The sequence below is a fragment of the Phyllostomus hastatus genome, unplaced genomic scaffold (genome assembly GCF_019186645.2).
Source record: "Phyllostomus hastatus isolate PE091 unplaced genomic scaffold, TTU_PhHast_1.1 phas_contig_1550, whole genome shotgun sequence".
Classification (NCBI taxonomy): Eukaryota; Metazoa; Chordata; class Mammalia; order Chiroptera; family Phyllostomidae; genus Phyllostomus; species Phyllostomus hastatus.
In genome coordinates, this window is record NW_025333634.1 from 1 (window position 1) to 114,832 (window position 114,832).

The window sequence follows — 114,832 nt, forward strand, 5'->3', positions numbered from 1 at the left end:
TCATGAAACCCCTGCCCCGCCCCATACAGTGCTGGCCACAGCCCAGGAGGGTGTCCCCCCCGACAGCCTCTCTACAAAGATCTCAAGTCTCAGATATGTGCTTTGGCAGAACTTGTTCTCACTCAGAACCCTGTGTGTGATGGGTGGGGTGGGGGATTTTGGGGACAGGCTTGGAGGGTGTGCTGCTGATTGCCCCAACTGCTGAGCTCTTGCTTCATTGAGGAGGAGACGTGTTCAAGCAGAAAGCAGAGCCGAATCTCTCCCAGCAGTGGAAGGAATTTTTATTTTCAGAGGCCTTGGGGTGAAGAGGAGGAGAGAAGGAATGAGTTTGTGAGCTGGGGAAAGAAATGTGGGGGAGGCAGGTTTGCCAAGTGGCTATTCCGCCGAAGCCATACTGCGTGGTGGGTGAAGCAGCCTCTCCTGACTCTCCCCATGGATGACCCAATAACATGGGTGCTGCACCCAGTGTTTCTGGGGTCAAGACCCAGTTTTGAGGGTTCAGGGGCATGGTAAACTTGAAGGGGAGTGTTGGGCAAGGGCAGGGGCTGCCCAGAGGTTGCCCGTCACATCCAAAGGCACATCAGATACCCCGACGAAGGCTGGAGCAGGGGTCCCAGCACCCTGCCCCTCTACCCCCCCTCAGATCCCTGGTGCTGGAAACACCATGGAAAAACCATCACCACAGGCCACAGTAATGGAAGGATACAGAGGGATAGCTCATCTCTCATCGGGGCTCCAGCAGGGCAGAAAATCAGAAAGAAGCCTCTGTCTCCACGAAAGGGACTGAAGTGTGCTCCTAGTGAATGGTGATGCATCCCAGGTCAGAGTCAGGGCTCTTCTCCAGTCCCCCCCATCTTGCAAAGGTACCTGATAAAATCCAACACCCACTTCCCCTCACCAAATCCTTGACTTCAAGTGTCTTCCCAGCTGTTCTTCCGGAGTCATTCCCAGACAGAGCAGGCCAGCTGGTGAGAGCCTAGAGCCTCATCTCAGCTCTTCTCCAAGTCCCAGGTCTGTGTAGGAATCTGAGGAGGGAGGGAGTGGTGCTCCATGACAGTTAGCCAAGGCCAGGCTGTTCCAAGGGCCCTGCTTGGTTGGGGTTGACCTGCGGTGACTGGCTGACAGAAGATGCATATTGCCTTGCGCAGAGAGCTTCAGGGCCAAGAGGACTGCGTGGATGGAAGGCCCATGGGCAGACATCGCACTGACCAAGAAGGTCTGGGACCTGTGGCCGTAGTGGGACGCCAGCCTGGGCTCTGTCTCAGTGGGGCGCCATCTCTTTACTGCTGCTGCTGCGGGGGGGTGAGGTGATGCAGTGGCTGGAAACGCTGCTGGTGGGAGCAGGGCTCTCACTGCCAGTGGGGCCCTCTGGTGGTCTAGATTTATTAAGGTTCTTGGGCTTCCGTTTTCTGGTTTGAATTCCCTTTCTGCATCACAAGAAGCCTGAGAACACACTGGAGCTTCCTGTAGAGGCCGCAGACGCTGCACACGGGCTCACCCTCCACGCCGGCGCAGCAGAGGTGGTTGGTGCAGCAGAGGCCCACTCGGAGGGAAGCTGGAAGCGTACAGCTGGTGCCGTGGTTGATCCGTTCATCTTGCGGTAAAGGACCATAGGTGTTACCTACATAGTGCCCTGTCCATCCCGCCTCCAGAGGGGACCAGCCAGGGCCCCACAACAGACACATTGTCTTCCAGGAAGTCATCAAATATATCTACGAGATTGGGGTGCTGGGCAGCAGGGTTGGCGCGGCTGTCCAGGCTGTGTAAGACGGGTTGTCAAAGAGACCCGCAGAGGCGGGGGCGGCAGCGGCCCAGGATGCGTCCAGGTGTGCCATGTAGGCCTGGCCGGGCCTGGAGTACCAGCCTTTGAAGCCCGCTCACCAGATCTGCTCCTGGCCAGTCAGGCCCGCATCCGCTGCCACTGCCATAGGCTGAGGCTTCCCAGGCCGTGGCGGGTGCGGCAGCGGCAGCTCCTTCCAGGGACCTGGTGGTGCCCCGAAAAGACACGTGCAGCAGGGTGCAGGCGGCTCCCTCTGCTCCTGCCAGGCTCGGGTCTGGCCTGTCCTGCACTTTCCGGGGCCCAGCACCCAAGGTGACTGCACCAGAACCGCAGCTTGAGGCGGCTCGGAAGGCGGTGGCTTGGGACTGCCCAGCAGGTAGCGCAGCAGGCACAGCACCGAAGAGGGTCCGGGCTAACGAGTGTGTGTGTTGGCGGGGGGTGGGGGGGGTGGGGGGGGTGGGGGGGGTGGGTGGGGGGGGTGGGGGGGGTGCACTGACAAGAGGAAGCAGCGCCCGTTGTGTGGGAAGGCGCCAGGTTGCCGCTGCCGCGCCGTAGGGCCTGGAGTGGGGGCTGTGGTTGGCGGCCAAGGTGGGGCTCTGGTGCGTGGTCCTGCCAACTCCGCTTCCGAGTCCCCTCCCTCGGGGGGGTCAAGGAGCAATGCGCAGAGAGAAAAATGATCAGGACAAATAATGCACGGGTGAGGGACTGTCACAAAAACAAAGATAAAAAAATCAAATGCTTTTAAAAATCCTTCAAGATGTCATTTAGCAAGATTTGTTTACTCAGGAAAATCCCAGATTAACTCTAGTTGTTCCTGGAGATGATGGAGGAGGGGCCGAATCCACCGCAGGGCTTGGCAGTCCCCAGCAGCTAGGGTGGCAGAAGACGGAGGGTGGGGCGTGGGCGCAGTTGTGGGAAAGGCATTCGGGTCACACCAGGCGCCACGCTTGCATGCAGCCCGCAGGACACCGCGGCCTGGGCGCGGGTGGGTAGGCTGGCGTTGCAGCCGCCGCCCTGCTGGGCTGGAGCTGCCAGGAGGGCGGGTGAGCCTCTGCTCCCCCGCAGGAGATTTGGACCAAGCCTAGACTCTTTCAGCCACTGTGCCAGTCGCCTCCAGTCCTCTACTTTTAATTTTTTGAGGTAACTGCCCAGTGCTGTTTTCCACAGTGGCTGCACCAGTCTGCATTCTCACCAACAATGCAACAGGATTCCCTTTTCTCCACATCTTCACCAGCACTTGTTTGTTGCTTTATTGATGACAGCCGTTCTGATAGGTGTGAGATGGTACCTGATTGTGGTTTTAATTTGCGTCTCTGATGATGAGTAGTGACATTGAGCATCTTTTCATATGCATGACTGGCCATCTGTATGTCCTCTTTGGAGAAGTGTCTACTCAGGTCCTTTGCCCAATTTTCAATTGGGTTTTTGATGTTGAGTTTTGTGAGAACTTTACACATTTTGGATATTAACCCCTTAGCAGATATTTTACATTGTTGATCATTTCCTTTGCTGCGCAAACATTTTTTAGTTTGATGTAGTCCCCATTGTTTATTTTTCTTTTGTTTCCTTTGACTGAAGAGCTGTATCAGGGAAAACATCACTATGAGCAATATCTGTGATTTTACTGCCAATGTTTTCTTCTAGGACTTTCATGTTTTCAGGTCTAACATTTAAGTCTTTAATCCATAGTAAATTTTGAATTTATTGTTGTGTGTGGTATAAGAAGGTGGTCTAGTTTCGTTTTTCTGCACGTATCTGTTCCCTTTACCCAACACCATTCACTGAGCAAACTATCTTTAGCCCATTGTATGTGCTCGGTTCCTCTGTCAAATATTAATTGCCTATAAATGCATGTTTTTATGTGGGGCTTTCTATTCTGCCCCATTGATCTGTGTTGGTGCCAGCACCATGCTGTTTTGATTACTGTGGTCTTGTAGTACAGTTTGATATTAGACAGCATGATTCCTCTGACTTTGTTTTTCTTTCTCAAGGTTGCTGTTGCTATTCAACGCTTTTTATGGTTCCATATAAATTTTTGAAATATTTGTTCTAGTTCTGTGAAACACATCATCGTCGTTATTTTGTTAGGAATTGTGTTGAATTTATAGATTGCTTTGGGTAGAATGGACATTTCAATGATGTTAATTCTTCCTACATTCTACATGAACTTGGTATGTGCTTCCACTTATTTTTATCTTCTTCAGTTTCTTTTTTCAGTGTCTTATAGCTTTCCCAGTATAGGTCTTTTACATCCCTTGTTAGATTCATTCCTAGGTATTTTATTCTTTTTGAAGCAACTGTGAATGGAATTGTTTTCTTAATTTCCCTTTTCTGATAGTTTATTATTGGCATATAAAAATTCAACTGATGTTTGGACATTAATTTTATGTCCTGCTACTTTACTGGATTCATTTATCAGTTCTAGTAGTTTCTTGGTGGACTCTTTAGGGTTCTGTATGTACAGTATCATGTCATCTGCAGAAAAACAGTTTTACTTCTTCCATCCAATTTGGATGCCTTTTCTTTTTTCTTCTTGTCTGATTATTATGGCTAGGACTTCCAGTGCTCTGTTGAATAAGAAAAGTGAAAGCAGACATTCCTGTCTTGTTCTCGATCTTAAGGGCAGTGCTTGTAGTTACTGCCTGTTGAATAAGATGTTGGCAGTGGGTTTGCCATGCATGGCCTTCATTGTGTTTAGGTATGTTCTCTCTGTTCCCACTTTGCTGAATGTTTTTATCATAAATAGCTGCTGGATTTTATCAAATGCTTTTTCTGTATCCATTGATATAATCATGTGGTTTTTATCCTTCATTTTTATATTCTTGATGAGGACTCCATGAAAGCAATGCTGTGTCATTGGTGCATTATATCAGGAAGCAGAGGGTGCTGGTTTGTCCATTATCACTGGTGTTTGAATTCTTCACTGGGTTGAGGTGGTGTCTGCCAGGATTATCCATTGTAGTTATTATTTCCCCCTTTTTAATTAATAAATAGTTTGTGGGAAGATATTATGAGGTCATGTAATTATCAAACGTTCACCCAGAAGTTATAGCATCCACAAAAATACGTGTTTTAAAGATCCAGCAGGCATGCACTCTTAACAGCATTTTCAGGAGAAGGTGAGAAGGCAGGAACGGCTCCATCATCTCTTCAGCACTTGGGACTCTAAGAGTTTGCCTGGCCCTGGCATACCAAAGGCAAAGCTGTAGTGTCTTACAGAGTTCTTTGTGAAAGTTTCTCTTGTGGTTTTTGTTTTCTTTGTTGATTTGGCAATGAAAGCTGTATTGGATCTGCCAGGATTTTGAACTGGCCCCTATGTCCAGTACAGAGGCTTTCTGCCTGACTCTCTCTTTCCTTAGGAAAGCTTCAGGCCCAGAAGTCACCTCTGTTCCTGAAATACACTTCTATTGCTAGAATATCTAACCGGCACGCTTAGATTCTATTTAATTCAAAGCATGGGAAAAGGATCTTGCTGGGACCCATACTATAAATGTTTAGCTTGATGGGTCATCCCATAGCATTCCTTGATGTATAAGGCCACCTATAATTAATGACTGCTGGGGGGGGCATTTGTAATATGGGAAATATGCTGTTCCCAGCATAGGGGGGGTTGGTAAGGGGGGATGGAAAAGCTTGGGAGGAAGCATTCTAGACTCATGAGACACAAAGGAAATATGAAGGAAAGGGAGCCAGGGGTCAGGGTTCTTAGTCCCACACACACACACACACACACACACACACACACACACACACTCTTACAGAGTGATAGAGAAAGGAAGAGAGAGAGTAGGAAAATAGAAAGAAGGAGAAAGACAGGGGAGGAGAAGGGAAAAGAAAGGAAAGGGAATTTTTGTTTGTGATGGGATAGGTGTGTGTTAGTTCAGTCCTATTCCTGGGTAAGACAGATAAAAGAAAGGGAGATTTATTAGCATAAAATTTTTATTAGCTTTTTTATGCTAATAAAATATATTTTTATTTTTAAAATATATTTTATTTATTATAATATTACAGTTGTCCCACTTTTTTCTCCCTTTTATTCCCTTCTGCCCTGTACCAACACTTCCACCAGCATTCCCCATCCCCTTAGTTCATGTCCATGGGTCACACATACAAATTCTTTGGCTTCTCCATTTCACATAGTATTCTTTACCTCCCCATGTCTATTTTGTACCTATCATTTATGCTTCTTGCTCTCTGTACCTTTTCTCCTATTCTCCTCCCACTGATAACCCTCCATGTGATCTCTATTTCTGTTACTCTGTTCCTCTTCTAGTTGTTTGCTTAGTTTGTTTTTGTTTTTGTTTTTTAGGTTCCATTGTTGATAGTTATGAGTTTGTTGTCATTTTACTGTTCGTATTTTTTATCTTCTTTTTCTTAGTTAAGTCCCTTTAAGGGATTCATATAGTAAGAGCTGGGTGATTATTAACTCCTTTAACTTGACCTTATCTGGGAAGCACTTTGTCTGCCCTTCCATTCTAAATGATAGCTTTGCTGGATAGAGCAATCTTGGATGTAGGTCCTTGCCTTTCATGACTTGGAATACTTCTTTCCAGCCCCTTCTTACTTGCAAGGTTTCTTTTGAGAAATCAGCTCATGGTCTTATGGGCACTCCTTTGTAGGTAACTGCCTCTTTTTCTCTTGCTGCTTTTAAGACTCTCTCCTTATCTTTAATATTGGGTAATGTAATTATGATGAGTCTTGGTGTGTGCTTCCTTGGGTCCAACTTCTTTAGCACTCTCTGAACTTTCTGAACTTCGTGGAATTCTATTTCCTTTGCCAGATTGGGGAAGTTCTCCTTCACTATGTTTTCAAATAAGTTTTCAATTTCTTGTTTTTCCTCTTCTCCTTCTGGCACCCCTATGATTTGGATGTTGGAACATTTAAGGTTGCCCCAGAGATTCCTAAGCCTCTCCTCATTTTTTTTGAGTTCTTGTTGCTTCATTCTGTTCTGGTTCAAAGTTCTGCTCCAAACTGTTGTTCTGAGTACCAGTTTCCTTTCTTTGCTGTTGGATCCCTGTACATTTTTTTTAATTTCACTTTTCATAGTCTTCACTTTGTCCTTTATTTTGTCACCATACTCAACTATTTCTGGGAGCATCCTGATTACCAGTGTTTTTAAACTGTGCATGTGATAGGTTGGTTATGTGTTTATCACTTAGTTGTATTTTTATGGACCTTTGATCTGGTCTTTCATTTGGGGATATTTTTTAGTTTCGGCAGACCTATTTCACATTAAGGGGTGGAGCCTTAGGTATTTGCCAGGGTGGGGCAACCCATGTTGCTGCATTGTGGTGATGTATGTGGGGGAGTAGTCCAAGAGGGAACAATGCTGCTTGTTCAGCTCTTCAGGAAGTGGCTTTCAATCACTTTCTTCACTACCCAAAAGCAAATTGGGCCCTTCTGGTGCTGATTCCTGGGTACGAGGCTTTGTGTACATTTTAGGACCTTGTGGGTCTCTCCAAGGAACTCTCCTGTGAGGCTGGGAGTTTCTGTTACTGCCTCAACCCTCACAGATTTATTTTAGTCAGAGATTTTGAGGCATTACATCCCTGCACTGGAACCCAGGGTTGCACAGTCTGTCTTGCTCCCCAGTTGTTCCTCCCAGTTTACCTGCATGCAAATGTGGGATCACCTGGTCCACCAGCTGCTTGCCCCACCTGCCCTGATCCTCCAGCCTTCGCCTTGCTGAGAGTCCTCTCCATCCTGGCTGCCCATCTCTGCCCCTCCTTCTGGTCTGGATGAATGTTTCTTCTTAACTCCTTGGCTGTCAAACTTCCACACTGTTCAATTTTCTGGCAGTTCTGGTTATTTTTTTGTTTTTTAAATTTGTTTTACTTCTTTTGGTTGTGTGAGGAGGCAAAGTGTATCGACTTATGCCTCCATCTTGTCCAGAAGTCCAAAATATATATTTTTAGGTTTTACAAAATCTCTCTATAAAATGTAGGTTTTATAATATATTATTACTTGAATTTATAATCCCTGCTAACAGTATGCAAGGGTTCCCTTTTCCCTACCTCCTCACCAACATTTGTTATTTGTCGACTTTTTGATCATAGCCTTTTCAACAGGTGTGAGGTGATATCTCATTGTGGTTTTGATTTGCATTTCTCCTCTGATTAGTGATGTTGAGCATTTTCCTAAGTCTGTTGGCCATCTGCATGTCTAATTGGTGTAACTGCACAGAAACTCTATTTCTTTTATGAGCTTTTCTCCTTTTTTTCCTTTTGATTCAAAATGGCCTTGTCCAGCACCATGACTCACCTGCCTCCCTCATTCCTTGTGTATCTGCTCCCCTTAATCATTAGGGCCTCAGGACAATGAGGTTCTGGTTAGCATTAAACAATCTTAGGAACAAAACTTTGGGTCTATTGACCACAGAGACAGAGTTTCAGTACAACCAAAGATAATATCTAGGCCTCAGTTCCATTTTAGTTTCAGACTCAGAAAACTGGAACAACCCTACCAAACACACCCTTGTGAAACTAGATTAAATGACGCCATGGCTGACATCGTGGCTGACCAGATACGATGATCAACTACTTCCTACTTAGCACCAAATCATCAGCGGAGACCACAACCCTGACAATAACCTTAACTCCCTTAGTCCCTTATATAACCCATCCCCTAGAAGCCATTGGAGAGCCAGTTTTTGACATTACTTACCTGTGACTCTGGGCTTGGCCACATTTCCTCAAATAAACCCTTACTTTTGGGGGCTGCAAACTCTCCTGTTTGCATTTGATTGGGCTTTGATGGGCACAGGCAAATGACACCTTTAGTGACACCTTGTAGGTAACACTTTCTTGTAGATGTCTTTAATTCTTTTTTGCCTCTATTCCACCCATTTGCCTGTTGTAACTCAACCTTACATAAACCAAGTCACTACCTGCTGTGTGCCTGGCTGCCTGTGCCTGAGTGTTTCAGGGCAAAAATCCCACAATTGGGTAGATTGATAAGACTTTTCAGTCCTGTGATGACCAACTACTTACTCTAAACTCATGATATACAACCTCACTGGTGGGATAAGATCATTCTTTCACTCTTTTCAAGGAATATTTGTACATTCTCCAGTTTTCTAGTTGCATGCATCCCATTCTATGTTTCTCTCACCTTGCTTTGTGTAAATTTTTCTAAAACCCCAAATGGCATATAATATATAAACCCTATCCATTTCTCCCAGCTACCAAATCCAAGCATATGGTGGTATTACCACCGAGTTTTCCTCCTCTCCTGTGTCTGAGGAGGTTTCTCTTTTCCTTTGCAAAGCCAGGCTCCCCTTTTGCCTTATGAGGATGTTTGTTCCTTTGTTAGGGTTTCTGCTTTTACCCTCTTGAACCCTTAGCTTTCAATTGGATCCATCCAATCAATATTTGCATATTATTAGAACACACAAATATAGAATATTAATGTTTTTCTAATCTTGTCCGTCTATTGCCCCAATTCTTTGTTTCCTTACTTAGCTGCACTTCTTCTAAGAGCTATCTGCATCACACTCTCACCTCTTATTTATTCTTCATTGTATTCAATTTTGGCTTCTGCCCCCTCCACGCAGTAGAAAACAATCTTGCTAGGTTAAAAGCAATCTTGCTAGGTCACCTCATGCTGCCAAAGCCAATGGTGATTTCTCTGTCCTCCTTTTATTGGACCTTTCAAGGCATTCTAGGCTTTTAACCACTTAAAAAATATTGTATTTCTTCTCTTGGCTTCCATACCATATTTCCTTGTTTTTTTTCCCCCATCTGTCTGGTCTTCTTAGACTTTGTTGCTAGTACCTTATAGTACTTCCTCCCTCCCTCCCACCCCCAACCCCTTTGCTGAACTCGAATATTTGAGTTCCTCAGGAAATAGTTCATGGCCTCTTCTCTTCTCCCTTTAAATCCTCATCCCTTCTATTCCCATGACTTGTGGTGTTATGTTATATACTATGACCCTTGAATGAATATCTGTAGCGTAGCCTTTCTTCTGGTCCTCAGACTCTTATATTTAATGACTATTTTTGATATTTCTTACTAGATGGTTCACAGAAATCTCAAAATTGCAATGCCTCCAAGTAAACATTTGATTCCCCCATTCTCATTGCATCATTCTTCCTCTTCTGGGGCAATTGCACTCAGGCAGAACCAACTCCATCTTTTCTGCTACCTTCTTCTCATTCTCTGCTTCCACTCCCCCCAACACGCAGTCTAATTCATCACAAATTGCAATTGAGTCTATCTGCAAAGTATGTCATGAAATTATTGTAGACATGCCCATATTCATCTCCATAGACACAACCCAAGCCACCATCTTCTCCTGTCTGACTCCCGCCTAACCTCCAAATTGGTCTTTCTGTTTCAGCGCTTGCCCCACTTCAATCCACTCTTCGTGTAGCAGCCAGAATGATTAAATAAATGAGGATAGGATTATATCACACACTCACAAATAAACTGCCTCCCCACCATTGAAAACCATCAATGGTTTATTTCATTTAAAACACAATCTAAAGCCCTTTACATGGTCTGAAGTCCCTGCATGATGTGACTTTCCTCATCGACTTGCCCTTAAACTGCTTTTCCACTCAATCACTACACTGATTTCCCTCCTCGCATTGGCAACTCAAGTACACCAAATTCCTTTTCCCTTCAGGGAATTGGTATAAACTATTCATTCTGCCTGGGATGTTCTTTGCCCGGCTAACTCTGAGTTAGCGCTCAGTTCTAACCTCATTTCCTGAGTATCGCCTTCTCTCTGCTTTTCTGTCTCTCGACAGCCAGTATTTTCTGTTGTAACAGCCCACTTTGTAAATATATATTTATTTGTATGTGTATTGGTTTAATGTCAATTTTCTTTAAAGGCATTTAATCTCCATGAGGTTAGAAACCAGGTCTGTTTTGTTTGCCCTTGTATGTCAGTGATTATAGTTCCTGGCCCATAGTAGATACTCAATATACATTGGTTGAATGACTTAATTTTGTAATATAATGTAGGTAATGATAAGTTCTTCAAACCCAGGCTGCGATCAATTGTCCATTTTTCTGTGTAACTGCCCTGAACCTCTTAATCCGTCAGGCAAGGACATATTATTTCCTCTTACAAAGTTCTATCTTATAGCCTTCTGTATTTACACTGACCAGGCTACTAATGTTAGATTACTAAACAAACATTCCACTCTCCTCCATCTCATGTTACAGGTAGGATGATGATGTTCTCCTATTGTGTTAGATTATTGTTTCAATGTCTGTTACTCTTTCTTGTGATAAGATCATTACATCTCCTGACCCTTTGCCATTAGGTTTGTGCATGTGACCTGTGATACCTACCTCTCCAGGTAGGAGGATTCTATTTCTCTGATATTGGATATAGGCCAGGTGACTCAGTTTGGCCTCAGAGTGTAAGTGAGGTATGCCACTTCTGAGCAGAAACATTAGAGCTATTGCATGAATCCACAAACTCTCATTTCCATTTATCATGAGAATGGCAATGTTCCATATAGGGGCTACTGCTTCAGCCTGGATCCCAAGGCCTTAGGGAACCTGCAGGCAGCATGTCACATGAGGGAGAAATAAACCTTTGTTACAGTTAAACCCTACCTAAGCTGACTGATAATCTCACTTCCTTGAAGTTGGATATGGCCAGTGTAACTGTGTCTACCAACAAAATGTGAGTGCAAGTCCCTTGTGTCACTTTTTGGTGGGTTTAGCTTGGTCATATCTCTCCAGGCTTCAGAAGTCATGCCTCTGGGCCCAAATGCTGTGCAACAGTGAAGAATCAGGAACAAAATGTAGGGAAGGTGCGATATTTAAGACTTGGTAAAGAGAGAGAGAATAAGATTGCCTGGAAGAAGACTTGTTGTACCTAATACAGAAGGGCCTTGGCCCTTTCATCCATATCCTTACTGCTGGCTTGGGCTACTGAGCTCATTCTTGGGTAGGACCTAACCTGGAAAGGTCCTGAAATCCTGGATGTCAGAGATCACTAGTTCCCTCTCTCCTTGGCTCCCCACCAGTGAAGTGAAGGAGTGTTGTGTACTTACTGTAGCAGTATGGCCCAAGGCAAGCTCTCAGGAGGAATCCATGCTCCTTCCCTGCCTGCTGGTGGGATTCAGGACTTTTCCCCTATAAAGTACCTAATTGATATCATTGGTTTATTGACAGATGTACACGGTCAAGAGGTTCTTGAAAGAGTGGCTAAGATACAGTACAAAATAATGCCACACTCCAACTTCTGCTGCAAGAAACATTTGTTGTATACCTGCTCCATTCCTGGAAATTAACAAGCATCATCTCCTTACACCACCAGGTAAGGAAAGGATAAACTCTAAAGGATTAGACAAGTAGGGACATCAGTTTAGACAGCACGGGGCACAGAGCTGGTGAGTGGAGAACTTAGACTTTCAACACACATTTTAATTTCCTCCTCTTCTTTCTTCTCTGTCTCTCTCTGTCTCTGCCTTTGTCTGTCTCTGTATGTTAGTGGCATTGCACATAGCACTACTAGTCTTTAAATCTCATCTCTATGACTTTTTTCCTCGGAAGCTCTTCCTGGTCTGGCATCAAAGGACATTTTTCAATCTTCTGGAAACAGTACCTTTGTAACAAAAGCTATTTCTTAAAGTGTGATGAAAGAGTCCAGAGTGGCAAGCTTGGAGAATTAAAATAACAAAATCTTCTTTTCCTCCTGTTGGTGACTCCAGCACAAGCTGTGTGAGCCCAGGGATTACTAGAGCTCCTAGTTAGAGCCGCCGACCTGAGACAGTCCTCTTGGGGATGTTTCAGACCCTGAGGCATCCCCTGGTGTCCCTCTGAATACAGTGAAATGCACTAGATGAGAAGGAGAGCTGCAGGGTCCTTCCCCCATCAGATGGCTTCCTAGAAGTCATCGTGGGCTTCCCAAGTCAGAGAACACACCAGGACTGAGGGGATATGCTGGAATAGCCACAGCACCCACATCTCAGACGGTGCCACCCGTGGCTCCTGCCTGCTGCGGCCATGTCTGTCCCGAGGCTGACCTACCAGCTCCTGATGGTGACTAATTGTTCAGTGGTGGCTCTGCCAGGCTTTTTAGGGCCTGTGGTCTTCTGGCCCTTAAGGAAGTTCTTGCTGGGAATTTGAATGGCATATCTGTGTTAAGTTTTGTAGAAAAACAACATCTTCCTGCCCTCTTCTCCCCACATTTCTCTTCTTTTTGGTGGATGCTGGTAAAAAAAAGGGCTGAATCTCTAGGCCCTCACTGAGGCAGTAGGCAGATGCGAGGCGTGTGAAAATGGGAGCAAATTTAAGCTCTTTAATTCAGGGCATGTCAATTACTGCTTCTTAGAGTCAGTATCTGGTTCTCATACCCTGTCCTTATATTCTGGGAAACTGGCGTTTACTGACAGGGGCTGCGCATTAACTTATTTCTTATCTCACTCTACAAAGGCTGGTGCAGCACCCTGCTGCTTCCCACACAATGTGAAAGCAAATAGCAGCTTCCCTACCCCATGTGTAAGCTGAAAGGGACCTGAGTGTGGGAAGTCTGGCTTTCCGAGGCGGAACCTGTGGGAACTTCTGGAGGGAAAGACGTTTGCTCTGGCAGCCCAGCAGGGCAGCTGCTCCTTTCCAGAAGGGAGGTGAGAAGAAGTTATCTTAGCTTTCCAGGTCTTTCCCATGGAGGAGATGCAGACAGCCAGCACCGTGGTCTGATGCCCTTCCAGTCAGAACTGACTCACCTGGCACAGTGCAGTGAGGGTGGCATCATGGCACTGGAAACCACGGGGCCGCAGAGGTGGGCAGATGTGCCTGGCTCATCCTCCTTCTGCCTGGGGTTGGCTTTCCTTGAGCTACTTCCTGGCTTCCCTCCTCATCCTCTGCCCAAACCAGTTTTCCCACCTGTCCCTTTCTCACCCTTTCCCTATAGTCCTCACTTGCCTATTTATGGACTAACTCCGTCTCCTTAGCAAACATTCCTTTCAAGCCCCTTCTGAAGTATTCCTCACGAGAGTAGCCTGCAATCACAGAGTTCAAACCATGAGAAACTCCCTTAAGGCCTGCCATTTTCTTGAAAGTCCTACTTAAATCAACATTCCTGGTAACTGGAGTTTATGCAAGCAGAACTCACTTTTTTTTTAACCATTTAGATTTTACTTATTTTTGGAGAGCTGAGGGAGGGAGAAAAAGGGAGAGAAACATTGATGTGTGAAAGAGATCAACTAGTTGTCCCATCTAGGGACTGGGCCCGCAACCCAGGCATGTGGCCTGACCTGGAATCAAACTGGTGATCCTTCGGCTCTCAGGCTGGCACTCAATCCACTGAGCTACACCAGCCAGGGAAAACGCACTTCTTGATCCCTGGATTTTTGTTCTTGGTTTTCGGTGCTTCGTTTTATAAATCTTGAGGGTTTCCTCCTTGCTTTCTTATTTGTCATCCAATGTTGATTAGAGCTCTGCATTGGTCAGTTTCCAGAGTCTGTGCAAGTTTCTCAGCCATGAGAACAATGAAGGCACTCAAGAAATAATCCTGGAGATTTAGTGGAGTTAAGGAGCATTGACTCTGGAATTAAAACCTGAAGTTCAAACTCTGCTCCTCACTCACTCTCACAACCTGTTTCTTCAGATGAAGATGGGGCTTGTGACATCACGTATTTATGAGGATACCATGATTTATCCAATATTACAAAGGAACCTGTATAAACCATACTGTACAAACCGTAGTGCACAATGACAGCAATGGTGAAGAGGAAGAAAGAAAGAGAAGAGTAATGATAAGAATAAGCATGAGAGTAAGATGACTTTCACTTCTGGCTGGGAGGGAGGCAGACTTAGGCAAATCCTGAGAAAAGAGTCGGTGCCTTTCCTTCAGCCTTCTACAGCTAAGCAGAGGTCATTGATCACTGTGTTTATCAATCACTAGTGTGTGTTACTGAAGGTACAAAAATAAGTAAGATCTGACCTCTGTGTTATATGCCATACTAGAGGTAGGCATGAAATAGAGTGTAAACAGGCAGGGAGCAATGAATTCTTCTGGGTGCGTATTGTGTTTGAGTCTCAGCCTATCAGTAACCAACCTTGTGTTTAGACTAGACTTTGTGGTTTTTATTATGATTTGCAGGATATTCTTCAGCAGTAACCATTAGGAAACTTTGGGGGGAAATGGCCATTACTTAACAGGACCTGGAAATTACATGACACACCTGGGGGCCCCACAGTGAGGTGAGAGAGAGAATGAGACTGGGAGCCTTGGGTTCTGCTTTTATTGGGGTCAAAGGTGGGGGGACTAGAGTTTTATAGGCTCATTATTAGTGAATTTAAAACATGAAAGCTGAAATTTAAAGCATGGAAAGAGAAAAAAGTCCCCTGTAGCCCAAATGGTTAGTTATTGAAATCAACTAAGATCTAAGACAGGAGCCTCAGTGCAGGGAGGTGCTGGGCTCTTTATCTAGTCCTGTGGCTGGCAATGTGTTTGTTTGATAACCTATAAAGGGCTGGCCCAGGACAGGGTCAGCTCTTATCTGGGCCTCAGGGTGGGGCTGTGATCAGCCACCTGTTATCCTTGGTAGGCGCTGCTTTCAGGGTTCTTGCGCTGAGCTTGTGGGAGCACCAGACTCGACAGCCGGAAGACTTCTCGTCACCCCCACTCCCCAGTGGATCTTTTAAGGGAGTCCACTCTATGCATGGGGTGACAAGAATCTCAGGCAGACAACATATTTTGTGCTTCTATAAAACATTATGAACATTCCAGAGTCATACCAAGGAGAGGATTACTCAAGATACTCTACATTGGAAAATACTGGTCCAAGCAGTTACATGAACATGATTTGCATCAAATCAACTAGAGCACGTCTGTCATCTGATACTGATTTCTCTTTTTTTTAACACTCCTGCCACACTGATGCTGGATTAGAAGGGGAACTGTGAGCCCTGGCTGGCGTAGCTCAGTGGATTGAGCTCTGGCTGCGAACCAAAGCATCGCAGGTTCAATTCCCAGTCAGGGCACATGCCTGGGTTGAAGGCCACGTGAGAGGCAACCACACATAATATTTCTCTCTCTCTCTTTCTCCCTCCCTTCCCCTCTCTAAAAAAAAATAAATAAATCTTTAAAAAAAAAGAAGGGGGACTGTCCTGTGACAAGGCACAATTGGTTCAGAGATGGGTGAGGCTCACAGGACATGAATAAAAAGGCCATTACACACTGGGAGTAGACTTTGCCTTTGGAAAGAAGGGTGGGAAGAAAAGCCTAAGTATTTTCCCATACGCTAATACCCAGAATGCCAGGTCTGGAAGGGTCCGTAGTGGCTTATGGGTGGGAAGGGGTCTTACTGAAAGGGTCAGGGAGGGGAGCAGATCCTTGGCTATCCTGTGTCTCTTATCTCCTAGACTGAGACTCTTCCCCTGTCTTCATCTCACCCTAACATGTTGTTGCCTAAATTATCCAGACTGGTCAAATGGGACCTCTGTCTGTTCATAACAAAAGCATAGACTGTTGAGATTCTGCCCAGGAAAAAGTTGTATTTATTTATTTATTTATTTATTTTGCAATAAATTCACCAACTCACAGCCTGACCAGTAAAGCGCTTCCATTTAGCTCCAGGCAAGGTGCTTCATGGATTTGCCAGGAGCTTCTAGCTGCTACTTCATTGGCACCTAGACTTGGCTATTAGGACTGTGTGACTCATTCACAAGATTCTTGGTAGCCCAGTTCCTACTTTCCTATGAGATTCTCAGAATAATGGTGATAATAAGATATGATGAATGTGGGACATTTAATAGAGTGAAAACACTGATAGTGATCAAGGCTAAACAAATATAGTTGCCAGGTCACGAAGGACTATTAACTCTTCTGGTCTGGCTCCTCACCTAGAGATAGAAGATAGCCAAGGATTGTATAATTATAGGGAATGGGAACTTGACTAAGAGGCCATGGCATGGTCCCTGAGATAAATGGTTGCAATCCTGTGTTCATTAACCTTGGGACCCTCTCCTTTGGGTCTTCTTCCTTCTTTCTTGCTTGCTTATGTCTAAGTCTATCAATACATCAGTTCAGGTCCACGGGTGTCATTATGCAGGTTTAAAACCTTCCCCATTCAGGTTCATGTTCCCTCAGTGTTGCAGGAAACGACCAACCCACCGAGGGATGCTGCTTACCTGAAGCCTTCTGGTTCTCCCGAGAGAAAAAGGGTCAAGTTCAAGTGCTAGATAGCTTGCAAGAATACTCTTGCCTTGCCCCTTCTCTGCACATCTGGGGTGAGCAGGGAGAGGTGGCAGTAGTCACACCTTCTGTGTCATTTGCTTATCTTGGTGGAGTGAGACTGGGACGTGGGCCCTTTTCTAAGTCCCCAAATTGCTACATTGTCTGCTGGGTGACAGCTAGGATGTATTGACTTTCCATCATCTGGTTCTTCTCTCTCCCTGTAACTTTTTTACACTCTAGATTTCATTAGAGATCGAAACATTTCCCAAGATTCTTGTAGCCAGATATCCAATTTCTGTTTGCTGGATGATCTTTGTTCTCAAAGTACTTTATAGGGACTGTAAAAGTGTCAACAGAGACATAAATCACCTCTGTGTTTTTCAGAAGACAGGCCTGATGGGTCCCAAGCCAGCTTCTGTCTACACTGCACACCAATCTTTCTGTTTCATTTTACACTCCCCTCAATCTGATTCTCTCAAGGCCAGCACTTCTCACTGCTGATACCTCTTCAGCGTTGAGACCTTTGTTCATAAAGTGGTTTCTCTCCTTCCTCTGCCTCCTGTTCATGGGTGAAAGGACTTTCTGGGTGGCATCGAGCTAGGGAAATCCTGTTATTCTCTGCTGTCTATTGCTGTCAGAAGATTCTAGAATCAGAGGGACTTAGTTTCAAATACTGATTCCACCTTATGAGCCACGTGAGTTACTTAATCTCTCTGAGCCCTGCCAGCTTCCACATATCTGAAACAAGAAATTATATCTATCTCATACAGATGTTGTGCAAATAAAGGAGATCCATGTAGGATGCCTAGCCTAGGAATCTGGTACTTATTAGCGGCTCCATTAATCTATGTCCTCTTCTAAATGCCTCTACTGTGGAGGTGATTTAGGCTTGACCGATAGGCTAGCCTCTCAGGATTGGAGGCTGCCACCTGTAGCATTTATAAAACTGTATACTCTCCTAAGAGAGTTTAAAATGACTTGTTAGATCAGTAAGAAAATGGGAATGTCTTAATTTACCCAGTCATCACAAAAGGAACCAAAATAAAGCTGACAATATAAATAATCTCAAGTTGCTCAGCAAGAATTGCTCAGTGGGCTGTGGTGTGCATGTAGCATTAGAGCTCATGAGACTGAAATTCATGCTTCAGAAAAATGGCAAGTATCATGGTGTGAAACTTCAGAATTGCTCATGAGTAGCGAAAATCTCAAACATTCATCCACATCTGCTAAGGGTTAACTGGCCTTCAAGGTTTTGGAGAGAGGGGTAGACTTCTCCCAAAAGTACAACCAAGGGTGGAAGGGAAGGTCCCATCAGCAGAGGACAACGCTGGCCAGGCACAGACAAGACCTCCAGCGAGGGACTCATGCAGTAGGGGAGCCTCTCCACCGAAGGTCACTCCGTGATCTTTTTCCTCTCCTTGAGTGTTGGGGAAACTGAACAGATGCTAGAGAACAGGCTTGAGGTGGTTGGCCTGATCTCTGCCCCGGATCGCTTGGGGGACTATGCTGCCCTTTTAGGTTGTCTGTCTCAGATTGTGAATAGTGGTTTAATGGACTCTTTTTTTTTCTCCCCAGGAGAGGAGGGGCTCCTTCCTTTTCAAAAGAAAAATAAAGCAAATAACAATATTAGTAACACTAAGTTCCTGTGGAGAGTGTTCTAGTTCAAGGACAAATTTAGAATGGGAACAGCAAGTGATCTTCCTGTAGACTGTTGCATCCTGAATTGAGTTCTCAGAGGCCACTGTCATGAAACCACAAGCCGTGGGAGGTGTCAAAGAAGCTCTCGAGTTTTCATATGATGACTACGATATTCTAAAGGTACCAAAAACAAGCCTAAAATCTGCATCTTTGCTCAAGGGAGTGGTGATATTTAGGAGGGAAGGTAATGCTCTGGGTTCAGTTTCCACTGTGTTGGCTCAAGGATCATGAATTATCCGTAAGGTACAAGGAGGCTGCTCTTTAGGTGCCCTTTGACCCTATAGTTAAACAATGCCCAGCACAGTGCCTGAGATACGCAAAGTCTCATGAAGTTGATAAATTAACGAATGTATGAATATTATCTAGTGTAGAAGTTGCTCTAAAGCCCATCCATTCTTAAAGTAGAGTATAAGGATGGAGATAATTAAGGCCAAAGACTTGAGGATAAGACCAAAGTTATATTCTGCTTAGGAGCCCATGAGTCTCAGTGATGTTATTTGCACAGGCAGCTTTGCATGTGGGTCAGGCCAGACATCTGAGCCATGCTCCCTTGCCTTTAGCTGAAACCAGGTTTTGTTGTTGCTGTTGTTCATTTGTTCATTCATTCATTCATTATTTAATAAGTACTTATTGAATATATATTGTGTCTACCATGTTCACGCAATGTGTTGGACTGAAGAAAACTGATAAACATCTCTGACCTTGGGGAACTTAATGTATTAATGAATTTATTACTAGGTGCTATAACAGGCTAACCTGGAAATCTCAGGAGGCAAACACAATACAGGGTTATTTCTTGCTTCTATAAAGTCAGATACATGACAAAGGTGGGAGAGGGAAGTGGTCAGATTCCTGTACTTATCCAAGGAGTCTGGCTGACTGGAAGCTCTGCTGCCTTCATTGTGTGGCTTCCCAGTCACCTTGGGTATTGACATTAGCCATTGTCAGACAGTGGGAGAGAGAGAGCGGGAGCTGGGACATTGTGAACATCACTTTCACCCATATTACATTTGTCAGAACGCAATCATAGGGCTTTGTCCCTGTAGAAGGGGGCTGCGAAATGTTCCTGGCCAGGCAGTGACTTGCCAGCAGAAGTTCTTCAATAGTGAAGAAGCTCATAAGTATTTGGGGGGCAGGTAGAGACATCTTGCACACTTCCATTCTATTGAGGACAGAGAGACAGACAACAAACATGTGAGTATATCATATAGTATTTCAGATGATAAATAAAGTCAGAGGGGGGAAAGAGGGTGAAAACAATTATGACAATAATTTTCCCAAACGGTTATTCATTGGGCCATATTGTCTGCAGAGCACCTGCGAGTTGATCCTCTGAGTGAAGAAGGCTCGACCCAGCAATTCCACTGCTAGGATTATATCCTAAGAACCCTGAAACACCAATCCAAAAGAACCTATGCACCCCGATGTTCATAGCAGCACAATTTACAATAGCCAAGTGTTGGAAGCAACCTAAGTGCCCATCAGTAAATGAATGGATCAAAAAACTATGGTACATTTACACAATGGGAGTCTATGCAGCAGAAAAAAGAAGGAGCTCCTACCCTTTGCAACAGCATGGATGGCACTGGAAAGCATTATGCTAAGCGAAATAAGCCAGGCAGTGAAAGACAAATACCATATGATCTCACCTTTAACAGGAACCTAAACAACAAAACAAAGAAACAAGCAAAATGTAACCAAAGACTGAAATAGAGAACAGACTGACAGTGTTCAGAGGGGAGAGAAGAGGGAATTTCAGGGGATAAGGGAAAGGGTTTACAGGGAACAAGTATAAAGGACACATGGATAAAAAACTAGGGGTGGGTGGAAATGGGAGGGAGGAGGGGAAGGCTGCGTGGGTGGGCTGGGATAGGAGTAAAAGATAGAAAATTGTATTGCAACAACAATTAAAATAAAATAAAAAAATGTTCAAGTAGGGAAAAAAAAAAAGAAGTACAGGCTCTTCATCCTGAATTGTGCTAGACTGAAAAGAGAGACTTTCCTTTGTGTTCGAACAAGCCATATTGTCATCACCACCAATGACCCCGGAGTTACAGAGTTTATTGAGTGCCAAAGATATTATCAAAAAACATAACAGATGAAGACTGATAAAGTGGGCTTAAATTTGTCTCTGGGCCCTTTCCATACCTCTAGCTTTTATGTGCCAGTACTAACCCAGGCTGGAGTTCATGTCCTTTTAGTTTTGACTCTGTGTCCACTTTTGGATAATCCCACCTTCTTGATTCTAAAGGGATCTACTTCCCTGATGTGTGAAGAAAATCAAGGGTGATTTCCTCCCTAGTAATAGAGTAGTGTGACCTTTATGTTGAAGAATACTAGCTGGTTACTCCATATCAATGAAAAAAAGGTTCGTTGGAAAGTTGTGAGTGCGGGAAGTTGAATGGTGTTAGCTACGGAAGAAAATTCTGTATTTGGTAAAAGGCAGAGGCTTCGACATGTCGGAAAACTTCACTTGTTCCTCGCATTGTGGGCTCACTCCAACAGGCATTTCTTGATCCTTTTTACAGACCTGCCCCCCTGCTAGGCACCGGCAGTACAGTAGTAAACACAATTCTGCCTCCATCTCAGGGGCTTCACGAACCAACAGGTGGGTTTCGGCCAGACTGCGAAGGGCTGAGTGTCATACTCACAGTCCCAGGGTTTGTGCTCCACAGTCAGTGAAGGAACAGCAGAGAGATGACGTCTCTGCTGGGGAGTGGGTGGCAGATGTGGGAACTGGCACTCACTCGGCATGAGACGGTTAGCAAGTCACCCTCCCTGGCTCTCACGCTCTTTGTCTGGAGAGGGGAGATAATGACAACTTCCCTGCCCCTCTCACAGGGCTTGTGTAAGGATCAAATGAAATCACGTTATTTCCAGAGAAATGCTATTCAGGCACCAGGAGCTGTCATTAAGATTGGTCAATAATCTGGACAACGTGGGTGCCAGGCAGTGATGCTCCGAGACTGTGGCAAAATCTTGCATCCAGAACGGGCATCTCACGTCTTTGAGAAGAAAACATTAATTTTAAAAAAGTTTAAACAATGGAATATTTTGAAATAAAAGTTGATTTCTCTTCTTGTCATGTAAGGTTTGTTGTAAGTGAAGAAAATGAACAGGGAAGACCCACAGGGCACGAACAGAGATGCACACGTGGGTGCAAAGAGAGGAAGTGAGCAGGCTGAAGGGGCTGCAGCTGTGGCGGGGGAGGGGCGGCCGGGGACTTGCCAGGCCACCCCCCTGTCAGAGCTAGAGCCGCAGCCCTGACCCGGCCTTCAGAGAACGCTAAAAGCCTTTCCTCAATGGTTCTTCTTCCGGGGAACGCGTGGCCCCAAAGAGCTCGCTCTTCCAGAAATAATGACTTGGCTTTCAGCAGCATTATGACTCTTCGTATCTCCTGTGACTTCCTGCAAGTGTCGTTCCAAGAGGAAGGTCTGTGCCCAGGAGGCCTCAGGACTTATCTGGCTTTTTCAGGGACTTCGGCACCTTGCCTACCGACACAAGGCGAATTATAAAGTGCAACATTCTTTTGAAAAATGGGGTAAAGTAATGTAATGTAAGATATCACTGGCCTATTCCCAGACCATGAAATCCCATTAATTCAGCCCAAATTTGAGAATTCATTCAACATTGAAAGCATATCTAGGAGATTGTCAGCTTTGGAAAAAAAATGCTTATTTTACATGGTTTTCCTCTAATTTATGAATCTGGAAAAATCAGAGAAAGAAATGGTCACACGTATTTTGCTGAAAAAGAAGTAATCATACTAAGTTAAAGTCTTTTTTAGTCAAACTTTGGTATTGTAGAAGTAAAATTTGTTATTATAGTTATTACAGAAATAAAATCTGAAGGACAACATCAGCCCTTACTGAAGATGTATTCTCACTTTTCAGTGCCCCACAGTGACGGGGCGGGGGGAACTTTACCTCCAGGTGCGAGGAGGAGGCTGAAGCCTGGCTGAGTGGGGAGAAGTGAACCATTACCTGTACCTCGAGCACGTGCTGTGGGTCACACATCTAACCCAAGTCTCGCTGAACACTCACCCCAGTACCTTCTACCAACGAGGCAGAGTCACCCTCCTTTCGTAGATAAGTACACTGAGGTCCAGAGAGTGATTTTTACCAAAGGTCACACAGAAGTGGTGGAACTAATATTCAAGCCAGTCTACCTAACAACAGACCCACGGTGTTTCCTCAGCCTTCCCCCTTTATCTTGAAAATTTCTTGGGACTTTGGCTAGAGACTGGCCAGGAGGCAGAAGCCTTGGAAACCTGGGTGGGCCAGTGAACAGAGCTGGGTGGCCTCTCCATCGCAAAGGCGTAAGGGTCAGGGAGAAGTCCCCCGTTAAAACCACTACCCCGGGCTCAGCCTCTCTCCCTCTTTCCACCTTTCTTCCTCTTTCTTTCAGGTCAGGCTTTCTCCTCTTGGCCCTGTTGACACTTAAGACCAGATGATTCTTTGTCGCTGGGGCTGTCTGGTGCACTGAGGGGTATTTAGTAGCATCCTTGGTCTCTACCTACTAGATACCTGTAACAACCCTTCCCAGTCATAGCACTAAAACATATCCCCAGGCATCACCAAATGGCTCCTGGGGTTGGGTACTGTCCCCTGCCCCAGTTAAGAAGTGTTGTTTTGTGGTAACCAACCAATGCAGTTTGCCCTGGACTAAAGGGATTCAGGGCTAAAACCAGGGTGGTCAGGGGCACCCTGGGTTGACTGGTCGCCCTACAAGTGAAATTTCACCTCTGGCTAATAAAGGCTAATAAAGACTGTGGCTGGGAGAGAGGCAAGGGTTGATACCGTGGCTGTCCCACAGTCTGCAGTTTCTCCAGGCTGTTGCCATGCCAAGCCCATCTGCTTAGTACGCCTTTCTCTCCCCCACTAGCCCTACTCCCTTGTGATCACAGGGGCCGTTGGAGTACCTGTGTGGGTCTTTTTAGGGTGGAAGGAGACCAGAGGGGATGCTGGTGTGAGCGGGAGAGGCAGTTGGGGGCTGGACTGCAGAGAGCTCAGTCGCGCGCTGCCTGAGTGGGCGCTGGGCACGTATGTGCGTTTACTGACAGGGGTCCAACCTGTGGCTGGTGGGCCGCAGGCAGCCCGGGATGGCTGTGAACGTGGCCCAGCACAAAATCGTAAATTTACTTAAAACATTATGAAATTTGTTTTTGTGATTATGTGTTGCAATGTCTTTAATAGGTGGCCCAAGACAACTCTTCTTCTTCCAGGGTGGCGCAGAGACACCGAAAGGTTGCACACCCCTGTGAGAAGTTAATGAGTATTGGATGGGGGGGAGGTTTCCAGCTCAGAGTTAACTTGGCCTGTGCCTAGGTTGTGTGCACATTTTAACTTTTTTTGCTATTGTGAAATATTTTTATGAGTTACTCTGGTGACATATTAAGGGCATATTCCTGAGAGATAAAAGAAAAGTCTCAAAACTGGTTTGTTTTAGGATTATTTTTGCTGTGTTGTTTGAGAATATATTAGCAAGAGTAATAAATATTTTGGTTCTTTGCAAACTTACAAAGCACTTCCAACATGTATCATATAACAGGTCCCTCAGCCTTTCGCCGTTGGTGTCATTCATATTCCCATTTATGGGATGAACGCAGCAGAGTTCTGGAGGTGATACGCAGCTGGCTGAGGACCAGCGCCAGGTGTTGCATCTGAGTCACTGGGCATCGCATCTTATGCCCTCCACACTCCTCCAGTCGGGCGAGTCCTGCACGTGAGTGCCGAGTGTGTGTTTCTGCAGCTGTAAATCGTGAAGTGACAAGCGTAGACATGGAAGGTGAGAAGCAGTGCTATTGCCCCGACTCTGACAATGGCCCTTGCCCCTTCTCTGTCTTCAGCAAGTGGGAGGGTGAAGCAGTTTCCACCAGGGCTGTGCCCAAGACCCCATGGTCGTACATATTTTTGATGACGCTGTTCCTTACTGTGCTCTTCGATACAGCTGTGGAGGGTGTGATTTGCAAGAATGATTGCTTAATACTTCCTTGATGATGCAAACCAGTGGCTTTTGCCAGGAACTTTTTATACGCTGAAGCTGTAAGCTAGCTCCCTCCCATTGGCCTGTTTGGTTACATTTTTTAGAGGAGGTGTGTTTTTCTAGTTACAGAGTGGTAATAACTGCCAGTGTCTCTTGGGAGTGAGGTACTGGGAGTTTGGGCACTCCACCTGTTGACAATGACAGTGGACGAGCTGGTTTTCTTTGTGAATGGCAAAAAGGTAAGCAGGAGCTGACCTTTGCTTTGGCTTCCCTGCTGCCTGGGAAGGACCGTGTGTCCGGTGGAACAGGTCATTTCGTTCTCTCTCTTTCGTGTTTGCTCTCACTTGTTCTCCTCCTGTTTCTCTCTCCCTTTAAACACGGGGCTGCCTTTGGGGTGACATTAGGGAAAGAAGACCTTCTCAGGGCTAGAACATAGTCAAGACACTCATGGGGCAAAGGATTGAGGGGGGCGTGGAGCGAAGAGAGAGGTGTCTGTGAGCTCACCCCACCCTGCCCGCTCTCTGCAGCGGTAGGGACACTGACAAGCTGAGAAAGGGGGGACAGGGTTCTACATGAGACAGGAGGTCACCCACCACACTTCTGTTTCTGTGTTTAATCAAAGGTGTCCTAAGGCTTCTGTTGATCCCTTTCCCGAGGGAGGGGATGGGAACGTCTTTTCATGCTAATATCAGGATATAAGATGTACACAGCCTTTGCTTCTGATATTTCACGTATGGAAATACAGAGTCCGGCAGAAGTAAGGCTTGCTGGAGTGTGGTCGGTAGGGTAATAATATGGTGTAATCATTTATAGTTTTAATTTAAACACTTCATCTAAAATGTCATATGGTGGGCTTGAGTGTGATATTGTTATGTTACAGAGTTACACGCTACGGGTTTGTAATAAACCGGGGGGCGTTATTTGTGCCGACCCTGTATTACAGGTAACTTGCGGGAGGACATATACTGACATCTTGTGGCAGCCGTGATAAATTTCACGAGGGGCAGGCTCCCCTCCCACCCTTAGTTCTACATATACATGCTGTGGATCTCTCACTTTAATAAAAACTGACCTCTTGGGTTAACTTCATCCGTGCACAGGGACCTAGGGAGGGGGGAGGGGGAGATGGGGGAAGAGGGGAACTTCGGACGTGGGAACCAGTCGTCGTAGCCCTGGAAAAAATGAAGACCTTTGCACATTCTAATGCGGGTGCAGAGAGAGGAAGTGCGAGTACATGACATTGCCTCCGCCCCCCCACGCGCCCTCCCTCCCACTGCTGGCACGCTCGCTGGCATCTGCTCTGGCTCCCTTGCCGGGAATGAAAGGGACAGCGAGAGGGCAGCCCTAGTCGTACACTGCACATGGTCATGTGAGCGATGAATGTGCCCGGGGGGCACACCTGCCCCCAAAAGCAGTTTTATTTGTTTTGCTGTATTGGTGGTTTTGAGACAAGAAACAGAGTGACTTTCAAGGTAATTTTTAAGAACTGAAATGTGCTTTGTAGGACATCTAGTGCTTAAATTGTTAGGGTGTTTTGGAATGACTAGTAAGAAAATTCCATGAGCCATCAGTGCTCCAAAGACTGAATTCCGTTTGAGTGATCACAGTCCCTCAGGAGGCACTGCGGAGTGGGGTCCCCCATGCTCTTCGGGGTTCAAAATTGTCTCTCTGTGCCACTTTCCTTTGGAGTTGGCATCTGGCACCAAACCAAGCGGTAGGGCAAAGCTTCCACGTTGGTGGTGGTAAAACTTCTGTATCCAACATTTCAAACAATGTTGTTGCATTCAGCAATTATACTGCAGAGATTTAAGAAACAGTTGCTGAACTGGCTTTTCTAGAAGGGTTACTTACACAAAGGCATCTTCTGTGGAATTTTTTAAAAAATATTTTTTAAAATTTACTTTTAGACACAGGGGGAGTGAGGGAGAAAGAGTAGGAGAGAAACATTAATGTGTGGGTGCCTCTTGTGTGCTCCCAGCTGAGGACCTGGCTCACAACCTAGGCATGTGCCCTGGCTGGGAATTGGACCTGCGCTCCTTTGGTTCGCAGGCCAGCACTCAATCCACTGAGCCACACCAGCCCAGGGCTTCTGTGGAATTTTTGTAAGCAATTTTTACATTGGTTGAGCAGCTGGATTCAGTGACTTCCAAGGCCACATCTCACTCTTAAGATTTGATTGTTTCTTAAACCATGAGTTCCTGTGTGACAGCACAAGCTTCTCTTCTTAATGAATGGTTTGCTGTGATTCACTGGAACATTTCTTTCTTTTTTTAATACTCACCTGAGGATATGTTTATTGATTTTAGAGAGAGAGGAAGGGAAAAGGAGAGAGAAACATTGATTGGTCGCCTCTCATACATACCCCCAATCAGGGGTCAAAACCGCAACTTAGGTAGATGCCCTGAGTGGGAATCAAACCCGCAACCTTTTGGTGTATAGGGTGACTCTCCAACAACTAAGCCACTGGGCCAGAGCTTCACTGGACTATGTCAAGGGAAATCTGGCTTGGCAAAAACTGTTTTCCCATGTATTTTGTTTTACAGCTTAGGAAAGCAATTAAAAATTTTTGCATGGTATCATTACATCAAACTCTACCATCTATGACTGCCAGTTTCTGTAATGGATGTCCATGCTTGTAATTTGTAAACAATTTGTTGCCTCTTGAGAAACTGCTGGAAAGGACAGGCGAGGAGGGAAGGAGCCATGAGGTGAAAACAATGCTATAAAAGTGAGGCCCGGCAAAGGAATCCAAGACAAATTAGGGCAGCTGTGAGTGTGTTTCCACGTCTGTTCCCAAATGTTCTAGACCTTGAGTTACAGGATGTTATAAAAAGAAGTTACGAAAGAAGGGGTCAGAACTTGGTGACTCACTCTTCTTCATAAAGCAGGCTTTTTAACGTTTACGGTTTTTGCAATACTCATTTGATGATAATGAACTCCTTTAGTTTTATTTAATTATTTATTTTGTCCAGGAAGCTCTTTATTTCTCCTTCAATTTTTAAGTGACAGCCTTGTCAGATAGAGTAGCCTTGGTTGTAGGTCCTTACTTTTCATCACTTTGAATATGTTGTGTCAATTCCTTCCGGCCTGAAGTGTTTCTGTTGAGAAATGTCCTGACAGCCTTATGGGAGCTCCCCTGTAGGTAATTAGCCGTCTCAGTGACTCACTCTTAAATGTGAGCCTTCTTCTCTCCCTGTTTCAGACTGTTGTCTGGGACCTCTCTGACTGGGATCCTGGAGAGGATGTAAGATACCAACTATCAAATACTCTGAGGGCCTTCTGTGGTGGTGGTGGGCCCTGATGACCGCTGTTTTCACATTTCCTGGTCTGGAGTCAGAGCGGAAGGGAAGGAGCTGCCCAGGTGTTTGTTATTATTGTGGTGATCATCATTGGGAGGGTAGGATTCTTGCTTTTCTGAGCAATCCCTCTCTGTTTAGTGGAGATTGTACATCTGGAGAAACCTGGGAAGACTCAGCATGTAGGGTGCAGCTGAAGGTGTCCAACAGTTATCCCCACAAAAAGTCAGCATCAGTCACTGACTGATGCACTAGTTAACCCTTCCCCCTTCCCTCCCTCCCTCACATCATTTAGCAGGCTTCTCCAAGCCCTAAGCCTGTGGGGTCTGTGTAGGCTGGAGGCATTTGCCATTCAGGAATTTATGAAATAGTTGGAGAAGTGGATTACGGTTAGGCAAAGTAATATATTTCAAAATGTATTTCATGGAAAACTGTCTCCATGAGATACTTTTCTTAGATATTCCTAAACCACTCAGCCCAGTGTTGACACAAAGTTGGTGCCCAATTAATGTGGATAGAATAAATAGATGAATATCAAAAGCCCTAAGAAATACTTTGGCAAAGATATTTATTTTTTTAAACTTTGTATTTTAAATTTACAAAAAAGTTGCAAGAAGAATACAAAGAATTATTAGGTAGACTTTACCCACCTGTTAACATTTTGCCACATTTGCTTTTTATTCTCTCTTTCTCTATATATGTATGTGTTTATAGGTGCATACACAGGTATATAGATATATGTATTCTAAGTACACAAATATTTTTATATGTTTATGTATGTATAGAAATACTAGAAATAGATATAAAGCATGACATTTTATTTCTGAATCAGCTGAGGGTAAATTTCAGACATCACACCCCTTTACCCCTTAAACTGCAAATAAGGATATTATGACAGAACCACAATCTATTTTTAAAAATCAGGAAGTTTAGTGTTGATATAATACTGTTACCTAGTCTATGCAATTTATGCAGCATTATTTCAATTTTCCCAGTAACGTCCTTTATAACACACCCAGCCTCGCCCCAGGACTGTGTCTTGCAGTTAACTGTCATGTCTCTTTCGTCTGCTTTAGTCTGGAGCAGCTCCTTAGCTTTCCTGGTCTTTTGTGACATCAATGTTTCTGAAGGGGTCAAGTCAGTTAGCTTTTAGAGTGTCCCTCATTTTGGGTTTGTGTCATGCTTCCTTATCATTAGATTCAGAGTCTGCATTCGGGCAGGAATGCCAGAGAAGCGCTGTGTCCTCCTCAGGAGAACATCATGTCAGTTTTCCCCATTCGTGCGATGTGGACTTGGGTCATTTGGTGAAAGTGGTGTTCACCAGGTAGTACTCTTCTTTCCTTTATAATTAATAAATGACCTGTGAGAGGAACTTTGAGACTATGTAAATATCTTGATTGTCAAAGTTTCATCCACTGGTTTTAGTATCCTTTGATGATTCTCAGCTGGATCAATTATTGGGCAGGTTACCAGATGGCCAACCATGTATATTAGTTGGCATTCTTCTGCCAAGAAAACTTCCTCTTCCTCCCATTTGTTTGTCTGTTCATTTACTAATGATCAGTTCACATTCATGGAAGTTTTAATTTTATTTAATGGGTTCTAAACCCATTTTGGCCATTATTTGTTTTGGTGATTGAAGTTTCCCAGAACAATCTGCTTAACCCAGTGTTTCTTAAGCTTACTTCCCCATAAAGTATTTTCCCTTTGGGGTACCCACTGGCACCCTGTTGAATGAGTTCTGTGGAGTGTGCTGGGGGCAAACCCTCTAGCCACACTGCTGTGAGAGGGGCACAGCCATTCTCTGTAGGAATTCAAGGGAGCTGGGCCACTTGTGGCTGGAATGATATGGGGGCCTTTCCTTAAGACACGTTGGGGTCTTCTGACATCAAGTCAAGATGCAGATGAAACAGGAATGAAGTGGTCAAAGGCTTTGGAGTCAGAAGTTATGTATTTTCATAGGAGTACAAAGACCAGCTTGGCAGAGAAAGTAGGAGGGGGAAAGGCTGATGATGAAGATTGGGGACATATTGAAATGAGCTTTGAAAGACAGTGTAAGGAACTCAGGTGTTACCTTGAATATGCGGGAGGTCACTGAAAATACTGAGCAGGGGACTGATGTGATGTTTTGAAAGCAGAGTTGGAGGGCAAGAGGAGGACCAGCTTGGGGAGAAGATGGTCAAGTTTAGAGGCCCTTGCTGCTGTCTACAGGAAAGGTGACAAAGATCTTTATTTTGTGCATTTATGGTTTCTTCTCCAAGAAACAGACATAACTTCCTGTGTAAACTTTATAACCAGGACTTTGAAGAAGCCGGACCTGTGGGGCATAATCAAAAATGAAAATTCATTTTATCTTCTACTCCTTTAAACTTTATTCATGAGGTGAATTCTGGCAGTTTTGCTACCTCTTTGATGAATTCTGAACAATAAAAAATTCTATGGTCATTTCTAAGTTGCCTAATACAGTTTCAATTCAGGACAGAAAGGGGAGGGTAGCCAGAAGGTTTTCATTCAATTGGTGCTGGAATAAGATGGCTGGCCATCACTGGGAATGTTCAGTCACAGCTCTGTGACATGGGGACATGCTTTTCTCAGGCCAGCTGCTCTCTCTCAGCCTCCGGTTTTGGGAGGTCCACTCCACACAGATCCTGTTGGAGGTCCCGTCACCTGTAATTATTGTTTTTAGAGTGACTTAAGCACCTCCAAGCCAGTTCTTTTTCCGTCGCTGTCTCTCTCTGCCTCTCTTTGTCTCCATCTCTCTCCCTCATGCATGGCCTACCCTAAGTCCATGGCCAACACTTCACGTCTTTTGCTCTCCTGAACTCTGGGTGTGTACCCCAATACCAACATCGACATGACGCTTTCTTCTTCAGCTTGTCTGGTGAACCCACCTCTAGCTGTGTATATATGTCGGTGCACCACGTCCCCTGTTAGCTTCTCCTGTGGCGCTATGGAAACACCCTCATGAAGCTTGAGGTGCGAGGCAGATACTCCTCTCCTGGCATTAGGACGATGTAGGACTCATACTATAGTGCTCTCTAAAGAAGTTCTTGTTTCTCTCCCCTAAAAGTCTCTCCCCTTTACCATCCCAATCATCCAAACCCTTTTACCCTTGATAATGGGTGAGGAGTAGTGAAATGATTTTACACAGATTTCCTGACAATTTGCATTGGAAACTGGCATTTTGCGTTGTAAACAACCTTCTCCATCTTATTGAAAATTCCACTCGTGGCCCTTCTCGGTTTGTGATTTCTCCTCCATTCCTGACACGGGTTAAATGTTGACTGTGGTAGCCCAATGCATACAGTATTGCACTATGAGCACAGGTCCACAGACTGGCCCTCTGCTGTCTGAGCATGTACGCCCCCAGAGGCCAAGCCAGAGATATGCATGCCGCCGCTCTCGGCTGTCCCTGGCATTCACGGGTGTGATCCAGCAGCTGGAAATGAGACGATGTGTCTAATGTAAAGGGGGCTTCGCTTTGGTCAGACGAGCACAGCGGGTGCAACTCCCAGGCACCCGGTGGCGGGTCCTGAGCTGAGCGCTAATGTAGAATCTGAGAATTGGAAGCTATCAGCACACACCTAATGTGGCTTGTGGTTAATATGTCATTCTTATGGAACTGTCAAGAAAAACTGTTTAGTTTTCATAAGCTATTTAACCCATCCCTACGAACTTGACAACTTCTTCAGCAGGACCATGGCTGAGTACATCTATGATGTATTTTTCTGTTGTTTTTTTTTATAGGTGGTGGAGAAAAATGCAGATCCAGAAACAACCCTTTTGGCTTACCTGAGAAGAAAGTGTATCCTGACTTTGGGTGGGGGCGAGGGAGTGGGGGCAGTGGGCTGGGGCTCTGACACTTGCATTCTGGTCGCAGTGTCAGACTACAGTGGGCAGCTATGTGACCCTGGGAAGTCATTTGAGTGCTGGGGCTGAAATTCTCAGCCATTGAATACGGAGATTGTTTTTGATGTTCCTTAATCTCCCTTCTGGCCTTGGCTCTAGTAAAGCCAAGGGCTGATCCTGGGCCTGCAGAACAAACCGCTTCTATAGGCGCTCATGAACCCTGGTGAGCTTTGTGGTCATTCCCGCTTGGGAGGAGCTGGGCTTTCCTCAGCCTGTCTTTTGCCTGATACATCAGCGGGCTTACTGGGGAAAGTGTCTAGTCCTGAGAAGGTAGAAAGGGAGTGAGAGGAAGTGGTGTTTGTTGGGAAAGGGGTACTTGAGGTGGGGGAATTGTGTAGAGGTGCCATCCCTGTGGAAATGGCAACGCTGAGAGGCTTGGACAAGGCCACACCTTAGGGGGACTTTGGATTCTGCTCTTCACTCAGTGCGGGAGGGTGCCTGCAAGAGGCCCCATATCGTTTTTAAACTTTATTTTTATTGTGTTTTTCGATTACAGTGTACACTCAACATTATTTTGTATTGGTTTCAGGTGTGCAGCATGTTGATTAGACAATCAAACACTTACAAAGTGTTCCCCCTGATATTTCTAGTACACACCTGGCACCATACATACTTATTTTAGTATTATTGATTACATTTCTTATGCTGTACTTTGTATCCCCATGGCTATTTTGTAATGCACCCCTGTTTTATTAAGAGTAGGAAAATATTCTGAGACCCTAGAACAAAAAATAATAGTGAAAATATAATAGGAGCTAACATTGATGAGCACTTACTATGTACAGGTGGAGTTGTTCATGGTGATTTTCTGTAGGTTATCTCACTGACGTCCACAGCCAGCCCTTTTGCAGAAGGGGGAGGTGAGGCCTGCACCTGTTAAGGGACCTGCTTCTCGCTCAGGCACTTTGGGCAGACATCTGCAGAGCCTAGACTAAAGCCTACAGCCACACTCTTAATGTTCTACCTGTACTGGAAACTCCCCAGAGGTCTGTTGTTAGGACATGGCTCATCCTGACCTTTGTCAACAAACCCCACTTGCTCCCAGTGGCAGGGATACAGTGGCTGATTCCAGTGGCGTATTTGGGAACCACACAGGATTGTTTACAAGTGAGCCTGGAATCCAGGGCCTCGTCTCTGGTTCCCTCACTTCCCGTCACACTGGGTTGCTGGCTCTTGCGGGCTTTGCCTGGATTTTTCGAGCTACAGGGAGCGGGATCTGGAGGTTCACAGCACGTGAACCTAGTGGGTTTTTTAGAGAGTTGACATCAAGTTTAATTTTCGACTAAAGTATTGAAAGTCTGAAAGCCTCAGGAAGGCCTGGTTGTAGACATTGGCTGGTTTAAAGATCAACTCGCAAACGAAATCCAAAACTGAAAGTCGGCACATAAGTACAAAGTCCCTGTGGCTTATTGGGAGCCCATGTTGGGAGCTCATTTGTGAGGGTTCTAGGCAAGAGAGAACTTCCTGGCTTCCAGAAAGACCCCGAGGCTGGAAGAAAATCTAGCTGGACTCTTGCTACCATCGCTATTCACATGCCCCCAGAGTTGCCTGAACTGCTCTGACTGCCCATGTCCTTATTAGTGGAAAGAATAACTGAGGACACAGAAAGTCCTCCCCAAATGTGTTTTAAAGGAGGCAGCCACATGGTGAAGGGGGGAACCCCCCACCTCTGGAACACACAAGTGGCTGTGTGAGCTTGCAGGGCTCACGTGACCTCTTGGGTCGTAGTTTGATTTTGTTTCAGTCTACTGGGCAATAGCAGTCCCTGTCCTGCCTGCTAACCAGTTAGTGTGAAGAGTTCTTGAGTATAAGCGATTTCCAGGTATAAGATGCTGTATTATTGTTAGTAACTAATCTCATCTTGAGAGAAGTGCCCAGGAGGTGATGAGCTCAGCTCCTTCCATCCCCACCGGGTAGCTGGATGGTTAGAGGCCTGTGGCTCTGAGGGAAAAGGAGCAATGGAGCCCATGTGTCTCAGAGAAAGTGGCCACCATGACTGCAGTTTTCTAGAATAGCCTCTTCCTTAGGCACTTTTACAAATGCCAAGTGTCCGATCATTTATTTCTGCAAGTATGTTTATGATATGGCTCCATTAATGGTCCCTGACCTCAAAACTGTCTTCATTTTAATTTCCCTTCACATAGTCCCATGGACTGGATATTCAAAAAGCCCTGGTCTATCCCTAAGGTGGATTCCTGGACTTCGCCAGCCCCAAAGGTTCAGGATAAAGAGCTGGGACTCAGCAAACCCCAGAACAGATCAACATCTCAGTCTCTGGGCAGATGTGATGGCTGCCCCACCTGCTCAGATTTTGAGGTTGCTAATTCACCTGTCTGGGGGATATCACAGGGCTGGGGGCCTACAAAGCTGTGCCTACAAGACCCTGACTCCAAGAAAATGATCAGGATTCAAGGCTCGGTCAAGTTTAAGTCCCGGAACTCAAGTCCCAGGGGATGTAACTTGGTGTTTTCATGTGGGACTCTGATGTCTTTTCCCTCAGGGAAGGTAGGGAGGGACCCTATTCCCACCTCCCTGGGCTCAGCGGAGGAGGCTGGGTGTGTGTGCAGTCTCCCTGGTGGAGGGGCCTGAGCCTGTGCATGACAGTGACGGTTCTACACTCCCAGGTCTGCTCAGGTATTTCCCAGCAGTCCAGCAAAGACTCTTGTTCTCTTCAAGTTCATGTTCCTTAATCCTCGACCATCCAGTGGGGCTGAGCGGGACCAAGCTGGGCTGTGGAGAAGGGGAGCTGTGGAGCTTGCACCGTGATGCTCTCCAAGTTTGATCGTCTCCAGAACAAGATCGTGTATCCTTTGCCTGTTGGCCGATGGCCCATCTGAGGCCGACGAAGCAGGGGTCAGCTTGTGAGTGAGTGGGTGTGCGTGTGCACGCGCAGCCTTTCTGAAAACCCAGGCTGGCTTTCACGTCCCCATATGCAATCAATCCCTCAACAGGTGTCCGTTGCCCTGCAGGATAAAGTCCCATCTCTTTGCTTTGCACATGAAGCCCTTCACAACATACCCCACTTTCCTCTCCAGTTCTCTTTCTCTACATGGGTCCAGCACTCCAGTCATCAGTGGGTCCTAGTCCCCCAGGCAGAGACAACTGTGAACAATCACACTCCACACCCACTAATTTCTTGGTCTTTGCATAAGCTGTTCTTCAAGTCTTTTCCAATATCTTTCCTTCCGGGACTTCTCTACATGGCTAACGTGACTAGCTCGTTAGGACTAGGAAAAATATCACCTCCTCTAGGAAGCCTTTCTTGATTTCCCAAGATTGCTAGGTGCCCTTTTTCTGAGCTAGTCCCATAGTGCCCTGTGTACAGCCCTCCTGAGCACTTACCATTAGATATTGAGTTTATACCTGCATGCTGGCTTCTATTTTCTGGGTTGACTGCAGGCTGTTAAAGAGCAGAGATTTCATTTTATTCACCTTTATTTCTCAGCCCTCAATGGAGTGCCTGGCGTGTGGCTGGCACTCAATAACTGGGGTTGATTGTATGAGTGAATGAATGATGAGCAAAGGAACGGATGTGAGCAAGCTCTGAGGGGTTGGTGTCTCATGTTCTCTGAGAAACGGGAGAAGTAGGGGTGGGTGGAAACAGAAGCAAAAGCGGCTGGAGGTGCTGAAATTGAAGAGGCTAAGGAAGGGCTCTACAGGAAGAGGAATACACCTTGGGCCTGGAACCTGCTGGAAACTTCCCCTTAGCTCTTCCTCCAGGGTTGAGCTGAGTGAGAGCTGTCTGAAAGTGACCCTGGCCCCCTTGCTCCAGCTGGGGGTCCTGGGGTACACTGATGCTTGACCCCACAAGGAGCTGGAGGGACTCAGGGCCCACCAGAAGGAGAGCTACCTCTGTCCCTTTCTCAGAGTCTTGGAGGAGAGGCAAGGACACCTCTAGAAGAGAAAAGAACTTAATGTAGAGTGAAGAGAAATGACACACAGCATCACAAAGTTCAGGCTTGCTACTCCAGTCCCCCTCTGATGACCTGAGTAGACAACGGAATGGCCTTAACATGTGGTCGCAGCCATTTTTCTGTCAATGCCTGCCTGGCCCCCCCCCCATCTGCTCCTTGCACCATGTTGCCGTGACGACAGTGGAAGGGATAGGAAGCACCAAGTCCAGGCTGCATCCTGTGCAGGTAACCAGAGCAAAGGGAGTTCGTGACAAGGGTGCGGACTTGCTTTGGGTTGTGGGGCTGAGTGTCACCCTTGGGCAAAGGAAATGTGGTGGCCTGGCCACCTCCCCATCTCCTTAGAGGTGAGGAGGCGGGAGGTGGGCGCTATGAGACAGAAAGAGGAGGAGGTGCCCAGGCTGCAGCTCCCTCCTGTGGTGGGGGTGAATGTGACTCCAGGGGAACCAAGGGGGCCAATTGGACCGGGTGGCTAGACAGTCCAGCTGCACCAGAACTGGAGAGAGGAGGGGTGGGGGAACTTCCTCACACTGAGCTCAAGTATGCGTAGGAAACCCCTGCCTTCCCAGATCCAAGATTCCAAATGCTCCACACCACTTACTCCACTTAATGCTCCCTGCTCCTTGAGTGGCAATTCCATTGCACCTCTCACCTGCTCCCGGCAGATAATACAAATGTGGGCTGCTAGGCCTCTGTCCTCACTGAATGGAGGTAAGCAAGGCCCGAATAGCAGAATGGAGACGTGCGAGGGTCTGACTGAGGCTTTCTCCGTGATGGTATCAGGCCACCCGGAAACAGGTTGGCCTGGTAACGTTTTGGGGAAGAGTGGGCAGTAATCTGGGGGCCTTTGTGGGGAAAATCAGGATGGTCTCAGGCAGAGGGGCAGGGAGCACACAGGAGAGCAGAGCACCGTGGGAAGGAAAGACTGTTGTTCCCAGTGCGTTTTGTTAGGGGACGCTGAGGCGAGGGGAGGTGTCTTTGGGAGATTATGTGCGCAGAGGGTGTGGAGCTAGGCCCAGGTCTTAATCCTGCCTTGGCCATTTGGGGAGACCTGTTGTTCAGGGCATGCCTTCCGTGGTCACTGACGTACACCTGGGAGCCAGGGCCTCTGGTTGAAAAAGCTGACTATACCCCTTGCAGGGAGCCTCTGGGACCAGTCATGTGAGGGCGGAGCAGGGTGGGGTGCCGTTACTTCACTCTACAGCTTTATTTCTTAGGGAGGAAAGGGAAATTACTCAACCTCTCCAACCTGCAGGAGATATGGGAAGGCTCACTGGGGCTTGCACTAATTCTCTGAGACAAAGAGATGGAAGAATGAGCAGTTTGAACACTGGAATTGCAGCCATATAATTAGGCTGCAACCCCCGCCTTTCCAATAGCACAGGTCCTTTTTCTTGATGCTCTTATTTCAGATCCCAAATACCATATTTTGCCTATATAACGCGCACCAACATTTTGGGCCCATACTTTCAGGAAAAATTCTTTTAATTTAATTTTTTAATTCAATTTTTAATTTATTTATATTTAGAAACAAAACCAATGATCATATTCCAGGGTATTATTTTACATATGGGTATCATTATTGCTTTCTACAGTTATACTTTTAACACATAAGCATAAATAAAAGAATCAAAAACATTTATATAAATATGGAATTAGTACTACCCATGTATAATGTGCATCCTTATTTTCCCCTCAAAAATTTGGGCAAAAGTGCACATTCTATACGGCAAAATATGGTAAGCTGTAGAGCCACATTCCACTTCTCCCTGTGCGCTTAGTTTTTTCCCTTGGTTTCTGTGACATGACATCCCCTCATTCCCCTCCCTCTCCATGTTCGCACCATGCACTGGCTCCTTGGCTCCTGGGCTCCTCGTCAGCTCAGTCCCTATGGCTGCAGCGCCCCAGGGAGCCGGCCTGGGCCCCTTCCCTTCTCCATCTGCACACCCTCCCTAGGTGAATTTAGTACCATCTACATGCGATTAGTACTTGACATTTATATCTTCCACTTTGACCTCCCTCAGAGGTTAGATTCACACTCCCACCTGCCTACTTGGTATCACTGTATGGGCGTCTTAGTCTCAAACTTAACAAAACCCTATTCTTTTCCTTCTTTCTTGCCCAGTCTTCCTCCCTGTGAGTCAGTGGCAAAAGCATCCATCCGATTGCTCAACACAAACATCTAGGCCTCATCTTTCATTCTCTTATATACCACCCCCATCTTTCCAGAAGCAGTGTCTACCTCCAAATCCTAAAATAAAACCTTCATTTTCTCTCAGTTTCCCTATTACTGCTTGGTCTGAGCCACTATCCCCTCTTGTCTGGACCACTACAGTGTCCTGGTCTCCTGTTTCTATCCTTGCCCCCTACCACCCATTCCCCACCCAACAGCCCGAGTGATTCTTTAAAACCACTAGTTAGACCTTACTACACAGTGGCTTCCCGTTCCCGCCCAGAGTACAAGTCTGGATCCCTCCCCAGGCCTGCGAGGAGCCGCGTGATCTCCCCCAGGATTTCCCTCGCCCCAGCGGGTACCACCCACACTGACCTTTTAGTGACGAGCACGCCGGGCTTTGCACTTGCTGTTCCCTCTGTCTGGAAGACACCCTTCCCTGATCCAAACTGTGGCATTAGATTCAACTTAAAGGTCCCCTTTTCGGAGCCACCATTTCTGACTCCTTCAAGGAACCATGAGTCACTCTGGGTCCTGTCATCCTCCACAAATTCTCTACATAGCGCTGATCTTTACCTGGACTTTTCTTTGTGTTTGTATATTTATTTTTTTGGTCAATATGTTTCCCTACTCGGACATGAGCTTCATGAGGCCAGAGACCTCATCTCTCTTCTTCACTGCCTGTCACACAGTAGGGTCTCCGCAAAAGTTGACAAAATGAATGAATAGAAAGACACGCTAGGCCCTGGGAATATGAGGCTCTAGCAATTTTACTTTATGTAAGTACCAGGAGAGGATCCCAAGAGACAAAATCGTAACGATAATGTGGACCTGGAGAATCTCCTTATAGTGGAAATCTTGCAGGTTTGAATGAAAATTCTGTGATGTTCAATGCATATAGCAATTGAAAGTTCTATATGAAACTATAGTTCATATAGAACTATAGCAAGTTCTATATGAAACATTTTTCAAATCTTATGCCCCCACTGGGTGTCAGGGGTTCCCTTCACTTAAGGAGACAGTGGCACTCTAGTTTGGAATAAGATGTATTCAGCTGGTTCTCAATAAAGGCTGAGTTGAGTTGGGTTGTGGGGTAGTGCAGTTAACAGAATGTGATGTGGTTCTTTCATTCACCACGTGTGTCTTTGCATAAATTTCTTAAATCTCTGGACCTGCTTCCTCCTTTGTTCAGAGAAGGGAATGAAGGCTGAGAAGTTGCTTCTGAGAGTCACTATTGTTCAAAGGGACTTTCCTACGAATAACTAACATTGGCAGGATTCCCAGTATATGCCAGGTATATAATGTTTAGAGTTTTATGTAAATATCTCTTTGAATCCTCGCCACTGCTCTAGAGGTGAGCACTAGCATGAGGGACCTATGGCTCAGAGAGGCCTGGTAATGTGCCCAAGGTGACAGTTGTTGAGTGGTGGCACTAGGGTTTCACTCTGTGCCGTGACTCCTACCCCGCACTGACCCATTGGTGTGGCCTGGCTTCAGCTGAGCCATGTGTGGAGTCTGAGAGGGGTTCTCCCAACACAGGGTGCCCCTGCTGTCTGTCCCTTTTAGGAGAGAATTTCCAAAAGCCATGGCTCCCAGTGCGGGTTCTGCACCCCCGGAATGGTCATGAGCATGTACACGCTGCTCCGGAATGAGCCCGAGCCCACCATCGAGGAGATCGAGGATGCTTTCCAAGGTACGGGCCTCTAGGCACAGCCCAGGAGGTGGTATGGCAGATGGGGGGCTCTGTGGGGGTCAGCATGGGGGCCCAAGTGGAAGCTGGGAATGGGCTAGGAGTCCACGGCACTGTCCTTTGGAGACAAAGCTCAGGGCACCCCAGTGTAGTGGCTAAGATCTGCTGGAGGGTTGGCTCTCTCTTAGTTTGACAAACACTCAGGCTGGAGACATCTCACTTTAGAATTCATCTTTCTGAGGGTGTCTTCCTGCCCTTTCTCTGTACTAGGATGGGGTAGCAGTGGGCGGCTGGCTCAGGACATCGTTTGGAAATCCACAGAGGCTAGTGATACTGCTCCCTTCTGTCCCAGCTTTCACCAGAGCAGGATTCTGCCGGGCAAAGGCCACGTCTGAGGAAGGCAGCTGTGATTCTGAGCTGTGGGCAGGGATGGCTTCTCACCGTCCCTCTGTGTGTGGGCCTGGGACTCTGGACCAGGTGTCTGTTTCTCGACATTGAATAGTGAAGGCTTCTCATCCATTCACCATTTCAGCCCATCATTTGTTCAGTCGTATTGTATTGAGTCCCAGCATATGTCAGGCACTCTACAGAAAACAAGGGACATGGGGATGAAAGATCCAGTCCTCACTCCAAGGAGTTGATACTTTAAAGGGGAAGAGAGTTTATAATGCAGTTTGATAACTTCACTCATAAAGCTGTGACTAGGTACCAGGGAAGTACTTAAAAGGGCACCTGAGTTAGTCTGGGCATTCTGGGAAGGCTTCCTGGAAGAAGTGATAGATGTTTTAAAGTCGGAAGTACAGGGAGGAAGAGGACAAGGAGGGGCATTCCAGGAAGAGAAAACAGAATGTGCAGCAGGCACCTGACTGATGCTGGAGCTAAGCCAGAAACTGCTCACTTGCCCTGTGGCCTGCGCTGACCCTGCGACTTCTTCCTCCTCCCCCAGGAAACCTGTGCCGCTGCACAGGCTACAGGCCCATCCTCCAGGGCTTCCGCACCTTTGCCAAGGTAAGTGGTGGCCCCCAGGACATCCGTGGCCCCGCCCTTAAAGCAGCAACACTCAGGAATCACAGTTGGGAGGAATGCTAAGGGCCTCTGGGTTACGGAGAAGAGAGATCAGATGGCCAGGTGGCAGGTCCTTTCCCTATGGGGACCAGGCATGGGCAATGGATACTGCCCTTCTTATTTGGAGAGGGGTTCTCATCAGCACCATTGGGACTCACATCCCCCACCCCCACGTGAAAAAGCCCAGAGGAACTGATTCTGGAAGAGGCCTGGTGCCCAGGAGCTGACTTCCTTCGGGGTATTTCGGCTTGGCAGCCATCCTTGGAGACCAGCATGCTCAGCATGTGGCATAGTTGCTGAGTGTGGGATGTAATAACAACCCACCCAGCCCGACTCTGCACCCATGTGCTCCCGCCTTTCCTGGCTGCCTTCTGCGGCTGACACTCTGCTGGGCTTATGAAACTGCTAATCAGTTCTCCAAGTTCGTGAACCCCTGTGGTGTTTGTAGAACTCTGGTTGAGGAGCCCCAGCCAAGGTGTGCAGGCATTGCTTGTAGAAACAGACACACCGGCCTCTGCTTTCTTGGCTTAACCCCCTCAGGTTTCTCAGCTGACTCTCCAGCTGGGTCATGTTGAGCCCGTCTCCAGTCAGACCTCCTTCTGCCAGTGTGATTTGGGGTTGATGGTAGAACCACAGGCTCCTGTGGCCTTTTGCTGACCTGTAGGGTTGGTACCATACAAAAGGAGTGTTTCATTCAAACAATTCAAAGTGGGGTGGACATGCAGACGGGGCTTATAAGGGTGGAAAACACCACACGCCGATGAGGAACTCAGGGGTGTGAATTTAAGGGAAAGTGGTCGGAAGCTCAGATTCAGAGTCCTGCAGACCTCGATTCAGATCCCATTTCACCCCTTAACTCACTCATGGCCTTGGGCAAATTTTCTTGTTTCTAACATGGGGAATTATAATAACACCTACCTTGTAATTGTTGTTGAAAGTACCTCTTGTAAAGCCCTCGGAATGATGCTGGACATACCTTATGTATTCAGGAAATGGCAACCATAAACCATGATGCTGGTACATTTCTTCTACGACTCAATATTCGATCTTTACAAATTGTTCAGCCTTCCCTGAGAACCATTGTTCATCATGTCCACGAACTGACTTCAGAGAAGGCTTCTCAAAGAGAAACAATTTAACCAGCCCTCCTAGCTTCTCAAAAGAGAAGGGCTTTGGAGTGTAGCTGACAATCATGCTCCTTCCCAGGGTTGGCTCCTGCTTCTGTTGGTGGGCGGTGCTCCCCTCACCCCTGCTGCCTGGCAGAGCAGGGCTGAGCTGAGTGCACCGAGCAGCCAAAGTGATCTGTGCTGAGCGTCCTCAGAAGCTCATGCACGTTACTCACTAGAGACCCCCAAGCCTTCCTTCGGAGCCTTTTACCTCTTGCTTTACACACACTTTTCACAGACCTGGTCATGTTGTTTTCATTTCCATCGCACATGCTAGAAAAGGGTGAGGAGAGTCTGCTAGAGGGAGGTGCTCTGGTCACAGCAGGGAATGGCAGTGTCTGCCCAGCAGCGAGGAAGGAAATGAAGGAACCATAAGAAATAAGCCTGCCTTAGCCTACTGAGAAAAAGGGGGAACCTCTCCAGGAGGAAAAAGCAGTCATGCCCAGCCTCAGTGCAGTGCCGCCTTGAGTGCAGTGAGACGCTGTTCATTACAACAGTCTATGTCACGAGCACATCGGTGAATTATCAAGATCACAGACTTAAGCAAGAACGTGCTGGCACTTCAATGACCTGGCAAATGTACTTGTGAAAGACACCCTTCCCGCAAGGACTGGGTTAGTGCGGCTGGTGCCCCTCACTTCACCTGGGACCTGGTGAACCCCCTGCATCGCTCCCCCGAGAAGAAAGACGAGAAGAGGCACTACAGGCACCTCTCTTTCTTCCTTTCCGTCTAAGTAGAAAGGGGAAGGGCAAGGCGGGGGTGCAGAGGTCCATAACAGGGCTGCTCTGAGCTCTCACAGCCAAGCTGTGTGTGTGTATGGGTGGGTGGGTGGGGGGGCCAGGGCTCTGCACTTCTGCACTTACAGCAGCATCTGCAGAGGGTTGAGGCAAGGGGAGGTTCTTCCGCCAGTGCCAAGTCTGGCAGTGCCGTCTAGTTCTTGAAGGCCACACCTTCTCGGGAACAGCAGTGGGCTTGGCTTGTCCTTCGGGAAGTGTCAGGGAAGAATGGCGGCTCCCGTGACTCAGTGCAGAAGGGCTGCCGCAGGCCCGCCCCTCCAGGAGTCAGCCACCCCAGAAATGCGCCCGGCTATGCCCGGAAGTTTCCCCCACCTTCACCTCTCAGCACCACTCCATGGTCCTGGAGGGGCTTCTGAGGTTCTGAGCTGAGGTTCCTGCTTTCTTGGGGGCATCTCGGTCATGGGAACACACCCCTTTCCCGACGCCTTGGTTCTGAGAGGCGTCAAGCCAGACTCTACTCTGTGCTCGGCTGTTGGCTCCCGAGAGGTCCTGGGCAAGTCCACCGGTAAGGGGTCATTATCATGCCTGTAGACTTCCGCCGGGACAGGCCCAGAGTGAGGAGTGAGGAGTGAGGAGTGCCTCGCGTCCTGGCGAGCATGTCTGGGAATCAGTGGCGAGGCCATCGGGCACACCCCCTGGGCACGTCTCCCAGCCCAGCACCCAGTCCTTGGGTGCTCTTGTCAGGAGGGCCACCAAGATTCCAGCCTTCAAGGTGCCCAGGCAAGAACCCGATGGACCTAGAAGAGGGGGCCCTTGGGTGCTGAGAGAACCAGGGAATTTCTGTCACATTGCTTCCTGAAGACGCGGCACTGGAGAGGGGAAATGGGCACAAAGATATGCTTTGATAAAGTAGGAGGACGTATCCTGTTTGGAGAAGTGTTCTTATCACTAAGTTTCACTGCTGCTTTCCAGAGAGAGCTCATTTGTTTATTCACAGGTTATTCCCAGGCAAGAAAAAGTAGTTAAAGCAGAGGCCTTACCTCTGTGCAAAGGCAGGTGGGGTGGGACCAGGTACCTGCTAATACTATTTTTGGTGAAATAGGTGTGAAGAGCTGGATTTCACCGGCCATGAATCATGTAGGTTCTTTCCCTTCTGTGAAAACCCTTCGCACGTACTTTCTGTGTGAATGACGGTCCTCTCTCTAGGGTGGCGGGTGCTGCGGAGGAAATGCGGACAACCCGAACTGCTGCATGAACCAGAAGAAAGAGGGCACAGTAAGTGGGCCCTTTTCTCTCTGGAATCCTGGGGGTCAACATCAGCTCAAAGGGGCCAGCCAGGCAGCCAGCAGGCTCTCTCCACACTCTTGGCAGCGGTGGAGAGGCGGGCCTGGAAGCGGTGGAGAGAGCTGGAAGAGGAAACGGTTGTGCCCAGACTGAAGAGGGTGGTGACTGTGCACATCAGCCCTGGGTTGTGTGGTAGGACCTCCTGTTCTTGCCCTGCAGGAGCGGCCTGCCCCTCCACCAGCCTGCTGTGGTCTGCACAGGAGCGCGTGGACCGAGGGCTGGGCTGGTCCTCTGGGGCATTTCAGCAGAGGAGACACTGAACCACACATCTGTTCCCTTTCCCAGCAGATCACTCTCTCACCATCTCTGTTCAACCCAGAGGAGTTCATGCCCTTGGATCCCACCCAGGAGCCCATCTTTCCCCCGGAGCTGCTGGTAGGTGATGTCTCGGTGCAGGCCCATCCGGGGCTCTGCGTCATGAGCCTGTGGAGACCCACCTGACTTCATAACCCTGGGAACTTGTGTTTCTCCTTGTCCTTTAGGTTTCAGCCTGAACTTGTCTTCCTTTCTCTGACAGCCAGGGGATCAAATCCCTCTGTTGCAGACTCCCACAGGGACCCTCATTTCTCCCCGTCTCCCATGTGTCACTCTGAGGACACCGAATAGATCTCTCTGGCACACTGTGTGCTGTCACAGGTGCTTCCGACGCATCTGCTGACCTCCTGGCTAAATCTAGTGCATACCCGCACAACCCCCCCCCCAGCAGCCCACCTCCTCTCTGTAAACAGTCATTCATTAAACAGGCAAGCGAGCAAGCAAGCACACAAACAGAGCAGTGTTCCAAGGGGCACAGCCCGTGGCCTGCAGCTCTCTGTGAAGGACGCCTCTCACACTCACTTTCTTATCTTGATGATTCTGCTCCTTCAGTCCAGCGTTTATGGTCAGGAGGGAATCAAGCCACCCTCAGAGCTCCTCCAGTGCAGACACCTCCGGGGGTGGCTGAGCACATGAAGACTGCTTTACGAGTTCAACAGGCCAGAGAGGAGGGCTTTGCAGCAGGCCGCCGGGATGTCTTTCTCGGGATTGTGCAGAATCAGTCTGATTTGGGGTTGTCTTTCCCCGCGTCACCTCTCACACAGGAGAACCAGCTCTCCTTTGCATTCCCTCCGACACCCCTTTCTTTCCTGGTCCTCCCCCACACCTTGTCCGCTGAGCCTCCTGGAGACAGTGGGGACAGCTCAGGTGGCCTTGTGGCTGGTGACTGTTGGCAGGTCCCACAGCTTCCCCGATCCTCAGGTTCGTCCTTTGCCTGTAAGAGACGGGGCTCAGAATGCCTCCCTTGCTGAGTCTCCTAAGGACTCAGCGAGATCAGGAGTGTGAGAGCTGTAACCTAGTTCCTGGCTCCACACGAGGTGGTTCCCCGCCCTTCTCCCCGACAGGTGTTTCCACTCTGAATTCAGTAATCAGTCAGTGGGAGAGTCGGTGCCACTGTGGCGCGAAAGCCCGGGCAGTAGTGGGACGTGGCGGTGGGGAGAAGGGAGACGGCTCGGTGAGAAAGTGTCGTTTTCCAGAGGCTGAAGGACACTCCCCTGAAGCAGCTGCGCTTTGAAGGGGAACGTGTGACCTGGATCCAGGCCTCGACCCTGAAGCAGCTGCTGGACCTTAAAGCTCAGCACCCTGACGCCAAGCTGGTGGTGGGGAACACGGAGATCGGTAAGGGGGGCCTGGGGCTGCCTGGGGGCAGAGACCCACTGAGGAAGCCTGGGCGCTTGACCTTCTGCAAAAGTCTGGCTTTGGAGTCAGACAGCCTGGTTCAACCCCAGGCTGGCTACGTGTCCCTAGAAAAATGACCTCTCCCCTGCTGCGCTCATTGTCCTGTCTCATGTGTGCGTGAATAATACCTCCTTCGAGGCTTATTCTGAGTATAAACCAAGATCCTTGACGAGTGTTCTCCATGAACATGTGCAGAGCGCCAGCTCGGGTGCCAGGTACTCTGGGGGAGCCCGAGGCGCTGAAGTCAGCCGGACACAGCTCTCTCCCTCAGGGGTCTCCTTGCCTGAGTCAGGAGGGGGCGATGCGCCTGGTGGAGGCTAGTCGTTCCATTCACGAATCTCTCTCTCCACCCTTCTCTGGGGCTGCTGTGGCAAGACAAAGGGGAGGAAATGTCCGAGTGTGACTGCATTGCCTATGACATGGCCACCTGCCCAGTTGGTGCCACCACCTGGGACATGAGGCCCACAATATGGCAACAGGTCAGGGGGACCTTGAGTTGTGCCGCTTCAAATTAGAGATAATTTCTTAAGATTGCTCCATCTGCTCCGCCCCCTCCTCCCTTGTACACCCGCCCAACAGAGTAGCCGGCGGCCCAGAGCTGGGGCAGGGCGTTGGGGAGGCTGGGAGGCCCAGAGCTGGGGCAGGGCCTTGGGGAGGCTGGCCGTAGAGAGAGACCTATCCACCTGCATTCTTTGTCCCGGGAGCTGGTTTATCAGGCGGCCCGGCTCCACAAAGTCTGGCTCACCCTTTCACGATTCCTGAGCAGCATGTGTGGGATGTGGGATGATGGGTGCTCATTTCTCCTTTAACCTTGTCCCTCTACAGCCCTGCGGGCAGGGCTGGGAGAGGTGCTGCGTCACTGAGTCTGAGGGAAAGGAGCAAGTCTGTTCGTAGACGTTTGTACCTTGATTAGCAGATTTAAAGTTTTTTTCTCCATGCCCCTCTGTGTTTGAACGTTAGACTTTTTGTGTTATGATTACTGTTATACCCTGACTCTTAGAATAGCTCAAGTACTGAAATGCACCTATTCTTAGCTGTGTGATTTGGGCAAGAAACTTAGCCTCCCTGAGCTTCAGTTTCTTCCTCGATAAACAGAGAAAACCACAGCATCTCCTAGGGCTGTCGTGCGGAGTAAATGCATACGTAGTGCTTAGGAGGGTTACTGACGTATCTTAATTTCCTGTGTTTTCTGATATTTATTTTTGTTTTTCTCATCACCATTTACCCCTCCTATACCCTTCTTCCTCTCCCACCCAGCCCCCCTTGCCCCCCCACAATTGCCACACTTGTCTGCATCTATGAGTTCTTTCTAATATTGTTATTAAACACACACACAGGCCTCTAACTTCAGGCTTTCATTTCTCTTGAGGCGTTGAGGTGAAGTTTAAGAACAGGCTGTTTCCTCTGATCGTCTGCCCAGCCTGGATCCCTGAGCTGAATTTAGTGGAGCGTGGACCAGAGGGTAAGGGAGGTTCCCCTGAGCCCCCAGGGGGGCTGGGATGCTGGGGAGGGTCCCGTAGGGAGTTGGTGGGTTTCAGGACACCCTCCCCTTTGGCTCTCTCTGTCACCTGCTTGTCCTGGAGCCACGCTGCACAGGGGAAGGGCACCCTTCACTGCCTTCTTCCCTGTAGCATCCGTGGTAGGGTGCCCGTGGGCAAGGCTATGAGAGTTTTAATAGTCGCCCTTAATCCTGGTTGCCCATGAGAATCCCTTATGGGTGAGGGGTCAGGTGGCGGGGGAGTGCCTGGGTGCTTTTTTAAAAGAAATGCCAGGACTTGACCCTCAGAGATCTGGTTTTGTGGAGTCGAGAACCACTGGTTTAGAGGAGAGAGCACTCTGGCTGTGGGACAAGAGGCCTGGGGTTCAGTCCTGGACATTTTATTAGCTGTGCGTTGTCGGGCCAGCCACGTAAGCTCTCCGGGCCTTCCTTTCCTCGTTCACATAAGGATGCAAGTCCTGGGGCAGCCTCACCCAGGCTGCTGCGCAGCTTCGGGGATTCTGTGTAGGAAGTGTTTTCCTGTGCTGGGAAGGGGATCGCTGTTATTCTGCGTGTGTGTTCCCAGGTATCTCCTTCGGGGCCTCTTGCCCCCTGAGCACCGTGGAAAAGACCCTGCGAGATGCCGTTGCCGAGCTCCCCGAGCACAAAACCGAGGTGTTCAGGGGGTGTCCTGGAGCAGCTGCGCTGGTTTGCGGGGAAGCAGGTCAAGTCTGTGGCGGTGAGTCCCCGGTCAGGGGGCCCATGAGGCCCAGAGGATGGGGTCTTTCTTCACAAGGCTGGTCTGGCTTCTGCTGCAGACTCTGGGGCCTTGAACTTTAGTGCTCAGACCTGCCTGGGGTGTTTGTTAAAGATGCAGACCCCTGGGCCCTGCCCTCAGGCGTTCTGGCCTAGACACCCTGGCGGGGGGCGGGGGAAGGGAAGCCCCTCAGGTGCTTCTGATGAAGGTCTGTGGGCCAGTCAGGTAGTGCTCACTCTGTGACTCAGTCTTTTCCCTGAGGTTGGGGAGGTGGAGTCTCCTGGCCCCTCATCCTGAACTTGGCCCAGGCTCTCAGCAGGTGGAGGAGAGATAAGTTAGAGAGAAGCCCAAACAGGGAGGGGCTCTGGGTTTTAGAGCTGGGGGTAGAGCCGGAGGTAGACCCACCTGAGAGGAGGGAGGGGTGTGCCTGCGGGCTCAGGGCTCACAGCCCGCCTTCAGACTGGCCCCCAGGTTCCCAGGGTGCAGGGGTGTGCGCACGCCCCCTGCCTCGGAGGCTCGTAATTGGTGGTGCTGGTGGGAGGAAAGCTAGTCATTCCGTTCTATTTTTTTTTAAAGATTATTTATTTATTTATTTATTTATTTATTTTTGGAGAGGGAAGGGAGGGAGATAGAGAGAGAGAGAGAAACATTAATGTGTGGTTGCTGGGGGTTATGGCCTGCAACCCAGGTATGTACCCTGGCTGGGAATTGAACCTGCGACACTTTGGTTCGCAGCCTGTGCTCAATCCACTGAGCTACGCCAGCCAGGGCTCCGTTCTATTTTTTAAAAAAATTAAAACCAAAAAAAAATTAAAACAAAACAGCCTATTCTCATTCCCCACACCCTGCTCCCAGCACCTGCCGGTTCTGGCTGTAGATGAGGAGATAGAAACTCAGAAATCCCCGCTGAGTTCCCAGCGAGGCTGGACTCCACTTCCAGGAAGAACTCGTTTTGTTCTGCAGTTGGTTTTCTTCCTCCTCCCAGTAACGAGAACCCCGTGTCTTTGCCAAGTTTCCAGGAAACTCAGGTCCAGTTAGAACAAATTGTTTATCCTTGAGTCTTCTTTCTCTTTTTCCTTTCTCTTTATCTCCTGTTTCTGATGAACCAACTCTATATGACCTCTGTGATAAACCACCTCCCCCGTTTCAGAAGAAGTTGGGGTGAAATTAAACAAACACACTTCAAGGCGCTGACTCTGGTTTACCGACCCGTAGATCTCGGACCTGTGCCCCAGTCCCAAGTGTTTGGATCTCAAGTTTTGAGCCTTGTTCTGAGCGCTGGGGCTCTCGCTGTGCCAGTCTCATGTCTACAGGGACTGGGGGTCAGGTGTCCCTTCAGCAGGTGCTGCCCTCCTGTCCTGTGCTCGGGAGCCAGCTGGGCGAACAGAGGTTCCTGGGTGGGCTCTCACGTGCACTCTCCACTCATCCTAGTCCATCGGAGGGAACATCATCACCGCCAGCCCCATCTCTGACCTCAACCCCGTGTTCATGGCCAGCGGGGCCAAGCTGACCATCGTGTCCACAGGTGAGCGGCCTCATGCAAAGGGTCCTGGGGGAGAGCATCTCACAGGAGAAGTTACTTTCTGGAGGCACAGAGTCCAAAGTGCAACGACCCAGCTGTCCTACAGTTTGGATTCCTGGAAGCTGCGAGGGGTCCCCTGTGATGGGGGACTGGGAGAGCCGGGCCGTTTCTTTATTAGAAAGTCACAACGGGCTCTGTCACCAGATGCCTCACCTAGCGGTGTGCAGGAGCCAGAATGCACCAGCTCAGCATAGCTGATTGCTGGGATTTCAGCGTTTGTTAAACGTGGCCATTATTAAGACTTCAGTTATATGAACTTACGAGATAAATGGTATTGATAACAAAGCTAATGAATACTCAAAAGTCACCACTTCCTAATTATTTTACTTCATCTCACTATTGCCTGTGCTGCTGAGGTTACTTCCACCTACTGTATCCGCAGTGGAAATGCCATCTAACAGTGGGCTTCTGTGCATCGTCCCTTGTCCGAGGGTCCCCAGCACCTCCCCCAGCTGGACGACTGGCCGGAGGGACCACAGGCTCAGCATATGGCCCTGCTCCTGGCTCGGACTTGCTACAGAAGGGGGACACAAAACAGAATCAGCAGGGGGAGATGGCGCATGGAGCAAAGCCTGGAAGAAACCAGGCACACGCTTCCAGAGTCTTCTCCTCATGGAGTCACTTAACAGGATGCACTTAGCTCCCCCAGCAGCAGGCTGACTCCACAACACATAAGAAGTGGGGTCGACCAGAGAAGCATGTTAGAGATTCAGCACCTAGAGCTTTAACGGGGGGCTGGTCACTCAGCTCTGGCCTGGCACACGCCGAAGTCCAGACCCCCGGAAGGGAAGCAGGTGCTCAGCCTAAACCAAGCTGCTCTTTAATAAATAGTTCGGCACAATGACCCGTTCCTACCAGGGAACGGTAGGACCTCTCCCGGGATCGGAGTTCCCAGAGGACAGACAGTGGCCGGCCTTGTAAATGGGCCTTTCAGAGGACAGCGGGCCCGCTGAGGCAACTCCATTACCCTCTTTTCAATGTCATGCTCAGTAGTGTCACATGGTAGCTTGAAAATGGCTATGGTGGGAGTATTTATACCACAGAATCAGGGCTCCTCCCCCCACCCCCAACCCCACAGAGCCAATTGTTAAGCATTCACCAGCACAACATTGCTTAAGGATTTCAGATGGAGGACCTTGACCCCAACTGTGCCATCTGCTCCCTCTGACTGGGGGCAGCAGGGACCAGGATGGAGGAGCCCACTGGTGGGTGGTCCTGTGCTCTCTCACGTTGGTCCCTCTCCATCTTGCCCCTGCACAGGCACCAGGAGAACCGTTCCAATGGACCACACCTTCTTCCCTGCCTACAGAAAGACCCTGCTAGCTCCAGAGGAGATTCTGCTTTCCATCGAGATCCCCTACAGCAGGAGGGTAAGATGTGGTGCCCAAATCACTCCCACAACTGCCAGGCTCCAGACAAGGAGACCAGAGTCGGCCTTGGGGCCAACCTTAGCATCTCTGAACTTTACTGTCGGTCTTCTTATTTCTGAACTTGGCCTTTGACTAACCATATTCCTCTCTGGATGATGAGAACTTTTAGCTTAGGGAACAGAGGACATAGACAGAAGCTAAAAGTGTGATCCCAAGCCCTTCGTTTCACCTTCCTGAGCCCCATTTTTCTCATCTGTAAAATGGGCACAAGGTTGCCTACTGGGCAGTTTATCGTGAGGACTGAACAGTAATTCATAGGGTTTGTGGCAGATGCGTGGGAGCCAGGGAGATCTCCCTCTGGCAGCCGGCAACACAGGGTCAAGAACCCATGCAGCAGCTGAGTGTTCCTGCCCAGGTCAGGGGAGACTTGGTGTCACAAGGTGAAGTGTGGGGCTTGCGCGCTCAGGGGAGAAGCCGCCCAGACGTCAGATCCTCACACGCCGCCCTGGGGCTTGAGAAGCTGTTTACCCCGCTGACCTTGTTCTGGGTTGGTGTGAGCGAAGAGCTCTGCTTCTCGAGCAGGTTTCCCAACTTTCTCGGGCCGGTCTGGGAGCCTCTGGCCGCCTTGCTGGGTTCCTGGTGCCTACGGCAGCTTCGCCTGCTGTGGTTCTTGCCCCTCTCGGCGGCCGCCCGTCCCAGGGTGAGCCTCTTAGAAATGATCTGTGAGAGGCTGGGGAGCCAGCTGGGAGGGCGCGTGTTAAGGGTTTACCACAGCCAGTGCTCGAAGGAGTGTCTCCGGCATTTTCGCCCTTGCTAATTTTAACCTCCTTAATGAGAATGCTAATTCGATTAGAGCAATTACATCCCTGAGGTGGTTTCTTAATGGTTTTCTAGCTTGTCCTCAGATAGACCATTTGAGCAGTGATTCCCAGAGTTTTGTGTTTCACAGATCAGTAAAAAAAAATTTAAATTATGAGGTTGGGAAAGGAGATGAAAACAAGCATAGTTCTGCCCTGGTTTCCATGTGGCCAGGCAAGGGACGTCCACAATATATTTCACACAAAATATTTCATAAAAGAGAGGAGACTTGAATACCCCCGAAGCAAGAAGAGTTTCTCAAGACAGGACAGCGGGCAACCCGACACTGGCCTTTCACGGCTGCTGCGAAGCGTTGCTGTGGGCTGGCACCGTCCTGGGCGCCAGCAGCCTCAACCTCTGTTCCAGAGCCAAGTTCAAGCTCTGTGCTCATTGCCCCAGGCCCACGTCTGACGCCAGGAATCGGAACTAGCTCGATCCTCAGGAGGGGTTTCTGTGGCTTCCTCACACAAAAGCCCGTGGTCGTGTTGGACCCCAGGGTGTGTCTCGTTGTGCGTTCTCTAGTAAACTTCTCCTTCAACTGCCGACCTTTCACGTGAGTCAGAATCTGTGGTGCCAGGGTGAGTTCAAATCTCAGGGGGACGTGACATAGAAAGGACTTGACCTCAGAGGGTTCTCACCTGGAAAGTGATCACGTGTTCTTTCTATTTGCAAAGACGGAGCCCGGCTTCCATGAATGGGCAGGGAATGTATGATCAGAGCACCGAGGCAGCGACTGTCTCATAGTGTGATTCTTTCTGTCGGGAGAGAGTCGTAGCCGCTAGACTGCTGGGAGAGACGAGTTAGCCTCCGAGGAGGCTGCGAGCCAGAGGCGGTTTCAAATACCCTTTGGGATTTTGGTGTGCGCACTTGAGAGGCCCACAAGCCAACAGAGGTTTTGGCACAGCCCCCTGGAGAGGCCAGTGTGCCCTGAGACTGGGCCCCAGGGTGGGGAAGCCGAGTGGGCCTGAGGGGGTCTCTGAGGAGACTGGGTGAAAACAGCCTTCCCCTCCCAGCTGTTGGGTTGAGAGTGCTCTGTTGTTCTTCTTTGTCTCTGCCTCTCAGTTTCCTGACTAACAGAAATCCTGACCCCACCAGATTCTGGGCATGTTATGTGGAACTTCTCCTGAAAACTCGGTCATCAGATATGCCTCGATCTTGCAGCCCATCAGCAGCCCCTCGCTGGTTTGCAATGGCGCTGTCTCCTTCCCCGAGCCTCGGGACCCTGTGTTTCAGGCTCACCACTTGCAGTCCTTGCAAAACAGGGTAAGAAACAGGTACCTTTCTGTTCTTTTTCAGGGCGAGTTTTTCTCAGCATTTAAGCAGGCCTCCCGGAGAGAAGATGACATAGCCAAGGTGACCTGCGGCATGAGAGTCTTGTTCCATCCAGGGACCACAGAGGTGAAGGAGCTGGCCCTTTGCTATGGCGGAATGTCCGACAGAACCATCTCAGCCCTTAAGACTACTCGGAAGCAGCTGTCAAAGTAAGAGCAAATAGCAAAATAAAACTGCTGCTACCATATCACTTCTGCTGCTGCTGCTACTGTGACTACTCACAGTATTATTATTGTTGCTACTACTACCATTGCTACTGCTATCACCATGGTTATGACTACTATACAATTATTGCTACTGCTAGTAGCATCGCTACTAATAGTATTGCCGCTGCTGTACTATTACCATTGCTACTCCAGCCACTACTATTGCTCCTGCAATTGCTATTGTTACACAGCCACAACTATTATTGCTATTGCTACTGCTGCTTCTACTGCTACTGTTATTCCTCATAGGCACATCACTGCTGTTGCTGCTGCTACTTCTACCACTACTAGTTGTGTTACCGATGCTTTTGCTATTATTTTACTACTACTGCTTCTTCAACTACCACTACTATGTTACTTCTCTTTCTACTACTGCTATTACTATTGCTTCTTCTAGTACTATTACTAGTACTGCGCCTGTCAATGCTAGCATTACTACTAGTAATATTGTTGCAGGTACTACTACTATTGGTATCGCTACTACTTCTCTTAGCACTGCTGCTGCTATTGCTATGGCTACTCTATGGCAGCAATTGTACCGAGGACTTCATGGCGCTACCCTGTGTAACCCTTGCCATAACTGCATGGATAGATGAGGCTTGACTTGGGGGTTTGACTCCTTGGTCCCAGTTCTTAGCTCCAACACTTACCAGATGGGTAATATAATAAGCCAACCATGCCTCAGTTTTCTCACTGGTAAAACGAGTATGAAATTTTTTCCTCCTAAAAATGATGTATCATCTAAAGCACTTAGGACATTGTAAGGACTCAGTAGATTTAACTGTTACTTTTGTGGACTTTTAAAACTGCATCTGTTTTTGAAGACGAGGAGACTGAGGCTCAAGGAGGTTAAGTAGCGTGCCTACAGCCACGTAACGATGAGTCTCTGAAGCAGACTTTGCGCCCAGATTCCTATGACTCTGAGGCCCTGCGCTTAGTGTGCACACGAAAACCTCCTGAGGGCTGGGGAGGGCCGCCGTCCCACACGTGCTCTCTGGCAGTTCCTGGAACGAGGAGCTGCTGCAGGAGGTGTGTGCAGGCCTGGCAGACGAGCTGCAGCTGTCCCCCGACGCCCCTGGCGGCATGGTGGAGTTCCGGCGCACGCTCACCCTCAGCTTCTTCTTCAAGTTCTACCTGACGGTGCTTCAGAAGCTGGGCAAAGAGGACCCGGAAAATGTGAGTGTGGGGGGCCTGGGCCGGGCACGGACTCTCTGCGGCACTTTTGTGTGGGGGTTTGGGCAGCTGCTCTGGCTGAGGCAGAGCTGGGGACCAGGTGGTGAACTTGCTTCTCTCCTCTGGCTGTCAAAGGGCAGAGGACCGAGGACCAGGGTCACAGCCCAGGCAGCCACACAGAGGTGGAAGCCAGCAGGTGGCTGAGAGGTGGAGCCCTGGGCTGGGAGCCAGGGGCGTGGATTCTTGTCCCGGCTCTGTCATTATCTCATGTGAGGACTTGACCAGGTCACCCCTCTCTCCAAGTCTCCGCTATAAAATCTGCTGCACCCGTGGTTTGTAGGTAGATGGGAGCGTACAGTGGAGCGAGGGTGTCAGGTGGGGATTCTACAGCCCCTGCGAGGATGTGCATTCGAGAGGGGGTGCTGGCTGGCGGGGCCCAGCACCCCCCCCCCATCTGTTCGCCAACAGCATTTATTTTGCACCTTTTATACAGTAAGATTGCCCTGAGCACTAGGGGGCAGCCTAGAGTGGGAGAGGACATGGTCAGTGAAGGCCAGTCTAGTGTGACTGCTGCGGAGACGAGCCTAGGGGACCAAACGGGGGGAGCTTCACAGTGTGCGGACCGCAGAGCAAAATTCCTGTTTTAAAAAACATTCATGACACTTGCTTTTTTCTGAATATAAAAGTAATAAGAAGTTATAGAAAACTTAAAAAATACAGAATTGTATAAAGAAAAAAATGATTCCGAGATCCTACACTGCTGCTAATATTTTTGTTTATTCCTCTGACCTTTTTCCTACGTTCATCTGTCCCCTGTCTCTCTCGTTCTGTCTGAGATTGCTCCATCTCTTTCTCTGTTTGTCCTTCCTTCCATCCATCACATTACTGTCTTTTGATTTGGAGCTATCGTTTTCTAAATAAATTTGGGGTCATGCTGCGTATGGAATTTTATTTCCCTCTTGATTCCTTGGAGATTATATTGTGAACATTTCCTGTATCATTAAGTACATCTCGTACAGAATTGAGGAGGAAGAGGAAGACTTTCCCAGGAAGGCTGAAGGAGAAGGGTGTCCCAGCTGGGAGGGCAGCACCCACAAACATGGGGGAGGAGGCAAAGTGGTCCGTGTGTGGGAGGGAGCACGAGCCCCCTTATTGTGCAGAGGGCAGGGGGTAGTGGCAGACAGCCTGGGGCTGGGACTCAACCCTGACTTCTCAGAGCCCACACTCAGGTGTGGAGGTGGATCCAGGCGGTACTGGAAGGAGTGTAAAATACGAGGAGGGCAAAAAAGGGTATAAAGGGTATAATAAGTATAAAAGGGTATAATAAGGGTATAAAAGTTTACTTTTACCGGTTGGGGACAGCCAAGGTCAGAGTCAATGATACAAATAGTTATGATCACTTCTGTTTTCTTGTCTCCACAGAAGTGTGGTAGACTGGACCCCACCTTCTCCAGTGCCACCCTACTCTTCCAGAAAGACCCTCCAGCCAACGTCCAGCTCTTCCAAGTAAGTGCAGACCGTGCAGAGCTCATATCAGGAGCCCTTGCTGACCGCAGCGGAGGGTGCTGACCACTGGCGAATGACTTACTTGAGTTGTTTGTAGGTTGCTTCAAGCTCCTTACTGTCGTGCGCAAGCCTCCAGGGAAGAAAGTGGGAATTATGTGAATGTCAGTGAAGCTATTTGCCCCCTTACTCACCTAAACTTCTCTCTCAGCATTACTCTCGTCTTCAGCTGCTCCTTACAGAAAACAATTTTTTTATTTGTGTTTTGTCTGTTCTGGCTCCTCTGTGGGACTAACCTGCAAAGTGAGGAGTTCTCTTGAGCATATAAACACACACACACACACTTTCCACAGAAGCTTTTTGAGAGGCACTGGGTAATGGGTCGGCTTTTCCTGTGAACGTTTTGGGTTTTGCGGGCCATGCAGCTTCTGTTGCGACTCCCCGACCCTGGCATTGTAGCACAAAACCAGCCAGAGGCAAGTGTTTCATTCCAATAAAACTTTAATTATAAAAACAGGCAGCGGGTCAGATTTGGCTCGCGGGCTACCACGTGTTAACCCCCGCAGTGGAAGGCAGCGGGGCAGCGCGTGACCTCTGGGGCCTGGCCGCCTGGGTCTCCCGCCCGTTTCGTGACTGTGGAAGCTTGGATGAGTCCCTCAACTTCTCTGTGCCTCTTGGGCGAGTTAATTATGCCCACAATATGGGTAATGATGGCACCTGTCTTACAGATCATTTTGAAGTTTAAATATGTTATTTCCTGGAACATCGTAAATGTTCAATAAATATTAGCCATTATTATTATTTGAAAAACACATAAAACAGAATTTTATTATGAAATGGATACACTAAAACATTTTGAAAACTACAGAAAAGTGTAAAGAAGAAAATAAGTCACCCAAAATCCCACCTACAAGAGAAAAATCATTATTATAGTTTCATTTCCTTCCCATTTCATGCATATATGGACATGTATACACTACATAACACATGTTTTTTTACTATGAAATTCAAATCATTTTTACACGTGCACCCACACAGAGTTTTATGTTCTGTTTTTACACTTAACATGAGCTTCCTTCCTTCTAATTAAAATTCTTCAAAGATATGTTTTCACAGTTGCACACTGTTCACTGTATGACAGTGACATGTTTACCCAGCCCTCAGTAAGCGGACCTTTAGCTTCCTCTTTTGGGCTTTTCTGTCCCTGTATGTGGTGACCTATGACCACCTTCCCATTGACTTCTTTGTGCCTTTCCGTCTCCTCCAGCTGTTCCCTCCTCCCCCGCCGCCCCTCCATTCTCATGTCTACCGTGTGCTTTGCCACCCGGCCTGCAACTCTGCATGGTTTCCCTGGGCCTGGAGGAGAACAGTGTCCTCCACAGCTCAGCCTGACTGGTGCCCGTGTTCTTCCAGGAGGTGCCCAACTGTCAGTCTGAGGAGGACACGGTGGGCCGGCCCCTGCCCCACCTGGCTGCGGCCATGCAGGCATCTGGGGAGGCCGTGTACTGTGACGACATCCCTCGCTATGAGAACGAGCTGTCCCTCCGGCTGGTCACCAGCACCCGGGCCCACGCCAAGATCAAGTGAGTGTAGTAAATACAGTCAGACAGGAGGGTGCTGGGACTGCCCTGCCAGGCACTGGAGATGCACCCCTCCCGGTTGGCCTACAGGGGAAGATGGGGCTCATCTTAAAACTACAGTCTAGAGAGAGGAGCAGGAGAGGTGAGGGGCTCAGGGGTGCTTGGGAGGGTGCAGGGATGACTTGCAGAGATAAGCAGGGGCTGGGTCAGCAAAGCCTTGGAGTGCTGGATGGGGAGGGTACGCTGGACCCAAAAAGGAATGGGGGGGAGCTGCTGAAAGGCCTTTAATAGGACCAGGTTAGATCTGCACTTTGGAAATTGGGCTAGACTTCAGTGCAAAGTTTCAGTACAATTTGTGTTAGCACAAAAGAGGGAGAACCTGGGATCGAATCCCTAGCTCCAGTGCTGAGCAACTGTGACCTTGGCCTGTGTGCTTAAGCTCTGAGTTTCCCCATGTGTAACAGGATGTTTTCTGGTGAGGCTTAGTGGTCGTTTTTGCTAGGGATAGTGTCCACAAAGGACCCGGCAGAGAATAGTCACTTGTACCCGCTTATGGAAGTTTGAGAGTCTCAATGGCAAGAATGCCACCTGTATAGTAATAGTAGAAGTTAGTAGTAGTAGTAACACCTAACATTTACATGAAACTTAATATTTGCCATGTTCTGGTTTAAAGCATTTTACATTTATTGGGCTCACTTACTCCTTACAGTAACCCTATAATTATCTCCATGTTGCAGAAGAGGAAATGGAGGTACAGGCAGGCTAAGTTACCTGCCCCAGGTCACACAGTTGGTATGTGGCACAGCTGGAGTTTGAAGCCAGGCAGCGTCAGCAACTGCACTGGGCTGCCTCTGGATGTTCAGTGCAGAGACTGTGGCCCTTATTTCCTGCCCGGTGGGCACGAGACACACGTCCTACTCAGTAGAATGACTGGGAATGACCCTCCTGGGGCCCTGGCACTGGATGGATTTAGGGATCGAGTCTCCTTGTCATTGGTCTTTCCTCTGCAGATACCCCTAGCCCAGAGAAAGGCTCCAGGAATGGTGAAACTCCTCCAGGACCCTGAAAAAAATATTTGTTTATGATAGCATGGTTGCTAACTGTGGGGTCAATTTACTTGCCTTTGCCTTTGTCTTAAGCCCATATGGACGGTGCCATGACCCGCAGAGCCTACACGCAAACGGCTTTGCTCCTCCCTAGCGAAGTCTGAATGGAGGTGGGAGGATCGGGCTGGGGGGGGGGACTGTGTAATAACTGCAGTGATCAGGGTGTCTCTTGCACATGCACCTGGAAGGGACAGTGAGAGGGAGCAGAAGCGGACCTGACATGGGCGCTCTTCGTAACTGAACCCCAGTCCCAATTTCCGCTGTGCTGCTCTCCGGCTGGGTGGCAGTGGACGAGCTCTTTAACTTCCTTGGGCTTGAGTTTCCCCAAATGGAAAGTTGGGGTGACAACAATGACTTTCTGAGGATTACGTCTTTGAAAGTTGGTTGGTACTTCACAGAGGCTCCCATAACTTTCTCTAGGTGCCTCTGCCCTGTTTCCTCATGTGGGCGTGGGCCAGAGTGACCAGGACTTAGTTCCGACTGTTATAGTTAATGAATTCTCCAGGCCTCTTCTGTTTGAGGTCTGAACTGTCTAAATTTACAGCCAGGGCACCCCGCCATTCTGGAATGGCTCTGCAAATGTGGTGAGAGAAATCTGTCTGTGTGATGATGTTCAGGTGCATTGGATGAGTGGCACAGCAAGGGCCCTAGTGTGCTGATTCTGGATGGGTAACAGCTGTGAGGTAGGTTTTAGCCAGCATTTAGATGGCTGTTGATGATCATTTGGTTAGTATTAGGTCCACAAGGGCAGGGCTGTCCTATTCATCTTATTTCCCCAGCAGGACTCTGAACAGTGGCCTTCCCATGGTAAGCATTTAATTAACACTTGTAGAATAGATAGAATAGAATAGAACAGAATAGAATAGAGTAGAATAGAGTAGAATAGAATAGAGTAGAGTAGAGTAGAATAGAGTAGAATAGAATAGAATAGGGTAGAATAGAATAGAGTAGAGTAGAATAGAATAGAATAGAATAGAATAGGGTAGAGTAGAATAGAGTAGAGTAGAGTAGAGTAGAATAGAGTAGAGTAGAGTAGAGTAGAATAGAATAGGGTAGAATAGAATAGAGTAGAGTAGAATAGGGTAGAGTAGACCCTATTAGGGTAGAGTAGACCCTATTAGGGAAGAAATTAGGGTGGAGGGAAACTGTCAGCATGAGGACAGAGCTGTTCAGTGGGGGGATGGGTCTGCCACTGGGTTTCCCTGCCTGGCCCCTCACGCTGCCCATCCTTGCAGGTCCATCGATATTTCAGAAGCTCAGAAGGTGCCGGGGTTTGTTTGCTTTATCTCCGCCGATGATGTTCCCGGGAGTAACCAAACTGGACTTATTAATGATGAGACCATCTTTGCGAAGGATAAGGTATGTCTCGGATTTTTAAAAAAATATAAAGTCGGTGGAACTGAGTATTGAAGTTTTAATTTGTATGCATTCTTCCAAATCCCTCATATCGAAAAGATTATACATTTGCGCATGTGCTTGCCATCAGCTAACTGGCCAGCATTCAGGACAGTCAGTAAAGGGACAGAATAGAATAGATAGAAAACAGATAAATAAGATAGATAGAAAAGTGCTTGGTAGCACTTTTAATTTTAACTTAATGCTTACTTTTAAATGTAATTAATGGCTGCCATTTGTACATAGTAGGATGACTCCATGCCAAAGTGGCATTAAAAAAGGCTGGTGACTGCATTTGAACTAACAATCATGTTCTTTAGGGTACAATATTAAGTTCCATTACTAAAAGAAAATAAAAATATATTAGAGAAATGACCATATAGAAATCACAATGCCCCCACTATGTGGGTATTGATAATTCACATATTTGAAAATCCATCTATCAATTTCAGTTACCTGTGGAATTCTGCCAATGAACAAGTTTCCAAACATTCAGGAGAGCTGCTACTACAAAATCCATATGCTTACAGAGTAGTTCTTGGACAGTCACTTTATGATTCCAGTACAGATCAAATGTTGCAAATTGGAAGTGGGTCGGAATTGCTGAAGGGCAAATTCATCTTATCATTGCTGTGAAAGTGAAGAAGCAAATGAAAAACTATAGACCCGAGACACAAGGACTCCAAAGTGAGAGCCTTTTGGAGGCTCTGTGATAGAAAAACAAATTGCTTTACAAACTTCAAGAGCCCCCTGGAGCACCGCTAGCATTATGGTTAGTGAGAATCATTCAGGTTCAACAACTGTCTCACTAGCCAATTAAGTCAATAACTTAACAGGGTCCTCAGGAAATGATTATCAGAGACAGGCGTACTAAGTATTGGTTCGTATTGTCAGAAACCTCATATTCCAAAATGATGAGTTGGACAATTTTTTTGTTATTTATTTTTTTGTGTATGTTGGAAGAAAATTATGTCTGAAGGAGGTTCATTCAGCTTTTATAGGAACTGAACTTTTATTTTGTAATATATTTTATTGATTATGCTCTTACAGTTGTCCCAATTTTCCCCCCCTTTGACCCTTCTCTGCACGGTACCCCCCATTCCCTCCAGCAATCCCCCCACCTTGGTTTATGTCCGTGGGTCATGCATATAAGTTCTTTGGCTTCTCCATTTCCTATATTATTAACATTCCCCTGTCTATACCTACAAATTATTCTTCTTAATCCCTGCACATGTTTCCCCATTCTCTCCTTTTCCCCCCCCCTCCCAGCTGATAACCCTCCAAATGATCTCCATAGCTATGATTCTGTTCCTGTTCTGGTTGTTTGCTTAGTGTGTGTGTGTTTTTAGATTCAGTTGTTGATAGTTGTGAATTTGTTGGCTTTTTAATGTTCGTAGTTTCAAACTTTTTCTTTTTTTAAATAAGTCCCTTTAACATTTCATGTAATAATGGCTTGGTGATGATAAACTCCTTCAGCTTTACCTTGCCTGGGAAGCACTTTATCTGCCCTTCCATTCTAAATGATAGCTTTGCTGGGTAGAGTCATCTAGGATGTAAGTCCTTGCTTTTCATCACTTTGAATCACTTATCAGTCCCTTCTAGCCTGCAGTTTCTTTTGAGAAATCAACCGACAGTCTTATGGGAATTCCTTTGTAGGTAATCATTGCTTTTCTCTTGCTGCTTTTAAGATTTTCTCTTTATTTTTAACCTTTGGCATTTTAATTATGATGTGTCTTGGCATGGTCCTCTTTGGGTCCAACTTGTTTGGGATTCTCTGTGCTTCCTGGTCTTGTATGTATATTTCCTTCACCAAATTAGGGAAGTTTTCTTTTATTGGTTTTTCAAATAAGTTTTCAATTTCTTGCTCTTTTTCTTCTACTTCTGGCATCCCTATGATTTGGATGTTGGTACATTTGGAGATGTCCTAGAGGCACCTTATACTATTCTCATTTTTAAAAATTCTATTTTTCTTCTTGCTGTTCTGGTTGAATGCTTATTTCTTCCTTATGTTCCAAATCATTGATCTGAATTCTGACTTCAACCTCTCTACTGTTGGTTCCCTGTAGATTTTTCTTTATTTCACTTTCTGTAACCTTCATTTCTTCCTGGGCCTTTTTTATTTTGTTGCCATACTCAGTGAATTGTTTGAGCACCCTGATCACCAGTGTTTTGAACTCTGCATCTGATAGGTTGATTATCTCCATTTTGTTTAGTTCTTTTTCTGGGGTTTTGTTCTTCTCCTCACTGGGGCCATATTTCTTTGTCTCCTCAATTTGGCAGCCTCCTTGTGTTTGTTTCTGTGTATTAGGTAGAGCTGCTTTGACTCCCTGTCTTAGAAATGTGGTCTTTTGTAGAAAAGGCACCTGTATATTGTGTGGGGCAGAGTCTGAGGTAATCACCAGTGTGGGGCAACCGGCTTCACCCCTTTGTGGCTCTGTGTGGGGGGAGGGTTCGAAGAGGGTTCAGTGTTGCTGCATGGCTTCTGGAGGTTCCCTCAGTACTTACCCTGTGCAGTTGGCACCCTTCCAGCTGTTGCTGTGGCTTTGAATCCTACAGGAGGTGGGTCTGCATATGTTTTAAGTCTGTGCAGGCCTTTTTTTTGCCAAGTCTACTGAAAATGGAAGTTTCTTCCACTGCCCCAACTCCTACTATTTTTTTTACAGCCAGAAGGTATGGGGATTTATCTCCCTGGTGCTGGAACCCTGGGCTGTGTGGTCTGCCTGGGGCTGTGATCACTTGCTCCCAAGGTATCCCTCCCAATTTTCATCCACCACATGTGAACATGGGGCTGCCTGTTCTGTCACCTCTTTGTGCCACATTGCATCTCTGCATCTCTCCGCCCATCTCCATGTCTCCGCCCCTCCTACCTGTCTGGATGAATGTGGCTTCTTTAAATCCTTGGTTGTCAGACTTCCATACAGCTCAATTTTCTGACTGTTCTGGGTGTTATTTGTTTTGAGGTCTAGTTGTAACTCTTTCTGTGGTTGTGTGAAGAGGCGAAGCATGTTTACCCATGCCTCCATCTTGACCAGAAGTCTGGAACTGAACTTTTAAATGAAAAGAAAACAATAATCATTGTTTTATAAATCTAACAGAAAACTAGTTTATGGCCATCTTAGTCTAAGAACTAGCATTTGGAAACTATAGCTTCTGGGCATCTAGATGGATATAAGATATGATTGCCACCTTTGAGGGGCTATTGGTATAAATATGGGGAGTAGAGTTGTAGAAAGAAAACAAAACTGGAAGTCAGGGCCTAAGATGTAATCATGGTCTGGTAACAAGCCAATTGTGATCTTGCTGGGTCTCCATCTGTTTGTCTGAAGAACAAGGGGATTGGAATAGATCCAAGTTGACAGATACATACCTCCCATTCTGCTGTTCATGGCAGACATCACTAATCAATCACAACATTATATCCAGGGCAACTTCCCAACAGGCTGTCAATACTAAATGATCAGAATTGTCCCTTGAGGTGACGTGAGTTTGCCCTCCTGATAGTAGTCATCTACAAGTTCCATTCTACTTCTACAGATTTTAAACTCTTATGAAGAAGCACGCAACCCAAATAATAGAATAAGGAAATGAAAAGGCCCAAGAACATTCCTAAGATGTGCCTTAATAGGAAATTGTGGGGGCGTGGGACTTTCTTTGTCTTTCTGAACTATTCAAAATAATTGACTTTATGAGGGGCTTTGTGAAGTTCTTCAGTAGTCTGGCTCTCCTCCTAGGTGACTTGTGTTGGGCACATCATTGGTGCTGTGGTCACTGACACCCCAGAACACGCACAGAGAGCAGCTCAAGGAGTGAAAATTACGTATGAAGACCTTCCAGCCATCATCACCATTGAGGTAATTGAGGATGGACTGCCTGTGGAGAGGGGTGAGCTCCTCATCTCTGAAAGTGTTCTGTTTAGGATCGTCTAGAACAGGGTGTCAAACTCATTTTCACCAGGGGGCCACATCAGCCTTGCAGTTGCCTTCAAAGGACCAAATGCAATGTTAGGACTGTATAAATATAACTACCCCTTAACTAGGGGCAAGGAGCTCGGTGCCGCTGGTGGGTAGAAACAAGGTGCTGGGCTGGGTAAAACAAGGTGGAGGGCTGGATTCCGCCCTCAGGCCTTGTGTTTGTCACCTGTGCTCTAGAGGAGATTTGAGTAGCAGGTAGGATTGGACTAGATAGTTTTTATGTCTCTTCCAGCCTTGGGATTGTGTGGTCCTGTGAAACCTTCCCCATCATGATCCTAGACTCAGTCCACTAACAGCCACGCTGTGTCCCTTCTACCCAATTTCAGCTTCATTTCAGTCCTTGAGGGATGCTTTGCTTTTCTTCAAGGTCTAAGGTTGTCTACCTCTATCTAAGGAAATGGGGGAACATGACTTTCTGGGCTACATGTGAACTTACTTTAAGTCTGCTCAAGAAGCTTGTAGAGATGCCAATGTGAGAAGAGAGAGGCAAAAATCCTGAAAACTTTTCTTCCCTCAATGGGAAACCACCTTCCTCCCTCTGAAAGTCAAGTCACTGAAACTTCCTTCTTTTTGATCCTTAGGATGCTATAAAAAACAACTCTTTTTATGGACCCGAGCTGAAGATCGAGAAAGGAGACCTCAAGAAGGGGTTTTCGGAAGCAGACAACGTTGTTTCAGGTACAGCCACATCATGCCACAACGGGGATGGGTCGGCCCTGGTTTATGAGTGAAATTCAAGAGTTGTACCTGGAGTCCTGGGGTGGGGAAGTGATTTCCTATCATTTCTGAACAAAAGAGTTCCTCTGATGTTTGTGACAAAATAGTACACAGGTGGCTGGGAAAGAACTTTGCATTATCTCCACTATCCCAATTCTAGGCTGGATATACCTAAATGAGTCCAGAGAGATGAGAGTGTCAGGTTTGGAAAGATAAAGGCCACAGATCCTTGGGCAGCCTTGATCTGCCCGGCCTTTAACCCTACATGGACTCTTGACCCTCCCTGTCCACCTGAAGGCAGTCCTCACCCTTCTTCAGCTAGTACTGCCCCCTCCCCTGCCCTTCTGCCCCACCTTCCACACTGTGACATTGGGCCCATAGCTCTCACCTCAGGACAACGCTGCTGATCAGACCCCTTTTGGAATTGTTTCCTACATTGTCCATTGTGCGTTGTTATTGCTAGTAAGTTAACTCACTAGCTGGCCTGACAGCTTCAGTTCTGGACGTTGTTTTTAGCTTTCAATCATATCTGTTGGTTCTTTCTCTACATTTCCAAAATTTTACACTCATAGTTCCAAAATCTTTGATTTCAGCTGGCTGCAGTCGAAGAAGAGAGCTTCATGCCCGGTGCATTCCATTGTCATTCTGATTTCCTTATTGGGGTGCTGGGGTTCAGCTCCCAGGTTGCTAAGACTGAGGCCCTTTTTCACATCAGTTGGGGAGCATAGAGATTACCTGTGAGCAGTCAGTTCGTTCCTTGAGTACTTGGCAAATACATGTTCTTCTTAAGCAAATTTGTCCCCTCTGCAACAGCAGGCTCACTGTGTGGGGTCTTGTTGCGTCCCCAGGTGAGCTGTACATTGGCGGCCAAGACCACTTCTACCTGGAGACTCACTGCACCATTGCCGTCCCAAAAGGCGAGGCAGGGGAGATGGAGCTCTTTGTGTCTACACAGAACACCATGAAGACCCAGGTAGGTGTCCTGTGGGTCAACTCAGGAGCCTGGGGAAGACACCAGGGAGCTCCTGGCATTGTGGGAAATGGGAAGAGGGAGACCTGGGTGGGTCCAGAAGGGAATTGGATGGTACTGGTCCTGGACCAGACCCTGTCACCAACAAGCTGGTGTCACTGAGCTTGTTACATAATCTTTCTTTTATACAAAATGGATCCTGGTAGGGTTGTTGTAATGATCAGATGGGTTTTAATACTTGGACAGAGCCTAGTAAGTGTTAGCTATTATGATCCCAGTGCTGTGTGGCCTTGGTCACCTCATATCTGGCCTCAGTCTTATTTGTAGAATGATGGGGTTGGGTAAGTGATTGCCACAGGAACCACTAAGTTATCTGCAGCAGCTCAAATATTCCTCATTTCTCTACCACCTATAATGTGGCAGTGGATGCCAGAATTTTTGGCACCTGGTTCTACCCTCATGATCCACCAGTTCATGGCCTAATGGAATGAGTTTGCTCTGAAAGTATGCTGTGACTAGCTGCTTGCCCCTCTGGTTAAAAACAAGTGTCTAAATTCAGTCTGTAGTGACTGATGAGTGTTGGACTCCAGCACCACTACCCGAGGGTCAGCAATGGGAAGGGAGCGGGATTCTTGAAGGTAAGAATTTCAGAATTCACAGCAATAATTAGGCCTGTGCATATCAGGTCAGCGCTAGGTCAAGCCTGAAGTAAGTCTACATGATGCATTCAGAGCAAGCGTTTTTTCTTTTGCCCACAGAGCTTTGTTGCAAGTATGTTGGGGGTTCCAGATAATCGGATTACAGTCCGAGTGAAGAGAATGGGAGGAGGCTTTGGAGGGAAGGAGACTCGGAGCACCTTACTGTCCACTGCAGTAGCCCTGGCTGCATACAAGTGAGTCTGCCTAGTAGGTTCTGAAAAGAACAATGCTGCCTCTGCCAGGAAGGCTTTCTGGATTTCTCCCATTGGAAAGTAGATTCTTGTTGCTTTGCATTTTCACAGCCTTGTGTTGTTAGAAATTTTGGACATAGGGGTGAAGATAACATCACCTAGTTCTTTTATCTCCCCTGTCTAGCTGTGAGGGTTCTGAGGGCAAGCACACAGCTCACATCCTACATTGCTCAGCCCAGTGCCTAGACAACAAAGCAGCCCAGCCCAGGTCTTCTGAGTGTGCTAAATGGGAAAAGGTTTCCCTGCTGTTTTCATCTCTGAGATGCCTGGGGGCTGGGCTATTGCAGAGACCCCAGTTTTCTTTACCCTCTGGTGTCTCCCGCAGGACCGGCTGCCCGGTGCGCTGCATGCTGGATCGTGACGAGGACATGGTGATAACCGGCGGCAGACATCCCTTCTTGGCCAAATACAAGGTTCCAGATGCTGGGGGCTCAGGGCGGGCAGTGCCGTCTCATTAGGGTGTACTTTGACTTCCTTTTTAGTGACTGAAACGTGATTTTGTCAGCAGACCTGGGGTACATCCCTCCTGCAGGATGGCCTGATGTTAATGTGTTCACAGCTTGATGTGAACATCAGAATGACTGCTTAGTAATTCACAACGAGGAAACAAAACTTCCCAGGGTCTGGAAGGGCACAGGTTGCTAGGGTGGCACTTGCTCTGCCAGGCCACATGGGGCTGGGCACTGCCCAGTTTCTCTGGAAGACAGGCACTTTTCTGGGTTCCTCTGGGGGACCTGTTCCTGTTCGGACCGTGCATCCTGTTCCCTGACACACCAGTACTGCCTCACCGGTGCCAGTCTAGCTCTACAAATCTGGGAGGCCCCCCTCTCTCCACAAGCTGGCTTTGAACATCCCCGCTTTGACCTCTTCTGACTGTTTCATGACTGACCACCCCCAAACATTATATTTCTCTTATGTCCAAATTCTTGTGGGCTCAAAGAAAGTGGCTTGGTCATTTGCAGTCCCTGTTTCCTCACTTATGAAGTGGCCACTCTGGGTTTGTTTTGATGATTACCTAAGTAAGGGATGTCAGAGAGCGCTGAAACTCTTGCAAAGTGTAACTTTTCTCATTTGCTGGCACGAGCTATGAAGGGAGACTCCACTATCTTTCCCAGTTCCCCGCCCAGCCCTCCTCCCTGCCCTGTCGTGACCAACATTCTCGTTTCTCTCTGCCTGTGGTAGAAGCCAGGAAGGAGTAGGGAGAAAGGAGGAGGAGTGTGGGGAGAAGGTGTTCCGGAATGGAGCCATGGTTGTGTCACGGGGAGGTGTTAGTTCCTGTCTTCTTGTTCTGGTGGTCTCTTATATTCGCCTTTTTTCCTGGTGTGGATGGAGTCTTGCTCTCTCTGTTCTCTCCAGGTAACGTAAGAGGGAGGAGAGTGGTAGAGATAAAGGGGACCCTTGACAAATCACTTCCTTCTCTTCAGGTTGGCTTCATGACGACCGGAAGGATTGTGGCTCTGGAGGTGGATCACTTCAGCAACGCTGGGAACTCCATGGATCTGTCTCAGAGTGTAAGTAGGACTGCCTCCTGCATCCGGGGGTGACTGGGAGGTCAAGGGCGTGCCCCACAGCCCTGTTCACACAGGCAGCTACAAGCCTCCTCTATTGTTGCCTATTATTATTGCAACAGCTTCCCATTTGGTCCTCGCTGCCTTCGGGTTCTCCATCCTTGGTTGATCCCTGAACACAGAGGTGATCATATTACTTCTCTCATTAGAAACTCATCTTTCTTGTGCGAGATTTCTTGACAAGCAAGGGACCTTAGTTACAGAACTGACTACATAGTATGGTGACATTGTGTGTGTGTGGGCATGTGTGTATAATATTGTAGTCAGAAAGAAGAGACACCAGACCATGATTGGGTGGGTTAAGGGGGCATTTTCTACATTGCACACTTCTGTAATGTTTGAATTTTAAATAATGAGTTGAGTTACTTTTAAAAAACAATTTATTGAAGAACAGTTTACATACCATGAAGTTCACCCATTTGAATGATATAATTTAATGTTTTTCTTTAGTAAATTCAAAGTCATGCAACTATGATCACATTTCAGTTCTTGAACATTTTCATCACCCCCAAATGACCTCTTGTGCCCATGTTGCAGTTCCCCTGGTGCCCATTCCCAGGCCCAGATAGCCACAAATCTCCCTTCAGTCTTTGTAAATGCTCTTTCTCACGTAACTATGACCATACACTGTGTAGCCCTTTGTCCCTGGCTCTTCTCTCTCAGAATAATGCTCCTGACATTCATCCATGTTAGAGCATGCATCGTTTCTCCATGCATTTATATTGATGAGTCGTATTTCCTGATGTGAATAGGCTGTAGTTTGGTTTCCATTCACCACGTGGCGGACGCTGGGGTGATGCGCATTTTACAGCCTGGATGGGTAATGCCACTTTGACCATTCTCAGCCAACTCTTGGACAGACAAGTTTTTGTCCATTTTGAGAATGAACGAAGTTATCTTGGTGATACTACTTTAAAATTCTCTTTAAATCTTAATTTTATAACAATACTAGTCGCACATGCTCGGATTCCTGTTGTAGAAAAAAAGTCAAACATTTCAGGAAAGCAGAAGTTCCTCGCTGCTCGCCTCCGCCCCCCCCCCCGCCCCCTCCCCGCTAGGAGCTCCCTAATTGGCTCAGTCAGGAAACTTCACACTTCAGATCTGGTGAAAAACTGTTTGCAGAAGGAATGCTTTTAGTGTTATTACTATTTATAACATTGGCTTCTTGGTGTGGTAGGAAAAATGAGGCTGAGGACGATACAGTACTTGGCCCCAAAGATCATAAATTCAATCCAGCAAATATTTATCGAGTGCCCAGGGTGGCAACCTCAGGAAGCATACGGCATTGTTTCTGCCTTCTTCTGCCTTCGGGAAGGTCACAGTGCGGTGGGGGAGACACACAACAACCAAAGAAAGGAAATAAAAGTGCCAGCTGACAGGGCATGAAGGGAAAGCACAAAGGGAATTAACTGAGATGTACAAAATCCATCCAGGATGATTGGGACTGAAATAATTAGACACACAAAACCACCTGTGGGGAAGATAAACTATACGTGGGGAAGTAAGCTAAACCCAAAATGAAACAAATAAAAACCATCGTTTATTCCATCAGAGAGGTGAGTCATTACAACTTAATGAAAGAACAGTATGCTATAAAAATGGAATAGTTGGAGAATTAAAATGAACTCTCTATGAATTAAAACTGTGGCAGCAGAAGGTTTGAAAGCAACTCAAGGAGCTCTCCCCAAACATAAGAAAATAATGTGGGAAAATAGGAGAGAAAATACAGAGAAATTTGAGGACCAACTGAATTGAGAAAATCTATGGGTTAGAACTTTCAAAAAGAAAGAATGAAAAAAAAGAAGACAGAACTATCAGGAGTAATTCAAACAATTTTCCCAAATGATGAGCATACCATTTTAAGTTAACTTATTAATATGTGCACAGAAATCTAAGCAAATGGAAAAATAAAGACCATTTATTAACTCCAGGGGGAAATGTTATCAAGCAAGTAATCATAATATCACTGCATGGTTCAGCTGTAAGTAATGTTTACAGAATAATAACACAAAACTGACTATTGATCAGATCAAAATACAAACTACATGGGAAGGACAGGAGGTAGGAAACTGGTGTGTGTTCAGGGAAAAGGGGTTAGATGGGAGCAAAATTAAAAATTTTTAAGTCTAAAACTGAAAAATTCAGGAAGTGGCAATATACACACATTATTTGGAAATGTGGATGGTAATGAAATAGCGGTTAAAGAATAAGCTGTGAGAATTGCAAATGATTGTTTCTGGGGAGTGGAAGGAAAGAAGGTGGAGGGGGGCCCTGTTTTGCATAATACAATCTATGCAAGCATTGAAATCTTTAATCTACTTGCAGTCTAACTTGAACGGGAATAAAAACGACTTTAAAATTAATGAATAAAGTCACATTTTTAAAAAGAGGCAAGTGATCGATTCTAACTAGAGGGTCTGAGAAGGGCTTCCACATGGAGGAATGGGGGCTTTGGCAGGTGGATAAGGTGAGGAGGGGTGTGACAGGGGACAGGAACCTGGACTCAGAAAAGAGGGTAAAATGTACATTGGAGAAAGCTCTTGAATTCTATGCTGGGAGATAGACTTTACTCTGAAGATAGTAAGTGGAGGTTTTAAGCAAGTTGCTGACCTGACGTGACCTGATACCTCAGACGAGGCACAGATCAGAGGGCGGAGGCACGGAGTGTCGGGGTGCAGGGAAGAGGCTGCCGCAGTGTGTGCTGGGAAGAATGCACCGGGGCCTGCAGAAGGGCGGGGGACTGTGGGGCTGGGGAAGGCAGGGACCCAATGAAACCAACGCCCTCTTCCCTCCCATTTTGCTTTCCTCGGCTTCAGATAATGGAACGGGCTCTATTCCATATGGACAACTGCTACAATATCCCCAACGTCCGGGGCACTGGGCGGCTGTGCAAGACCAACCTGGCCTCCAACACGGCCTTCCCGGGGTTTCGGGGGGCCCCAGGGGATGCTCATTGCCGAGCATTGGATGAGTGAAGTTGCAGTGACCTGTGGGCTGCCTGCCGAAGAAGTAAGCAGGGAATTGGGTGGCACCAGACAGAGTGGGTTACCCTACTCCAAGGGACAGTGGCTTTGCATTTTGGGCATCTCCCTGGGGGGCAGAGGATAGGCAGGTGCTGACGGGAGGGGCCCGGATGCTTCACTTTAGGTTTTGCCCCCCTCACCTGTTGCGCACAGCAAGCCTCAGTGTCTCTCTCCCCGCGAAGGTACGGAGGAAGAACATGTACAAAGAAGGCGACCGGACACATTTCAACCAGAAGCTCGAGGGCTTCACCTTGGCCAGGTGCTGGGATGAATGTCTTGAAAGCTCTCAGTATCAGTCTCGGAAGAGTGAGATTGACAAGTTCAACAAGTAAGTGCCGGGAGGGAAGGAGTCCGATACTCTGGCACCCTCTCGAGTTTCCGATTCTACAGGCTTTTTGCTGACCTCAGAATACAAAGCTAGTAATTCAATGAATAACTTATGAGGCTGCCGCGTTAGCCAGCTCGTTCATAGCCATCTCTTTAAGTTCATGAAGTGATCTCAGCCTGGGGGCAGGCGGGCTCCCAGCCTGCACTGAGCAGCGTAGCTTTTCAGCGTGGTTCATCCCTCCGTGCTTGTCTGCCTCCCGGGCACACCACGTTCCAGCGAACACCAGCGCAGGACTGCGAATGCCGCAGCTGTGCGACTGCCTCCAATGCTAATCTATAAATGTGACCTTGGCGGTCACGCCATCTCCTTGGGCCTTGGTTTCATCATCTGCAAGGTGGCCATGATTATGCTGGTTTTGTCTTCTCTACTGAGTTGTTCAGAAAACCAAATATAGAGCACAGAGGAGGTGTTACCATTATCCTCAGTGAGCCACAGGTCCTCCCTGAGACAATTTCAGTTCCAGGTCACCAGGATACTCTGACCCAATCTGAGTTACATCTGGGGAAGAAGAGTGATGATACTTTAAAGTCAGATGCTCAGGGGTGGGCCCTGCTCCAGTGGCATGGAAGGACCCAGAAACCAAATCCCCGCATTTCTTATTCTGTCTGCACAAGTGGGGACACAATGCAGTTATCACGGCGACCATATGGGAAGCTCTGAGGACGCCTCATTGCGATTCTACAAAGTTGCTAACTGAAAATCTGTTCAATCTGGCATAAACATGATGGAGGAGATTCTGTGAGAATGTTCCTTTTTCTCCAGGGAGAATTGTTGGAAAAAGAGAGGATTGTGCATCATTCCCACCAAGTTTGGAATAAGCTTCACTCTTGCTTTTCTGAATCAGGTAATTGCTATATATAATTCTATCTCCATGGAACTGGGACCCCATTTCCTCCTGTTTGAGGGGAAAGCCTTAGGTGACAGAGCTGACTGGAGGAGCCCTTTGCCTGTCCCTCTTTGTCCAGCGTGTCATGCATGAGGCAGTGAGGGCAACGGGAGACTCAGAGACCTGGGGGTCAAATCTAGTTCTCATCCTTTCCTGGCTGCAGAACCATGGACACTCACTGCATTTTTTCTGATCCTACTTCTCTATCTACAGAGCAAGGACAAAGATACTTGATTTACCTCCCTCTGAGCATGGGAGGCAGAGAGAGAGAGAGAGAGAGAAGGAAAAGAGATGAAAAACTTTTCCAAAGTGCTGAAGGGCTCTCTCATTAAATCATGAGATTGATATTACTTTAATTTTTGTGTGGGGTTTATTTCCAAAATGTTGTTGGTCGATTCTCTTTTTCCCTGGGCTGCGGTCCCTCTTGTCTCAAGTCCTGAGCTGCACAAGGACTCACTAAGTTCTGGGTCTGGATTTCCTCCCTCCCCTTAGGCAGGAGCCCTGATTCACGTGTACACCGATGGCTCTGTGCTGCTGACCCATGGGGGCACTGAGATGGGCCAAGGCCTTCACACCAAGATGGTCCAGGTGAGCAGCCTGTGGACTGTGGAGTCTGTGTGCGGGACGATGCTGGGAGACGCTCGGGGCTGGGACCTACCGCAAGCAGAATCAGGTCTAGGCTCTGGCCCTGGCTCTGCTGCTCACTTAAATGTGGCCTTGAGCAAGACTTCTACCGGTTTGGGTGTCTTCATTTGTGCAGATGTGTTGGCCGTGTGATCTCTGAGGTCACTTCTGTTACCAACATTGTAGGGCATTGTGACTGCGTGTGAGGTGGGTGTGTTGTGTGTATAAAGGGAGCTGGTTCTGCACGCATGCGCGACCCCTCACAGAGGAGATGGATGGTGGAGCTGGATTGGAGTGAGCACACCTGCTTGACTCCGGGGGGCTGGCTGAATGGGATTTTTAAAAATGAGGGTTAGCTTTAAAAAGCACTTTACATTTTTTTCTATTTTTCAATTACAGTTCACATTCAATATTATATCGTATTAGTTTCAGGTGTTCCACACAGTGATTAGACAATCATATACTTTACACAGTGTTCCCTCTGCTGTTTCCAGCACACACCTGGCACCATACACAGTTATTACAATATTATTGACTATATTCCCCGTGCTGCACTTCATGTCCCTGTGATTATCTTGTAACTACCAATTTGTTAAAAGGCACTTTTAATCACCATGAGATTTACGAAGTATTTTTTCCAACTAAACCATTCCATAAAGTAGTGCTTCAAGTTCAGGCAGATGTGGGAACATTCCAGTGTCAGTAGAATTATGGTTTTCGGAAATCGTTTTCTTGCCTGTGCTTGTGAACCCGAGTCCTGTCTTGGGGGAAAGGCAGCCTAGCCCCACGCTCCCCCTTTCCCTAAAGGGCGATGCCGTCTTTCTTCACAGGTGGCCAGCAGAGCTCTGAAAATCCCCACCTCGAAGATCTACATCAGCGAGACAAGCACTAGCACGGTGCCCAACACCTCTCCCACAGCTGCCTCTGTCAGCAGCGACATCAACGGGCAGGCCGTCTACGTAAGGAGCCTCAGGAACCGGCGGAGCTGAGGGCCAGCCCAGGGCTTTGGGCGCAGGGAGTCCCTGGGGTGGGAGCTGGAAGAGCCCTTGCAGGCTCTTTGGCTGTTGACCATGCCTTTGACGATCCAGGAGAACCCTGCTGCTCCAAATGCTGAGCTGAGAGAGGGGCCCAAGAACCATAATCACTTCCTCCAAAGTCAAGAAGGATGAGTGTAGCAGGGGGAGAAGAGTTGGAGAAAATGCAGGGGGTTCTGGGGAGACATACTCCCTGGTGTGAGAACTGGCCACAGACAATGGACTGAAATCGAGAATCCATGGTGGGGCTGGCCGGGTCTGACCTACTGGCTTCTCTCCCACGTGGAGGATATAATCAAACAAAAGAGTTTGATGGGAGAAACTGCCTCCCTAGGGATCCCTCAAACATTTCACCCTTGGTCAGCCTAAGAACTGGGTCAGGAAGTACTCTCCAAGCAAAAGCCAGTGGTGGTCCCCTTGGAAGGGTCGAGTGGTTTCCACCCTGGGCCTTGGTAATTCCTTAGGGGGTGACAAAGCTGTTTGAGTAGCACCCTGGGCACATTACTTGGAGGTGGCTTTGTGGGGGCCCTGGAGGTTTTCCCTGAGCCAGGGCGTGCAGAGGACTGACGTGTCTGGTGTGCGGTGGGTGTGTTCCTTAGGAAGCTTGTCAGACCATCCTGAAAAGGCTGGAACCCTTCAAGAAAAAAGAATCCCTCTGGCTCCTGGGAAGACTGGGTGAGTCTGAGCTGGTCCCAGCTGCGTCTGCAAGTGAGAGTGGAATGGAGAACAGGCCCCTGTCCCTGCCCTGAGCAGGAAGGGGAGATGGCCACCCAGTCACACAGCAGGGAGGGGTTGAGGGGTCCAGGTGCTTTCCCAGGACAAGCAGATGCTCAGCCTTGCTGGGCCCCTTTCCCAGTGGTTTTCATAGTTGAGGGAAGTTGCTTAAGGAACATTTCTGATCCAGGGTTTCGACAGTGCTGTGGGAACTGGGGGTGTGGCTGCCTGAGCCCGAGAAGACGGCTCAGTGGGACGCGCCTCACTGTGAATTCTTCCCTCAGCATGGCCCCACACCTCACTCACCCATAGCCCTGGTCAGCCTGGTTTTCTTCGGACCCCCCCTCTCTCAGAGGGCTGCCCCTGTCAGCCTCCCCCCACTGGGATGTCATCTGCAAGGGAGCGGGAGGAAAAGATATTATACGAGAGTTTATATCATTCCTGGGATTTTCGGAGTCACAGGACAAGCAGTCCCGATAGGAATGAACCCAGTTCCCTGATTTCGGGTTGGGAGGCCCGCGTGCCGGGAGCCCCCAGAGGGAAGCTGCAGGAAGTGCTGGAAGGGGGGCAGGGGCGGCACGGTACTGGAGTAATGCCTAGAAGGCGGCTGCGTGCGCACCAGCTCAGGGGTGCAGCAGGGTCAAAGGAAACCGGCTTTTTCTGCCAGACCCACTCATCTTCCTCTGCCTCCCTTCCCTTCCCCACGCATGCCAGCACACACACAGATCCCGTGGGATGCAGGCAGGTTTCGGTAGTGCAGATTCTAGTGTCAGTTTGGAAGGGGGTGTCAGTGTGTTCGACAACAGCCTTTACAGTCTGCTGACCTGAGCTTTGTCATCCACTATTAGCCATATTGTCCAGTGTCTCTTAGGAGCAGATAACCTCAAAAAAGTCATGGTCACAGAGGTGTAGTCAGGAGATGGCAGGCATCAAATCTGTTCAGTGTCTGTATTGTATTGCCGACCAGTCATTATTTCCACCGCCACCATATATGTACATAGTTGACACCCTATACACAGGGTAAGGATCCCAGAGAAATGTTTTCTCATCTGTAAGATGAAATAATGCTGCTCTTATAGGGTGGTGCTGAATATTCAGTAAGATAATGTGTGCAGATTACTCGATAGCATCTGGTGCATAGTTAAGGGCTTGGTTATTGATGACAATTACAATGCAAACTATATCAACAATAAGTTAGATCTTGGTGTTGAGGGTACCCTCAAAAACTTATGATGTAGTTAAGGAGATAGGATGGGTGAGCAGATAGATGGATAAATTTATGAATAGGAAAGTATCCATAAGAACATAGATATCAAATGAGCAATACAGGGAGTTGTTATTAAAATGGCCAGTAGAGGGAGTAATTGTTGAGGCGAGGCAATTGGAGAAGAAAGCTCGAGCTAGTTGGTGGGGGAAGAAGAGGGTTTGGACAGATATGGCAGAGGAGCCACATACACAGATGTGCCCAGGTACGGGGATATGGAGGGGATGAGAGAGAGTTGACACTTGAGTTTGGCCAGTGTGGCCATGGTGTGTGTGCTACACCAGAGATGATCGGGGTCCTTAATATCAGGTATTTGCTCTGTAGGCAGCAGGGAGTCATCAGAAGGTCTAGAGTAGAGAGTGCCGTGGGCGTGTGGTATGTAAGCTGCTCACTCTGCCTGTGCTGGAGGGGTGGGGTGGGGTTGGGGAGGCAGCCTAAGGCAGGAAGACCAGTTAGCGCTCCAGGCTTCGAAGTCAAGGGCTGGGGCGGGTTGGGGTGGGGGAGGTGGCAGTGAGAACTGCCAGTGAGGTGTCAGTTGAGTTCCAGAAGAGGAGGTGGAGCTTACCAAAGCTGGGTGCCGGGTCAGGGTTTGTGGAAACCATGCTGACCCCCTTCCTGATGGCTGTTTCTTCTCCACAGGTTGTGGCTGCCTACGAGGGTGCCGTGAGCTTGTCCGCCACCGGGTTTTATAAGTACGTAGGGTGCTCACCCATCCCACACTGTGCTGTCCTCCTGGCCTCCCGGGGTCCTTCCAGCACTCAGTTCTGTCGGCCTGCGGCCAGGAGAGAGCAGTTCCACCAAAACTCTGCTCTTTTCAGTGGACTTCCACTAATTTCCACTTACAGATGTTCTAAAATACGTGGGCCTTGGGGAAATCACTGATTCCCTACAAATGTGTTTCCTCATTCGTGACAGAATGGAACAATTTCCAACCACGCCTCCATCAGCGCCCACCTGTGAGTGCCGGGGTGGGTGGGGGGTGTGTATTCTGAGTTTCCTGGTGTGTCACTGTGTACTACGCATTGGATTTCTTTACGGAGTCTTCCCTTCAAAAGAATGGAAGGATTTAGAGCACATGGCCTTGTTACAACGCGCCAAACTCACAGAACTTACAGTGAGGTTTAGAAAAGAGCGCCCGTCTTCCGCAACTGTAAAGTCCAGTAGTAGCTTGAAGAGCTGGAGGTTGGCCCATCTGATTTAGAAGCTGTGAAAAGATATGATTGTAGTGACTGTCAGACGTCATGTTTTAGCTTTCTCTGGGAAGTTTAACTAGGACTTTTCCTTTCACAGATCAGTGGATTTGGGAAATAGTTCATTGTATGCTTCAAAAGATTTTGTAAATATATAAATCTATCTTTATTTTTATTATTTAGGCAAAGTAATGTTTTGCCAATGCTCCCTGGGATTATGTAATGTTTGGTCTATGCAAACACAAACTAGTGTGGATTTTCTGATAAGTTCCTATTTCATTTTGGAGCTGATAAAACTGGGGTTGTATCAGGGAATACCCAGACGAAGATGGCGGAAAGAGAGGTCAAAGAAAGTTGAGCTTCCTCCTGGGAGAAGCCTTCTTTCTCAGTCCTGTATCGATTTTATTTTCATGCAGATTCTGATCACATCACATTATTTCTGTGTCATGTGCAGAATAACTTAGATACAGAGTACTGTAAACTCTGATGTGAGAATATATACACGTATATACATACATATACACAACATGCAAAATCGGAATTGCATAAGATACTCAGGACTGGAAAAGAAAGAAACATGTAGGAGAGCATCTACTTTTATTATTAACACTTTCCTCAAGTCATTTGTTGAAATTTAGAAGGGACCCGTAGAGGAGGGGTAATGCAGGCAAGTGGCTGCTTAAAGATGCACCCAGGCTGGTCTGAGATAGTGATCTTGCTAACTTTCACCTGTGAGCAGGTGTGTAGCTCTAAGGACAGATGAGCAGCCCAAGGTGAGCTTGTGTGAACAGCCTAGCAGTCCACACAGGAACCTTTGGTTCTGAGATCGTGAATTCTAGCTCGTGGATCCTTTGGAGTGTGAATTTCATGTCCTTTGTGAGCTCAGGGAACTCTGTCACCTCTGTTTCCACCACGTAGAGGCCAGCACCCTGATACTAAACACCGCTCGGCCGCACAGAATGGCTCGTATGAGGGCCACTGGCAAAATGGAACAGAGACAAGAGACACAGTGCTCTGGAATGCCTGGGTTTCGTTAAATCGTTAAAATATTCAAACACGTGGACTTTTTTGAAGAACAGATGAATGAAAAAATACAACCTTTGGGGTCTTAAGATCTTGTGGGACAAGCTGCTTGTATATTTATGGGGGGATTATATTCATCACAATATATAGACAATGTTTTTTTCGTTTTCTGCTCCAGAACGCCCAACCTTGGTTACAGCTTTGAGACCAACTCAGGGATCCCCTTCCACTACTTCTCCTATGGGGTGGCCTGCTCTGAAGTGGAGATTGACTGCCTCACAGGGGATCATAAGGTAAGAAGTTTGCAGAACTTCAGCAGTAAAGGGGGGAAAAAGAACTGAACTGGACCACCAAGAGACAAACTCTGTGGTTGGGAAGACAGTGTCTCACATCGCGGCTCGGCAAACTTCCTGTACAGGACCAGAGAGTAAAAACTCCAGGCTTTCTGGGCCACGAAGACGCTGCCTCGACATCATCATCGCAGCGCACAGGCGGCCGTGGACGCAGGAAGACGAATAAGCGTCGTTGTGTCCCGTAAATGTTATTGATGCACACTGAGTGTGAATGGCATGTATTGAATGGGTTTCATATGTCACCACATGTTCTTTTTATTTTTTTTGGTTATTTAATAACATAAAAACCATTACTAGCTCACAGGCTGTACAAACACAAGGGGGTGGCTGGATTCAGCCCACGGAACGTACTTTGCTGACGCCTTCCTTACATTTTCCACCCAGACTCAGGTCTGAAGCCCCAGCGGCCTACAGACCTGCCCCTCCCACTCACACGTGGGTGGGCGAGCAGTTATTTTGGGTTACTGAGACCATTGCCATCCCAACCCCTTCCCAGCTGCTGCTGAGAACTCGAACTTCCGCAGTGAAGATGGCAGCAGAGATGGGCGGGAGGGCCTGTGCTCCTGTCTGAGTGTGCTCTGAGCACTCTGCTTGGGAAAGTGCCGTCTGGGTTGGCGCTTCATAGTCTAAGGGTCACCGGGATCCCACATGTCCTTCCACACATCCCTTTCTTCTCAACTGCTGTTATTTCGCCCTCCCCTGTAGAATATTCGCACAGACATCATCATGGATGTGGGCTCCAGTCTGAACCCTGCCATCGATATTGGACAGGTAAGGCTCGTGGGCGGGTAAGGAGCCTGGGTGGTGACAGACTTGGTTATTGATGTGCCCAGGCTTCCTAGGGTCACCAGCCACAGCATCTTGTCCGGTGTCATTTTTAGGCAGGTCTGAATGTGGTGGCAAGAGTGTCTTCCTCAGAGTGGGAGTTAGATGCAGAGAGCCCCCACCCTCTTGAGGCAGAAGACAAATGAGTGTGGATTGACTTGGAAAGGGCACTCGTGCCTTGGAGAACAAAATTAATGGAGAAAACATCGTGCACACACACACATACGCACATGCACAGTGTGAGAGGGAGCACGGTTGCATGGAGATTGAGTTTGGGGTCGATGTGCAGAAAGTGAGGTCTGAGGTCAGGGAAGGTACCCGCTCCTCATTTTCCTTCTGCCCATGACAGCAATGTACTCCAGCATGGGTTCGAAACAACAGGAGGAAAGGGATGGCCCAAAGAAACACACTTTAAAAAATATGAGAGTATTTATTGTACAGAGCAGGTAGGAGCAGAAGAGACAGAAGGAGGAACCAGAGCCTAAAGTACTGAGCATCTGGGAGAGAAGGTAAATTGCATTTTTCAAAAGTGGACAATTACTGAGTACACAGAGACCAAGTCATTGGTCAGTTGGTTCATTCGTTCACTGACCAGCCGTTGGGCAGGCCCTGCGCTGGACCCCGCAGACGTGAAGGTGGTTAGACCTGGTCCCCCGACTTTCTTGTCTGGCTGTGTGCGCCACTCCCTGATTCTGAGGAACGAGGCCAGGCGAGCAGATGAGTGAGCCAGCGGAGTGTGGTGGGTGCCCCCGAACAGACCAGAAAGCTACCCCAGGGCCACTCCTCTTCCCAGAGGGCAGGGAGGGCTGGGAGTTCAAAAAGCCTGGTATCTGCTCTGGTGGGGCTGCTCAGAAGCATGGTCCCACTCAGCACACAGGAGGAGCGTGGGTGCCTGGCGGACACTCAGCAACCATCAGCTTGTGAGCTTGTGTCTCAGCTCGAGGTCACCATTTCCCCAGAGACGACATGGGAGGAACATCTTTGCCTGCCCTGAGTCAGGCTGTAATGGGAAATCATGCCCACCCTGGTGTGAGCCTCCTGGGCTCTCTGACCAGTTCTGACACTCACCGTCAGGGTTAATGCCTGTGCTCTTCCTGCGCCAATGCCTGGAGGAGGCCTAGAGTGGTCATCTCGGGTGGGCAGGAGCCAGATAGGCAGTGCAGGGCTGTTTGCAGCTTCTTTCCAGGCCCCAGTCAGGGTGGCTTGGTGCCCGCTATGGGAAGCAGGACCCGTCCCTGGGAGTGGGCAAGGCAGTGTGTCCACGGTCTCTGTCTGCCCTGCAGGTGGAAGGGGCCTTTGTCCAGGGCCTGGGCCTCTTCACCATGGAGGAGCTGCATTACTCCCCCGATGGGGTTCTGCACACGCGTGGCCCCAGCACCTACAAGATCCCTGCATTCGGCAGCATCCCCACTGAGTTCAGGGTGTCCCTGCTCCGCGACTGCCCCAACAAGAAGGCCATCTATGCGTCCAAGGTATGGTTGCCCTGGGCCTGGGCTGCCTTCCTGCCTGCTCTGTGGGAGGCCGTGGGTGGTGACGGGGCTCCAGCTGCCTGCCATGTGGGTCTGCAGGTGGCTCATGTGGAAGAGAGAAGAGGGCTTGACCCTGGCTTTGGTGAGAGTGGTGAAGGGACCGGCAGTCTTGCCTGAGAACCAGGGGACCGGATTGAGCATGACACCACCTCCATGTGGCTGAAGCCAGGGCACAGTGAGGAATTCCTCAGCCCAGTCCTGTGGGTCAAACCCTGACCTATGTCCATGTCTCAGGCGCGCATCCCTGCTGTTTCGTCCCAGAGGTGATCTCACAGATACAGTGCCCTGTCATCCCGTGAGAGCCAGCAGACCCACTGAAAATGGGGCAGCGCCTCTGTGTGCCCCCACCACCTCCTTCAGTGGCTGCTGCCCGACCTAAGACTTGATCCGCATGCCTGAAGGATGAGAGCCATCCTCTGTTTCTTCTGTGTCCCCAGCAAGTATGAAAAAAATGGTTGAAAATCAATCAAGTTGATTGATAGAGTTCTAATTCTAAGGAAGACAGACAATCACCTGCCAGCAGTGAAACCCACTCCTTTGCCCATCTCATGGGTTATGTTACCCTGGGAGGGCCTGGGACACTGCAGTCCCTGCCATTAGTTCATGATAAAAATGCAGTTCCGTGGGGCCCACCCCTAGAAAACTGTGATTTAGTAGGTCTGGGGCAGGGCCCTGGAACAGGCATTTTTAACAGGTGTCCCTAGTGATTCTGATACAGATAGTGTTTGGTCTGTGCTTTGCAGGCCAAAATCGCCTGTGTTAGGAAAGGCTTTAGTTCTTGTTTGCCGTGACGTGTGTATTCCGGTAGCTGCTATAAGTCTAACTATGCTGCCCATAAATGCTGGGGTCAGCGCTGTAGTTCCCCTCCGCTTATAATTGAGGAGTGAGTGGAAGTCCATGCCAGGTTTTGTTTTCGTTTTTTTGTACAGAACAACTATTGAATATTACTTTTAATCGTACATTACATTTGCATGATGTCATCAGAGAATCACGCAGAGTTCAAAGAAACGTGCCAGCGAGGTCAAGTCACTCACCAGACTGATTGTTCCCAGCCCTGACTGACTGAGGCTGGCTGGTGCTGGTGGCTGCGGTTCTGGCATCGCTGACCCTCCTGCTGTGGGGGCCGGGGCCTCTTGGCCTGACTTCTTGTCCCCCACGCTGTCCCCTCAGGCTGTCGGGGAGCCTCCTCTTTTCCTGGCGGCCTCCATCTTCTTTGCCATCAAGGATGCCATCCGGGCAGCTCGAGATCAGCATGCAGGTAATGCGAAGGAGCTTTTCCGGCTAGACAGCCCTGCCACCCCGGAGAAGATCCGCAATGCCTGCGTGGACAAGTTCACTACCCTGGTATGATGCCTCTCAAGCACCCACTCAGCCTGCAGCCACTCGGTCTGGGGGGCGGGGGGCCGGGGTAGAGGCCTGTGAGCTGCAGGGGAAGGCTCTGCAGAGGGCAGTAAGATGTTAGGCTGTCTTTCAACCGGGCAGCCTTGGGTCAATGCTACCCTCCACCGTCCAGTTGAGGCACTCCTTTGAACTTGCAAGAAAATAGTAAGAAACCCGCTTAAAGTGCAGCTTGTAGCTGGGCCTCTTTAGAGGAAGGGGGAGCTGTGTGATACAGAGCTATCACCCACAGATCTCATTATTTCCCATGAAGGTGAAGGTGATGGATAAAACTTCAAAAGAGCCTAATTTTGTGCCCACCACTAGCATGTTTTTATGATCCTGCTTTGCTAAAATCACAGCATGAGGTATCATGGACATGGAGAAAGAAAGAGAAACAAATTAATTAATTAGATGACCCACACTGGTCCTGTGATTGCCATGTGTCAGGCTGACGCTGGGGACACACAGGTGTCCTCGAAGACCATGCAGGAAGCCAGATGGCGTCACTGAATGGCGACTGGTTACTGCCGCAGAGAAGCTGGGCTCCTGCACACACAGGGTTCTTCAGTTGCCTTTGCACTGGCAGCCTCCGCTGAGGTGGCAGAACCAGGCTCTTCCTGACCCCCAAGTTGGAGTTCCTCCTGGGTTATTTGGTGGGAAATTTGATAGGCCCTTTGGGTTTAGAGGTGAAGTGGGTGCTTACAGACCCAGAGGGTTCCAGGAATGGGGAAGGTTCTGGAGAGCCCCCAGGGCAGGCAAAGCTGCCATCCCAGACCTCAGCACTGAGAGTGAAGGAGGTGGACAGTCATCCTTCAGGCCCGCCGGCAGCTTTAGCTCTGGGGCGAGAGCCACGCATGCAGTGTGTGGAGCTGCCAGGCAGTGAGGACGCCCATGGCTGTGCAGCCGCCTTCCCCAGCCCAGAACCTTCCCGACACGGCCCCGGTGCTGACAGTTCCCCGACCCCATCCCAAGAGGAGGGGGAGGTGCTGCATGGCTCCCTAGAAGCTTGCACGGGTTGCACACGTGCTCCTTGTGAATAATCTGATGCACAACTCAATGATTTAATGAGCCAGTCCAAGGCCCCAGACCTAAAGCAGAGATTCTAATCTAAGCCCCTTTACTATGTAAAAACGCACCAGTGATTTAACATCCCTGCAGTGGATATGACTGAGAAGCTGATTCTATGCTTTTGAAGAACGGTGAGTGCTGCAGGAGGGACCACTTCTGTGTCTGGTCATCCCTGTGTTTCCAGAGCCTACTAGGGTGGCTGCCACATGAAAAGTGCTCAATAAAAATAAAGGAATGACTAGGAACATAAGGGGCCCTGCCCTGGGGGCACTGCCAACAGCCGGGACTGCGAAGTGGCGTTTGGTCCTCACGGTGGTGGCTGGCAGTGGTGGGAGGTGACTGTGTACGAGAGGGCAGAGGGGCTCCAGCTGGGTGGCTCGGCTGGTTGGAGTGGCATGTCCTACACCTAAAGTTTGTGGGTTTGATCCCAGGTCAGAGCACTTGTGGGAGGCAACCAATTGATGTTTCTCTCTCTCCCTTCCTCTCTTTCTAAAATCAATAAACATATCCTTGGGTGAGGATTAAACAAAAGAGAAAGAGAGAGTATGGACAGGAGGAGACATGTACTATGGAAAGACCCAAGCAGTGAGTTCTGTATCGTTCCTTTCCAGTGTGTCACGGGCATACTAGAGAACTGCAAACCCTGGTCTGTGAGGGTCTGAAGAGAAAGCACCTGGCAGACTTGTCTTCTGCTATTCGGGCCTTCCACGGAGCATGGAACACGGATCTACGGGAGTGGCAGGGTGACAGTGCTGTGCTTTATCCGAATGGTGTTTGGAAGAACACTGAATGCACTGGAAGATTTTGATCAAAAAATGTGCTTTGCAAGTATAATGATAAGCCAATTCTAAACTATTAGGCCCAAGACCGAAGTGGGTAATATGCAATTAAGGGTCATTTCATGTCTGTTTTAATCATGTGTACGATTAAACTGATTTAGGAAGTGTTTGTGCTACATGCTACTCACTGGGCAGACTGTATAACCTCAAGTGTCCTTCAAAGAGAATCATACAAACCTCCAGAAGCTTAAACCAAAATTGCTTTAAGTCCATGTGCCTTCCTCAAAAGCCTTTCTTTCAAACCAATTAATGTCATGTTGTAACTTTAGATCTGTGCCCAGTTTTACAGTGGGACAGTGGGGTGAGATTCAAACCTCTAACAACCTTTGGCTCATTGGAGAAAATAAAGAATTAAAGCAATTCAAGGTTAATTGGATCTAATTTGTTAAGCTGCATAAAGTAAGATTAATTGAGCACCTACAGTGTGCTATGCTAGGTTTCTTCTCATCCCCTTTGTGTATCTCCAAAAAAAGAAAAAAAAAAGAAAAAGAAAAAAAAATCAGGGTTCAAATCTTCCTTTAAGCCAGAGTAACTTCCATCTAAAAAGGATACTACTCAAACTTAAGATCAGCCAGAATAAAAACAGTTAAGGAGCCTGGATTCTCACCTAGCTCTGTCTTCACCTGTGTGACCTTGGACATCAGTTCCCTTTTCTGTGCTTCACTTTAGTGCCAAATGAAAGGATGGCACTGGAATAACCTCCGAGGTCTTCTCTAGCTCTCAAGTCTATAAATATGTGACCTGAAAACTCCAGTTAGATAAGGAATCTGCAGTTACAACTTGGCTTGCTTACTGTGAGGTAATATCTGGGCCTAAGGAACTCTGCGGAGATTCCTCCAAGTCCCCAAGGCTGGCAAAGAGCGAGAGAAAGGCAGACACCCTGTAGTTGCTCCAGCAGGTGAGAACTTCCCTCCGCATCGCTTTGTGGAACCAGGTGGGTGATGTGACATTGTCATGTGCCCTCATAGCGTGAAATCCCCATGTGTTACCAGACAGGGTCCACAGCTCTGGCCTCGGAAGGTGAGTGGGAGCTGTGCGGTTGAGCCTGGAGCCTGATGTCACGAATAAACTCCACCGTGAGCTGGCCGGCACAGGAGCAGTGTTTACCGGTCATCACAGCCACACCAAATGCCGATGTTTGCCATCTCAGCCTGCCGTCATGCCTGGAGATTGCACACACGCAACACTCACGTGCCTTCATTCACTAACACACATCATTTCCTACACAATTCCCTTCTAACATGACCAAAACTAAAGAGCTTTAAAAATTGGTCCAGTATTTACATTGCTATCCACACCTGTCTGTTTCAAATGGTTTTTCTGGAATGTTCTAGGGATGCAATTTCCCACAGGTATGCCACAAGAATGTTTAAAACATGCACTACCTGATTATTTAGTCAGGGGCACTGGGCTCTTTTCCTTTAGATTGTAAAAAAAATGACAACAGCCCACACAACAATCGTCTAGTGTGAATGCCCCATCCGGAACCACAAGCGTACAGGTCGTATGTCATAGAGCTGCATTTTACTGGTCATGTCACGTAATGACATTGCATCGGATTGGTTAAGTCTTGGTACCAGAAATCCATTTATATAAGTATAGGCACCTGATATTTTAAAAAGTCACTTTGGAGTGAAAAGAGTAGTTGATTACTATTATTTTTTTTTCTGAATCACAAGTGTACTTATTTTTTTGTCAGAGTGGCAAAAAAATGATGTGCCTCAGAATTTTTGTAATTAGTTTCAAGTAGCCATGAGCCTCAAGTCTACAGAGGAGGATCCTAGCCCCCAAGGACGCCGCACACAACACCTGCAGTATCGACTGGAGCCTGCAGAGGGCAGTGTGAGAGTGGACGTGAGACGGCGGTCTCTGCTGGCCCAGCTGCCACATCCTTCTGTGGTTAGTCACTAGGGAACTAACTGATTTAGGACCTCAGAGTGCACGAAATGTCTTCAAAGATCTTTCCGAGAGCTGGAATTGAAGCTGACTTGGGGTTTCACATGGACAAAAATCTCCTCAAAGGAGCTCCCTGAAGACATGGGTCAGCCGTGAAAGTCTCAGCTCCTGACAGTGGCCAGGGGGGAAAGTCTTATTTTCTGAGTTGTGTGACTTGCCAGGTGCTAAGTTTAGCGCTTTACATACAAAGTCTCATTTAATCCTCCCAGTGCCCTTAAGAAGTGGGACTTTAACCCCTGTGATGACACGAAGGAGAAGCCCCACCCACAGCCAGACAGCGGGCTTACCCAGGGATGTTTACTCCTGGAAAAACACCATGACCTGGCCCAGGGACTGCCTGCTGGCCATGCAGGCGGGAAACCTGGCCTGGACTGGGACTTGGTCAGCCTGTCAGAGTGGATGCACGCTCAGCAGGCTCATGGAGGCTGGTGGAGGCACCAGAATGCCTGTCTCTTCACCTGTAGCCAGGGGTAGGATTCTCACGCTGGCGTGGCCCAGCTGCTGAGCTTCTGTCCGGAGGCAGAGCGTGAACCTCCTCCTGTGTCAGAGCCGAGGTAGCTGGGAGACCAGGAAGGGGAGGATGAGATGGATGGAGGTTGCAGGATGGGACCCCTGGCACGGGACAAGGACAAAAATAGTCCTAGCTGGTTGATTTATGACTGGGGACATCCCTGAGCCCATGATATTTTTATCTTTAGCTGAGGGGGAGCCTGGAAACCATCCCATTCGCTGCCCCTTTTAGATCTTGGAATACAGCTATTTGCAGCATGCAGCTTCCCCGACCTGCTAGGTCTGATGCTACCCGGGGCCCCCAGGCTCAGGGGTCTGCCCTTCTGTCTCTGTCCTGAACCGGGGGAGCACTTGTCCCCTAAGGCAGGAGACAGATCCTGTGGCAGCCTTGTCACCTGACACAAAGCAGCCCACTGATGGGTGTGGCAATAATCAGGCACTGCCCAAAGAGTTTTTAGCATCATCTCCACCCTTCAAGTGGCTCGGCCCTGGCCTCACGCAATCCCCAAGGCCAGCTCAGCATCCCAGAGTTGGAAGGACCTTGAAGACCATCAAGTTCAAGCTCTTTGTTTTAGAGCTGAGGAACGTAAGCCCAGAGAGGGTAAGTGACTCCTTTAGGGTCGCACAGCCCTTCAGTGAGAGAGACGGGATTACGACAAGGCTGTCTGACTAGTGATCCAGATTCGTTACACTAAGTCGTGCATCCACTCCTCACATGAGCCTTCTCTTACGCATTTGGGTCAGATTGCTGGGGGGTGTGACAGACACCCAGTCACACTGCTCAGGGAGAAGACATGGAGAGCCTGGGGCCCGAGATGAGCACTGTGACAAGGAGGGGTGCAGGTCTTGCTGCTGCCTCAGCTCCTAGGACAGGAAGCTGAAGTGGGATTCTTTCTTAAGCCCCACAGGTAGGCATAAGACAGTAAGTGCAAAACATCCTCTTGTTCCAAAGCGAGGTGCTAAGTCATGTGGGCAGGACTTGGGGAGGAGTGGCTGGAAACTGCCGTTGCCCCCTTTACCTTATCACCTACCTCAAGAGAATGAAGGATTGAAATATAGAGTTTGAGAGACTGGAGAGAGTGGATTTCTTTGAAGAAGCAAGCTGTGCCTCTTCCCTTCCAAAGAGGAAAGAGAAAAGAGAGGAGAAGGGGAGGGGAGATTATTCCCGTCACCAGGCCATTGGACAGGGAGTTTCAAGTGGACCACTCAGGAGCCTGAAGCATGACAGCTGCTTGAGAAGCTGTGTGTGGTCAGCCTGAGGCAGCAGAACAGTGACAGGACAGCAGCAAGAGTGAGCTGCACTGCCCCCAGTGTCAGATGCCAATACCAGTGTGGCTGCACTAGAGGAAGCCACCCAGGAGGTCTGCCTGGGGGTGGTGGTGGTGATGTGACTCCAACAGAAGGAGGGACCATCCTGTGCCCAGGGACCAAAATAGCCTTAGGTCAGCTTTCTCAGTGCGGCCCAGGAGAAATACACAGGCTTGCCCTGCTTCTTCTGTTCTAGCCTGACATCGCCCCCTCCCCCCGCCACACCTGTTCAGCAGGGAAGAAGGCAGCAGGGCTCTCTGCTGTGCCTTTGTGACAGCCTGAGGGGGAGACCAGGCGTCCCTTTCCTGGGACTGAGCCCTGACTTTTTGTGGGGGGCACTATGAGGACGGTGGTGCTCAGGCTGCTCCCACTGTTCCAGCGTTGTCTGCAGCAGCCCTGGGAGCCCAGAGCACAGTCCCGGGAGTCGAAGCAGAAGGAGGCCTGCTCCCTCCTCTCCCGCCTCACCCCCCACCTTCATCACATCCTAGTGGGGGTGGGGACCAGGTGCTGTCTCCTTTGCAGCCAATTATCCTAACCTTCGAGCCCATGCATTTGCCCCATGTTCTTCCTTTCTAGGGGTCCTCCTTGCCGCCTGACATCGTGAGGGGTGCTTCCTTTCCTTGCTCCCCGCAGAGGCTGGCCCGAGATCCTGCTCTGGGGCAGGCGCAGGGAACCCGCCTCAGCCCACGCAGGGTTATCTAGGACCTGAATGTAGCAGTGCAGGGCTGGCCAAGCTCCTCCGCTTCTCCTCTATCCCCCTCTTCTCTCTTGGGCAAGTTACTTAGCTCCCCTGAACCTCAGTCTTTTCATCTGGGAAATAGGCCTGGGTAAACCCACCTCCCTGCTGGACGGTTGTGAGGATTGAAAGAGAGTGGGGCTTAAAGCACCTTGAAGAACGCAGAGCTGGGGTTTCCAGGGCTTTGATCAAAATGCAGGTGTGGGGGAAGGTGCAAAAATGAGTCAAAGGCTCCATGGGCTGTAATGAGATGCGGGGTGGTGGGGGCGGTGGGAAACCGGCAGCACACAGAGAGCTGTGGTCTTAAACCAGGTAAGACCAGCTCTTATTAGATTTTAGCACAAATGACAGAAATGACTGATTAGCATGCCTCGGCTTCTCACACAAATGCGATTTCCCCGGCACGCTGGGGCGGAAGGAGGGCTGGTGCTCAGCTCCCCTCGGCTGACTGAGTGGCTCGGCGAGATCCCTCCAGGCGGACGGAGCCCTCCAGGCTCACCCCGCTGTCTCACCCGCTGTCTTCCCAGGCCTTTGTCAACAGGCCGGAAGGAGACGGTCCCTCCCTTCTGATACCCGTGACATTTAATCTTGTCTGATCATGACACAACGGACATCCTCACGAAAGGCACTTTACTTTGCGTTGTTTCCTGGAACTCTCGCAATACACCTCTGAGGTATGTTGTACCATCGCACCCGTTTTACGGATGGGCCGACAGAGGCTCGGGGAGATGTGGTGCAGCCAAGAGCACTTACTGTGAAGCCAGCTCCCGTGGTCCGGTGTCGGGTCTCTCCCTTAGCTCTTGGGTGATCTTGGGCCCATTGCTCAAATCTCTGTGCTTCTACTTTCTCATCTGTGAAATGGGGATATTGATGGTTCTTCTGTAGGCTCTGAAGATGCAGGTGAAACACTAAACTCAGTGCCTGGCAGGGAAGCTTCTACTTTTACGAAGTGCATGTCTGAGCGGTGACTTAAACCCAGGTCTCCCAATGCCAATGCTGGAGCTCTTTCAGTGGGGCAAGGCTGGCTCTTAATTTTTTACTTTGTACACTTGCATTGATTGCTAGGCCTGGAAAGCTCATGAACATGCGTGCATGCATACACACCCCCCACCCCCCTCTTCTTGTTCCCCTCTACCCCAGTCTCTGAATCCAAGGGCAAGAGCAGGACCTGGATCACTGCCAGAAGGAAAGTACCTACCACTGAAGGAAGACTCTCCTCTCTGTCCAAACCCAGAACGGCCTGCAGGGCCAGAGGCATGTCCGAATGGTCTCAGGAGGGCGCAAGGAGGCCACTATTGAGGAGTGCCCAGGGCCCCTTCTTCCACGTCCACTGGGAGGCTCTGACTGTCCGTCTTAGGAGGAAGGCCCTTCTATACAGGTTGTATGTATGACAGAGTGGATGTACGGGGTCTTGTCCCTTTTCTTCATTCTTGGGAGCCTGGGGTCCCAGGAGAAGTCAAGTGGAGGTGTTCTCTGTCCTCTTGGAGGTGGGTTAAGGGCTTCTTGCAAGAATCTGGTGGACTTCACAGGCCCTTTGGGATGGGTGGCATTGGTCCCATGGTAGCTGGTGGCTCTGGAGTGGTCCTAGGCTTTCCAATGAGTTACTCGAATCTGCAAAAGCCTCCCTCTCCCTCCAAACTCGACTCTGTCCCCAGGGCCAGAACGCTGCCTCTCTGGGTCAGGTGTGAATTACCATTTTCTTCACTGTGCTGCGGATTCACTCTGCGTCTCCTTCCCTGTGTCATGTCACAGGGTGCTGGTGCGGCCTGCTCTGTGCACTCACTCCGAGGCCAAGGGGAACGGCAGCTCCGCTGTCTGGCAGTTGTACCAGCTGGAAGGTGGGGTCTTTCTGAAACTCTTGCTCTTAACATCCTGACTTTGAGTTCCCTTTTCTCTCTCTCTGAAACTTGGGAGTTTCCCTTTCTTCTTTTTTTAACACTCTTAAAATTGTGTTACATTTCCCACAACGTTTATATCCACATGAAACAGAAATAGGATATTAATTCAACTACAACTTGATGTTGCCAGAAGTCGAGCATTTTAAGAGGTTATATTTTAAGACATTTTGGTCCCCGATGCAATCCTATTTATTTTGTGCGTGAACTTGCATTCCAGAGTCCACTGCCAGAGCACTCAGGTTCCAAGCATCCCGCATTAGTATATTCTGCTTTTGCACGTCCCAGTTTTCCTTACGCTGTCAGTATCTGTCATCAATCAGCTGCTCCTTTCTCCATCTGCAAATATTTCCAGGGCCCACCTGTCAATTCCTCATTGCCACAGCCATTCATTTTATTAAACAATAACCATCCTTGCAGGTCATGAGGCATCTTTCCCACGGAAGTTTAGCACAAGCTACACGTGAGGTATGTGTTATGTGTGCCCTGGAAGAAAAATAAAGATGAGTGAGCCTCAGATACTGCGCTGAACAGCACAGAGTCTAGAAGGAGTCCCAGGAGGGGTGCAGAAATAATCTTGACGCGGGGTGGACTATGGGAACGGCTGCGGAGACTCAGGGGCAGAAGGTTTGGGATTCAGAGGGGACGCTCACCTGCAGGCGCAGGGACCAGAGACAGCTTCATGGGGTGGCGTTTGCTCTGGTGCTGAAGGGCGGTGTGTGAGTTTCCTGTTGCTGCCCTAACAGATCGCCACAGGTCAGTGCATTACAACAGCGCCTTGTTTGCCACGGGGACGGTTGTTAACACTGCTGCCCTGTGTATTGGAAAGTTGTTAAGAGAATTGCTACTATTACACCGTTCTGTAGGTCAGTGTGGCTCTGCTGGATCCTCTGTTTAGAGTTTTACAAGGTCAAAATCAAGGCGTTGGCCGAGCTGTGGTCCTTTCGGGAGGCTCTGGGGATGCATCTGCTTCCAAGCCTATTCAAGCTGTTGGCAGGATTTGTTCCTTGTGGTGGCGGGACTGAGGTCCTCTTTCTTGCTGGCTGTCAGCGGGCGGGAGGGGGCTGTCTTTGCTCCTAGAAGCCGCCCACATCCCTGCTCACGTTGTCCCAGTTGCCCCCTGCATACGTGGGGGTGGCGCCCCCCCTCTGACTCCTCCTTCTGCCACATTTCTTCTGACCCAGGCTTGAGAAACTTCTCTGTCTTTAAGGGCTCATGTGATTAGATTGGGCCCATCTGGATAATCCAGGATCCTCTCCCTGCTTTCATGTCTATAGCCTAAACTACATCAGTGAAGTTCCTTTTGCCATGCAAGCTAACAAATTTACAGGATCCAGGGGTTAGAAGATGAACATCTTAGGAGAGCCATTATCCTGCCTACCACCCATGGGCAGAATTTACTTGCTTGAGCCATGCCAGAGCTCTTCAGGGAGAGAGAAGGGAAAGAACAAAGCAGGACAAAGGAGACCTCATGCGTGCAAGGAGCAGTGAGAACAGCCAGCCTTTCCCAGGGTGTGGACCAATAAGTTTCTTCCAAACGCTGAGCTGTGTGTGTGGGCTCTCGGGTAGAGTGCATCCTTTGGATGGAAATAAGGCAGCCACAGACTCCGGGCAGGGGGGCTGTGGCAAGTGCAGTACCACTAGCCTCAGTTTTGCAAGCGAAATTGCTGTGGCAACGTTTCTACACTTTCTGCGTATACTTTGGTCCTCAGTGTTGAGCAGTGTGATTCTGAGACTCTTTGATAAATACCTTTTATTTAAGATTGCACAGTGGTTGCACAAATTCCTGACAAATCAGAAGAATGTAATAATCACCCATAACCCTGACACTCAGACCGAACAGCTGTTCAGGCTTTGTTGTTTTGCGAGATGCCTTTAAAACTTACCGATATATCCACCCACCTTTCCGTGCCTATTAATATTCTTCCTCGATGTTATCTTTAATGGATGCGTCGTTTTCTATTGTATGGATGGCACCGTGCTTTACTTCATGAATCTGCCAATGTTGACATCTGGCTCGTTCCCAAGCCCTTTCACCGTCATAAACAACGCAGAGATGAACACAACAAGGGTTGTTTTCACAGACATGTCGGACAGGATGTTATCGGACTCTCAGCAGGAATGCGGAGGGGGCCTGGGTGCAGCCGCCGCTGTCAGGGGAACGGGCCCCTTGCCCCGATTCTTCACTGGGCCTCTCAGCTGTACCTGTGTGTATAACTTTGCTGCTAACTCCATCCAGCTGCACCCCAGGGCCCCATTTGGGACCCTGAGGCTGCAGCATGAGGAGGGGGCATCAGAGCAGTGGTTGAGAGCTGCGGGGGACAGTGGGAGCTCTGAGGGGCCTCAGTCTCAGGGTGGAGGGCCTGGGGAGGCTCCGAGTCCTGGACAGCAGCCACCAGGGAGACAGGCACGAGGCTTGCTGGGACCCGCTCCTGGAAGTTGTTGCCTTTGGGAGGAAAGGGAAGAAAACAGCAAAAGACACGTTGCTTCGAAGGGATGAAGGCAGAATGGGCAAGCTATAGGCCGAAGCTCGGACAGTGGCAGCATTTGTGCTTTCACTTTACCCAACTCCTGCTTCTCTGCTTTCTCCCCAGCCTCCTTCCGCTGCTTCCAGATGCTGGAACAAACTGGAAGATCTTAAAACTAAACACGTCCCTCCCCAGCTTCCTCTGGAGGGTGTGGGTTGACTGGGAAAGAGCAGGAGGATCTTTCTGGGGCGACGGAAACATTCTGTGTGTTTAATGGGGTGTGGGTTAAGCATCTATCAAAACTCACTTAAGAACTACACTTTTCACTATAGGTAAATGATCTTCAATATTTTGAAGAGTTAAATGGGTTCTATGTTTGCAAATCAGCAGAATCTGGCTGATTTTAAGCAAGTTGACATAAATGGGATTAGGTGGAGTAAAAACACGAAAAAAGGCACAAAAGGCCATCCAGGTGCTGACCTCCCATGAAAGATAGTGAGGGAGGGGTCCCTGGTGGGGAGCTCAGCTCCCACCCTAGTTCCCCCATCTGCTCCAGAGAGGCAGACGTGTGCCATGGTAAGGGGTTAGGATCCCATAAGAGCCTAGCATGGTGCCTGACACGTTCCTGAACCCAGGGGATCTTTTCCAGGGCGGTCTGCAGCCAGCTCTGGGCTGCTGCTATGCTCTGTGTTTCCCGTCCAGGTAAGGCGCTGAAGAGTTAGGGGACCCCTGGAAGGAGGGGAAAGAAGATCGGGCTGGGGAGGTGTCTAACTGCTACTTCGAGGGCTGGAGAAATCTCTCTGCAAATTTTGGAGGTATTGTGTGTGTGTATGTATGTACATACACATACATATGTCTATACACATATAGATGCACATATATGTATATGTATACATAGACATATATATATATGTGTGTATCTGTTTTAGCTTTAAGATTATTTGTATTTGAATAGCAAGCCACATGACATCAAGTCTAGTTATTAGGAACGGATAGGCCCCACTGTGTTAATGCCATTCTGCACCCCTATATACTATATATAGTGCACCCCTATATCCTATAATAAACTAAATCGACCATGATGAACCAATCCAAGTTTTCACTGAAGACCAAAAAGGGCAGCAATTGAAAAGCATGATCAACTGAAGATAACAGTGACAGTCCTCTGATTACAGCGAGTCCTCCTGCATGTCTGTGGGGACGTCCGACGACGTGTGCGGGCACCGCCCCTGGAAGTCCACAGGGTGGTGCTCATAGTTCTGTGGGAGTGCCTTCCTGCATGGGGGAGCGGTGAGTCTGGTTCCAGTGTAAACCCAAGTAGCCGTTTAATGGGAGTTCATGAGTCCAAAATAATAGTAATTTACTTAACTCCCTAGGTAGGTATTTGGTAAGTAGTCTTTTAATGTAAAAAAATTTTATACAAATTATCCAGAGGATCAGTGAGTGACATATCAGAGAAACCCTCCCAGTGCCCCATGGGGCTAAATACTGTACATGGGGAAGCCTCCAGCTGGAGCAGCAGAATCACCTGCACAGGTTACTGACTGTAGCTTCCAGCTCCCCCGTACCCCACCCCCTGGCTCCACCATTCAGAGGTTAAATGGGTCAGGATCATGGCCCAGGAGTCTGCATTTTAAATAAGCACTTGGGGGGTGGTGGTGATGCTGATACAGGTGGTCTACGGATATGGATTGATCAAGAATGCCCCAGAAAAAGAAAGGGACCCCTCCAGCCAGGTGCTGTGCACACCTGCTACTCGGGGACTGCCCCCAGGGTTAAAATGTCCCTTTATGAGTTCTGAGAGGGAAGGTGGCCCAGATCAATGTGATAGCCAGAGATAGGGGAGGCAATGAGGAGGGACCCAGGCAAGGTGGTCCCTATGTTGCAGAATTTTTTTAGTTGGATCCTCGAGTTATGACAGTTTAAGGAAACTAAAGGCCAAGGGACTGAGGGATGGAAGCCTCAGAGGTCAAAGCCTGAGACGCAGTGTGAGGGGGAGAGGACCACAGAGAAGGCTGGAAGGACTTAGGGGAAGTGATAAAGGAAAAGGACGCACACACACGCAGCCCCGACTGTGTGTGAATGGCTTGACCTTCCCCATTCTCTGCCCACCACAGTGCTCTGAGCTGGACAATAGCATTTCTTCTTACACGTGGGGAGATGGCAGCTCGGAAAGGTTCAACTGGCTAAAACACGTGTGGAAGTCGGGGTTTTATTCCAAGACTGTATGGCTCCTGAACTCCTGTTTCATTATTTTATTCATTCGCCCAACATTATTGAGCTCCTTCTAAGTGTCAGGCACTGAGATAGGGGTTGATTGGTAAACAAAAAAGACACTAGACTTTAGTAGATGACACATATATTAGACAACCATGCATGGAACTGTAACTTTGTGAACAGTTGTAAGAAAAAGGAAAAATTTCAGGCTCTAAAAAAAAGAAAGTAGGGGCTCTTAATTTAGACTGGGGATCAGAAAAGGCCTCTGTGGGAATGTGGTCTTTAATCTGGGACTTGAAGGACGTGTAGAAGTTAGGCAAGCTTGAGGATGGGGACGAATGTTCCAGAATTGCACTGTCCAAAGGAACTTCCTGTGGTGATGGAAATATTCCATATCTGTGCTGTCCCACGGGGTTGCCACAAGTCACATGCAACTGCTGAGCACTGGGGCTGTGTCTAGTGTGACTGAGGAACTGAATTTTTAATTTTATTTAATTTCAATTAATTGAAATGTATGGATTTAAAGACCCACTTGTGGCTAGTGGCCATTGCACTGGACAGCACAGCTCTAGAACAAAGGGCATGTTTATGCAAAGTACCTGAGCCCAAAGTGTTGGGGTGTGGTGTGGGGCGGGGGCCGCACAGGAGTGGGGCAGGGCTAAGGGGCAGGCAGTTCTGTGTGCAGGCTCTGCGGGCCTATGAATGGTTTTCAATTTTACTGCCATGGGGACGTTTTGAAGGGTTTCAAGGGGAAGAGTAAGTTGGTTAATTTTGTGTTTAAGATCGCTCTGTGCTGTGGGAAAAGGATCACGGGAGGTGAAAGTGGGAGAAGAGAAACCAGGAAAGGGGAGACGGCAGTGGCTCTGCCGAAGGGTGGACACCGTGGAAATGAGAAGTGGATAGACTTGTGACAGCATTTTCAGGGAGAATTGAAAGAACACACATTTTTTAAAGATAGGATTCTGCTCCCTGGACCTGTGTTGTCTGATACGGTTGTCACTAGCCTCTCGTGGCTACTTGATTTTAAATGAATTAGAAAAGTTGCTTGTCTACACTAGGCCCATTCCAAGTGCTCAGCGGCCACCTGGAGCTACTGGCTGCCGGTTTTTGTCTCTTGGTTTTAGTGGACATGTCCATCACCACATAAACTTCTGCTGGTTAGTGCTAAGGTCACTTGGAAACATTAAAAAATGGATATAGAAGAGGTCAAAGAGGTTATAAGTCCAACACCCTCATTTTATTTTATTTTTTTACTTACTTATTTAAATTCCTTTATTTATTTTTTTATGGTGAAATATTGAACGTTTATTCCTTACAGGAACAAGGCTAGGATACCTACTGTTATCATTTCTCATTTCTTTTTTTAAAATTTTATTTAAATTGTTGTTGCAGTACAATTTTCTATCTTTTACTCCCATCCCAACCCACCCACCCAACCCTCCCCTCTTCCCTCCCATTTCCACCCACCCCTAGTTTTTATCCATGTGTCCTTTATACTTGTTGTTCCTGTAAACCCTTCCTTTTCCCCTGAAATTCCCTCTCCTCTCCCCTCTGAACTCTGTTAGTCTGTTCTTTATTTCAGTGTCTTTGGTTATATGTTGCTTGTTTCTTTGTTTTGTTGTTTAGGTTCCTGTCAAAGGTGAGATCATATGGTATTTGTCTTTCACTGCCTGGCTTGTTTCACTTAGCATAATGCTTTCCAGTTGCATCCATGCTGTTGCAAAGGGTAGGAGCTCCTTCTTTCTTTCTGCTGCATAGAATTTCATTGTGTAAAGGTACCATAGTTTTTTAATCCATTTATTTACTGATGGGCACCTTCCAACACTTGGCTATTGTAAATTGTGCTGCTATGAACATTGGGGTGCATAGGTTCTTTTGGATTGGTGTTTTAGGGTTCTTAGGATATAATCCTAGCAGTAGAATTGCTAGGTCAAAAGGCAGATCCATTTTTAGTTTTCTGAGAAAAAATTCCATACTGTTTTCCATAGTGGTTGTACCAGTCTGCAGTCCCACCAACAGTGCACTAGGGTCCCCTTTTCACCATAGCCTCTCCAACACTTGTTGTTTACTGATTTGTTTATGATGGCCATTCTGACTGGTGTAAAGTGGTATCTCATTGTGGTTTTAATTTGCATCTCTCTGATAGCTAGTGATATTGAGCATCTTTTCATGCCAACACCCTCATTTTAGAGGTGATGTGCTGGAGGACACTCAATTCATGTCGCTACAGTGGGACCTACACCAGGCTCCTGGCTGGCAGCTCCCTCCATGCACACACTTAGTAGCATCATTGGCAGAAACACCAGCTTTCCAAGGGCTTTGCTTCCCAGGGGAAAGGACAGAACTGTTCTCGCTTCTCCCCAAGCTTCTGTCCATGGGGAGGGGATGGGAGCAGAGGTGAAGGGCACATGAATGGTGTGATGACCCCATTTGACAAAAGACTAAACTAAGGGGCTTCTGGCAGTAACCGAGTAAGCAAAGGGTCCGGGAAGACTCAGGCCTGATTCCGACTCAGGCCAGTTCATATCCATCGCAGTCTGGAGAAGGATGTGTGCGATATAAACAAAACACGCCCGCCATGATTGTTTCCAGCTAACAAGGCCCAGCGCTGGAGACTCAGAGAATGTGTATGCGTCACTCCTGCAGGAAAGAATGCATTGCCTTCTGGGAACCACACACCACGCAGGGCACCTCCTTTTGTCATTCAGCCCCATGCCCTCGCTCAGCTTCTCCCAGATAGACCTAAGAAGTGAGTTCCAAAGAAACCCCATGAGCTCACACTTTACACACAGGATCCCAAGTGGGCCTGGGTTCCAGAAAAACAAACAAACAACAACAATAAAACCTGCCGAGATAGCAAGCTTCCTGGTGACCTGATAATTCTGGGAACAATGATGTGAGTTCACAGGAAGTGGGTGAAAACAGAAAAAAAAAAAAGCCTTGTTTTCATCACCTCTGAGCTTCTGGTTAGGGTCAGGGCTTAGCTTCTGTTGAGTCAGGTGGAGGAAGGGCGTGGGGAAGGCCGAGGAGCAGGCTCCGGGAGGAGAGGAAGGCACAGTGGAGCACAACAGATGTCTAACACCATCCCTCTGAGACTCTGACTGGCTAAACTCGGGACAAGCTTTACTGTGGGACTGTGGGTTTATTGCCAGCTGCCCCCTCTTTGCTCAGACTGCTCGGGAGACCTCCACATTTCTCTTCAGTGGGGGCCGGGGCACCCTGATCGCTTTCCAGAGTTTCTCTCGGCCCTGGGCCATCTTTGACCATGGACAGATGGTCCATGACCACAACGCACCCGTAGGTCATCTCCCTCAGGCAATGTTTAGTGTTGTCACTAACACTTGAGTAGGGTGACAAGCACAGCTCCCGCTGCCTGCACCCTGGACACCATGCGGAGGGCTTCGTGTGCACTTGCTCACTTAAACGTCGCAGTCCCTAAGGGGTTATGTTAGCTCCGTTGTACCAGCGGAGCAGATGAGGCTGAGAAAAACTGTAGCAACCTCAGGATCCAGCGTCGTGCTCTTTCAGATTTACTCAAATGAACCGATGAACCATCCTGAGTCACTTGCTCTCAGATCTTGCTGATGCCACTTCTGTTCTGTGGAGATGCACCTCTGGGCCAGAGAACAGGCCAAGTCCATCCAAGGGGTGCGGACTGTCCACACCCGCATCCTTTCCAGCAAAAATCTCTTGTCCAGGAAGCGAAAATCTAGGGATTTTGCAAAATCAAGTCAAAACAAACAAACACAGCAAAACTCCTAGAAGGAAAGACGAGGGATGGTAAGAGAAGACACTGAGGTGGGCCTTGTGGGCTCTCCAGTGCTGATCTGGCATTGGCCTTTTCCTGGTCTCCATGTGTCCATTTCTGCCTGTAACGCTGGGGCTCACAGACTCCTCCTCCCATGCCTCCTCCCACACCCGTATCAACACAGCTGCCGCCGACTGGGGCCTTACTAGGTCCTACCTTGAAACACCCAGCCCCGTACTCCCAAATCCTACAAACTGTAGCAGAGAATATCTCTAAATGAAGATTCTGCTTTAATCATCATTTACATTGCTCTCTTTCATGAAGGCCATCCTCATGTACCTTCTTCCCTAACCCATCAACCTTTTAACATTGTCTTAAGGTGAAGTAGCTATAAAATCAATATTTAACTAATAAATGTATCTGTACTTCTCAAAAAAATTAAAAATGGAACTATGGCTCAGTGAGTCTACCTCTGGGTATATATACAAAGAAATTCAAAGGACTAAACTGAAAATATACGTACTCCTATGTTCATCGCAGTGTTATTTATAGTAGCTAAGATGTGGAAGCAACCCAAGTGCCTATCAATAGGGGAATGAATAAAAAAGATGTGGTGCATATATATAGTGGAATATTACTAGGCCATAAGAAGAATGAAATCTGACCATTTGCAGCAACATGAGTGGACTTAGAGGGTATTATGCTAAGTGAAATAAGTCAGACAGAGAAAGACAAATGCCATATATAGAATCTAAGGAGCAAAATAAATGAACAAACAAATTTTAAGAAAGAAGAAGCTCCATGTCACTAAACTGGCTTGAGACCGCGATGGATGAGAGGACACAATTTTCCTATGGGGACACAAGTCCAGTGCCTTTTGTCCAGATCTCAGATGGTTCTGGTTATACTTATTGCTTTAGTTGGCTGCCTGTCTCTCAGGCCTAAGGACGCTGGTCAGAGAGCCACCACAGGTCACCACATTTGGATTGCTCTTCTAGGCCTACTGACCACTTCAGCCTTTGGTCCCAGGTTGTCTCGGCTGCTCTGATGGTATGTTGCAAAGGGGCACCTATCACTTTCATCGCCAGCTGGCAAGAGACAGACAATACAGAACTTTGTGGAATTGTGGTGTTTCTTTCATCAGGGTATTTCTCAGTGCTTTGGGTCTGCCTGCGGACAGAGTGGAGTGTGGGAGGGTCACACCTGTAATACGTATTTCAGCCTTCCTCTTCTTAAGCCTTTGAATTACACCGAAGAAGTTATGGCGCCTCAGCCTCGTTGATCAGACAAGATCGGGCGTGTTCAGGGTGGTATGGCCGTGGACTCGTCCGCACTGAACGAAGCCACTGCAAGTCAGGTTTCAGTCCACGCAACAAGCACCCTGACAGTAAACACTCTAGCTGCTCAAGATATTACAGAGATTTCAAAATTTATGGCCATTGCAACCATGTCCATAAATGCAGTTTTTAATATCTTTCTTCGTTTTTCATTTTATTTTTTCAAAATCTCTTGCAATTGCATCTATATCAGTAAATTTTGATCCAACTTGAGGTGCCCTCATCCATGGTAGCAAATACCGTGTCAGTCAAGATTTAGTCAGAAAAATGGAAATCGCCTTAGGTGTTTTCAGCACCGAGGGACTTAGTACTAGAGATACAGTGTAAAGTGTTAAAAGGACTAGAGGACTAAAGTGGGGAGACAGGGAGGGAGGCACTAAAAACCAGAGTTCAGACACTGCAAAAAGTCACCACCACATGTATTAGTCTGCTCGGGCTGCCACAGCAAACCTATAAAACTATTGCCGTCATCAAAGGGAGGGAACCTGGCAGCTGGGCTCCAGGCGAGACCCGTGGGAATGGTTAGAAGAGGGATTTGTTGGTGAAGGAGACCATGGGTGGCTCCAAGGTGGCTCAGCAGTGATTCCTAACACAGAAGCCAGAGTGGCCCTTGGTCTGTGCACCCCTTCCCTTCCCTCTCTACACTCTCTCCCACCGTGATCTCGCCCGACCTCACGGATTTAAACGCCATGCATTTCTGTGTATGCCTCCAGGGCTGATACCCAACTCATGTATAATGTCTTCAGGTTTGCATATCCCAAACCAGGCTTAATTTCTCTTCTAGCTTTTCAAAAATGTTTCTGATCTAATATTCCCCTGTCACAGTGTTAATAAATTACTCAGGCCAAAAAAAAATCTTGTCATTAGCCTTGACCTTTCTCTTTGCCTCACATGTTACCTCCACTCCATCAGCCATGACATTAGTTCTACCTTCAAAACGGCATGTAAATTCAATCACTGCCACTCTCTCCATCAGTGCTGCTCTGGCTCTTGCCATCACCCTGTCTCACCTGGACCCCTGCTGTATCCCCTGTCCAGTTTGCTTAAACCTACATTTCAGCCAGTATTGCCTATTTTCTGCAAAGCGACAAGAGTTATTATTCTTTCAACACTTAAGTCAGATCATGCCTGGCATCTGTCCACTTCCTGCTCCTTAATGGACAGGATGGACTCCACCTCTCACCGTTCACATCAGGCTAAACCAAGGAACCACGAAATCCAAACACTCCAGAGCAGAAGCCTGCACCTTCCGGGGGGTTGGCAGGTCTCCTTGGGCCTTGTATCTGATGCTCAGACTTTTCAAATGATACTTCTTAGCCTGTCACCCTCACCTCAGCCCCACGTCTCCCTTGCACAAGTTTCTCAACAAAAATTCCTGAAGTGAGTGGCTCATAATCCTTCAGACTTCTTGCTTCCCACGTTTCCCCATTCTCCAAGTAGTGTTAGAAAGAACATGGGTCTGGGAGTTAGCCAGACAATCTCTCAAAGTCTCGTATCTTTCTTTCATAAATAGCATGGACTCAATACCCACTTCTCATGGTTTTATGAGACTAAATGGGATAAAATATACAAAATGCCTGGATATAGTCAGTTTTCATTAAATGTTTGCTTTTCTACTCCTTTCTCCCAAAATCTGCTTACTTTCACTTTCTTCATTCTTTTTTCTGTTTTGTTCTTACATCAAGAGTCAACTTGGTAGGCACCCCGCCCCAGGAGACCTGCCAGGATGAAATGGAAATTGAGGGAGGCGGCCAAGCTGTTGCTGCACTCTCAGACTTGACTTCTAGTAACAACAGGTAAAACTTGCAGGTTAAAGCCATGCATCGTGCCACTGGAGACTAACTTAATTCTTCCACTTTGCCTGAGTTGAGGAGGCCAGGTTTTACTTCCCTACCTGTCCAGCCTGAATTATCACTTAAGAGTCACCCGTTTTTTACCATTGCCAAAAGTAATAAAATCTCAGAAACACGAGTGCTCAGGGATCAGGGAGGAGAATTCAATATGATTCAATTTGATAAGATACTTAGACCTCAGTTCCTGCACAGAAAGTCTCTTTTGTTGAAATATGAGTGCATTTGGCTCACATCATATTTTTACTTATGCCATATAGCTTAGTATTTTATATATATATATAAAAGAGGCTGACCTTTTAAAACAAACCTGTTCTTAAAGTGTGTCCCCTGTTCCGTGAGAGGAAAGGGAGAGCAGTGCGTGAACTTTCGCAAGGGAGTGAGGACTCCTGAAGTAATTAGGTTCCTGGAGATGATTTTATGCAGAAAAATATGCTCATAAATACAACCAGCAAACTGCTGGCAGATAAGGTGATTCACTGATGGCAGTGAAGTGGCCTCACTTCAGCAGAACCTGATTACACCTGCAAAATGTTATCAGGAAACTGAGACAGATTAAACAGACCATGTATCATGTAGTAGCTGTTTTCTTGGTTTATAATCTGTTCGCGCATGTTATTTTTCCTCGATTTAATAATACAATAAATTTTTGTTTGGAGTTTTCTTTTACGTTTTAGGTTTTTTTAATGATTTTTTTTTATTTTTTCGTTACAGTTGGCATACAATATATTACTTTCAGGTATATGTTTGGAGTTTTCAAAAACATCACTTTCCAGTTTATTTACAAAGAATCAGGAGCTCAGGCTCAGCTCTGTGCCCTTGGCATCCCTGTGTCATGGAGCTGAGGCTACCGAACCTTGACCCGTCTCTGCCTGCACGCACAGCTCAGGAAGGAGCTGAATCTCCAAGAAAGAGGAGTGATGGTCCAGCTTCCCAGGGGCCACCCCCCAGCGGGTGAAGTCTGTGGGGTAGAGAAGTGACACAGAGCTCCTATTGAAACTGATGGCCAGGAGACACCTTCCCAGCAACAACCCCTCTGACTCACACAAAGGAGTCCAACCAAGACAGCAGACATTGATGAGCGAACTTAGGTGACTCGATCGTTCAGCTCAGGGAAGGTCTAATTGCTGGACAAGCACAAATTAATCAGGCAGTTTATTTGCCATGTTTATAATCAATTACAGCAGGGGCAGAGAGCAGCCACCGTAGATACTAAAAGGAACCTGTCTTCACTCAGGGGACTTGACTTCATTTTCCTTTATTTAAGAGGTGAGCTGGAGCAGTGGAAAGCCCACATTCCCCATGCTACTGCAATAGTGTGTTGTTGTGGTGGTGGTTGTTGTTGTTGTTTGCACATGTAATGAATAATTCTGCAACTTTTTTTTTCAAAGCACCAGCATGTTTCCAGACAAGTTTACAACACACCTTATGACAAGGTCTGTGCAGGTAATAAAAAAAAAAAAGCAAAGCATGCCAGGTATATTGTTGGGGGGAAAAAAAAGGTAGTAGTGGGGACTGTGACAAATTGCACAGATTGGACAGCACAGGCCGGGAATAAAGGGAGTAGCTGCCACTCAGCCCCCAGTTAGTATTGTCATTTGGGAATTCAGGTTTCAAGAGTAGATTTAAATCTGAATTTGTGTTATTTTTTCATTTATTGTAAACACTAGTTTAAACAAGCAAAATACTATTGAGGCTCCTTGGTTTGCAACCTTTGAGTCAGCCAGTCACTCGGACCTTCCTGAGAAGTCCCCTGATGTTGGGGAGCAGGTGAGGTCCCGGATCAGTCACCGACACGGTGACGTGACCGCAAGGGGACAAGGTATGAGGGGAAGATTATGAGTGCGGATGAGGGCCATCCAGTCTGGGAGAGGAAGTCAGGGACCTGAGGACGTTGTCCTGGGGAACACACCAATGCTTAGAAGGCCGAATAAGGAGGAGGAGGAGGAGGAGAGACTGAGGATTAACAACGCAGGAAATAGGGGGAGAACCAAGAGGGGAAAATCCCAAACACCAAGAGAGAAAAGGGAGTTAAATGGTCAGCAGGCTGAATCCTTTACTTGGGGTCTAGTCATTTTGGGATACTGTAACAGAAATACCACGGTCTAGGGGGCTTACACAACAGAAATGTATTTCTCACACTTCTGGAGACTGGGGAGTCCAAGGTCAAGGTGGCAGCCAGTTCACTTCCCCTCAGGAACCCTCTTCTTGGTTATGAATTATACAGGGAAACACACTTTTCTTACTCCTGAGTTTTAGCTATTAACTATTAAATATAATGCTTGCTGTATTATTTAAAAAACATTATTTGTTAACTTAAGAGAGAAGTTTCTTTTATTCTCAGTTAAGAGGGTTTTTTTTTGTCATGAATGAGGATTGACAGTTCTCAAATGCTTTTTAAGCACCTATTCAAACCATCACATAGCACTTCCTTTAATATGTTAATGTGAAGAATTATACTAGTAGATTTTCTGAATGTTGAAGCACCCTTGCATTTCTGGAATAACCCCTCTTATTGTGATGTATGTTATTTATAAATATATGTTATGCAACAATTTATTTGAGATTTTTGTATCCATACTTACCAGCTGACAATAACTTTGATGCCAAGGTTATTCTGGTCTCATTAAATGAGCTCTGTAGCTTTCCATTTTAAACCATGTTCATGAGACAGAAATCATCTGCCCCTTGAAGGTTCAGTAAAACCTACCTGTAATAAATCTTCCCTTATCTGGGTGGGACAATTTTTAACTAGCAATTTATTTTAATAATGGTCATTACTAGTGTACTACACTAGTAGTGGTTATTACTAGTATAATAACTAGTGCTTATTACAATCAGTGCACCTTTTTAGTCACTCTGAGTCTCGGTTTTATCATCTGCACCCACTCCTAAAGTTTATTATTATTTATTTATCCAATCTTCTTTCCTCTTGAGACAATTTAGCTTATACTTTTAGAAAAAATTGGTTTTCATATTTATTGGCATATAGGTTTTTATTATTTGTCATGTTGCTTTTCTACTTGTAATTATGTTTCTCTTTTTCTTATTAAAAAACTGCATCTTTTGCTTGCCCACAATCACTCTGGCTTACGGTTGTCTAGTTTTCTCTCCAAAAAAACTACTTTTTAGTATGTTGAGCCTATCTAAATTATTTTTATTTTCATAATTCACTACTTTCTTTCTTTATTATTTCCTTACTTCTATGTCCACACAAGGACTTGTACACAAATATTAGTAGTAGCTTTATCTGTAGAGCCAAAATCTGGAAACAATCCAAATGTCCATTATCTGGTGAGTGAATGACAATATTCATATATACATCTCATTCATTCAATGGAATACTACTCAGTAAAAAAAAAGTATTGATACACACAGAAATAATTCAAAAACATCAACTATACCTCATAAACATCATGCTGAGTGAAAAAAAAGAGTATACACTTTGTAATTATATTCATAAGGGATTTTGGAAAAGACCGACTAATCAATAGTGACAAAAACACCTCAGCAGTTGTCTGATGTTGAAATGAGGGTGAGTTCATTGTTGACTGGAAAAGGACACAATTTCCACATGATGGAAACACTACACACTGCAATACATACTGAGGTCTGTCTGGAAAAGTCCGGCCATCTTTAATACAACAAGAACAGTTTGCGCAACATTGATATAATTTGGTAGTCACAGAGAGTGGCCTGAATGTGCACATGTGAACAAAGACGCCTTCACTGTACCAGTCAGTGGGGACGGTAGATGCTGTTGAGTGAGCATGTGTACTGTGTGGCCGTCACATTCAAAACAACTGAGCAAGTGGAGCAACAAATCTGCATCTCATTTTGCACTAAGCTTGAATATTCCTCTATGGAAACTATTCAAATGATTCAGAAGACTGCAGCTATGGGCAACTGGTGATGGGCAGCTTCATCACGACAATGCACCTGCTCATGCATCATGACTCATGCAGAGTTTTTTGGCAAAACATTAAATCACCCAGGTGACTCAGCCCCACTACAGCCCAGATTTGGTGCCCTGTGACTTCTAGCTTTTCCCAAAACTAAAATCACTTTTGAAGGGAAGAGATTTCAGACCATCTATGAGATGCAGGAAAATATGATGGAGCAGCTGATGGTTACTGGGAGAAATGTCTGAGGTCCCAAGGTGCTTACATTGAAGGGGACTGAGGTGTCCTTGTCCTGTGTACAACGTTTCTTATATCTTGTATTTTCTGCAGTAGAAGTCTTTATTTTTCATATCAGATGGCTGGATACCTTCTGGACAGACCTTGTATATTCTATATGTGTTTTGGTAGTATTGTAGTTGCATAAATGCATACATTTTTAAAACTCATCAAATTGTAATTAAAATTTTACTGTGCATAAATTGTACCTTCATAAGCTTATTATTTAAAAATACTATGAGAGAGACTTCCTGCCAAGATGGAGGTGTAGGTAGATACACTTTGCCTCCTCACACAACCTAAAGAAGGACAACAACAAATTTAAAAACAAAAAATAACCAGAACTGCCAGAAAATCGAACTGTATGGAAGTCAGACAACCAAGGAGTTAAAGAAGAAACATTCATCCAGACCGGTAGGAGGGGCAGAGCCAGGCAGCCAGGATGGAGAGGACTCAAGGCAAGGCAGCACCTGGAGGACCGGGGCAGCCCCACATTTGTGTGAGGATAAATTGGGAGGAACCAGGAAGTGAGACAGACCACACAACCCAGGGTTCCAGTGCAGGGAAATAAAGCTTCAAAACCTCTAACTAAAAAGAAACCTGTGGGGGTGCAGTAGTGGGAGAAACTCCCAGCCTCACAGGAGAGTTCATTGTAGAGACCCATGAGGTCCTAGAACGTACACAAACCCACCCACCTGGGGAATCAGCACCAGAGGGGCCCAATTGCTTGTGGGTCCCTGCAGCAGAGGAAGTGACTGAAAGCCAGCTGAGAGCCAAGCAAGCAGCATTGTTCCCTCTTGGATCGCTCCCCCACATACAGCACCACAATGCAGCAACATAGGTTGCCCCACTCTAGTGAATACCTAAGTCTTTGCCCCTTACTAAGTAACAGGCACACAAAATTTATGGCCCTGCCCTGGCTGGTGTAGCTCAGTGGATTGAGAGTGGGCTTTGAACCAAAAGGTCACCAGTTCGATTCCCAGTCAAGGCACATGCCTAGGTTGCAGGCCAAATCCCTGGTGGGGGCCATGTGAGAGGCAACCACACACTGATTTTTCTCTCTCTCTGTTTCTCCCTTTCTTCCCCTCTTTACAAAGAAAAATTAAGAAAAGCTACTCTTTATTTTAAAAATATATGTTTTATTTAGGGATATATATATATATATATATATATATATATATATATTTTATTTAGGGATAAATATTTAGGGGTATATATTTTATTTAGGGATATATATATATATCCCTAATGAAAGGTTAGATCAAAGTTCCAGAAAAAACTACAACTAAGTGATTAAGAGATAGCCAACCTATCAGATGCAGAGTTCAAAACACTGGTAGTCAGGATGTTCACAGAAATAGTTGAGTATGGTCACAAAATAAAGGACAAAGTGAAGGCTATGAAAAGTGAAATAAAGAAAAATGTACAGGGAACCAACACAAAGAGAAGGAAACTGGTACTCTGATCAATGATTTGGAACAAAAGAAGAAATAAACCTTCAACTGGAACAGAATGAAGAAACAAAATTCAGAAAAATGAGGAGATGCTTAGGAACCTCTGGGACAACTTTAAACATTCCAATATCCAAATCATAGGGGTGCCAGAAGAAGAAGAGGAAGAATAAGAAATTGAAAACTTATTTGAAAACATAATGAAGGAGAATGCTTCCAAACCAAGTTATACGCCAAAAGGGAAACTTTTATGGCAGCCTCAGGCTCACCTTGGCCACGTGCAACTGCCCCTTCTACCCTGAAAACACCTGGTGCAGCCAAAGCGGCAGTGAGAAAGGCTGTGCAGCCTCCAGTCATCTTCCCAAAAGGCTCTGCTGCTGCGGGTCGTGGTCTGCAGCACACCAACAAGCATGGGGGCGGGGGCGGGGCTGGGCTTGCTCCTCAAACCAAGCAGCTGTGTACAGAGTACGAGAGAGCAGACTGTGGTGAGTCCCACACTGGTACCTTCAGACATCTGGGAGACTGTTCATGAAAGGCACAGTTCCCTTCTACAGGGCTGGTCACCGGCTGAAGAAGAGCCGGAGCCTCCTGCTGGGGGAGGTGGCACGGACAGCGTGTCCGGGAGCACGGGCGGCATCCTCAGCGGCTCGGCTGGCATGCCAAGACATGGTTGCCAGAGCGTAGAAGACAAGACCCTGTCTGTCTGCTGAGCCCTGGATCTAAAGTCCCAAATGTCATGCTGTTTCTAGGGCCAGCACCTCAGGGATGTCATTCTGAAAGATGTGCGGGGTTAAGGGAGAGGAGCAATGAAAGAAGTGATGTGAATTGACCACCTGCAGCCATATTACTACCTAGACAAGCCATTTCAAGAGGGCAAATAAACATTTCTCAGTGATTTTGCCTTCATGGGAAAGGGTTCTTTGACTATAGATACACTATTTGTTTTTGCATTTGACTTATCTTTAGGCATAATTTTTTAAATAATGAAAATGTACCTTTCAAGCCAAAAAAAGTCATCAAGACTGTATGTGCATGTTTCCACTGACTGTCCACAGCAGCCCCGTGGCCACGCACAAAGGAAGGGATAAAAGACTTTGGTTATATCCGTACAATGGGATGTTACTCGGCCACTAGAATGAACGAAGCACTGATGCTACAGGAAGTACTACAGTGTGATGCGTTCTGAAAACCTGCCAAGTGAAAGAAGCCGGACAAGAACGTCACATGTTGTATGATTCTGTTTACGTGCAGTGTCTAGGAGACATAAATCTATAGATTCGGAGGACAGATGGGTGGTCACCAGGGGGCTGGAGGGAGGGGGGATGGGAGAAACTACTTAATGAGGACAGGGTTTTACTCTGGGGCGATGGAAACACTTTTGGCAACTAGGTAAAGGTGGTGGTTGTACAACATTATGAATGTACTAAATGTCACCGGATCTTTCACTTTAAAATGATTAGTTTGATGTTTGGTAAATTTCACTTCAATAAATTATATTAAAAATTTAAGTGGATAAATAATACTAAAGCCAATGGAAACAGAATAAAGCAAAAATGTCATTGGGACCCATCCCAATGACATTATTCCTACTAGTCTCCCTGACTCTTTTTCCCTTCCTCGTCAGACTCACCTGTCCCCACCAGCTTCCCGTCACACCATTTTTAATGACAACGCCTGCTCTCTCAGCAATGACCAATGACACCCCAGCAACTGCAGATGGTGGCTCAGTTGAGGGATCAGATCTTCCAGTCTTTACATCTAACTGCCCAGCATCTCCTCTGCTTTACCCGTGCTCCCTCCTACTCACAGCAGGGATGATCTTCGTGAGCCTTTATCTTCTATAAAGGTGAGCGATGAGGGTGATAATAATGGTGATGGTGGTGGTGGTGGTGGTGGCAGTGGTGCTATTACTAAACCACTACTGCTACTAACAGTAGCTTCCATTTGTTCAAGACCTTGTACGCCCCAGCTAGCTACCCTAAGTGTTTTCCACTGGGGAGGGGATGCTTCCCACCAGCACTGAGACAGTATCCGAGCTCTCTGCCTGTGTGTGGGCTCTGGCATCAACTCTGCTCTGCTGACTGTTCCACCCTCTTTCCTTCTGCATTAGACGAGGGGCAGCCTTCTCTGAGCCTGCATTTCTACCACGATAACCTCTACTCTTTTTTGTTTTACATTTCCCCTTGCCCTCTCCCCTAGCTGATATGGGGGATTTCTGTGGTTTGGTATTTGTGTGACCTACTGAGGCTGGACAATAGCACTGGAGCCAAGGAATCAGAACAATCGCCACCTATCAGGACCCTTCCCATGAGGTGGCTGCACGTTACAAGGCCAAGAGGTCTTAAGAAGATAAAGTGAGGTTTCCTGGGCATAAATATCTCGGACTTGAGGGCAAAGGTCCCACGGGCGGGCTGGCTTCCCCTGTCCACGGCGGGGTGGAGGATGTGGCTTAATTAGAGAGGTGATTACTAAATGCTTGTTGAGTGAATAAATGAGAAAGACAAGAACCTTTTGGACATTGCAATGTCCGGCTCAGCTTCCCTGGAGGGGGAGCTGCAGCCACGTCCCACCCCACCCTGGCTGCAGGCTCCTGTCGGCCAGCACTGAGCTGGCCTGAGCTCGACACCCAGGCCCAAGGCGACACAGAAAACGGAGTGGAGCCCCAGGAGTCACCCCCGCTGGCCCCACATCACTGTCAGCTGCGGCCTGGCAACCCCCTATTTAAAGCTCACATGTCTGCTCTTGTTCCACAGACAGACAGACCTGCCATTAGGAGTGTTCCAGGCCCCAATGCGGCTGCTCTGAGAAGCAGTAATTAAATCAGCACCCTGTGTGTCTGTTTTCTGTTCTTTTCACACCTGGCTGCCGACAGCAGGATTACCAGGTAAAGGGAGACCTTGGCTGTGCCCGGACGGGTGGGCACCCTAGGAAAATACCTGGAAGGCCTGTGGGTAGCAAGCAGGGACATGGTGGTCAGTCAGGCCAGACAGAGTCTGAGACCCACACAGCAACTCACTGACATGTCTTTGGGGCTGCCCTGAGGCCTGGCGAACTGTAGGCGGGGCTGGAATGAAAGAAGTTCACACTGGGAGTCAGAAATAGCCAGGAATAATCGGTGACCCCATGAGTAATTGCCGGGGCTCCTATGCGTCAGGGCTGGGCTCGCACCTCTGTCTCTCCGTCCCCCCTCCGGCTGGCCAGAGTTTAGCAACTCCCCCAAGATGAAGACAGCACAGCGCGCCCACAGAGGCGCTCTGGAAATACGTGCAGACTGGGGAGGCGAAGAGGTGGCTAACAGCCGAGAAATGGAAGCCAGGGCTGCCACAGGCTCAGCTGCTGAGTCCCCTGCCGTCCTTGCTCGGGTCAGTGACCCGGCCCCCGACAGTGTCCTGGCTTTGGGGCAACAGGCCCAGAGGAGTGGAAAGGAGCCACCTCCGGGCTCCCGGGGCCCCTCAGAATGCAGGTCATTGTGTCACTTTCCTCTCCCAGGACCCCCATGGCTTTCCATAAATACACATGGCCTGGAATTCCTGGCAGTCCAGCTGACTGTACAGGAAAAAGAAAGAAAGAACCACAGACCCCCACTGAGCCCTGCCCCGTCCCAGGTCCCATAAACACTCGATGTTCAAAAAATACCAAAAGCCCTTAAAGGGACACCTTACTCACCAGAGCCCGAGGATGGGGCCACAGGCCCTGAGACAGCGAGAGCCACCCAGCAGAGAAAGCTGAGCCCGGGTGCCTCTGCTTGGGGGGAGGGAGGTATGGGGGGGGGTTGCTTTGCTAAAGAAAACCAGAAGTGGAAGCATCCTGGAGCCTGGAAGGCACTAGAAGAAAAGTCTGCAACAGGCCTGTTGATTCTTACTTCGAGAACCCAGCAAGGGTCTGTGCATGTTCCTTGCAGCTGAAAACACTAATGCAATAAAAGCAGAATGTTCTGTTGTTATCACCAAGTGGGAAAGCTGTTTCACTTTCTTCCCCAATGGCCCTTCCACGACTCCAACCAACAGGCCCACCCTTGCCTTTCAGCACCCCGAAGAAAGACCTAGGTGTGCGCAGGGCGTTCAGGAGCGGCTGAGGTGCAAAGGAAACCATCTACCCCAGGGAGCAGCCTGAGCTCCAAGTATGCCCCTCACGGCTGCTGGGTGTCCGTGTCTGTTTATGTGTGAGTTAGTGTGTGTGGTCACAGTCTGTATTCCACTGCTGTGTGTGAGTGTGTGTATGTATGTGTAGTGTGAGTGTGTTTGTGTGTGTGAGTGTGAGTGTGTATAGTGATTAAGTCTACCACTTCACTGTTGGGATGTGTGTGTGAGTGTGTGTGTTAGTGTATGTGGCCAAAGGTTACACTCCACTGCTGCTGTGTGCGGTATGAGTGTGTGAGGATTAAAATGATCCCCTCTGCACCGCCCACCTCCCCCACACAAACCTGATGGAGAAGCCCTGGGGCCCCCTGCAGGAAACCCTCGGGAGTGCTGAGAGCCACAGGGTCGGAGCGTAGCTGAAGGCAGGGGGAGTCCTGGGAAGGGCGCTGGTTCCCTTCAGAACGCCCAAGCCGTGGCTGTGCTCATGCCCCTTCGGCTGGGTGAGCTTAGCTAAGTCAGTGTCTGAGTTACCCTCCTCTGCGTGGCCCGCCCTCATCTGTAACACAGCTGCCCCCTAAACTGCCCACCTCCTCCCTGAGCTGTAGAGGGAAATGGAGAGCATCAAATATTATATTTGGAAATGCATTTTAAAATGCAAAGGGCTATGCAAAAATAAGACAGTATCATTTAGCAGATGGCCAATGAACTGCGCTCACTAACTGTGTCCGTGGCTAATTCTGCACACTCACTCCCCTAGTATTGAATACATAAGACATCAGTGCGGCCCACCCTAGAGACATCCACAGGCTTCCTCCTCTGGTTCATCTGAGACTCAAGTGAGTATGAGAGCGCTCCGAACATCGTGCCTGTCTATGTAGGCGTGGCATGCTGAGTGTGTGCACGGGGCTGGGAGGGGGCGCCTGGACCCAAAAAAGAAGACCGGGTTCCTTACTTTCTCCACCACTTTCTAACTTGGTCATTGTGGTCAAATCACTTAACTTTTGTTCTGTTAAATGGCAATGGGAACCCATGCTTTGCTTTCTTTACACAGTTGGGAGTTTTGTTTTGTTTTGTTTTGTTTTGTTTTAGGGAGGTCAATGAGAATATGTATTTGGTCGCATTTGGCAGTGGATAAATAGAGGCCAGGAGACTTGTGAAGTTATGACCTCTTGTAGGTGGAGAAGTTAGCGTGAACCCAGGGCCTTGATTCCCAAGCTCAGCCTCTTTCCGCACTGTGTCAAGTAGTGCCTGGGAATAAAAACGACAACAGTAATGCCGAACACACACAGTGGTCACCATGGCCTTTAAAGAGCTTGGGTCACTTGGCACTTCTATATTCATTCGAGATGTCCTGTTGGACTGAGGGGCCACAGCTGGGTGAGGACAGCATGGTCTCTGTTCCAGACCCCACTCACCCCCACCCCTCAGCCAGGCGCCCCTGGGCAGTGCACAACCTGCCTGGTTCCACGTTGGCGACCCCCGTGTTTATCACCTTAAGTTTTTAGTTGTTCTGCAGCAGGTTGGCTGTGGGTTCAACATTCTAACTCCCAGTTTGGCCCCTCATGAAACAGCGAAATCAGTGAGCCAGAGTGAAGGCTTCACACAAGAAAGAAAAGTGCTAACTGGACAGACAGACAGACAGACAGACAGAGACAGCACCCTCCATCTCCTCTTTTCCTGGGAGACTGGGAAAGAAGTGTGGCCTGAAAGCAAAGGGAAGGACAAGGATCAGAAGGAGAAGGCAGACGGGTGTGTGATCGGGAGTTCGGCCAGGCAGGTTCTCAGCTCAGAGGAGGCAAAGGCATTGTCAGCTTGCCCTTTGAGAGGGGACCCAGAGGGAAGGGAGTTTTGAATGTCCCAATGTTCCCAAGGGTCTTCTCCATTGCTGCTGCAAGCTTTCCCTCCACACCAGGAGGACTGGCCACCTGTGTAGCAGCCCAGGCTCCCATGACCCCAGTGGGAAGCAGACTTTAGCCTCCTTGGGTGAGAGGAGAGGTGCTAGACTTGTGCCTCAGTTTCCCAGCATGCAAGTCCAGTTTCCTCCCTGCCCCTTCTCTCTCCACTTATCACACACCTGTGGAGTCTGGGTGTAGACCAAGGGCAAAGCTGGTTTCCATGCATCTTGCCTTGCAGAGACAGGACCCAAGTGCTGGGGTTCACAGGGTTCCATCTGTTGCTTGCAGTTGATGCAATAACTCAGTATCCAGTGAAAGTCATGTAGTAGCGAGTAGGTGAAGGCAGTTGGCCCGGACAACACTCTGTGCATGTGTCTAGGTCAGATGAGTTTCTGGGTCAGCAGTGTCGATGGTTATCTGACAAGAGCACATAATCAGCTCAAGTTCTGACTCAGTTACTCACCAACCCAGTTCATGACTTGAGGGACTCTGGGCCTATTTCCTTATCAGAAAAATAGAATGAATGCACAGGTCATGTTATCATTGTGAATTAAAGCCATGAATTAAAGACGAAAGTATGATGAATTATGAAGAGTGGAGTGGGACAATAAGGAGGTGAAGAAGATGGCATTCGGGATTCAGGAGCCCTGCCCTTGGGTCCCACTGGTCACTCACACTGGGACCTTGGACAGGTACTGAAACCTAAAAAATACAGATTTTATTTTTTTAGAGCAGCCTTAGGTTCACATTAATATTGAGCAGAAATTACGAAGACTCTCATATACTCCATCTCCCCACCTCCCACCATCTACATCCTACATGAGAGCCGTACATTTGCCATAGCTGATGAACCTCCATTGTCACCTGAAGTCATTATCAACCAAAGTCTGAGGTTTACATGAGGGCTCACTCTTGTGTTATACATTCTGTGGGTTTTG

General features: G+C 48.0%; 1 protein-coding gene and 1 pseudogene across 1 annotated transcript; one reads left to right on the forward strand and one right to left on the reverse strand.

Moving 5' to 3' along the window:
• Window positions 1-984: 984 nt before the first annotated feature.
• On the reverse strand, window positions 985-8,467 carry LOC123813616 (annotated as a pseudogene).
• A 16,278-nt stretch (window positions 8,468-24,745) lies between these two features.
• On the forward strand, window positions 24,746-84,626 carry LOC123813617 (xanthine dehydrogenase/oxidase-like). Its single transcript, XM_045830681.1, is given in 41 exon segments — window positions 24,746-24,846; window positions 31,651-31,708; window positions 34,518-34,552; window positions 34,554-34,615; window positions 35,838-35,865; window positions 35,868-35,951; window positions 39,463-39,589; window positions 40,533-40,594; window positions 43,762-43,830; window positions 44,188-44,274; window positions 45,411-45,552; window positions 46,982-47,074; window positions 47,676-47,773; window positions 47,775-47,828; window positions 49,278-49,371; window positions 50,689-50,798; window positions 52,953-53,137; window positions 54,196-54,370; window positions 55,790-55,873; window positions 57,284-57,453; window positions 59,792-59,915; window positions 63,683-63,802; window positions 64,504-64,600; window positions 65,488-65,612; window positions 66,368-66,501; window positions 66,884-66,971; window positions 67,983-68,069; window positions 70,943-71,047; window positions 71,049-71,135; window positions 71,332-71,477; window positions 72,300-72,381; window positions 72,916-73,011; window positions 73,878-74,006; window positions 74,681-74,722; window positions 74,724-74,756; window positions 76,699-76,751; window positions 78,451-78,565; window positions 79,331-79,396; window positions 80,734-80,922; window positions 82,150-82,323; window positions 84,039-84,626. Coding segments are annotated over 41 exon segments (4,002 nt in total). The 5' UTR covers window positions 24,746-24,804; the 3' UTR covers window positions 84,090-84,626.
• Window positions 84,627-114,832: the final 30,206 nt, after the last annotated feature.